Here is a 135,867-nt window from a genome sequence, read left to right as displayed (position 1 = left end):
GACCCACGTTCCTCCCACAGGATCCAGAGTGAGAGCCGGATTAAATTTGATCTTATTTTATTTAAATGTTTTACTCAATTTAACCTGAAAACAGTACAAACACCAAAATCAGAACACTACACATAAGCATAGATTTTGGTGACAAACAACACTTTTTCCTGTTAAACAAAGACACATTCCTAAAATGACTAATCCATTAAGTTATTTAGTATGTACATGATGTTTTAAATATTGATAACTTTGGGCAGTATTGCTGTTGTTCAGTTCTGGAAGGTGGTCATTTTTTCCAGTGCTGCAATGGCTCCAATAACGACACATGAATTGTACCACAGTAATATTTTAATGGAAATAACAGCATCAGCACAATAAACTGGGAATCCAAAACATTACCAGTGTACTAACTACCATAGGCCACTGCAGGTCTTCTAATGGTTCACTGACAGGGGTATCCTAATCTCTATAGGTACTGAAATCTCAAACAGGTCACTATGCACAGGCTGTTGTACAGTAATGTAAAGAAACAAATCACAGATTACCATTCCCACACGGTCACCTGGGTCATTTTCACAATAGGATTTCTAAATAGCTGCCTTATAATAAATTCTACAAATTATAGCTATCAGGAAAACGAAATGAAATTAAAAATGAAATACTTTATAATGTACACCTGTTCCTGAAATTAGCATGGGCTTTCCATGAAAAGTGTTCCCACCCATCCATGCCACCCCTGCTGCGGTTTAAGACGTGTTTGTGAGACAGAACCTTTAACAGATTGATATACCCTGCTGCTATCATGGTGGAGTGTATTGTCAATACATTCTCCGGTTACTTTATGGCGTGCTAATGATGAGTAATAATGAATTATCTGCTGAGGGAGTTAAAAAGGAAAGTCCTTGCTGACCAATCACAAAGGACGTTAACTGGAGTCACATGTAAGATGACGCTGGCATAGCCCAACTTAAACTGGTCACATACAGCGTAGACCTTTGATTTAAATATTTTGTTTCATTGTCGCTTGATACAATGGTTCGCTAAAAATGTACAGAACTGCGAAAAACAAATGCTGACCCATTTCAATACACTCAATAAAAATGAATGCTGCAAGCTGTACATGGAAATTGTATTCAAGGCAGTTTATGTGCTATTCTTATCACATGACAGTTTCATACTTTACCTGGCTGTTTTTGTTTTCATAGCTACCGGGGGCTTTGTTTGTCTGTGCAAGCTCTCCTGCAATTATAAACATATGTATAATGAAGAGAAAAGATTATGCAAACAAACTCCTGATCAATGCTAAGTTTATTAAACAGGAGCGAGGCAGAACCCACTGAGAACCCAGCTGCCATGAGCATCTTAATGATCTATAATATATTTTTAATAGTGATTTCCTGGGATTCATTTATCCAAGATAGTTTATAAAGAACTGTGAGTGACAAGATCTATAAACAACATCTAACCTGGCATTTTCTTTAAGGACCCTTATAAAATGTTACCATAGTAAAAGCATAGAAAATTGTAAAAAAGCATAGGTAAGCATTGTAAAGAATACCAAGGTATGGTAAAGCACATTCATAAACTATGGTAAATACATAGTATAACCACGCAAAAAACTGCAAAAATAGCATGTAAAAACACTGTGGCAAACTTATATAAACAGACTAAAAAACACACACACATATATTTTGCCTAATTAACATTTTTACGAGTTCTGCAATTAGGATATTATAACAAAAACGTAAAATTAGTGCAAAGACCATTTTTCAAGACCTACCCTCATAACACACCAGGCAATTGCATTAATGTAAACCAAGCAGAACAACACACTAAAAAAAAAAAAAAGTGCTTAGGGCTTGAAACAATCAATAATGGGTGTTCCTGTTGCCTCTTTTGCCTCTTACCCACATATATATATATATATATATGGGTAACCTATATTCTTTTAAATAGTTGATAATACAACTCGGTGCCTTTTGTTAGTTCCAGGCTGGCAATTATTTGTTTTGTTTCAAAACTCGTGGGCCAGTGAACTAAACATAATCCAAAAAAACAACTTAAAAAAAATAAGCAACTTACTTTTAACACAGAGCTCATAAATACTCGTTTGGCTGTGGAAGGGCCCCCTAGTGACGGCCATTTGTAGTAAGTGATTCCCTACCTTGTTTCATTTTCAGTACTGCGCTGCAGTTTGAGACTGGAGAAGGCGTAGTGACTTGAGTGCTGGTAGGGACTCACTCAATGCTAATAGCAAACTCCTGATATAAATATTTATACAGAATTTATATATATATATATATATATATATATATATATATATATATATATATATATATATATATATATATATATTTTTTTTTTTTTTTTAAATTCAAGAAATAAAATACTTCTCATATTTCTTTTACAAGCGGATTTAACAGTTTTCTCCTTAAAGCATTTATTGAATTGCACCGGCCTGTCTAAAACTCGGTGTTTATTCAGTGTTACGACAACAACGGTGAGTTGTAATAGTGAGTCCCCGATGGCAGGCTGGAAGGACGGCTCGGTGCAGGAGAAGTATCGGCTAGTTGTGGTAGGAGGCGGTGGCGTCGGGAAATCAGCTCTTACTATCCAATTCATCCAGGTCAGTAATATGCTGGAATATGATTCCATCACGCTGCTCCAGGGGGGTGAGAGGGGTTGGTGATGCCTTGGAATGAGGGATGAACGGACCCCCGCTTCTGGGGAATGGGAGATTAAGCATTTCACTCCTGGTGGCCTGGGCCTACATTGTACATGTAGGGTTATTTAATTGCTTAAATCTGGGGATTTTTTAAAGTTATCTGATTATGGATGGGTGGAGAGTAGACGGAGACGGAGGAAAACATGACGTTTTACTTATTTTCATGTCAAAAACGGAACTTTAAATTTAATTTTATTGTAAACATGTTTTTTGTCATTATTGTTATTAACGGTTAAAGTTTTATAATTAAGTTGTTGTGTAAGTATTGCGTGTAGGTATCGCAGGGTGTGTATATTGTGTAAAGTAGGATCATACAATAAATCAAGGTATAAGTTTAATGGGGGAGGGGGGTTAAACTAGTTGATTCGTACTTCCTTCTTATGTAGCCATACTGTATGCATACATTTATTTATATATTTCATTTTTGTTATTTCATGTTAACCAGTACTGTGGTTCAACCATGTTGAGTAATTACTCATTGTGGCACAGTACATATTATTTCACTGTTGGTGCTACATTTGTTACAGAATGAAGACATTGAAAGTTATTTGCTGAGGCATGTTGTTGTTGTTGTTGTTGTTACATTTGTTTCTGACAAATTTAGCAACAAACAAAAACATTTGCATTATTCAGAACGTATACATAAAGCCTGTGTCGAGCAGATTACATTTTTAATTGGTGATTTTTTTTTTTTTTTTTTTTTTAACGGTAATTGTGAGATGTGATCTGAAATCTTTATTTTCGGCTGCTAATTTTGTTTTAGTTTAATAGTCAAATGATTGAATATTATCTGTGACTGGCTCTTATAACAAAGTAAATCTTATTATAACTCAGTATTTAGTAATAAAAAAGTGTGATTGTTGTTTGTTCTTCTTGCGCCGATCTGAGTAAGGGGTGGGGATAGTGTTGTACAAACTTGGCAAATTACTTTCTGTTTCTCCAATCTTCAGGCTACGCTTTAGCAACAGAAAAGTCAAGAAGTGAAAAAATAAACAAACCCCTTTGTAAATCCCAGTCGTTTGTGTCCAAAAAATGCAAAATAAAATGTTTTCTGAGATTTGTTTAGTTTTTTTTTTTTTTTTTTTTTCTCCTAATGTCTGAGGTATTTGAAAACACCAATTCAGCTCTGAAACGCCCCACCCGGTAAAAAAGAAAAAAAAAACTATTTACTTCAGGCTACTGTATTTTACAATTGAGACGATGGTGCGTCAAGTTTTAAGCCAACTTATTCGATATAGCTGTGAGTGCAATTCACTTCCCTTCTTTCTGTACCCGTCAGTGCCACAATACGGTTTTTACTGGGTTTGCCGTTTGTATTTGTTATAACCTTGTGTCTACCGTTAGTTAACTCTTTCAATACTGAAGACCTGTATGCAGGACTTAGAAAGACCGCAGTTATACAGGAAATGTCAACGCCTCTCAAAACACAAATCCATATATAATTTCTGTATTTATACCTATTTTAGGAAGGTCTAAAACATTTAAATTAATTTATATATAACCCTAAGATTATATTTCTGTAAAGTTACTTCTTGCAGAAAGATTCGAATTCTTACGACTTGATTGAAAGCTATAAACAATGCAATTACGTGCACATTGCGCTTCACAAATTGTGACCGTTTGGATAAAATAATAATAATAATAATAATAATAATAATAATAATAATAATAATAATAATAATAATAATAATTGCATTCACATGCATGGTTTACTATTGCATGGCTTGTTTTTCAGGGCAATGATGTGGGTGTTCTATAATAACACTCACTTACTTGACTCTTTGAATTAGCAGTTGTAGAACAATGTTAAAAGCAGCTATACATTTTAAAACAGCTGTTACACCTTCAGCTGTCCCTCCTTGCCCTGTCACAGATACCCTGCATTCCAATCGCACTTAACTACTTATCCCAACAAAACTGAAGGAACATGGTATCTTTTAGTACGTGGTCTTTTTTAGTTTAGTATTTTTTTTTTTAAACACAAGCATGCCAGCTTGGATATCTTTGGAGGCATACTTTGAAAACAATACATGTTTTTTTAAGGACCAACACAGCTCAAACTTTATACTTTATGACAACAGGTTAAAATAAATACTTAGTTAAAACCTGAAGCTGTATATGCATATATTATTTATTGAGCACTACAGCTGTAAATACCCAGATGTACATTTTTCACAATTCATTTGTAAAGGACAAGATCCCCCCCCCCTCCCCCCCAATGTAAGTATCATAATGTCTCTTGTTCAATAGCATAGATAAAGTGTAAAATCGGTCATGCATATTCCCACATTGTATTACATTAATATCAAAATGATGTGCTTTTGTAACCTGCAGAAATGCAGAGGGCCCATTTTGTTTTCTAGCACAAATATTTGTTATTCTTCCTCCTAAAAATAAATCAACATAATGCATTTCCTGAAATTGCTAACAGGCCTAATAATGTCCAGTGCATGTGTTTTGTATTGGTTATGATCATTTGAATGTGTGTGTGTGTGTGTGTATGTGTATGTGTTTTTCTGTATATACCAGGTCTCCCTTGTAAAATAAATTTTAGTCTCTATGGAACTTTCCTGCTTAAATATAAAATATGTATTTGTTCTGCCAGTGGTTTAAAAACCTTGCAGGTTACTCATTAAACTAATACAGTTACTCAATATTTTTACAGGTTTTAACAAGTTTTCTTACAACAGCCTCCAATGTCATTGCTTGCTGTTACTGTAAATAAGTGGATTCAGAAGCAGTTAAATCTCATATCCATTCCTTAGAGCCACAGACAAGTGTACAGAGCCATTAAATACAACCCTACAAAACACTACAGTAACAACAAGTATCTTGTCCTTGAAGGACTCGCCTCTTACTACTTATCTCAGAGTTGTTTTACAAAAAAAAAAAAAATCTATTTTGACATATCACATTTTTTTATTGGTTCTTTTTTTATATCAAATCTTATCCATGGGGAATGCTAGCAGTCCGAAGTATGCAACAAAACATGTGCAATTGCCAAGGTTAGAATAGCAGTCTTGAGGCTTTCTCACAAGATCAAAGGTTCTTGCCGGTTGACCTATGGATAATTTCCATGGTAATCAGCCTTGGGTATAAGTAGGTGGATAAACATGTTTCTGTTTTTCACAGTTTTAGAAAAAAAATCAATATTTTCCTTTGTTTCATGTAGAGTTAATATTTATTTTTATACTCCAATCTAAATTAACAGTCTCTTGTGCCGCCATAATAATTACTAAGTGTTGCTATGGCAGCGCTATACAAGTTTATTCAGACTAATCAGTGAATGCAACATGGGGACTTGTATCTGTTTTAATAGCAACATTTATATAGTTTTTACCTTGCAGCTGCCCCCACTATCCTAGAACACACTGTGTCGTGCGCTGTTGAAGTATCTATTGTCTGGAACCTTGTTTCACTTTTTTTTTCAGAATGATGTGACAGTACATGTGACAGAAAAAAAGTTGTAGGTAATGGAATAGATTTGTGCAGCAATACTAAACTAGTAAAATTCTTTGACAAAACGTTTCGGCAAGAAAACTATTGTCGTTTTACCTATATATTTTTTTTCTTCTAATGTGTTCCTGGGCTTGTCGTTGAAGGTTGTAACCAAGTCCTGTTGGCATGCATCTTTATGGAAAGGGGAGTCACTTCATTGCACTTTTAATTCTCCAGAGTCCTAAGATAAATATATAGTTGTGGAAAATATGAGTCAGCATTTGACTCATATGTGCTGTGCTGTCATTGTTAAGCTCAGGGAAACGCATATCCAAGTAGACTGTTTGGCAGGGTTAAAGCATTAAAAAAGAGACATCCAGTTACATTTTAACATTGTTTTTCAGAATAAGTAAAGCTTGCCTGGTTGTTGTGGAAAAAGTACTTCACTGAATCCACAAACTACCGCCTCCAAAAATAGTTTTACACATTACTGTTATTATAATTGTTCTTCACATACATGCATGCACTAATATGTTTGATGCAAACAAAAGAAAAAAACAACCTCAAGGTTATCCTGAGAGCTAAGTGTTAGTGAGACCACCTGCATCTTTAAGTCAGAGAAATGAAAAGACCACATTGTATATTAACTGTCACACTCTTGACATCACACTCTAAGATCATTGAGCACAACCAGATTTTTTATAAAACAGATTAGTTTCCAATAGGTCACCAAGGAATGCAACAGCTAAGGCAGACATGTAGACATAAGTTCCAGTCCGTACTGTAGCTTTCCAAGCATAGAGTCTATGGGAAGGGGAGAACCCCCGAAGTGACTCAACAAAGGAAACTCGGCATTAGGATTCCAAAAGAGGAACGGCCTTTTTGGAATGTATCCTCTAGTTGCAATGTGTTTTGTGGTTTCAACTATAAATCAAATAACTTTTTTTTTTTTTTTAATGGAAAGATGAAATATAAAAATATATGCATATTACCAAAATAATAAAACTGAGAAAAATAAAGTATTCTTCTGCTCTCCTGTGTTATGTGTTGAAAACATTTACATATTACACATTTACATATTGATTTGGTAGTCACATTACTGGCTAATAACTTTACAAGCTTGGTAATCAGCCAAAGTTTCAGTAACACATTCTTTAGTACGCCAAGAACCCTATTTAGGCTGTTAAGCTTGTGATCATTTTTAAATTGTAATTTTCTTAACAACAAGGTTAAACATTATTTAAAAAAAAAAAAAGTTTCTCCACTAACGTTTGAGACCCTGTTCTTTTGTGTAACCGTAAAGAGTGGTTTAGAATGCTAAAACATGAGGTCATGTATGAAACATGCTGTACTGGAGGATAATGGAATAAATGTGTTACATGTACAAAGATGTACATACATTTATTGTGTTTGTGAAAGGGTTTGTGTTATATTGACTGATACAAGGGAACAAATAATTTATTAAAACGTGTTCACTATGTGTGCTTATGTGTGTTTTAACCCCTTTATTTACCCAGGATATTTATGTTCTTATTTTAAAACCTTAATTTTCATTTTATTAGTGTAAAGCAATTCCTAAGGAACAAAAAATTGGTAAGCGCTCGTGTACTGTGAAATTTTTATCAGTCACTAAATAGATAACCGTTTAGTTTAAAAATTTGCATGAAACAAACGTTATTGGAATTCCTAGGAACCCATTGCTTACAATTGCAGTTGATTACATTTGCATTTAATCAGTTTATTTACTTGCTTAAGTGCGCAGCTATTCAGTATCAACAAGGCTGATACCATTGTTTTATGCACCATACCAAAGGGAGAGAGCAAATTAATAAACCCCAGTTTAGAGTCTTAACTATCAAGTCATTAATCAACAAGCTCCTTGGATCATGTTCCTAACTGAATATAATCTGATCATCGTAAAGAAAAACAAAGCTAGCCAGTGTCCATCAGCACAGGTTTAGATCTCCTAAATGGAGCCTATTGATAGGTTTAGTGATGCATCAGAAGGGTTATAAAAAGCACCCTGGTCTGCATGTAGATTGCCAATAAATCTTCAAGCAAAACAAGAGATCTGCCTTGCTGAAGGAATCAGCCTTTGAAGTGGGGCCTGTGAACACACAGGGTATTTTTAACGTGATCTTTCAGAAACCAATGGCTATTGTAATGGAGAAAAATGTTTATAGGAGACATCTGGGGGTTTCTCAGCTGAGAACGCTTCCCAATAGTTTTGAATTAAACCAGCAACAAGATATTAATTGCTCAGCATCCATCCTGAATACTCTACTACACATTAATGTTTAGAAAAATTCTTGGCAAAGTTCAGATAATTTTTTTTTTCCTATTAACTAAACAAATTGCACAAGCTTTGTTTTTACAGTCTTTATGAACGCTTTCATTATAACCTTTGGCATAATCTATCTACAGCTGGACCAATTCAGGTTTAGGCTTAAAATGACGTGTTCAAGAAGTTGATTTTATTCAAAAAAGGAATCAGAAAGCTGCTTTTCTTTAAATCACAAGGGCTGTCTTCCTCATAGCTACGATAGTACAGATCTACTCTGAAACACAGGGTTTGTCTTGCCCAGTTTGAAGGTGCGTAAAGCATCTGTGAATCTGTGTTGACTTGTATTTTAGGTTGTCAGGAATGATCCCCTATGATTTGGTGCTGTAGAAGATTACCGATTTGGTTTGCATTGACAGATACAAACTGAATTGCAGCATTAAACATTTTCCCAAAAAAAGGCTTTCTTTGCTCCTGATTTAAGACAGTACTGACTGAGACCATTTTCTTGGTAAAGTATCACCATTTTTGCATATTATAATAGAGATGAATACATGGAATATAAAAATACCTGTGTAATGGCCGTAGAACTAATGCTGAAATTATTGGAGTTAAATTCATTCACAGTTCAAAACTGCTCCTTTTTATAGAGATGTTGCAAATACTCACACACAGGACCTTGTTGCGGAGTCCTACCTGGGTATTGAAGATATAAACAGATACACATTTGAGTTAAAGCAGTAAAGTGCACCTTAGAAGACTGGTTAAGTGGCAATCAGATATCTCCCAAAGTACAAAGACAACTTGTCACACAATGTGTGACTGCCACCCTAATTGTGGTATCATTGAGGTCTCAGATAGTGATGGATCTGTGTTTGAGCAGGACAATAGAAGCACAGAGGTTCACAGGAGTAGTACATCCTGTCGGTGCTTTCCAGGAAGTCTGAGTAAAATTCCAAGAAAAAGGTAGGCATTCGGAACTAGTGGATTGCTGCATTTAAGTACTCTGTTACATGTTACTGGAGAAAAGAAAAGGCATGTTTTTAAAATGTGCTTGTAGCTGTATATAGCTTAACTGGTGACGTTGCTGAATGATTGTTATAAATGTGGGTGCTTGCAGACCAAATGATTGGAGGTTATTTAAAGGGTTAAACACATACACTTACTTCCAGTGTGGTGTGTGAACTTTGCACTTCTACTTTTGCGTTTTATATTGCTAAGGCAAAAATAGCTACCAAACGAACATGCATTATACTAAACAACCACGGACAAGAATGCAGCACACATTTAAACTGGAGAATTCTCAGCAGACAACAAAAACTCCCTTTCAACTAATACAATAGGTTCAGGACACCTACACAGTGGTCATGTGACCGACCTACTGTCGGCAGTATTTGTGGGTTTGGTAAGATGGAATTTGGTCCAGTATTTCACTGTGTTTTTTTGTTTTTAGTGTTTTAAATTCTTTTCTAAATTTCTTCATGGACATCTTGTGTTTATTATGTAAGCATTTTTAATGTTTAGGCTAAAAAATGGACCCAGACAACTGTAACAGTAATCGATATGTCTTGAAAGAAATGCTAAACATGTTTGAAGACAAGAAAGATGTAACCATGAAATGTATGTTTTCTTCATATATTTTCCAAACACAATTTCTTCAGAAGTACTCCAGCACTCCAGAGCAGACCTGGGATCAGTTACAAGTATAATTGTGCAACTCGAACTTCATTGAAATGACATTGTGATTGTAAGCGTAGTTGAACCTTAGCACACCTGTGGAATTTGAATTGTACAGTGTAATTGATCGATTACAGTTCTATTGAGCATTTGTTTGTCATTCGATCATTATTCTTGTTTTTGAACCACTTTTGGTAATGCCGTTTGTTTAAAAAAAAAAAAAAAAAAAATTTTAAATCACTGCACTAATTGTAACTGTAATTGAACAGAATAGCACTATAATTGTAAATTGCCTCAGGCCTGCTTCAGAGAACTCGCTTCCAAAAAGAACTTCACTTCCATTCTGTCTTCCTGCAATGATTCAACAGGTGGATGATAATTCTAGGGCTATGAAGATGGATTTAAAAACCTGAGATCAGTAGAAATAGTGGAATCTATTCTTTTGAAAGTCTCACATGTAACATATGTTGATTTAAAATAAATAAACAAATAAATAAAAGTGGTAACGGGGTTCTCACCAGCACACCCAACATTTTCAGTGTAATCAGACACAATTTAAAATACTGTGTTTTAGCTTGGAGGGAATAAGCTTGGCATTGCATACCAAACAAACATTTAGTAATTTCACATCTTCCAACTGTGCAAGTAGTGAGGACCTTTAAAACAAACCCATACGAACAGTCAATCTACAGTACTCCCTGCAGGTCTCCAAAAGGTAATGGAGACGTTTCTGTTCTGTCTGCTAGAAGGCTGAGAAGGTGTTTTGGGGATAATAATGCCAACTGCATTATGTTGACCCTAAACTGTGGAAAGCAGTTTTGAGTTATTCCTTTTAATATTGTGTGGCTATAGTTTACTTTTTAACTTGCCAAGAGCTGCAGCATTTTCAAGGCACATCTGGGACTCCAGTGTTCTCTAATGTAAAACTTGCTTATAACAAAACTATTCTACAGCGTTATTGTCCATAATGTTCTTGTAGATTTCTGTTTTCGTCTAAGTTTTAAATGTAAGCAACGTATGTTTCCACATATTGAGAACTAATTGGTTTGTATAACATAACAAATCCTTTGCCACCACCACAACCATTAGTGACATTAATATATATCCTTCATATGCCCTAGTTTTCTACATGCTTTTCTGTTCTATTACATAGTCATAAAATACACAATAGCTGATTTCTGTTCAAATTCGCTTTCTTTTGCCTAATTTGTTATTGAGTCTTGCCTCCACACCTTAATTGTTTGATGTTGCTTCATTGTGTGGTTTATCAAATGCTTTAACCTAACTTGAGGTATCCTGTTTACGTGAATTTACTACAGGAAGAAACACGGGCTGTTTAAACTTGCAATATTGTCTGAGCTGTTGTAGATGTTCACGTTTGTCCAGGAGATTCCAGTACAGTGTTCCTCTTTTATTATAGGCACACAGTGTACAGTAGTTACAGTATCTGCAGCAACTATCTTTATCCCTAAGATAAGTGCTGTAAGGATTGTAAACATTGCAGTGTGGAAGAGTTTCACATGCATTGCTAAAGCACAACATTGAGCCACTGTGTTGGCATAAATCATCTGGCTCACCAGCATTCAGCCTCAAAAGACCATCGCCATAGTGCAATGACAGTGGTTGCATGTATGACAAGGATCAGAAGTGGATACTGCATCCCAAGTCTGTCAGCCTGTTAAACACTTTACAGATGTTCAGCTACCCCTATCCCCCCCCCCCCCCCCCCACAGACTTGTCAGAAACAACCAGGATACTTCCTATGATTTCATAGGTTTCAGCCGAGTGTCACGATCAGACCATGAAGCGTAGTCGTGCATCTAATTCATTCAGTTTGTCAGATTTTTTTCCACAAGCTTGACTTTCTCTGCACCGAGCGCTCGGTCGTGTAACGGGACACTGCACATAAATTGTAAGCACGTTGTTTAGCCGCTTTGCTGGGCTACGGTTACCGTGCAGCATCACCAAATGATGATCTCATGGAGGGACCTCAGAAGGATCAACCAGATGAATCAATCATCTTTTTCCCAGATTAGAACACTTAGTCTTCCCCACAAAATAAATCACAGTGTTGACAGAAAACGGAGCCTCCCCATTAATGAGAAATGTTGGGATTTCTCTGAGCTCTGACAAACTGTGTTCAATTGCTAATAGTTGTTTTCTTGTAGTTGCACTGGTGTTTGACAGAAGTAACAAGAGCAGGGTTTGGTAGGGTGGAGTGGTGGGAACTGGCATTTATTTTTAAATGATGTTTTTTCTGTGTGGTCCTCGTTAAGAAAATGTGTCCCAGCATTCTTTTTTTTTTTTTTTTTTTTTTTTTTAGTGTAAGCTTCTATTTAAGGTTTACATTTTATTGGTGTTTGCACTTGCATAGTTTTTTATCATACAACACAAGTGTTTGAGAGTGTTATTACCTATAAAATGTGTAAAATACCAATTTTAGCTGGCTGTTTGTGACTGTTTAAAGTTTGAGAGAAAGAAGAAAGTCAAAAACAGGATGCCAAGGCAGGAGGTGTGTGTGTGTGTGTGTGTGTGTGTGTGTGTGTGTGTGTGTGTGTGTGTGTGTGTGTGTGTGTGTGTGTGTGTGTGTGTGTGTGTGTGTGTGTGTGTGTGTGTGTGTGTGTGTGTGTGTGTGTGTGTGTGTGTGTGTGTGTGTGTGTGTGTGTGTGTGTGTGTGTGTGTGTGTTTTCTCTTAAGTAAAATAGTTTGTTTGATATGGACCTTTGATGCATTATAGGCAGTATCTGGCTAAAGGCTAAACAACTTTTAGTTTTAAAAATGATTATTTTAAATATGAACCCTTAAAAACAATAATATGTGACAATTTTGAACAAGATGAACAATAAAAAAGGAACACATTGCTATTTTGTAAACAATTATGAAAGATAATTACCAGTTCTGTAGTGTTTTGCATCGCTATTCACTTTCGTCAGATTCTATTTTAGTCTCACCCAAATGCTTCCGAAGCTGTGATAATGACTTGTAGTGAAAATCAAAAAAGTACCCTACTGAGATACACAGAAGTGGATGGCATGAGAATGCCTGTACAGTATAACATGGCTGGCAGTGAGGTCAAAGCTTTCACTTAGTTTTCTTTTCACCGTTCGTGTAAATGCAAAGTCTCCATGTTATCTCCATCGATCTCCATATTAAGCTGACACATATTTGGATATATTAAACAGTTGTGAATTGATTTCACAAAAACCTATCGCAGTGGCTTTTTTTTTCTAGCTGGTACTTTTCTACATTTACCACGGAATGAGTTGAAAGTGATTATTTGTCGGATTGGCATTCACACAATTTGAACTGCCGTGCTGAGTTACAAAGAAATAAAGCCTGCTAAAATATGCGTTGTGTGTTATCACTCCAGCCCAGTTTCCCCGATGGAAAAAGTTACCTAAATGAGCACTCGGTGTGAAGGATGAGATGGGTTTTAAACCACAGATGGCAGAACATTTAAACAGAATGGAGGACAGTGAATTAATTGTATACATTATGAAATTATTAAGGGTAGGTGAAAACCATACATGATACATACATGTAAGGTATAGGCAGTCTAATTTGTATAACATTCTGTCATAATTTTGACATTGTAACAAGATGACATTGAGTTTTACAGACTTTTTGTTTGTTTTGGTGCAGATGGAAACATGATGAAATGTGTACAGAAGCTCAGAATTCACCCTGTAAAATATGTGTTGAGAGGCATTTTATAACAGACACAACACCTAACAGCTTTGTTCAGTTATCTACACATTTTTGTTTGTTATATGTATGAATGTCAAATGCCACTGCAAGGACCTACTTTTGTCAGGGACAAAAATTGGATTCCGAGTCTCTCCAGGCAAAATCTAAACGAAAAGCAACCCTAGTTTTGCACAGTGACTCTCGTGAAGTACAAATTAGGCTACAGTGCTGTGATTGCAGCTCTCTTTCAATCTTTAATACTTTGCCCACAGATTTAGTCGCCTGTAAACAGATGTCACAAGAGATCAGCTCATCAGCTTTCCATAATTACAAGTCAGACAATCCAGAGAAAGAACCTTGTCATTTGAGCATGAAGTCCATCCAATCAAGCATAGACAGAGCCTTTTAATAATCCCTATATGGCTTGCTTAATAAATACTCACCTGCTCTTGCCAGCCAAAACCTCCAGAACAGATTTATTATTATTATTATTATTATTATTATTATTATTATTATTATTATTATTATTATTATTATTATTATTATTATTAATACAATTCAAGCAGTATGAAGACACAGCCATGAAGGTGTAGTCCTTTTAATGAATTGTTTATTCAGGTTTCCGTTTATTATGGGCTCTGGGTATTGTAGAGATGTGTCCCTGTCCGTGTGAAGACAGTATCTTGGTCTCCAAGAGTATCTTGGTTTTTCATGGTCCATTTCCATCATAAAGTTACTGGAATCTGAAAACTATCATTTCTGTATAGTAGGTTATATTCTACATATTGTTGTGTGTTTAGGGCATTATGACATGTGTGTAACGTGTTTGTCATTAGCGCGGGGTAAAAGTGTTATTGACGCACATTATTTGAATTAAGTTCGCCTTTTTTCTTTGTGGTTAGGGGGTATACATGGGTGACTGTGGGTAGTTTTTTCTAATAGGCTGTCAGGAAACAGCCTTGTACAAATCAGAAGAATTGAGCTTGTATTTTTGTTTTGTTTGCTCAAGATCTATTTGTTCCCAGCAACAAGCAAATTGGAGTTACTTGGAGTTACTTTTTCTGACCTGTTAGTTTGAAACCCTCTGAAGATCAGTGTCTGGTCGTTTCTATTTGCTCAGTAATATAGAAACAATTTAAATCCAAGCTTTTTTTTTTTTTGGAGAGCTGCAGTTCGAAATATCTAGCAAACCGCTTATCCAATTGTGTTATAACTTGCTGAGGTTATTTCTTTGCTAAGTTGTGATGGGGTCCAGATATACATACAGGAGCATGTTTTTACATCATTATGTACATTTTTACTTATACATACAGTGGCTATAGGTTTTGGTAACCTGCTTTTTAATTATTCTAGTAGCTCCAATTCTGTATTTATAACTTTGGAGGATGATAAGTATTTTGACTGTTTAGAGAAATGTAAAAAAATATGAACCAATTATGAAGTCGCAAAACATTCATTAATACGTTTTAACACATTTGAAATGGAAATCAATTTGTGCACAGTGGCACACTGCTTCTCAGAATGGTGTCTTGAACAATATTCCTTTTTCTGTGTAATTTACAATTTAATAAAGAGCTAATGGAAGTGAAGTGGAAGATCAGGTTGTTTGTAGGGAAGAGCTTAATGTAATCACAGTAGCCTGCTTTTTTCATGGTAGAGATATCATTATCTGAGATTTATTTAATGAGATGCCAGTTCTGTCATCCAAGAAAAAAAGATGCTGCACACACAACTGCTCCAGACATAACGCTGAAGAAAGAAAGTCATTTGGATGGTTTCACAGGCCATGATTAGCAGTAGAGTCTGTGAGATGTTAAACACTTAAGAGCATAGTCATTTAGTGGCAAGTTTCACATTGTTGCTTAATTATTGTTGCAAAATAAATGTTTGGGGTTTTTTTTTTTTTTTTTGCGTTGGAACCGTTTCAGGTTTTGCTTTGAGCTGTCAAGTTGGCACTAATAAGCTTGCAGTAATGTCTGACACTGTTGCAGAATGAGGCTCTGTTTCAAATCATAGTTGCCCAGTGAGAATCAAGGACAAAGGACTAGTTTTCTACTGAGCATGGCAGAAAAAAAGACTTAAGTTCAGGGCTGTGAATTAATTATATGTGCTATCAGAAAAATGAAGGGAAATTCATTTGACAATTGCAATCATACAAATCCTGCTACATAAAGTTATTGGGGCCTGAGACACAATATATCTAGGGCTTCTGTTTTTCGGTTTTTATTCATTTCGTTTTTCAGTGCTTATTTTGAGCTATTTTCAGTTTTTATGTTAATTTTTTTTCTTTTTCGGGGCTTCCGCTTCTTACATACTGTATGATATTATTGTTTTCAGATACTTTCCCAAATGCTTGAGCGTTTTTTCTTTTACAATGTGTATAGTAACTTGACATTACTTGCACACTTAGTTGTACCTTTTCTTGCTGTCATCCACAACAAACTCCTTATGGTCACAGGCATTCTGGGGGTTTTGTGTGTCTAGACATTTCAGCACAGTTTGGAATTCTGTTTTAAATTCTCACTATTTAATTGTAAGCTTTAAAACCCACGAACTAGCCTTCTACTGTAATTGTAATCTAATTTTAAGTCTCACAAGTGGAGTCTCCAATGGAAATGTAGAATGTAATTGAGTACATTAAATTTTGTTCTGTACAGTGTTCTTACATAGGTGGTCAAGTTTCTCATTTTGTGACTTTCAGATGTTCTCATAGGAGTTAATTTATACTTCAGAGGAAGCTTTTATCCCCCGTTGCTTCCTTCCTACCCAATGCTAATTTCAAGATTTAGAGGAATAGCAGTAACTTAACTCTTAGCTTCATACATACCTGCAATTTTCCACTTAAGATTATTATTTTGGTCTTGCAGTAATGTTTTTTTTTTTTTTGCCAAAGTTGCATTTTTTAAATATCTGGGCTAAGAATAACTTGACTGTAACTGTATCTCTGCCCAGGGTGGCCACTCTGGTAAAGACCAAAAAAAAACTGTTTCTTCACACCAGAGTCATCCAAACCTAATGATGAAATCAATCCTATAAAACAGACAAACTGACTGGGGGCTGTTAATATCCAGTGTAAGTAATGGCCCTGTGCCTGGATAGAGACGGGGTCCAATGAAAAGTGAACTGAACTGTTGCAGTATACATCTACAGTTGATAAGCTCCAAATACTATTAAAGTATTTTTTTAAAATTATTATTTTAGAATTATTATTATTTTTTTTTTATTATTGATACGATATTTTCTGTATTCATTTTTAAGACTATACTAGAGGGAAAAAAAAGGGTGTTCAAACGTTTTGTTTGTGTAACGCTAGTGTAAAGCGTAATTTTAAGGTTGATCATCTTTGAAAGAAACTTTATTGTACCTTACATTATTGTGACATTTGCAGCAGGTCATCACAGGACAACCACTCTTTAAGAAATTGTTTTGTGACATCTGGTTGTTCTGACCCCAAGTGACACTTGGAAGATGACCAAGTGTGTTTCTGGCTCTTCTGACCAGCTAAACTGTTCAAGTTTATTTGAATAACATGTGTTTGAACAGCAGGGGGTTGATTTGTCTGGTACTAAATGCTCCAAGAACATCCAACCCTTTGAATGGCATCTGTTGTGTATAGAGAATATTTTTTTTCAATCGATATTGACCTTTAGCAATAGGATTAAGTGAAAGGCTTTAGGTAAAACTGTGATTTTTATTAGTTAAGATTAGGTTGATGTGTGTTCCCAGATCATTTGTTACCAGGTGAAACAACAAAGTCTGTTTAGAAACCAAAAGTTTCACTTGCATATAAGCAGCACACTGTTAATACATGGGCTAATAACACTTGCCTTGCTTAGCAGAACTGATCACACAAGCAAAGAGGTGATTTTCTCATCTAGGTCAAGGTGTCAAGAGTAGCGTCTCACATGTTGCTAGGTTGTGTTATTTTTGCATTGTTTTGTGGCAAAACAATTTAGAGGTGATGGCAGAGATAGGCTTTAGTTGGTTATTTGCGATAAACAACGCTGCTGATTTTATCAAGTCAAATCTGTTAAACAGTGGCTTTCTGTCATGTGGTTGTCTACTTGTGTACTTATTCTGTGTGTTTCCTTGTTTTGTGTTTATCCTTAGATAGAGCACTTTATTGCTAGTCTCACTGAGCAGGAACTAGCATGTAGTGGTAAGTGAACCCAGTAACCTCAACAGCCTTTAACACCTGTCAAATTCTGAAATAGGCAAGCTTTTTGTGTTGTTGTTCATCTTATGCACAGGTGGGTGTACGTGTATGCACGGCTCAACTCAATTTTGATGGTACACATATCATTGTACATAAAATGCTTTATTGTTTGTAAACATGTAATTTTACAAAAACATGCAATTCAAGGACAGTGGGCCCCCATTCATATAACAAGGGATTGCTTTAAGGAATGTTTTTAATAACTCTTTTTAAACTTAAACCCTTAGATTTAAACAGTGCTTAAACGTCTAACTGTCTAAAAACAGTTGATACCCTGTTCTAAATTCACTTTTAAGTTGCTTTCATTTGATGTTCTCTCATCCTAGTTTGACTGTCTTTTATAATTTAGGATTTTGTTAACTTCAGTGTAAAAAAAAAAAAAAAAAAAAAAAAAAATACAGTAATGTGCCTTTGATAGTTATCACAGCTCATACTATAAGCCCTGGAAATATACTTTTTCAGTGCAATATTGAGCATCTTTATAGCTATTATGTGACCACAAATGGATATATTATTCAAGTGTGGGAGAACTAGAACATTCTTTAATCTTAGCGTTTTGAAAATCTAAGTACATGATATCATTAAAGGACTATTTACCTTGACTATACCAACCTCAAAACCTACACTAGATGCCAGGATCTCCCGCTTCTGAATTCAATGCTGTGACCCAGCTTTGATGTCTTTCTCACTTTGACAGAGCATAATGTCTATGTATCAGTTTAAAAAAAAATAAGTGGTTACAAAAAACAATCCCTATCTATCCATGTAAACCATGATATGCAAATAAGTCGGGACTCTTAAGAACTAAACAGTTTAATTAAAAACACGAAGTGGACAGCATATATGCATTTTTAATGTCAGGTTCCCAAGATGAACTCTTGAATTGATCAACTTTTAGTTGTTACTGCAATTTTTTTTTTTGTTTCTGCTTCGTAATGTCTTCCTTCTTTGGGGTTTTGCAACATGGTCCCAGACAACTGAGGTTATGTACTTGCAATTAGAAACTGCAGACGTTACCAGAACCTTTGTCAGTACATTATTGTTTGTCCTTCCTCTTTGTATGTAAATGTGGTTGTGCAAACTGTAACTGGTTACCAAGTTTTTAAATGTGATTTTTATCGTCAGATAACAGGACTTTCTTTGTGCTTTCTGTGAATTTATTACCTTGTTTTTAAATGTTTGCTTTGAATTCAAAAACACCTCTGTTAGGGTATACACTCGCTAGATATAAACATTTAAATTTCAAATCAAGAGTTGGCACATCAGATAAATACCGTTTTAATGTAACTATAAATTAGAAACTACCCAAAATTAGCCCCTGGAAAAGGTTGACATTTTCTGATTAATATGAATTTCTATTAGTCTGTTGAGAGTGAATGTGTATTTATACTTGTGGTGTAAACGACTAGATTCCAATGTGTATTTATACTTGTGGTGTAAACGACTAGATTCCAATTTAGAATAGTGTGAGTTATTTTGGTATTTTATCACAACATGAATTCATTTCTGGGGTTGTTTTTGAAATATCTGCATGTAGAACCTTGAGGAGGTCTTCACAGAAGAAAATGGGGACCCCTGTGAATAGCTGATCTAATAAAATGTAAAAATACATTTTTAAAGCCTTGGTTAGCTTTCTTTGTGCTGCACTTTTTTGTCTCAAGGAATGGGTCTTTTGTCAACAACTTTAAAAGGGACAGTCCTCTCCAACAGCATCAGGATCGCACTGGATCCCAGATCTGGTATCTTTTTGTCTGACAGGTGAGAGTTTTCAAGTGATGAACCGCACGGGGGGAAAAAATAAAAAAAATTGATACGCATAACATGAGCAATTAAAAAAAAAAAAAACGAATGACAATACTGTACTGTAACAATACGTTTTAGGATGCAGCATTCATGAGTTCGAAAATTACTAGTTTTACTGCACCCAAAATGGTGCAAAAAACATCAACAGTGTTGTTGCTACTGTTTATCAAATCACTCAACCTGCGACTGGTATTGTTCAAACCTGAAGATTGTTAAAACATGGCAATGCAAAGGTGGGCATGCAGCTAACGACACCAACAATAAGGCACAAAACGCACAAGCAGAGGAGAAGTTGAAGCATATTTGGAAGCTGTAAGTTAAGGTCTGTAGGTGTACTGTATAAACACAATGCTATCCCTCTCCTCAATTCTAAGATCTGGTACCTTTTTTTGTTTCCAAATTTACCCCTGCGGTGTCTATACCCTGATAAGAAAAATGGCATCCATCTTCAGTACATCTGCAATAACTCATTTCAGTCTCAAAGGGAAAATTGGATTTGGCATGGCGTCAAAGCTGTGGAGTCTGTTCTAACTACCTTTTTAAATCTTTCAGCTGCTGGCGTTATTAGGAATCTTACATTTCAGTCCTGAACTTTAGGCTAACGCAGCTGCCGGCCAGTCAGTACTTAGCAATTGTAAAGTGGGGCTACTTCCTGCCCTAATTTGATTACCGAGATACTTAAAAAATGGAGTATTAGAGGCGCAAAACAATAACATCCCTAAAGTAGACAAATCTAAATGTAAAACTAAATTCCCCAAATGGTTTAATAGATCAATTAAAAAAAATATGAAAAAGGCACTTTACAGAGCGTTTAAAAGGGACCAAAAACAAAGTACACAGAAAGAGTACACGCAACTGCAACTGCAAGTGCAAGTCAAAAAGGAAGTTAGAAAGGCCAAGAGAGAAATACAAATGAACATTGCTAAGGGGGTTAAAACCAATTCCAAAATGTTTTTTTCCAATATTACAACAGCAAGAGAACATTTAAAGAGGAGGTTACATGTCTAAGAGATACAAATAGCAAAATCATAGACGAAGGGGAAAAAAAATATATTAAATGACTATTTTTCGCAGGTTTTTACAAAGGAGGATACAGACAACATGCCCCACATGTCAACCTGTTCCTATCCAGTTTTAAATAACTTTAGCATAACCGAGGCAGAAGTGTTAAAGGGACTAGGAGCTCTTAAAATAAACAAATCCACTGGGCCGGATGAGACCCTCCCAATAGTACTCCAAGAAATGAAAGAAGTTGTTTACAAACCGCAAACCAAAATCATGCAACAGTCTCTTGACACGGGTTGTACCGACAGACTGGAAAATTGCAAACTTGCAAAAAGTGAAACAAAACTGAACCAGGTAACTATAGACCAATAAGCCTGACTTCTGTTATATGCAAACTTATGGAAACTATAATAAGATCCAAAATGGAAAATTACCTATATTTTAACAGTATCCTGGGAGACAGTCAACATGGTTTTAGGAAAGGGAGATTGTGTCTAACTAACCTGCTCGATTTTTTTGAGGATGCAACATCGATAATGGATAATTGCAAAGCATATGAAATGGTTTATTTAGATTTCCAGAAAGCTTTTGACAAAGTCCCACATAAAAGATTAATTTTGTGTCGAACCAAGGGACTTTTTCTACCTGAAAAAAAGAAGCAAGGACCAGGGGTCACAAATGGAGATTAGACAAAGGGGCATTCAGAACAGAAAATAGGAGGCACTTTTTTACAGAGAATTGTGGGGGTCTGGAACCAACTCCCCAGTTGACGCTGACACCCTGGGATTCTGGGATCAATAAGCTACTAACAACCAAACGAGCAAGATGGGCCGAATGGCCTCCTCTCGTTTGTAAACGTTCTTATGGTCTTAAAATTGGACAAACAATCTGTTTTTTGATTCAGTATCATTGAGATACAAACAAAACAAAAACAGTGCTAACAATAACTGTGTTAATATGATTTCTGAATTGTTTCAGTTAAAATCTGAAGCATATTTTGGGGTGTGGAGATTTGTTGAACAGGGCAACAGGTTCTTATTCATCAATTCTGGTAAGGTCGGGAATTTACCTATAAAAATAGCAGTCTTGTCAAAAAGTTTTGATTATCGGGCACCAAGGTATCAATATTAGGTCTGGTTATAAATTAAATTGGAAATTTTAATTCCACCAAATTACAGTCCAAAGTCATACCAGAATGGTGGTGCAATATACGAGGATTGTGTCAAGCTGCTGAGTTCTTGGTGTCTTGCACTTTGTTAGTTCTTTGGGAGGCATCACTGTGAGTTGTAGGTCAAATGCGGGATAAAGTGATCTCCTGAAGTTGTTAGTGTTGAAATCGGTCTTTACAAGTAAGGATGTGCTGTTCTGCAGCTTTTTAACAAGGGCTATTAAGGTCAATCGATTACATCAGTAAGGAACGCAGGCAGAATATTGCAATATCTAAGGTTACAGGATAGTTCCTTTCGTAAATGCTTTTGGATTTTGGAATTCCTCCAAGCATATTATTTTGAAAAGCCCCATTAAGACCCTTCAGACTGTAATAGAAACGCAACACACAGCTGTTGCTCCTACACAGCCAACTTCAGTCAAATGCAGATGTGTAGAGTTGGTGACTATCGTGATGAATAAATCCGGAAGCGGACAATTTGGATGCATTTTTTTTCACTTATGTTACATGTACAGTACCGCAAGCCATTCGCTTTGAGATTTGCATAATGAATATCATTAACAAAGATGGTTGTACAAAATGGTCAAATTGATACTTCTTTAGTTGGACCTGTGATGATAAAACAATGGTGTTACTGTGCGTTCACCCAATTGCCAGTTAAAGCAAATTGTACACACACCACATTGGTCAGATCCACCATCTGCAATAGGATAGTGAATAATGTAGGGTGTTATTGTTGAAAGTCCGGCATTCATTATTGTGTGCACTCCAGCAAGGTAAGTTTAATAGCTGCTTGAGGATTACAAAGGTTCCAGGAAAAGGCATTACCAATGAGGGTTGTACAAGGTCATCATGTTCGACTAGAACATTCCTCATTAGCATATTCCAGAAGCATTTCTTCCAAGAAGAAGTTCCAGCCTTGCTCCTCTGCCTTGTCTGGTTAAACTTGTTGAAGATGAGCTTCAAAGCTTTTATTTTCCACTCCTGTACTGCACAGTAAGTCTACTGTATTCATGCTGGGTGTAATGGAAAATACTATTGGGGGGGGGGGGGGGGGGGGGGGGGGGTCAGACGTGAGGCTGCGAGGACTATAACTAGCCCATAACTAGCAGATATAACCACCCATTGATTTGCAGTGTGACTGTCATTTCTGCTTGCTGTGGATTTTTTTTTTCCTGGATACTAGGGTCTTGAACCATAAGAGCTGTCCATGTGTCATACTCTTTTTTTTTCCTTCTCTGAGGGGGAAAAACATCTCAAGAATTCCCTCCCACAATTTGCAGGTAAAGCAAAGAGTGAATACCGACTAGATCATGAGTGGAACTGGAAAAAAAACCCAGAAAATAATAAGTACATTATTGCAGTCATGAGGTTCCTTTCCCTCTATGAGAACTACCTGCTATAATTAAGATTGGGTAATGAAGTGTATTTCTTTAAGTACTTTTTTTTTTCACCATAGGAGACTTGATTACCTGTTTCAGCCACATGCAATGGATAAATCTATTCCCAGAGCAGTTTTTTAAAAGTGTTGTCATTGGAGCCTTTTGCATTTAAAGCCTCTTGTATGAAGATATACAATTGAATTACCATAGGGCATCATCTTGGATTCAGCTTTTATGTTTGCAAAGCCTTCCATTTATAAGAGGAAGTTATCTGTTATCTGTTGTCTGTTTCTTCCCGTTATCTGCGTTTTCTCTGAGAAATCTAATCAGATTTGGAATATGTTTCCCTTGTTTTATGTGGCATAGAGGAAGCTCTTTATTTAATTTAATTTTGCATTGAAGCTTATTTCTGAGCTGTGGTAATATACTTTTACAAGGATTGTTTGACGACTCATCTACAGTAAGTGTTTACTGCCATTGATCTCCTGCTGTTGCCCACAGGCACGTTTTATACAAACACTTTTTCTACAGTGCTGGCCTAGCCTGTGGTGGCATATTGTCAGCTAAGAAATCAAGCACCAATGGTTAAGATACCAACATGTTGTGGGTTTTATTTTCCTTGTGACAGGACAGGCATAAAGTTTTTTTTAAAGGGTAATCAGTCAACAGTGAAAATCAAACACCGGTGTTTACTTAAAACATTGCATGAGCACATGGAGTTCTGCATATCCTGTACCCACAACAAGCTCAAGGTGACCTGTCTTTTTTATTTCATTTTTTTGCACAGTAAATCCTGTAGGGGTTAAAGCTTGTTTGATGACACTATTAAGTAGGCGGTGTAAAGATACACTAATATCACGATATAGTACATATTGCGATAGGCAGGTCGCGATACAGTGAAGAAAAATATTATATATATATAACACACTGAACAAAAATCTATACGCAACATGCAACAATTTCAAAGATTTTACTGAGTTACAGTTCGTATAAGGAAATCAGTCAATTGAAATAAATTCATTAGGCCCTAATCTATGGATTTCACATGACTGGGAATACAGATATGCATCTGTTGGTCACAGATACCTTAAAAAAAAAAAAAAAAAAAAGGTAGGGGCGTGGATCAGAAAACCAGTCAGTATCTGGTGTGACTACCATTTGCCTCATGCAGCGGCACACATCTCCTTCGCATAGAGTTGATCAGGCTGTTGATTGTGACCTGTGGAATGTTGTCCCACTCCTCTTCAATGGCTGTGCCAAGTTGCTGGATATTGGCGGGAACTGGAACACAGTGTTGTACACGTTGATCCAGAGCATCCCAAACAATGGGTGACATGTCTGGTGAGTATGCAGGCCATGGAAGAACTGGGACATTTTCAGCTTAAAGCAATTGTGTACGGATCCTTGCAACATGTGGTTGTGCATTATCATGCTGAAACATGAGGTGATGGCGGTGGATGAATGGCACGACAATGGGCCTCAGGATCTCGTCACGGTATCTCTGTGCGTTCAGATTGCCATCAATAAAATGCAATTGTGTTGTCCGTATCTTATGCCCCCACCATGGGGCACTCTGTTCACCACATTGACATCAGCAAACTGCTCACCCACACAACGCCATACACGCTGTCTGCCATGTGCTCGGTACAGTTGAAACTGGGATTCATCCGTGAAGCGCACACTTCTTCATCAAAGGTGAGCATTTGCCCACTAAAGTCAGTTACGATGCCGAAGTACAGTAAGGTCAAGACCCTTTTGAGGATGACGAGCACGCAAATGAGCTTCCCTGAGTCAGTTTCTGACAGTTTGTGCAGAAATTCTTCAGTTGTGCAAACCCACAGTTTCATCAGCTGTCCGAGTGGCTGGTCTCAGATGATTCCGCAGGTGAAGAAGCCAGATGTGGAGGTCCTAGGCTGGCGTGGTTACACTTGGTCTGCGGTTGTGAGGCTGATTGGACGTACTGCCAAATTCTCTAAAACGACATTGGAGGTGACTTGTGGTAGAGAAATGAACATTCAGTTCTCTGGCAACAGCTTTGGTGGCAATTCTGCAGTCAGCATGCCAATTGCACGCTCCCTCAAAACTTGAGACATCTGTGGCACTGTGTTATGTGACAAAACTGCACATTTTAGGGTGGCCTTTTATTGTTCCCAGCACATGGTGCACCTGTGTAATGATCAAAGCTGTTTAATCATCTTCTTGACATGCCGCACCTGTCAGGTGAATGGATTATCTTGGCAAACAGTTACAGGAAACGCTTAGTTGAAGTCATTGCTGCTCAAGGGGGTGCCACCAGTTTCTGAATCTAAAGGTTCACATACTTTTTCACACATGGATATTAAATGTTAAATCGTTTGTGGATAAATAAATGTTGAAAAAGTATCATGTTTTTGTGTCATTTGTTTAATCGCCCGGTTATCTTTATGTATTATTAGGACTTCGATTAAGATCTAATAACATATATATATACATATACATATATATATATATATATATAATATATATACTTATATATATATACTATATAATTTTAAAATTTTTATGCATCCGGCCGGTGGACATAATACTATACAGCGACTACTGTAATCTATAAACATTTGTCTCTTAATAACATGGACAGTAAATCCATTAAAGGAAAATGTAAAAAAACAGGTTATAGTATTTTATAAATTTGGGACTGGCTTTCCCTCATGAAGCTGTGAATATACAGTATAAAACCCAGAACTGTCTAAATAAACATCATGAACCTCTGCGATTTTTCAGAAATCCTTCATGCCATTTTTCTGCCTCCGACAGCAAAACAAGCAAGCTTTAATAAGTAGCTTAGTTACAATAACAGAAACACAATAGATAGGCTTAGTGGGGAACTGAAACAGGGGACTGTAGCTCATGCATATCACATAACCAGAGAGGTCACAGGGCTTTCGATGGGGTTCAGTGCTTGTTGAACTGCAATTACTCAAATGCAGATGTCCAGCATTTTCATGAGATAGGAGGGCATGCAAATAAATATTCTCTGCTAATTGACTTACAGTAATGGCTCAGTATTGCATTTTGTAATTTTTGTAACCCAGTGTAATTGCCTGTGAACATCATTGGTAACATTCTTGTGGTATGGACCCCCCCCCCCCCCCCCCCCCCCCCCCTTTCCTGTTGTAGAGTGATTTGAATGATTTAATATATTATTTCCCCTTTGTTAGTAATCCAAGAATGTTGCGTAAGTCTGCAGCATTTTTTAGGTTGGGGAAGGGAGTCTGTAGCCATGGAATGTGTGTCTGTGTGATAAAGCGCAGGGACCTGTAGGGTTTGGTCCTCCTCCACTATATCAGTGGATCCACAGTTGCATTCATTTTAATCAGCAGTGCTTTAAACACACCAGCACATTGCCACTAACTGATAAGGTCACTTATGCTGTTTTCATTGGCATGCACAGCTGCACAGGTTTGGTGTCAAGATGGCTCGTGCGTGACGTCAGACCAGGAAGAAGACCGGACAAAGTACTGTGATTGAATGCGCTCCTGCACATTTTAATAAACAGACAAATTAAATATTTAAACAAAACAAAACTGCACGGTGGCCAAAACAGACAGACAAACAACTAACAAACCATGTATGGTCACAGCGCGCTGGTATATAGGTCGTGCTTATCGTTAACCATATTGTGAAATTACTGCAGTGATATTCCACTCGTTCTGCCTCTGAACACACCAACCCCGTTCAGCCAAAGCTGCTTGTTTTTATTTTGTGACCGATGGATGAACTGGCTATCAGTTACCCAGTTTAACCCTCCACCACATTCGGCACGGGTTTTCTCATACCACGTGTATTTTCTGACCACGCATTCTCACGATTTTATTTGGATGGGGCATTTTAACCCCATCCAGGCTGTTAATAAAATAATAATAATAATAATAATAATAATAATAATAATAAAACATTGTGGTTTTACACACTAAACCATACATCAAAATAATAACAACACAAATACAAAATATTACAGATGCACACAGGGGTGGGGAGTACCCATTCAGAGTTCCAAGTCCCAAGTATGTATTTTTCTTCTGATTGTAAATGTTAGAAATAAGTACTACATACAGTACTGTACAAACATGATGGGAGGGATCCAATGAAGTGCAATGTAAATACTCTCAATGAAACTTTATCTCGCTCGGCATTTAATGAATGAACAGACACAGAAAATAAACGGTTGGAACAAACAAAAACACAGGACACTACACTCGTCGCCAAAACAAAAAAGACTGACAAAACAGACTATACAGACAAACACGGTGATCAGATATTTAACTACTATTATCACAATTACTACCTCCGTCTCCTATCCCGTTCTCCACTCACCGAACATCCAACCGCAAGTGGGTGAAAACATGCTGCTTTTATGCAGCTGTACCAAGACTCGATTGCTAATCAGTCATTCAATTGGAGTCTCGATACAACTGCACGTGAATTAATAAAGTGCAATTCCCTGTGCTCACATATTATTACTTTTTACTTGCACGTGAAATGCTGTGCAATCCTCGTGCCTAAATACAAATATACATTTTAAACACTCGTGTTACACAGACCCGTTTATATCCTGTGTACCAATGACTATACACCAACATTTAACACACCACACACAACATATAACAAATAATATACACAGGGGAGGGCACTTTGTCACACCTTCCATCATTTTGTAATATTTATAACCTGTTTTGTTGATTACAGTATGCTGAAACATAAATCTGTACAACTCTTCTTTTCATGTTTATTGAGTTTTTTTTTTTTTTTTATAGTTATATATACAGAAGTTAATTTGTCTGAGTTTAAGGTTAACGTCTTGATTTTCTGCTTTTTGTCTTTGCATTCTCACAATTTGCTCCCTATAAAAAAAAAAAAAAAAAAAAACTTTGCACAGAAATAGCTCCACTCGATACAAATCTGAGCATAACATAGGCCCTTTAGAAAACAATGGGAGGCAATGGGTCAGACAGTCAGCAGGTGAACTGACTTTGAAAGCCTTTGGTTGCAAGGCTTTTATCTTGGTTCATTGATGTGGCCTCCAGCGTGTGTTCAAACATAAATAGTCTCCCAGAAATAACCTAATATTTCACAAATTGTAATTGTGTCAAATTGAACTTGGTGTCCTCTTGTATTTATCAGAACCTTAAACAGAGCTGCATCCTTTTTGCATAACAGGTCTGTATCACAGTCACCTGACCTGCTGCAGCATGCACCTGCTGCTTTAAACAACTCAAGAACAAGTTTCATCTGTCGCTAAGCTGCTGTTAAACCTCATTTCTCCACTGAGGATCTTAAAGTTAAAGTTAATCAATATTAGACTTTTTTTTTTTTAAAAAAGCAACAGGTGCCAAAGGTTGTCCTTAACCAGCAGAGAGTGTAAATGGTTGATGCATAGCTTCAAACACTCCATTTTGTGTTGAAGGCATTAGCTAAAATGTGTATCTACTTCGTTTTCTATGGATCTGGGTTATCGGGAAAAACCCTGCAATTCGATAGATTAGCGTTTAGACTTGAATAGTTTTAATAACTGATAAACACACCTTGGTAAATGTGCTTCAACTTGTGCTAACAAATGTAAATGTTGTGTACACATATATTACATCAATCAGATAAGTAATACGCAGATTCTAATATGTTTTGGAAATATGTTGGCCTATGTCTACTGTAAATACAGTACTGTATGTATATACAGTACAAAAAACATTATTTGTTATATTATTATGCTATGATAGCACCAATCGACTAGTACTGCGACTGTGAAGCACGAAACACATTAGATTTTGACCTGACAGAGGTTTGCGCAAATATCCCTCTTGAGAAACTGGACAACCAAAAGTTACGTAAATTATTCAGAGTAGTATTAATTAGTGTAGCAAATGGTGGATTGATTCCTTCATCAGCCCAGCTGAGATGTGAATACTTACCTAAAGTTCCCGAGTGTCACAAACAGGAGATTATGGAATTGGTAAAACAGTCTGGTTGCTTGTCAGTGGTCGCTGTCAAGTCGACTGATGCCCAAGATCAGTATGTGTTATACACTGTATTTGTTTTGCAAGACCTATGAACATGCATCTGACGTATTAGAACTGAAAGCTGTCCTTGCAGATGCACTTTACCTCCAGGCTGTTAATTACAACACCGTTTCACAAGCTATTGTTAAGTGCTTGAATAACTTTGACGTTGATTTTGATGTCAGTGCACTTAGAAGAATCTATCCAGTTGATCTAAACATGGGTACATCATTTAAATGGGTACATCATTTAAATTAATAAAATATTAACCTTCTTGTCGTTTTTATTTTCTTTTATATTTTGCATGCTGGAATAAACTAAAGAAACTTACATGCGAGTTAGGTGTTTGATTTTTATAACCTTTATGATATAAACATTTAAGCAGTGCTTTTTAGATAAGCTGCTGTTCAGTTCAATTGAATATACTCCACAGTAGGTTGTTTCTTTACACAGAAGAGAAGCTTTAAGCCAGAATTAAAATATTCCTAACCAATATAACCATAATTGCCAGTTATGACAACACTTTTTACCAGCAGATGTCCTGATGACTACATGTGGTAAATTGATATCCACACCAATTAATATGAAGGTGCAATTAATGTGTACGCTAATTTCCATTGCAGTGCAGTATACAGTATGTGACTTCTGCAACATCTTTACCATTTTTAGACAGAAAAGAAAATGCACTACAGAAAGGTGAGAACAGTGCATGGTTAGTAGTGTGTCTGCATATTTGTGTTTTGTCATCAAGTGGATTTAAAGCTGTTCTACAGCTTTTATTTAGCCAGGGGCCCTGATTTGACATGAAACATTTACTTTAGATTTTGTATAATGGAATAAGACTAATTATGTAGAATATGGATATCACTGTCCATCCCTACTGAGCAACAGCAAACTTCAAGAGAATCTGCAGGTCACAAAGAAGCGGTGGTGCAGTGTGAGGGTTACAAGAGGGACTGTATATTTTTTTGTTCTCCTATAATGTGGAGCATGAGGTCCCACCTGCTGCTTTTTGATGACTGTCCCACAGGAAGAAAAACAAAAGCATTAAGCATAAAAGGTTCACTTCCCCAGACTGTATGGCAATAAGGTTTCATTGGAAATGGACAACCTTGCTAAAAAAAATATACCGACAGTACAATGTGATCTGGAGAAAGCTTTTTTTATATAAAATATTAACTTGTGTTATGTTCTTTAAGTAGCCTTTAGTATTAGCATTAGTATTAATATAAAGGGTGCTTTTATGAAGTCATTCGGTTGGTTACTGTGCACTGCTCCTACGTAGAGGGGAGATGCTGCAGATTCTTTGTTGCTGTTACTTCGCCAGTGGGGGTCTGTATTAAGACGATGTTAACACTTACAGGCGTTTGCTACAGCACACCCTATGACCCGCGGTTTTAGTCCTAGAATGTTGTCTGCTTGTCGTTGGTGTTGCTCCATCTGCCAAGTTCTGTTGCTCTGCAGTGAATGTTTCCTGCCTTTTGAGAATTTACTGTCGTTTACCAACAAGAACTACCATGGTTTGAACTGAACAAAACGTTTCATTTTTCCAACCTACACCCTCTCTCGCTTGCTCACGACTGTGGAATAAAGCTGCCAAAGAATGAAGAAAAAGATTTAAAGGAAGCACTTCAGAGGTGCAGATTGGAAAATTAAACTGATTTACTGTGTCAAGGAATGCCCTTTATCTTACTTACTGGCTGTTTAGTTTGTTAGACGTTTGTGGGGGCTCTTGCAGTAAAATTGCAAATAAATGAGAAATATTTAGTGCATTGTATATTTTCTTCCAATAAAGTGCAGTCTCCTAGAAGCCAACTGCTTTTAAGAGACACACATCATTGCATTTCAACTTCCCAGAATGCCTCTTGTGGAATTGAGTTTAGGAGTGACTGCAGAAGCTCCAGCCATTGCACTGCATTGCTACATTCCTGAATTCATTTTTCAGTTCAGTCAGTGAGTTGTGTAGAGAGTGCTTCTGCTTCACTGATTCCTCTCCCGGCTACAATTCAGGCTACAAGGGAAACTATATACAATCTAGAAAGGATGTGATTAATGGGCTTTCTGCAAAGTCAAGCACATTATTTGCCTAGAATTTTGCGGCTGCATTTTTGTCTTCCTTAAAAAGGAAATGTTGTCACTGGAAGTGATAAGTCATCAGCTAAGATGCCACAAATGACCACAAACTGCCTTGGTTTGTGATTGGAGCTCACTGGAAATCTCTTAGGATTAAGCCAGTCATAACTGGAAGTTCTACAAATGCTCAGCTTTCTTTTAAACAAGGTGTAGACGATAGGGTTTGGGCTGTTTGTCTCATAAGTGATAAATTGTAACAAAGGTCTTAAGAAAATAGTTATTTGAAGAGCAAAGCTTTTTGACATGATTTGATGCTTAATGAATTTGAATGAATTTTACATTGCTCAGGTAGACAACAGGTTAGCAATGGCCCGAGTTTGATCCGTTATCAGCTGATTTTGTCAATTGTGAAGCAACATTGGAGCCATATTTGGTAATCATATTAATCTTAACAAAAGCTGTTAACTAGCAGTCGTGATATTAAGTACAATTGTGGACTTTTTGATTTTAACAAGCTGCTGCAAGCGACGCATTGTAAAATGTCAGTGATCCCCAGCAGTAGTAACGGTTGAAGGGACATAACAGGCTTACAAACGTGACATAAAAGCAGCAAGCATTCAAAACAAGTCTTGTTATGATGAGCTGGCCAGCGTACTTGATGAATGTGCTGAACTTCTTATAAATTGTACATATCCTTACAATATGAAACACTGCCTACCATATGTGTTACCATGCTTTCACTGTGCGTGTGTTACACTTTGCTATGCTTTTTAAAAAAATTAATTAATATATACTCAGTCCTCCAACGTCCTAATTCTGCCCCTCTTCAATGTTTTGTGACAGTATTAAGTAAATGATATGGCTGACTTTAATCTCTGTTCAGCTGTAGATTTATTTTTCCATTCGCTGTTGCTAATTAATTAATTTCCAGTTTTCATTCAGCTGCCCTTGAGGTTCCATGGAGGTGCCGGTGCCGTCCTGCTCCGATTTATTGAGGAAGTGTCGCTTTGAATTAGGAGCTCTTCAAGAATTCTGAATGCGAGGGCTGTGGGACAGGCCCTAGATTAGAGGGCTGGCATGGCGCCCATGTGACTGGGATGACCTGGCTGCCTGTCTGCTTCCAGACTGCAATAAAGTACATGGCACACTCCACTAAAATATATATATATGAAAGACTCTGGTGCAGCTTCTACTCTCTGACTCGTAGAGATCCATGGCTGTTTTTTGAGAGCCCAAAAGCATCACCTACAATTTTAGGATTGAGATGATTTATTTAAAAAAAAATAAAAACTATATGAATATAATTGTAGATCTTTTATTTAACATCGTGCAATCAAATAAAATACACAATTATATCTCAAGTCTACTGGAAGCCAAAGTATTTCATATTAGATTTTGAAATGTCACATTTTTCAACTTTTGTATATGGGAAAACTGCAGAGCGGTATGTAATTCAATATGTTAATGTAACATTATCCAGCAGGTTTCATGCAAAGCAAAATGAGTTAATTCTATAGGGTAAGGCAAAACTTTTGGTCATAGCTGTATATTTAGGGTGTCTGGTTTTTTTTTAAAAAAAAAGCAAGTCCTACTGTTATTGCATTGTCAGCATAAAGAAGAATGGATTGATCAGCAGTGGAATGAGAAACATGTGCCTGTGAGCAGAATATTACCTGGTTAAGTAGTGCTGGTAATCTTTGCATTAATCTGTTTTCTTATTAGGGGTCCCTCTGGCTTATTGAAGCGCTGTTGGAGCTGAATAGAATGCAATTAAATGTGGTCGCTGTGTTGCTTATTAATCTTGATCAACTAATGGATGGCGAGTATTATCTAAAAGCCATTAGATTTTAATAAGACTACTCAATCACTTAGAATTTAGAAGGCAGCCACTGTGATGAAAGTTCTTTTGGAGTAATTTTTAGTTTTTTTTTTTCCTTTTGTGGGTATATGCTCACAAAAGTCACAAAAAAAGAGAAAAAAAACAGGTGAAGAGACATTAATACATGTGTGTGTGTGTGTGTGTGTGTGTGTGTGTGTGTGTGTGTGTGTGTGTGTGTGTATATATATATATATATATATATATATATATATATATGTGTGTAGTGTGTGTGTGTGTGTGTGTGTATAATAATTAGCAACTGTATAATTTTCATTTAAAACTAACATATTGGCACTGTGGTGAAGGTAATGTTTTTTGGGGGGGTTTTTGTAATTATTTCAAGTCCTCCAATATAATACCAATAGCTTGTTATCATTTTGGTGATGTTAGGTTGTAAATCTACAGTTTATTACTGTAAGTGAGTAATTCTTTGGTGCAGTTGGTTGTTTACCAGTTAGATATACGCACACTTTCAAAAAAACAAGTACACTGTTGAACTTTAAAATTATACTCTTAGTACAAATTTAATTTCACTTTCATTTCCTCACATAGTTAAAATAAATCAACACAGATAACATGGAAACACAAAAGTCAGCTGCACGTGCCTCAAAGCACAATGCTTTACAATGTATCAAGATTGTGTACATTTAAACTTGTGCATGGTGTATGGTATAGGCTTTTTCACCCCCAACAGTCCATCTGTGGTTGCATTAAAAAGAAAAACAAAAAAAAACAACTTTTTATTAGTTTCACTTTTAATGGAAAGGAAAATCCCTGACTTCAGTTTTTCTAACAACGGGTCCATTGTCGATTCACCTCTCTATCTTGGATTCAAGTCAAATGCCTGTTTTTTAAATGAGATTACTCGCTGCTATGATAACAGAGTATCACATTATATTGTTTAAACACGTGGACAACCAGCTTATGTATTTCTTTATTTTGAATCAATTTGATGTATTAATAATTTAAGAGTTGTATTGTTAAATGTTTAAAATTTTGCCCAAATGTTGTCAAAATATAGGCAGAATATAGATCGCCTGATTTTGTTTGCATAGTATTAAGTGTACAGTGTTGGCCAGTTTTTCATATTCAGTATTTCAACGCAGGCATCCATATACAGTTTAATGTTGAACACATACAGTCTTATATGGAAAATTGCATTCGTTCCCAATGTCATGTTTAAGTTTTAACCATTTTAATTCTAAAGTTAAATTTTTTTACTGAAACTAACACCCCAATATCATTGGAGTTTGTGTACCGTATAATAAATAATCTTGTTAATGTAGTTTTCAATTCATCTACTAGATTAGGTCATGGAAGAGAATACAGTAATTGCAGGAAGTTATGGATAACGAAAGACCGGCCTGATTTAGTTATGTCTATAAACGCCCTGATGTTGTTAATTTATTTTAATAACATCCTGAAATAGGCTGCACTCTCATCCATTATTCCTCTGTTGGTAAGACAGTGAAGGATTGATGTGCTCAGCTAAATGCAGCTGTATGATTACAATAGTAATGATGGATCTGGTTCAGTTTTTTCCGTTAAACTACATATTTATGTGAATAGCCATTGAGAAAGAAACCAGAACCATTAAAAAAGCTGTGAGTTTCAGGCTGAGACTGTAGTCTCAAAGCCTTCTGCCTATTGAGTGGGACTATCCCCTTTGTGACATCACCATCACCCAGCATGCCTGGGGCTGTAGCTGCTGTTCACTCCATGGGCAGCCTGTACTGTGTGTAGGTGGAGCTTCCTTCCTCTCTCTTCCTGGTGCAAGCTGTCACACCTAGCAGCAATACAGGGACCACTGCCCTTTAGTGCTAGACTTAATATTTGACATGAATATGCATGGTGTACGCTACCATACATTAATCAGGTTTGTAATATTCACCATCTTGGTGTTTTAAGGGATTGTTTCCCACAGGCCATTCCTATCGTGGGACCAAAAACATATGCATACAACAAACTATTGATGTACTGGTTCGTTTGTTACATCCTAAGTGATTTAAGGTGACCTCCCTGCAAACTGCAAGACTGACCAGTCTTACCTAATAACTTGGGTTTTGACTTGTTTGCTAATAGGTCATGGATCATTGAGCCGTGTAATAATTTCATGACCAGCCTTAATTACCATTGGTATGCATTATTTTTTTCTAAGTAATATGAATGTGTAATGGAGAAGTATGTATGCAGTACATCCACTGCATCAACTTACAGAGTGAATTATTGCAGCACTACCCAGCAGAGGCATTGTGAAATCGATTTAACCCTCTAGTGCTTCAGTAATGATAACCCACAATGATTTAAATGGGACATGTGGCCAAAAGCAGTGGTGAGCTTATTAATATTTGCAGGCCACACTGTTGGAATCAAACCCTGAAAGGTTAATTGCTTTATGTAGCATTCTGCTCCATGAGTCTACAGTTTTTTTTTTTTTTTTTTTAATATACTGCCTCCAACTGTGTGTGAAAAAATTCACACAGCTATTCAGAATCATTTTCAAGGTTCATTTAGTTTAAGCAAAAAAAAAAAAATTGTTAGCCAGGGGTGTCTGAAATTGGCCCTTCAATCCTAGTCTTTGTTCCAACCCTGTTCTAAATTGTTTAATTGAACCAAGTAAACCTCCATCCAGATCTTAAAGTATAATAAAAAGTAGACTGGCCTTCCAGGACCGTGATTGGACACCCCAGATCTAAGCCCAATTGCCATTCTGATCCAGTTGGATTCCATTTTGATTGCTGTCTGTTTCATTTGTCATATACAGTGGTGCCTAAACCCAGGGTCCTTGGCCACCAAGTTAGACATTTTAAGTTTGCAGTGAAGTGATTTTTAACATCTCCTTATTCTTTGTGTTCTTTGCAGTCTTACTTCGTCACAGATTATGACCCGACAATTGAAGATTCCTATACAAAGCAGTGTGTGATAGACGAGAGGGCAGCGCGGCTGGACAGTAAGTACAATATAGAAGAATAAAGATAACAGTATATTCAACATTGAAGTAACGGTACAGGTTTGGACTAGAAAATAATTTGAGCAATAGACATGGATTTTTCATTCCTGCTATAAAATCCAAGCAGGTTGAATTGTTCAATGGGGGTGCGGGCTAATAATTTGCTCATGTAGCTTTTTACATTAACAGCCACTAGGACATTCTAAAATGAAGACCTTTATAATGTAATTGTTCCTAAACATAGATGGTAGTGTAAGTTGCAGTTAGCATGAAACAGAGGAATAAATTAGCCTTTAAATTAGGGGTTCTCAAACCCGGTTCGGGGGGACCCCATGTGTCTTTGGGTTTTCATTCCAAATGAGCTCTCAATCACTTAACTAAACCCTTAAATGAACTAATCATTTGCTTAACTAGACCTCTTTAATTGTTTTCAAGTTACTTATTAGAGTTGCAGTTCAAGTTACTTATAAAATGTTATACCTAACTTGTAATCGGCAACTGTTAAGAGTTGAAAACAAGTAAAAAGGTGTAATTAAGCAAATGATCAGTTCAGTTAACTATGTTAACTATGTTAACTGAACTACTAGGGGAAGGGGTGCAGGAGTAATATTTAATATTTCCACGCTGTCAAAAAGACTTTCCCTATATTAGCCTGGTTACAATTGAGACAGCTTCATGTTTTAAATCCCTGCTGGTGTTCATTTGTGCTGTGCCATAACTGACTCGTGGGGCTTCCCTTTTGTTGTCAGTTCTAGACACAGCAGGACAGGAAGAGTTTGGAGCCATGCGAGAACAATACATGAGGACAGGAGAGGGTTTCCTTTTGGTTTTCTCTGTCACCGATAGAGGAAGGTAAGCCTAATACACCGGACACGTGCATGTTAATACGAAGTGCTGCCCATGTGCTTGTGAATCTGTCATGGTTTTCTATTGAGTCCTACAGTAGTTTACTCCAAGTGATAGATTATGATCTGTCTGTGGATTAGAAGCCTGTTTTCCTATAAGTAGCCAGGCTTGTCCTTCTCTTCAGTAAAGAATCTTGCAGTTCATTTTCAATACAGAAGAGGTTTGAACATGTTGCTGCTTCTTTATCCCCTGCTAGGGATGCATATTGTGGAAAAGGAGTATATAGTGGTGGGGTATGTAATAACATACATACTGTTATAAGGTGTATATACAATTTGTATATGTCTGGTATAGAGATTATGTTTGTTGTTTAGCATTCCATGTGGTTGAAATACAGTAACTTTACCTTCATAGAACTGCTTGCCTGAATGTCTGTTGTGATTTTTTACTCCATACAGTATTAACAACTGAGAACAGAGGCATTCCCAAAAGGTTCTATTAATGTGCTTCACATCAGCCTTGGGAGTGTTAGTGACTCACAAAGTGCTTCCAGCTGAGTTAGTGAAAAGGAAAAGGTTTGATTCTCGTGACCCTGGTAATTTTCCAATGAGATTTAAAACCCTACACTAAGGACTCATTATTCAGATAGTTGGCTATTTTTATAAAATAGTACTTTTTGTTTAAATGCACCTCAGAAATGGACTTCTGATGTATGTCCATCTCCTTTTTTTCTACTCATTTTTAGTTTTGAAGAAATCTACAAATTCCAAAGGCAGATCCTCAGAGTAAAAGACCGTGATGAGTTTCCCATGATCCTAGTTGGTAACAAGGCAGACTTGGAGCACCAGAGACAGGTGAGGACTAGCAAATAATTCTTGGATCCTCTGGCATTCCAGGAATTTTTATAGCGGGGACTGTAGGTGTCACCATGGGGTTACCATTTGATTTAAGGTGTATGTTATCCAGGTTGCTCTCTCTTTAAATGCACTAAAAGGCACGCGTGACTGCATGCAAATCCCCTCAGTTAACGAAGGTCATCACCAGCATTTCCCCATTACTTGCTGTCACTGTGTCTCCTAATGTACAGTAATGTAATGGCAGGACATTCTTTCTTATTATCGGCACTAGAAGGCTCCAACAAACTGAAATGCCTTACCTGCGTCTCAAGGGACAGTATTTGTTGTTTGTAAATGAAAAGGGTGTTTGTTCCGCTTTACAGCTAGGAGACAGTGTGGTATAGCATTTAAAAAAACAGGCTTATAGTCAGGAAGTCCCTGGTTCAAATCCCAGCTCAGCCACTCACTGTGTGACCCTGAGCAAGTCACTTAACCTCCTTGTGCTCTGTCTTTCGGGTGAGATGTTGTTGTAAGTGACTCTGCAGCTGATGCAGTGTTAAGTTCACACACGTTAATCTCGTATCTTGTAAAGCTCTTTGTGATGGTGGTCCACTACGAAAGGCGCTAGATAAAAAAAAATAATTATAATAATAAGTGACACATTTTTATTGTAAGCCAGAGGGGAAATGTATATTTTTCAAATTGTTGGTATAGCTATTGCTTGGTGTTTATTTTGCTTTAAAGACCCAAAGCTGTGTAGAGGACAGCCACACTATATGACTGTTTCCCAACCATGTTCCTGGCAGCACACCGTGTCGGTTGGTTTCGTTCCAACGCAGCTCTCAATTTCTTAATTGAACCCTTCATTTTACTAATAAAGTGATTAACTGGGCATTTTCCCATTATTTTCAAGCTCTTCGTTTGTTGATATGGTTCAGTTAAGCAATTGAGCGCTGCGTTGGAACGAAAACCAGCAGACACAGTGTGCTGCCAGGAACAGGGTTGGGAAACACTGCTGTATGACACCAGTGATGAGTTTCTGGCACAGCATTTTGAAGGAACTGGACTTTTTAAAAGTGCCGGCAGCAGTTGTTCAGTGGGATATGACCTTAGAACATTTGATAGTCTTTGTGTAGTGATAGAACAGAACCTCTTTATTGTACTGTATGTCGAAGGTGCCATCTAGTGGATATAAAGGGACAGTCTATAAAGACTGCAATTTGCAATAGAACAATGAAACAATGACAAAGTTACCTTGAAACGTTAAACCTGTTTTGTGACATTCAAGTTGTGCATATTGAAATGTGCACAACTTGAATGTATTAATATTTGCACCGTTGTACTGGGTTGCCTAGATTGCACTTAATTAAATCACCAGTGGAGGGCACCAGAATACCCAGAATTTCAATGGCAGCTTACTGTACTAACCTAGCTTGTTGAGGCCAGTAAACACTGTACAATATGGCTTTTTTTTTTTTTTTTTTATCATGTTCTGCAAGGTCATACTTATTATTGAAGGAGTTCCTTCTGTGGTGCTCAATAATCATGCATACCTGAACTTCATGCATACCTGAACCCCTAAGGGATTCCACCTTTTCTTTAATTTAAATAATATTTATATTTTATATATATATATATATATATATATATATATATATATATATATATATATATATATATATATATATATATATTTAGGTGACGCAAGAAGAGGGGCAACAGCTAGCAAGGCAACTAAAAGTAACCTACATGGAAGCCTCTGCAAAAATCAGAATGAACGTAGACCAGGCTTTCCATGAACTGGTTAGAGTTATAAGGTGAGGCTCGGTTTTACTGCATTCGTTTTACTGTATTGGCCAAAGAATGCTACCCAGCTATACAATTAACAAGCCACAATTCAAGATGGAAAACAAAAGAAAATCTTTTGATAGAGGTTTCTGTTTTTTCCATTGGCGTTTTTTTTCATTGGCGTTTTTTTTCATTAGTATGCTGGTGCTTCACAATCACAGTTCTGTCTTTAGTCAAACCTTTCATTTTAAATGAAAGCGATGCCCTTTTATGACTTGCTGTGAAGTAGCTTGCATACCACTGAATTCCCAAGCGCAGCTTCTAATGAATTTGCTCTCTCTTCTTCTAAAGGTCTGCTTCGCTGTGTCTCCGAGGTTTATTGTTACTGCACACTGCAGGTGCTATGCAGATATTTTGCCGCACAGGCAGATATTAACACTTTCACATCTTGTTTGCTCTTCCCTGTGTATCTGCTCTGTATTTTAATCTATACTAGTCAATGTAAAAAAAAAAAAAAAAAAAAACAAAGTACATTTTATTGTTATAAACATAATGTTATTGTCCACCAACCAATGCTTTAAAATCTGGGGGACCAGTGATAATATTGCTAGTGCTAATAATGAGTTTCAGACCTTGATAAGTCATTTAATTGGCTGTAGTTCTTTGGGTTCTACTCGCATAGCCTGCTGTACATACTGTATAGACAGCTTGGCATGGCCTTGTACTTTATACAAGGGAAAGGTTGCACGACACTGTAGAACCTGGTAGAACTTGTCGGTAATATAGTAGGAGTTATTATTCTTAAAACAATAACTGTGTTTATTATAACTGTATAAACCTGTTCTCAATATCGCTCTCTGAAAACGATAGCAGATCTACACGTTACAACAAATAGATGCTTGCCCTAGTTCTAGGAGCGAGGCTCAGCTCGCTACACTAATCCTATTGGTTCCTTAACCTATATAGTCCAGGCTCACCTTCTACTACATGTTCCACATGCCTTTCTCCTCCACCTTCCCACGCCTCCTTTGCAACTGTATCCCAATACCAATCTGTCTGCATATGATCTACAGACTATAGCAATCAAACATGTAAGGCTATATTGATGATTGTTATTGTACTATAGATGAATAATGCTATCGTAGAACTCTAAAGGAACTTGCAGTGACTGACTGACTAAAATTAAACAGAATAGTTCACAGAATTTAAAAACTTACCCTACATTTATTTATTTTTTTTACACAGAAAGTTTCAGGAACAAGAATGCCCGCCCTCTCCAGAACCAACACGCAAAGAAAAGGACAAGAGTGGCTGCCACTGTGTGATCTTCTGAGGGATCCTTTCACTTTCATCTACAACCAACTGCTGCCACCAGTCCCTACTCCTGCCTTGTGACATCATGCCTTGGTTCAATCAGTACTGCTTTCATTAGCGGCTCTGTGAAGTCCCAAAGCAAGACTGAGGCAACTGAAAAACAACAACACACAAACGAAACTAAACACTAAGGCTGCTTCTTAAATTGCCACATGATGACATTTGTACCTTCAACCGAAAAGAGGAAACAAACAACACCACTCATAATAATGTATAAGTAAAGTTTGTTTTTAGCTACTGGTAATTTTGCCTTATCGAGTGAGGTGTTTTAATCACGCTTTCACGTCTTGTATCTCGTGCCATTTTCAGTTTTACTTTAATGTGCTAATCAGCTACTGTACATACTGAAATTCTTCTTGATTTGAACAATATGTCTAATCAATTCAATATTTAAGTACAGAGGGTGAGGACAAGGTTGGTTGTTGTGCCAGGTTGAAAAAGAATATTCTACAAGTAGCCAAAAAAATGCCAACATTAACTTCCATTGTTGGCGAGAGTGTCAATGTCTTTCATTTTAATTTAATTTTTGTATCTTTTTTTCTGATGTTGCCATTTTGTTCCAGTGGCCATATCCAGTCGGTCTACAGTACTGTATCAAGGACAATCGGACTGGCGTTCTTTTGACCTAACAAGATCTTGTCATGTCAGTTGAAACTTGGTACCTTGGTAAAGTTGGACCTTATGAACGTGCTGGACTTCCAGGGTCTTAACTGGCTGTAGCCAGTAGTACAAGTATAAGAGTGTAATGATAATGCAGCACTGTGCTTGTAACTTATGTTCACCAAAGCTGACACAGTAATTGTAATGACCCATCCTGAAATTTGATTTGACCTAACCTAGCCTGGAAGTCCGATCCTTCTGGATATTAGGGGTGATCCTCCTGATTGCTCCCTGATGTTGAACTCCAAACCAGAAAACTCACTGATCAGGCTTTCCTGGGTGGAGGCATGTTTTAAATCCACAGTTTTATTGTTCAAGAGGGTTCACATCACTATTAAGATATTTCAAAGTCTGTTTTGTCTTCCTTTTGATGCGAGTATTTCCGAATAAGGGATACAAAGTAACAAAATGGTATTTTTTGTTTTATCTTCATGTAATATATATAAAAAAAGATGGAAGTAATGCTTCAATTGTTGGAGAAGATTCAATGTTTTTTGCTATATACTTTTATACATTATTTTCTTATCAGACTAGTTAACAGTATTTTTATATGTTTGTAAGCGAATATGCTTTCACAGCATAACTTGTGTATATGTAAAGATGAGTATTTAATTCTCACAGTCCTTTTATTTTTTTTTATTTTTTTTTTTAAAACTGACAAGACTTTAGGGCTAAGTTGAAATCTTCCCGTTTGCTCAGACGATCCTGTCATTAAAGACAAGTCTGTACACTATGATAAGAACCGGTTTAAAACCTCCGGGTGACGATCATTTCGTTTGACTGTGGATGGGCTCTCAATTATTTGTTCTACACATTGTTGTTTAAGTCCCCAGAACAGTTGTGATCCCTGTACTGGAATACTGACCGACCGTGCATGACTTTCTATTGACAAAGTGTGTGTACATCCAATTCCATGACGTGTTTCTTTTTTTTTTTTTTTTTTTTTTTTTTTTTAATCTTACTCTACCCCTGTATAGCTCCTGGTGCTAGAATAAAACAATGATTTAACCAATTAAAAAAAAAAAAAAAAAAAAAAAAAAGAATCCACTATTTTTTCCTCTACTTTTTTCCATACCCATTTCAAAGTTAACATTATTTCCTTTAAAGAGTACGAATGATTTTGGTTATTAATGTAGTGTTTGCTGCTTGTGGAAGTTGAAAGATGGCATCACTGCTGATATTGGTGTTACATCCATTGTGATACTTTGCTCCTATCAAATTTTCTAGCACAGAACCATTATAAGGTAGTTTGTCCATAATGTCATCCCACATTGGAAGATGGAGCACAAATTATATAGCGACACTGTTATAAAGTGACAAACTAGCAGTCTTTGCAGTCACCATTGCAGAAACTTGCTTTGAGGGGTAAAATGAACATATATAATTGTTCACCCCGTCGAGCTGTTCTGCTATGAAAACAAATGCATAGTGTTTTAGGGACTGTGCCGCTGCATCTATGGGATGTATTTGAAGATGTGAATAGATTGGTTGCACGGGAGACTAATTGGGGTGAAATGAGCAATAAATGCCAGTCGTATCATGAATGACTTCATTTTATTTAGTTTACAAAGGACATGCGTACAGTATGACATGAACGATGAGTAAATGGAAAGGCATCAGTAATACAAACCAGCATTGGCAGGTAATGCAATAGTAAATGTATCAAAGAATATATTGAATTGCAATATAAATTACAATATGTTACATTACAGAACATTATAGTAAGTCATTAAAGCTGCTTTTCTGCTGTCCCCAAGTTGCATTCGATGACGCAGCGGCTTGAATAATCTGAGTCATAATGCTTTGAGAGATGTGACTGAAATGAACAGTGCTGATGTAAGGAGAGGAATACAAAACTAGTCACAAAGGGTTTTATTACAAAAACACGGTGGCAAAGAGCCATTGAACCATTCTAGTGCAGGGGGACGTTTCCCAAAAGCCTCTTCAGCCTAACTGTGAAACCATTGTAAGAATGGCATTGGAAAATGGCAGTTTTTTCCTAAGAAAATGTGCCTGCAGATGCTTTTAAATTTCTACTTGAGTTGGCGAGGTCAGAGTAGGTTTTCGGGATGCTATTGACAATTTCCAATGTTTCAACACGCACGTACACTGTGTTTTAAAAAGAACACCATTAAGTGGTGTTTGTACGAATCTGAGTTAATGCGCTCAATTTGTAAAAGTCCTGTCCACAACTAGTTCATCTAATTAGACCATTAAATGATCAATCACATTATTATACACAATAGACTGGAATGGCTCATAGTAAGCAACGTTTACCACCCCTGACACATGGAAGAACAATCAGTGCTAGTTTTGAAAATGTTCAGTATTTCTTATGCCGTTATTATCGTCTAAATAAGACCTGTTGGTCCTTTACAGAAAGGCGGCAGGAAATACAAAATGAAGACAATCATGACAATTGTCAGCAGAGGTGACTGAAATCCGAATGATGCTCAGAATCCATCGATCGTCACAAAGCACAACCTGAGAATCACAGGGCAGTCCTGTTAAAAACAAACACAGAATTTAAGGTACAGTACAGCATACATTGTGGTATTTCTTGAAAGCTGACCGGTCACTGGTCTGGTTTAGCAGATGCACTTGGAAGTTAGATGTGATTCCAAGGGCTGTGTTGAGAACAAAGGTGCTGGCAACTTGCTTGTAACTTTAAAGTCTGTTTCAAAATGGCTGCTCTAGTGCACTGATAGCGTAAGGACTACTGCTCACGTTGTCAAACGCAGCAATAACGATCCACTATGTGTTGCGCAACAGAAGAGTCAGCACTTAAAATCGCTTATCCTGCAGTGATTTATAGAGGACGGATCTCAACCCCCAGTGCACTAGAGCAACTATTTTGAAAAGAGCTTTGAAACAGACTTTAAAGTTATAAGTGTAAACAATTGTCAGGATTTTTTCAATGAAAAGAAAAATTTCACTTTTTTTATTTAAATAGTTGAAGCAACACATGGGGGGGGGGGGGGGGGGGGCTATAACGCTATATTTTTCAGAACCCCGCTACTTTTAAAAAGTCACAAATATATGATGAGTGAAATAAACACTGATACAAAGTGTCATTACTAAAGCAACAAAGTTAAATCAATCGGTACTTAAAATGCATACAAACGTACATTCACTGTTGATGTATCAAGTGAATAAAGTGAACATTTCTAATAAATATTAAATTCATGAAATATTTGAATTCAACATTATACCTGTTATCCAACACAAAGTATACCTGCCGCACTGTACTGTATGTAATGCGGCTTCTAAACAGAAGCCCTAATAGTACAATACCATTGAGAATCATTTGTATGGAACCATTATATAGAACCATCTGTGGTTCAGTATTTAAGAATATATCTATCTTAGATATATTTTGGCACCACAAATATTCTCTTATGCTAAGTTTAATAGCCATAATTTTATACAACATTGTATATTTGTTTGTAAATGTTTCATCTTTTTATATCAGTTGAGTTAAACGAGGCAGTCTTCCCAGCGACAGCGAGTGGGAGAAGTACAGGCGTGGAAAAGTACAGAGCAGTTTCGAAGCAGAAAGGAGAAATTGCATTGCATCTGAATTGCTTTAATCAGAAAACAGAGGACATTGGGGAAACACAGCAGCAGCTCAAAGTCAAACAGCCGCGTGTGTTTTTCTGATAACAAACAAGCTGAAACTCGGAGCAGCTGATTCAAATTCAGCGCCGTTTTGAGACACGGGCGAGGGGAGGAGCCGACAGCACAGCAGAACAACGCAGTTAAACGAGGCAGTCTTCCCAGCGACAGCGAGTGGAAGCGACAGCGAGTGGGAGAAGTATAGCGTGGAAAAGTACAGAGCAGTTTCGAAGCAGTTTGAAAGCAGGTTGACGGCTGCAGAAGAAACTAAACTTCAAAAAAAAAAAACCTCAACATGGTCTTCAAGCCAGTAATCTGTGACACCTGCTTGATGTGGGAAATCCGAGAAAACCCAGCGGAGCTAAACCAAGTGTGCGTAAAGTGCCGCGCGATCCAGGATTTGCATAAACTAGTAAGTATGCTAGAAATGGAGCTGGAAGAAGTGAGACAGCAACAGGATCTTGAGGAACTGGCACACCCACAATTCATGGAAGTCTGCATCACCCCTAACAGACTGAAAGCCACCAGGGAGATAGAAGGTCAGAACAGCTGGGTTCAGGTAGGCAGAAGCAGGGAAAAAAAGAAACTTCGTCAAACACAACCACCAGAAATCAAAACAACCAACAGATTTGAGTCACTTCAGAATTTTGATGAGCAGAACCAACAACAAGAGAATGAAAGGAACAACATCCAGGACCCTATTGACAGTGGTGACCAGACAGCAAAAAGAAGGGAGGTCATGATTGTTGGGGACTCCATATTGAGAAACACAGCAAGTTCAATTCGCAGTTTGGACCCCTAATGTTGCAGTTTCTTAAGAGATTATACCATTAAATTTAGTTTAGCAAATGTGTCGATTGGATTTTTTGTTTATCAAATACTGTAGTATAATATAACAAATATTAGTATGCATATGGGTTTCTGAATAATGTTGTGATAGTGCCATTGTAGTTCCTAAATACATTTAAGAACATAAAAGTTAGTGTTAAAATATAGTTTGTATAGTTTTTGTTAAATTAAATACACACACACTAAGATTAAAAGGATAAGGCAGGTAAAACAGACTGTGTCATTCGCAATCAAAGATTTAACACAAAAAGTGTGTTTCCCCGCATCCCGTGAATTATTTTACGCTGGGCAAATCTCTGTTGATAATGTTGTCGAAATAAAAATGTAAATAATATTTTGTACATAATAAAAAGGTAACATTAATGTAAAAAAACAGGTATAAATCTCTTGTGAATTTTACAAGGGGTCAATCAATTGCATTTGAATGTGTCTGTGTCAGCCCATTTTGAAAATCATGCTGTATGTGTTATAACAATTATACTTTTTTAATACAGAACATACACTTGCCAAAAAAAACATTAATAATAATATATTAATAATAATAATAATAATAATAATAATAATAATAATAATAATAATGATGATGATGAATGTATAGTAGAACAGTCTCCAACCCAATAATTTAATTTTATTTATGGCACCTCTATATTTTATAAATCAAATGATAAATAGTAAACTAATAATAAACAAATGGACCTCAATGTACCGTGTCATATAGCTACACATTGGCATTATATTTTACTTAAGTTTAACACTGAGAGAAGTGCCAACGAGGTTTCCAACACTCGCAAGGTCCAGTCACAGTAATAGATGCCAGATTCTCTCTCCATCGCGATATGGATGTATGTCGAAGATTCTCTCCATCGCGATATGGATGTATATCGAAGATTCATGCTTCATTTTGAAATCTCTTGCATTTGCCATCTCTAGTCTCCCCTTCTTTTGGCCATCATGTTTTAAAAGGGATTTTGCAGTATCGGAGTCTTTTTACCAGATAGCTGATCCCGTAACAGAGGCACCTGCAGTAGAATTAAAGGTGCACTTTAAATGGGCTGCTTCACCTTCTGTCACCTCTACAGTTGGAAGCTGAAAGACGAATATATGCAGGAAAGCCACACCTGAAATACAAAGCGGTCCTATATGAAACACCTGTACAGTTATAAGCCATATGATTAGTGTAATTGTGCAGTAAATGCCGCTAGCATGCTTCCAGTTCCTTTTGTCTCTTTTCGTCAAGCCGTTATGAAAGCGCAGTATAGACACTATAAATAATAATATGTTATCAATACATAATTGTGTTTTTATGGTCTAGCGAGGGCTAGTTTAAATTGAGAAATTAGCTTTTGGAAAATAGAAGGTGCACATCTCCATTTTATTTTTAATTGGAAGCCAATTTCTATAGATACAAATATATATATATATATATATATATATATATATATATATATATATATATATATATATATATATATATATTCTTCATGCAAGGTTTTAGGTGAAAATTTCATTAATGGAATTATTTATGTATGAAAAGATTTACATTTTGATTCACTGTTTACATTCTTTTATTTTACTGGATGTTAATTACAATGTAATTACAACACTGAAAACGTTTCAGTTCTGTAATTAGATTGTAACTATGCTGTAAATACATGCATAATTGCACAACGTGACAAAGTGTTATAACTAAATATGTTTATGCTTTAATTTTTCATACTGGCTTGTTATTATTATTATTATTATTATTATTATTATTATTTTATTATTATTAGTATTATTATTATTATTGTAATGGTATTCTCATTTAATGTTGACATAAACCCCTAAAATGTTTTTTAATTTTTCCAAATACAGTAATAACCACTTGCCTTCATATATTTAAATGAATATGTGCATGTAACAAAATTATATAAAAGGAGAAAAAAATACAACAGCATGACTGTCGGAAACTACTGAAATAAACCCTAAACTGTGTTAATAATCTGTTTTGTCATATCTTTAACACCATCCAATATTGTTTAGTGTACATTCAAATAATAATTAATAGTTACTGATTTAAGTCTATATTTCAGTTGTAGTGCATTAACTTCATTCCAATCAACGTTGTACAATTATTGTTTACCAGATAATGTATCCAACCGTTACACTTTTCGTATTTCATATTCGAAAGTTCAAATTTCAGAATTGTATTTTCAAAGTCTCCAGTTCATTTATAATACTTATCTTGACTAAAAAGCAATTGTTCAACTTTCCAGAACACCAGCATTTAAGAATTGAAATAAGCATGACATAAAAATGACTATACATCAAATTAAATCTATTTTTTAAAAAAAAACTACATTTGAAACAAATCTTAGTCACATTTTAACACTCGCCACCAAAAAAAAAACAAAAAAAAAACCTTGACAGTTAACAATAGCAGTATTGAATAGAATGTACCCATGTTTATTCTCTTATTGAAAGAGGCAGGTATGACCAGGTAGATGTGTATAGCGATACAATGCTAAGGACAGGAAGCTCATTTCAAGTCATGTAGATTCTGATAAAGAAGCCTATTATGCCATTTCCTATCTGTGAAATAAAGGCCCCTCTTGTTGTTTGTGGTTTGCAGAAACGCTTGTAGACAATTTAAATAAACTAACCAGCAGCTTATAGTACTTTAACCAAACTAAATGTGATTTGTATCTCATTTTGTAAAATTAACAAAGGATATGCATTAATTAAAGGCTCATGTTAACAATGCTTTAAAGCTACGGTCCATTGGTACTTGTTTTAATGATTTAAGCAAGTCTGAATTATTAAAATATTTGTCGTTGTTTTTTAGTAAAAAGCAAAAAAAGAATGCAAAGAGAGGCAGTATTTATATCTGCCTCAATTTAGATAAGTCAAAAAGGGCCCATTGTGGAGCTATGCAAAAAAAAAAAGTTAATTAAACTTTCATTGCATTCTCCCTACCTACACAACTATGTTGAAATAAAGTGTTACTAACTTCAGTCTGTCAAGGCCATATTCTGATGGTTGCTAGTTCTGTTATTGTAAGGAGGTGTGACTGTAGCTTTGACCTTGAAAATGTATTAAGTGCCTACAAAATTAAGCAAGGCTATAACCTCTAGGAGCGAGTTATCCTAGTTCAGAACCATGGACAGCATTGTCTAGTTCACGCTGAAGTCAATGACTCTACATTACATGTATTCACAACATTTTACCTCACAAAGAATTCAATTTTTAAATGTTTTTTATGAAATACTGTTTGATTTTCATGGAACTGTTGTTGGCTTTTAGAAAGTACAGTACACTGCATATAGTGTGTGTGTTGACACAGGATTTGTGTTAGAGAGGTACTGGTCAACACTGGTTAGAGTTTCCCTGTATTGAATGGGTCTTATTGGTCGCTCAACAACTATTTCCAATGAGAAAACGGTCTTTTCGTTCACATAAAGTCAGAAAAAAAACAACATATGAATCCAAATTAACATGTATTTATACTAAAGTAATAAAAAAAATGACTACAAAAGATTTAGAAGTGAGTAGTTCTTCGAGATTTACGATTATACTGTAAATCACTTTCACGAATCAGCCCCCAAATGTAGTCTCCCATTGTGTTCTCGTTATACTGTCCTTGGTAGCGGCGTTCAAAGTCCAGTATATCCTGGTGGAACCTCTCGCCTTGCTCCTCTGAGTACGCTCCCATGTTCTCCTTGAATTTATCAAGATGAGCATCAAGGATATGGACTTTGAGGGACATCCTACAGCCCATTGTGCCGTAGTTCTTCACCAGAGTCTCAACCAGCTCCACATAGTTTTCGGCCTTGTGATTGCCCAGGAAGCCCCGAACCACTGCGACAAAGCTGTTCCAAGCCGCTTTCTCCTTACTAGTGAGCTTCTTGGGGAATTCATTGCACTGCATCTTCTTTATCTGTGGTTCGACGAAGACACCAGCTTTGACCTTTGCCTCAGACAGCTTAGGGAAGGTACTTGAAGGCTGCCAACTCCTTATCTAGAGCTCTGACAAATTGTTTGATAAGGCCCAATTTGATGTGCAGTGGTGGCATCAGCACCTCCCGGGGGTCCACCAGTGGCTCCCACTTGAAGTTGTTCCTCCCCACAGAGAACTTGGTCCCAGTCCCGCCTGTGGTAGTGGCCTTGGTGTCCCTGCTGTCCCTGCTGTCCCAAAGGCAAAGATAGCAGGGAAACTTGGTAAAACCGCATTGGAGACCCATCAGGAATGCCACCATTGCAGCCTCTTGATGTCATCTCAGAAAAATGCAGATATGTATCCACTTAGGCAGCTGGAACTAAACTGAACTGGTGGGCTTAAGGCCCCTGTATTTATACTACTGTTTATGTTACTGGAAAGTTCTAGAAGGTTCTAGAAGTTACTTCAAGTTAACTCGGCACTGAATCTATCTGGAATGTTCTGGAAAATAGGTAAATTTCAAAATATCACTGTCCTGGTCACAAAAGCAAAGTTTGTGGGGAATAATAGCCATTTTCTATACTTTTGAGGCATAAGCAACTAGGAAATAACACTTGCTACCCAGGAACCAAAAAAAAAAAAAAAAATTGTTACACGGTGTAATCAGTTCGGTAATTAATAACCTAGCTATTAAACTAATAGCAATGCATGCGTATGCATGGCTAATGTTGTATAGTTAAATAAAAGATTACCTGTCACTTTAATAGAACTGTGTGCTTCTGTTGTTAGGGGTCAGGTTCGGTGGATTTTGTGAGACTGCATTTTTCATCAGTTCCAGTGGGTGCCTGTGAATTTGACACAATGAGTACACATCAGTGACGTACTCAACAGCAGGATCACTATTTGAAGGTGCCATTTCCATTCCACCCTTTCCTTCAAAAAACAAATCACACCTGGCACCAACTGGTTTTGAATGTTGCAATTAATTACAGATTTTGTCAGCACTTTGAACATTTCAATGTCAGTTTATATTAGACTTTGAGCTTTCTCACTGTATGTTACTCTAGTCTGAAGGAAATATAACTTTGTATAACTTTGATATAACATCCAAAAAGTCATTTGCACAACACTTTGAAGAAACTCCACATAAGTGGAGCGATATTAAAACACACAACAGAAGCTACTGTACAGTAAATGGAGAGAGAGAGTAAATAGAGCGAGAAATGCGTCACATTTCTATGAAAATCCTGTAGTTCAGTGTTATTCCTGTGTTCTGTAACCACTTACAACTGATCGCTATGTATACAGTATATTGCTTGCAGATTTATTCATTTTCTGATAATCTAATCTTGCAAAACAAAACCAATGGGGCAATGTACCCTTTTCTAGGATTGATTCAGCCAGTCTGGACAGTAAGACACTAGTTTTAATTGGCTCTCAGGAATGTTGTGTGGATTTCAGAATAGTCTATCACTGTGAAAAGCCTTATAATCCACAACAGATCTTTAAAAAGATCCCTCGAAACTGGTACTGTTATTTGTTTTTCTGCAGTGTTAGCAATTGCTACACAACAGCATTAAAAAACAATTCTTTCCATCAAGTCTTTTTGGCAATCTAACTTTATTGTTCCTTACTAAAAGTTTATGATAAGTTGTGGTATTTCTCTTTTAAAGTGCCTTGTATTATAAAGTTGTATTCTTTAGTTTTCTCAGATATTTGTGTATATTGTGAACACAATGCATGGGTGAATACTAGAATTGAAAAATTGTGTTTTGCTGTACATATGTGTGCCTTTAGGTAAAAGCATACCATAACAAATGTGTACATTAACAATGTTGTGTAAACCTGTATACATGTCTGCTGTATACTAGAGGGGATTCACAATGCTTTTGTTTATTTCTGAAAAAAATCAACAACTTTAGATTACCTAAGAAATCTTAAAGTAATTTCCTCAGTTGCTAATTTCAAGTGTTGTAACATCATTGGGTACTCTTCCAGAAAATAATGGAGCTAGTGACTCTGGAATAAATTAATGTGTTCCTGTCTCTGTAGCAGATCCGACTCCATTGTGATGTGTGTTTACGTACATCAAAATTCAGCCTTTTTTTAATAGTTATTTATAATGGGCCCTGGAGAGCTTCATAATTTGGTACAATTGTGCAAAATTACAGTTTGATTATCTGATATTCAGCTATTCACAGTAAATTGTATTGCATATAAATTGGATTGGTGCATAAAACGTTATTCAGGTAAACAAATTATTCAGCTCAACAATTTGCATCTAAATGGAGTATACTCTGGATAAATTTAGAATAAATATTTATATCTGTAAAGTATGTAATTATTTGTTGTCCATAGCTGGGGAACAACCTCTCATTGGTCACTAGAGGGGGTAGTCACACAATTGCACCATACACTGGGGACCATCACACATGCCCCTCTATAGATGGAGCCATGTTTATTGTGTCTGTTTTTATAGGTTCAGTTGTGCTCATGGCTTCAGAACCCTCTGAATGATACTGCTATTGGTCTCTTATGCAAAGATCACCCGAAATTAAGACTATTTTCTCAGAGAGCAACTTCTTGAAAAAGTATAGATTGGATTATTAATAGTGTCTTTGGTTAATGTCTGTTATACCAGCAGCCCATGTGCATTGAATGGGGGTTGAATGTGATATTACAGAAATCCATAACGATAACAGATATAGATCAACATCTGCTTCAGTTTAGCAGCTTGCAAATGTGTCCTTCGGGCATTATTTGAAAACAGCAGGGGAGCATACACAGGAAAACTATAGCCTCCAACTGTTAATCTTTCTAAGCACAAAGAGTGCTTTTTATGTGGACTTTTACTATGCCCGTGATATATTTACCTTAAAAACACCACTGATGGATTGAGAAAAAGGTATGGCTTGCATACAAATACACAATTGCATACCCTTTTTAACATTTACAATGAATGGTCAGATTTTCAGAGTCAAGGCAATTGCACACAGGATCCGATAACGCATCCGCATTAAACATGTATCTAAACAGACAAAAACGATCATGTGCATTCCCTATTGCACCTTGCATGCTGAGTCCTTAATTGTCATACTACGATGATACATCAATTTTGGAATCGAAACAAGTTCGATTTGATCCGATTTGACGTGAGTTAAAAATGACATTGACCAATGAAAAATGACTGGGAAGACACGTGAGTTCTTGTAGTACATTGAACAAAATGGAAAATCGAATTTTGTGTGCCACTAAAACACAAATGACTTATGATAAATCCAACAAAGATTACAGACTTTGTAAAAAAAGAACACATATGGAAAGACATTGTCGTGAACTTGAGCATGAATGCTATGTATTATAAAACATGAAAACATGGATTTTGTGTAGTATAGGTTATTACAAGCATTTTTTTTTATTTCAATTGAGGAAGTAAAGAAACAATGGCCTAACCTGGAGACACTTATCACAGAAAGAAACGTGCAGGACAAGAGCGGCCAGGGCTTAACAGTCAGAAAAGAGTGCAGTACATGATGCGTAACAACATTATTGTAGTCTAGTAGAAACGTAATAATTAGCAAATGTTTTCCATCAGCGTTTGCTGATCATTAAGTTTATACTACATTTAACATTTCTTTTGTATTAAAAGTTATATAAGAATTAACATAGTTGTATTTATTTTTTTATTAAAATTCTGAAACTAGGTATATTTACTACAAAGCCTCCACTGCACTACAATTTGTAACGACTACGACACTTTGGGTTTGGCAAGGACAAAGACCTGATAATAATTTCCTCTATGCAGGTTCTTTTTATCCCTGGGTTCCAATATACACACAATGGATGCTTGGATAAGTAAAAACTATTTTTATAGTTTCACAACAGAGTTAAAATAGAATACTAAAAAAAGCTCCAGGGAGTCGCAAGAGAGACCTCTCCCCGACGTCTGCTTCCCTCGTAGCCCGAACCCGCCGCAGACCTCTACCTGCCGACCAGCCAACACCTTCGATGAACCTGGAAAGGAGCAGGGCAAAGAAAATGGCTGTCAGGAAATGTACACTCAGGTAAGTAAAATTACCACCTCTACCCAGGAGTCCTGGTTACTTCCCCTTAGCCTATCTTTAAACCCTGTGTGTCTCCTTTCCCTCTTGCTGCCGTTCCTGGAACCCCGATGTGGCACACTGGAGACTGGCGCTGGACCTCGAGCCCTGGGACAATGGTAAGTAGAACACTGGCAGACCTTGAGCGTGTCCTGGCAGGACTACAAAGAGATCACTCAACGTAGGCAAGTACAAAGTAAAAAATATTAAAAAGTTAGAGCAGTTCTGTAAATGATTAAAGTACAAATGAAATAATGTTAACTCTTCTCGCCCTTAGACCCTTGGCTGTCTCCCGGGACCATGACCTTGACACTACTGGGGAATGGATTGTCCAGATGGATTGACCAGACACAGCAAGACAGTTACCTAAAATAAAAATCTATTTGTTTGTAAACCAAAAAATGTCTTCAGTGTCTCTACACCAACCCGTTACCACAAAAAAAGATCACTCAAACACAATCCAACATTGGCAGGTGATAATAAAACAAAAAACACAAAAATCCAAAATCCAAAGAAACAAAAATCCATACACAAATATCCCAACCAAGTCCCGCTACAACAAAGTCCCAAATAGAAAAAAACAAAAACTCCAAACTTGTTCCCTTGTTCCTGCAGTCAACCTTAGACTGCTCCCAAGAGTGTTCTCCATGCTGCTGTTCCTTTCCAATACTGATGTCTCCTTGCTATTCTTCCATATGCATTGTGTGCTTCTTCCCAAAACACTATTCTCTCCTCCTGGTCCCTGTTCCTCCAGCCCATGACTATATTGGCTGGACTGGCAGGCAAGACAGGACTTCCTATCGACTATGGGGAAAGTGCTTAATCCACACATCAGTCACAGTGCGCAGGAGAATTAGCAGCAATTTAAAAACAACAGATTCACTAATAAAACACAAAACAAAAATAAAAGCAGTTAAAAAAAAAGTCACTTGAGACATACCTGTAGTTTTTGTTTGCAAATTACTGAAGATTCTAAAACATATGGAAAAATTCTAACGAGGATTCAGCTCAGGGAATATATTTCAGTGGTATGCAAAGCTGCCAAGTACTGTAAGTATAAGATTATAATAGAAAAAAACATAAATCAGCAAACATTTTTATGGATAGGACTCCGCTATAGAAAAACTAGGATTATTTGTTTGATTTCAGTTCTTCACTATAACTAAATCAAGTTTTTGTTCCTGAAAATATCCACACAGCAGGACGATGTTTGTACCTTGTAAAGGCAACCTTATGGTTCCCAAGTGAGCTTCTTGACCACTATACAAAAATGTATGTGCTGTTTTATTTGTTTTTATTCATAACTCAACCCGCCACTCAGGGTCTGTAACAGTGCACCACACTGGCCTTTACTCTGAGTCCCTAGGGATTTACATTGCCTGTCATCAAGAATAGTCAAATGGGTTTGCCCTGATTTGAAAATACTATTGATTCAATTGTGAGAAGCAACAGCAAAGCAACGAAGCAACTAAAATGATCCCAAAATCTTTGAACATGGAGACAATCAATGGCAATTACAGTATATGACATATTTTGCAGAATATCATATGCATTGAAATGCTGAACTAATGACTATATCAGGTCTTGCATACTATAATTTCCCATGACAGATGAAGTTACATTGGTTTGATTGATTGTTTTTAAAAAAACGTTTAACCTTGATTTCATTTGCAAGAAACGTAAGATCTAAAGATTTTTGTTGAGCAACCGCTACACTAGGATTATAACTTGAGAGCCGTCTTCATGGTTCGCTCCACTGGGATCAATACAAATGGAGCACTTTATTGCTAAGGATGACAGCACCTTTGTAAAACACGAATTTAGAACCAAAGAAATCACTCATATCATTTGTGGGATTAAAATGCATACACAATGGAATGCATGCACATAAAATTATGGTCTTAAGTGATTCTTCCTTCCTTTGTACATATCAACTAAGTACTGAGAATAATTATGTTGAATTGACTGTTAAGCTAGTCTCTGAGTGTCTCATTGCCCCTCACATTCCCAACAGCTGATTACTCATAAATATTTTTTATTTCATCATCCTACTACTGCTACTACTACTACATTTTCAGATGATCATACACTTTCTCCTTGTGATATTGACTTTCCAAGTACCAATGTAACCAACCTCCTAGGTGTATTGCCGTTGTCATGCAAGATGTCCTCTCACATATGGTATATCCTTTTTATCTTTATGTTCTTTGAAAATAGGAAAAAAAACACCTGAAATATTTCATGCCATCTCAAAGAACACAACCAAGTAAACACACCACAAAATAGATGACAGTAACAGGGAAAAAAAATCAAGGGGATTAATGCACATTTGTACCTACATTATTTCTTTTGGGAGTGAGCCACACTGTTGCTCAATATATATATTTATTATACAGTCACCTACTACCAGCAAGACAGTTTCACCTTGGTTGCAAACCACAGACCTCTGGGATGTCAGGACCCACAACAGTCACGAAGATCTTAAGAAAACCGTGCCTTCAGCAATAGATGTTTTGTAATGCAAAGCAGTCTGGATGGTTTCCATTGCTTGAATTTGTTTGCTGTAGGCTAAGTCTACAAAAGGCCTGAAGAATGTGATTAATATATTTATAGATTCACTCCTGAATTTTTTTTTTTTTTTTTCTGGCTGAAGAGAAAAAAAAGCAGACCAAGCGGGTACTTGTGACATTGATACGTTTTCATCACAGTAGACAGCAGCAAGAAATATCAATTAAAACCAACCCATTTAAACCCAAAGTCACTTCAGACTTTCAGTAGGAATTACACTAGCATTAGCCATCATTCTTGTGCAAGATTATTCATTTTGACTAAATTTATGACGCAATAGGTTTTGAGCAAGCTCTTTACTCTCAATCATCATTAGCTTGCCCCAGAAAGAAAAAAAAGATACCTAATAAAGTTAGCAAACCAGACGAAACTACTTAAATATGTAATTGACGGGTTTGTTAACAGTCTTAGGTTGAGCTAATGATGACTTGCAGTAAATAACTTTGAATCAAGCCAAATATGTGTAAAATGCAAATTAATGCCACTGGAAATACGATCCAAAACCATTATATTGAAACTGCTTCCAGGGAGTGTCTCACAGTGCCCCAAAGAAGTCTAACAAAAGAAAGCATGATTTTGACAAAACCCTGGGATGTGTTGTTTGATATTTATTAGCCAGCTGGTGAGTACTGTAGTCCCTAACACTAAACTTCATTCTGCACTCCATAACTCCAATGGGTCATGGATGGATCCAAAATAATTATATATGTATTGTATGAGACTACAAAAGGGAATACTGTGATTGATATTTTTTCTTTGTGTTATAATTTCTAATTGCTATTACACCCCATATTTAAGCCAAACTGCGCAAATCCATTTCCAAAACTGATAGGCCAGTGTTGGCATCACATGCAGAATCAGGGATGCCGTCTATCTGACTTTACAAATCAAACATAATGTCCTTATTTTAGGCAAACTGACTTCCCTCCACCCTGCACCAAACTGGTCACTCAGAGCAAGTGTCAGAAATGTGTTATTATCAGTAGAGGGTTGATTTGTCTGTTAATTAATACCTTTGTATAAAGAAATCCAATAGAATAACTGGCCCTGTTTTTTTACATCGGTATTTTATGGGCAAATTAATTGACTAATTGATCAAGCAGTGTAATGCTTTGCCTGTGGTCAGAATTGAAACTGTTTTATTTTAAATTCAAAGCGGATCCCTTGAGAGCAATGACATATTAATGAAATCACATTTATAAAGCAGTGCTATCGTTTTGTTTTGTTTTTTTGAGACTGCAACACTTGTTGCATGTAAAGGAATGCAATTTAAACTCTGTTATTTCCATTGACAGAAAGGAAACACTAACACTGTCATGCACATTCTTACTATAATATTCATATACACAAAATACTTCATTGGTGTAATTTAAAAGAAGGTTGGATGGAAGACCCAGGGTCTAAGATGATTTTGTAAACGGGGAGGGGATTGATGTCAAAGGACGGCGCTGTATCTGTGGAAACAGGAATAAATAAAGAGCAGCAGAGTGCAGGAGGCAGCCTTCTCCGTCTGAAAGGCTGATCTATGCATCTTTCGCTCGCTATTTCAATTGAATTTATTGGACCAATTAAATAATTGGACCAAGTGTGAGAGTGCATATCCTACTTGCATTTACAATACTGGCATTCTTATGCGTGTGTTGCGGATTTTATTACCTTTCTCCAAATAAATGGTACACTCCTTAGACTGTGAGAACCAGCTAAATCAGTTTCCGGGTATCACTCTTCTCTGTTCGTAGCAAGCGATTGGGTCTCCTTTGAAAAAATGGGATATCCGTGCTAGCTATCCATAGAGACTCGGCTGCAATGCCGACGTTCTTTTCTGTATAAACCTAGCAGGGAAGGTTGCTTCTTTCGTACAACAATATAGCGTCCAAGTACACTTCCAGTAATTGTTCGTGAAAGAAGAATGGATGCGGTAAGCAGCAACAGGACTATGTCTTACAGCAGATGGAGTTATGACAGGTAGGTTTTCTAAGATACTCACATACAGCGGGAGTTAAGTACTGGTACATTAACTACATCAGGTAGTAATAGTATATGGCTGCTTGCATTGTATTTGGTATCAGTTGTAAGAATTATATGTCGCGTATACTTGCTCCCTGTCAGTTTTTCTTCAGGTGGGTTGTCAAAAATCTTGTTTGCGATCATAGTTGCAAGCTATGCGGTTTTGTACTTGCATCATGAATGGTATTGATGTTGAATCATAAAGGAATGAATGTGGCAAATATTGTAATATTTATGCAAGTTTTTTTTTTTAATTTTTAATCCGAGCAAATTTACCAGCACGCCTGCTTATGCGTGCAAGTTGCTAAAGCTCAAAATAACGCAAACATCTTTCTAAGGAAGCACTACAGTAACTCATGATGTGTTGGTGACAGACTGGTGGTCCAACATTGAACCATTTAAAAAATGCTCAAAGAATAGGTGTTTGACAAGATTTATGAAACAAAAAAGTGTATTTGATTGTAGCTGTAGAGTGGTATCTAATGTTTTTTTTTTTTTTTTTTATATATATATATATATGTATAATTGTGTAATGGATTTGTATAATGGATTTATCAGTTTAAGTGTTTATCAGTGTGGAAGCTTTCACAGAAAACCCTTAATTGCATTTTGTACACAATATTATCAATAATATGAATTAGTATTTAATTGGGTCAGAAATATAATCTCTTCAATCTATTTTTCTCCTCCTTTTTATTGATATATGTGACGATAATGTGTGTTTTTCTAATTAATTGTAACTTTTATTAATACAACAGTTTGCATTACATATTTATAAGGTACATCGACTATTGACATGGGGCATGCTTGATGACCATCGTTTGTTCTATTTTCTTAAGAGAACCGAGGAGTCATTTATTTTGTACTGACTGGGGTCTAATATAACCAATTAAGTTAGCTTGTGTGCAACTTTGTCATAGCAGTTTTATCCAATGCTTGCCTGTTTGTCCACCCTCATTCATTGCCAGTGGTGTTTACAATTAGTAGTGTTCAATTGTTATTATGCAAGGGTTAAGGCAGAATTAATTTTGTCAAGCGGAGCTGAACCAATATGACTTCCTGTTTGTGATAAAGAGGTGCAGTGATTGCTTACCAAGGAAAAATACAGCATCTGTTTATTCTTACAATATTCATACAAAGGTGTGGATGCTGGTCTATGAATTGTGATTTCCCCACAGATATTTCCTCATATTGAACGCAGTTAACCAGACATTAAGCCACTCTTCAATATGAGCATAGTAATAATTCTATAGATTCTAACATGTTCATACCATTCCTTTCAAACAGGGGGAGGCTGCAAACTGTATTTGAGTTTTAGAAAATGTCATCAGACTGAAACAGCATTAAAATGCCAGCTTTGAAAAATGGAATTGAAATTTACCGTGGACATGTTATGCATAATTGATACAACTGAAAGTTTTTTTTTTTTTTTTTTTTTTTGCATTAACATTTTCTTCAAAGTGACTAATGGCATGGGACCAGAATGACTAATTCACTTATGTCAATGCAAAGCTCTACTACGGTTTAGATGAGAACTGCAAGACAAATTCTCATTTGCACATGGCATGCATTTCTTTGGCTTGAGGCTGACAAATTAGGATTCATTTTGTGCTCTGTGCCTTTGAAGATCTAGACCCTGCTGGCTGAATGGCTCATCTCCTTCCTTAAGTGACCTGTGCAGGAGGCAGATTAGATTAGAATCATTTTCACTGTGTTTAATCAATTTTTGCTAGCAATAATAGTGTAAATTATGCAATGCAATATAGATCGATTCCATGAAAATGCTGTTTGCTACACTGATTATTTATTAGATAACGGCTTCCATTGTTAGGTTTTATTGACAAAGAAATAGAATGTCACACTAAAATTCCAAACCATCCTACCACTGTTCATTGGTATGCTCTATCAATGCACAAATGACAGGTAAAGTACCAAGCATTATCAGTGTTGAGACTATTCAGGGCTCCTGAGCCAGCACAACTCTTTAAATGTTTATCACTTGCACCACAGCCCCGACCACCACCCCTGTGCCACAGCCTGGCGCCTGGGAGTTAGATCTCTCGACCTGGACTCCTAGACATCTCTTTGCATCTCTAGTCCCTTCTTAGGAGCTACAGTGGAGCAAAAGCAGTAATCCCCTCTGTAGGTGAAAGATCTAAATGTACATGCTGTTATAAAAAGGTCAACCAGTAGTTATGCTCTATTAATCCTATTTTTTTTTTTATAAAGGTTGTTTCAGAATTGTGTGAAGTACCTGTTTGTATGTTAAATAACTGTCCTTTTTGTTGTAGTGAGAGAGACAAAAGTACAGGCATTTACAGGATACTGCTTATAGCTTATTGCCACTATAATAAATCGTAATGCGTCTGCTGTTAAGCTGTGGTGCTTATTGCAAGTATATTTTTTAATATAGGTGTGCCGATCTAATGAAATGTAACTGTTTTTGCACATTGCAATAAATATATATGGGCAATGTTTCAGTACAATTGATTTTGCTTTAGGTTTTCAGATAAAAGCATTTTGCTTTATTAATGGCATTCTTTCTTCATGTTTTCCAGTACAAGTACATAAATTTGTGTGTGTGTGTTTCAGTAATATGAAAAATGATGCTTTGTTTGAAACAAACACACATTGACCTCTGATTTAGCGACTCTGTTACAAGCCCATGCTTGGAGCTGTTACCCATAGTACTGTGCAATGTATCAGTGACATTCTGGATCCCTCTGGGTAAAGGTGGAGTGACTGGGTAAAAAACAAAAACAGGCTTGATATGTAAAACATGCAGCTCCTGTGATAAATACACAATAAGAGATGCTTGCAATACACAGACTGTCCCCATACTTAATGGAACTTACAGTAACTGTGGAACCTGACATACCCAATGTAATTGGTTCAAGGGATCCAGTGGATATGTGAGGGAGTTATACTACATCGTAATTGCTCTATTAATATCAGGACATTAAACATTAACAATGTTAGGCACGTCAGTGTGTGCATATATATATATATATATATATATATATATATATATATATATATATATATATATATATATATATATATATATATATATATATATATATATATATATATATATGTAGTTGGTCTGGTCAGTTTATAGCATGAACTTTTCATAAAGCATTTACCTGAAAGGATGATTGTATCAGTCCTTTGGTCTCATTGCTGGATGTAGGTACTACTGCCATTTCTAGTTGCCTTTTGTTTTTTAACTTACATTGCTTCATGCAGCTAAACATATGCAACTGTATCACTTGGTTTCACTTGATTGGTTTTGATGATAAGCTACTGTAAGTAACTGACATCTGGTAATGTAATTGGCATATGTCTTCTTTATTACTCTCTGGTCTCTGGGTAATGCAGGAATAGGAAAACAGATTTGTCAGAACGGCATATTAGTAGAACAGTACTTTTAATTTATGTATTTATTTAAAAAGGAGATTACCAGTTGAGATTCTTTTACATTGTGTTGTTGGCAAGACAACACAGACAGCAAAGCAAATAACAGTACAGTAGTTGAGTACATAAACAATATATGAATAAATAGTATACAAATATTGACTGCCATAGTGGAAAACTGTTCCCCCTAGGGTTGACACAACTACAGACACCAAAGGCTGAGGACCCTTTGTTAAATCTACCGGTAAGTCATATTTCTACATACACATTATTAAGCAAAGTAGTCATTCTGGCAGGGAATTCACTTTAACCTTAGGTCAAATCCCATAAACTATGCATAATTTAGGCGCTTCCAATACCGGATCGAATCATCAATCGATAAACAACACATCCAATGATTTATAAGCTTTATAAGATTTATATCTTACCTCAGTCCATTACGTGCCTGCTGAGTTCGCCTCCACCTGCTTTTTGGCTTTGTCTAACGGGAGGACAGCTGTCCTGCCCCCCTGCCCATGGTTTCCCTATGGTCAGCCTCTCCACTTATCTGTGAGCTAATTTATGGACAGGGGTACCTCGAAAGTTGAGGCCAAAGGCCAAAGAATGTAGTGTAGTGTTTGTATAATGTAGTACATTGTTGTTTGAACTGTTTTAATACATAGTCTATCACATGAGTTTCTGGACTGAACTTTAATGTGTACACGAATGAAATGTACGAATATAAAGGCACTCATTGGCACACATATCTGTAATATCTGGAAAATTGATATCATCACTAATGTTGGACTGCTGTTAACTGCTGAGATTATTGCTAACCTTGATCTGTGAGCTACAAAATGCACTATATTAAATCGTTAACGGATACCTTCTTACTGTAAAGATTTATCTTGGTTACCATCATCACCGTTGTAAACTCTGATAAATGAATGTCAAGTAAGTTTGATTTCCATTTTAATTATCAAAAAAAACAAAAAACACTGGCTTGTCATTTCAGTACAACAGCGAACGGATCTGTCAACTACCATCGTATTTCACACATGGCTAAGGCATTCCGAACTGGTCTTCAATTGGATGAGAGGGCTTTCTGTATTATAATGGATCTATGTTGTTACGACACCAGACTGGATCTGGTTAACACAAATGAGATATCAGCTTCCCGACTAGATTTACTGCCCCTTCCATGTGCCAAGCTGTCAGCAGCTGCGAGGGAACCAATTATGCTACATCTGATCCATGGAAACAAGCAGGTCTGTGTGAATGATTTGGCACATACAGCGTAATAAACAAGGGGATCTATTTTCTTCACTTTTATTTTGTCTCCTAACCTACAGATGCCAGCCTGTGTTTCAGCATTCTGCAGCCAAAGCTAACACAAGTTAAATGCATTAAGTTCAACTTTAATTAATAAGGATAATAATACTGATAATTTTTATTATTTTGGCTGGTATGCACCCCAGGCATTTGTTCCCCAGTTTCAACCAGTTTGCAATGTTTTATTAAATTGAGTACCTTCTATATCCCATCCTTCTGACTTGACATAGCATTACAGGACTGGAAGAAATTTTTGAAAAATGTACTATACCTTAACACAGGTAAAGCCAACATTGGCAAGCAGGATTATACTAATCTCACAGTGACTGAAGCTCATTAATAACATTTTTTATTTGGTTTAGAATTTCATTTTCCAATGTGTCTCATTGCAAACTGTGTTGGAACTTGCCTTTTTATAAAATAAAATTAGTCACCCTCCACAAAACAATGCCAGCTGCGAGATTTGGGATTTGTTCTAACGTGTCATCTAATAATCTGGATGCAAAGGGCACTATGCCTGCTACAGACACGATATAAAATGGTCCTGTATATGACACTTCGATGAATATGATTGTGTCACGTTTCTGGGGGATATCATAAGAATCGAATGAGCTCACCTTTTATAATGTGTGATAAAAATAAATAAATAACCTTGTTATATTTACTTATACATTCCAGATACGCTATAAGTGCATCAGCAATGGGTTCCTTTTTGTTAATTACAATATAAGAACTAAATATGATTATGATGCAGATGAAATCTGCTACTAGTTCATTTGATCCCATTCCTACTAGGTTCCTTAAGGATGTAATAAAGCCTTTGCTTAAGAAACCTAACCTAGACAGCTTGGTGCTGAATAATTTTCAACCTATTTCCAATCTGCCTTTTCTTGTAAAGGTTCTTGAAAAAATAGTGCAAAAACAATTAAACGAACACCTAATTTCTAACATTTTTTAAACGTTTCAGTCAGGTTTCCATTCTTACCATAGCACACTTATTAAAAGTAACGAATTACCTCTTGATAAATGCAGATTCAAACGCTATCTCCGTCTTGGTTTTGATAGATCTCAGCGCTGATTTGACACTGTGGATCATGACATTCTTTTAGATCGTCTTCAGAGATGGGTGGGACTTGAAGAAAATGTTTTGATGTGGTTTCGATCTTATCTGTCAAATAGACAATGCTTTGTTTCAATGGGAGAGTTTTCATCTCAGTTGGCAAATATAACCTGTGGTGTTGCACAGGGCTCTGTCCTTGGCCCTGTTTTGTTTTCTCTCTGTATGTTACCCCTGGGTAAGATTATTTGTAAACATGATGTTAGCTTCCACTGATATGCTGATGACACAAAATTGTACACCTCTGTGAAACCTGGTGATACTTCCAATATACCTGTACTATTGGACTGCATTTCTGATATCAAAATATGGATGTCCTAACATTTCTTACAGTTAAATTCCAACAAGACTGAGGTCTTAGTAGTTGGTTCTCAGAAACAAACTGAGTTGCGAAGAGTCAAATTGGGTGACCTGAAGTGAGAAATCTGGGTGTCATTTTGGAGTCACACATTAAAACAGTTACAAAATTATATTTTTACCATCTTGGAAATATTGTTAAAATCAGATATTTTATCTTGTTTGCTAATGCTAAAAAATTAGTCCATGCTTTTATTTCTTCTAGATTAGATTATTCTAACTCCCTCTTTGCCCGACTCACTAGCCACGCTATGTCTTGGTTGCAGCTTGTGGAGAATGCAGCTGCTTAACTAAAACAAAAGACAGTCCGCTTTACTCCTGTGCTGGCATCTCTGCACTGGCACTCACATGAAAACACAGGATTGATTTTAAGATTTTAATGTGAACATATAAAGCTCTAAATGAGATGGGTCCTGGTTATTTGACAGAGATATTGGCTACCTATGAGCCTCAACAGGTATTGAGGTCTGCTAGTTGTGCCCTTCTCAGCAGGTATTTGGTATATACATAGACAAGAACAAATAATTAATTGATTGGTAGGAAAATTTTCAAGACCAAAGTGATTTTTGAACATTTTAGCCAAAGATAATATCCCTTTCTTTGGTGCTTGAAAAGCAAAAACCTTGTACTTGATTTCCATGGGTGATCTAAGGAATAGAAGAGGACACCCCTGTCACCAGATGATTTAATACTTGGTGAGGTTGTGTCACACACTGTCACACTATCTCTCTCTCTATATATATCCCTTAAGGCCAGCTCCTCAATGTCATGCATCTTTGTAATTTGCAGGAATCAACTTATGGCATATGTCCTGCCGTTTTTAAATAAATAAACAAAACACAAACGCACGGCTTTTCACCATCATCTTAAATAATAAATAAACATGTCAGACGGCTTTCATCCATCCGCACATGAACACAATCTATTTATATACTATGACTACTACGACTACTACTACTACTAATAATAATAATTAAATTAATACCTACATAAATAATAAAATGCACCCAAGGGTCGGGCACCCTGTCACATACTTTCACTGAAAATGGAGGTAAAGATCATACTTGCAGTACCTAATTAACCTGACCTATAATAATACTAAGCCATTTTCTATTGTGTTTGTTAGCAATCATACTTTCTGAAAGATCTGGCAAATTTCCAGCTGTCGCGTCGTTTCGGTGATCGCTTCTGGTGTGCACTGTGTTTTCCAAGCGAATTTGTCGTGTCGCTCCAGTAAAAGGCGTGTCGCTCCTGATGTGTAAGGGCCATAACTGTTTTGAGTAAAGAAAGAGTCTGCTTCCCTGCTGAAATTAATTCAACTGGAGATTTAAAGGGAATTTGTAAAAATCTGCAGACGTAACTTTGGAATATTCTCATATTAGTCTACAAGGACTAGACAGATACAAAGGGGCAAGGGCAGCTACAATGGTCTGAGCCACAGGTAGAATGAGCACTGGAGCAGTACCAGTGACTCTGCAGTATGTGTTCCTTGTGTTCATTATGTACCAGAATTAAGCCTGTTTATCCCCTGGTGGCAACCAGACAAGGGGGAGCTAGCTGGGAGCCCTGCCAGTTAAAACTTGTAAACAAATCTAAATGAAAAGGAAATCACTTTTCCTAGAGCAAAAACATAACAGACTATGGAACCTGAGATTCTGAAGTTTAGATGTTCCCTGCATATCCCCTTAAAACATGAATGACATGAACAGCAGTTTAGTTTTAATTGCACCTTTCATAATGAAAAGCTTTTCTTTTTTATACCACTTTTGGTATTGGTCTCAAGGTAGTTGTGCTTTTGCAATGCAGGCATATTCAAATTATGGATCAAATTGGAGTTCATTTTTAAATGTTGCTATTATTTCTTGGTTAAGAATGCCTTATTGGTATTGGCAGAAAGTAGGTTTTTAAATAAATAATTTTTAAGATTAATGGTTTTAGATTATTACTAAGGCCCTGAAAAGACCCAGTCATACAATATATCGTATGGAGATATACTATACCCTAATAACAAGATGAGTCTGCCTACACCTACTACAGAATAGAAGACGGAGCATAGAGTCTACAAGATGCTGGACGGTCCATTGGTCCAACAGTTGCTTGAGGTTTTGTTAACACTACTGCTGTGTACCTATTGTATTGAGGCTCATGAATATATGCCAGTGGTTAAAGTTGGACAGCCAGCTAAACTGGTTGGATGATGGGTCTACTGTAGTTTCAGACAAGGGAAATAATACCCTCAGAAAAGTTATTAACTGCAGGGAAGAGAGATACAATAGCATCTTAGCAAGAGGTTCCTCTGCTGAGATGCAAGGGGGAGTCTGGTGGAGTCTGGTTGTCATCATCATGTAGGATTGCCTACAGTTACAGCAGGAAGTCTGAACCTTTTCATGTATGAAATAGTGACAATAGCTGAAAATAATGTCTATTTTTCTTTTTTTTTTCCCATTGCTATATAAGGGGAAAAAATGGCATCCTTGTATGTCATCATGCAATCGCGTCTTCCATATATCCCCATATAAAGATTAGAAGAGTTTTTTTTTTTTTTTTTTTTTTTTATATGTGCCCATATGAGGTCACCATGCATGAAAGGGTTAAAGCCAATGACTGGTACCCAAAGATAAACTAATGAGATAACTGGGGATGAAAAACTCAGTTGAGATACAGTTCCAACTGTTGACAGCAATATAAGCAATGGAATTTGTCACATCTATACAAGTTTAGGGACTTATTTTCTGAAATAAAAATATTGCTGATACATATTATCGGTAAAATTACTGACCTTTTCTTTTTACCTATACCATAAATGTGTATAGGAAGTGCATGATTTAACTTAGTTGAGAATAGTTTGATTGATTATTTTAAGTTATTATGAAGAGTATTTGATGTCAGGGAACATATTTTCTGAATTGTAATTTATGAACCAGAAAAATCATTATCACATCCCCTTTTTCTTCAGGCCATCCAAAAAAGCCAGCATGCATTTAAATCTGTAAAGAATTAATATAAATGCATATGGAAGGACTTCTTATTTCTTTCAAAGGCCAATCACACAATAACACATAAAATGTGCTTACCTGCCTCACTGTGGACATGCTCTGTTTCACTGTAGCACTGCCCCAATTGCCACCTCTGTGGAGTCCTGACTCAGTGGTGATTCGTTGACTGTGCTACTGTATTTATTACAGCTCCAAGAACAATAATCATCAACTCAAGACAGGGTGACCCCAATGGAAAATAAAGATAGACTGCGCAAACTGAATTCACTTCAGTAGTGCTCTTATATTATAATTATAAGACAGTGTCCAGGGGCCATAAGGCTGCTGTGTGTGTTCAGCCTAATAATGAAAATCTAAGTACAAGTAATTCCCTTCCACAGTAAGGGTCTGCTTCACAGTGAGCATAATATACACAGCTGGTATAAAGTCTCTAAGTGTATATCTTGTCAACACATGCTGTGTCCTATAGTATCTAGGTTACAGCTTTTGGTACTGGCACAGAAATTAATGATCCTAACATCAACATGATTACTTAACTGTGAGTTTTACCATTACCCAGGGATATGATATGAGGCTGAATAAGCAAACTGTAGTTAAATAACCATGTGAAATGCACATATGAGCATCGACAGACAGTTAGACACACCATATACTGTTCCTATGGTAAAATCTTACCTTTTTTCTGCATGTACTCCATAGGGTGTCTGCAGGAGACCTGGAGAAAGCCAATGGTCATCGAGTGGCATTTTGGTATCTATAACTGTGAAGAATTGGCAGTCTTGTAACAAGTGAAAAGAGACATCTCTCTTTTTAAAAAATAAATTGTAAATGCACTTGCCTTTTGCATTAGCGCTGTCCACATGACTGTGATTTTATATATATATATATATATATATATATATATATATATATATATAAACATAATTTAGTTACATTAATTACTTTTACTTTTATTTAACATCATGTAATCAAAGAAACTACAAAATGATATCATAACAGTATATGGAAAACTACAAAAGCAGTAATAAATTCAGTATTTTAACATAATATTATTCAGCAGGTTTTATGAAGCAAAATGTGTTAATTCTATAGGATGGCCATATCTTAGAATGACTGCTCTTACCCCTTCAGTATTAAAGCAACGCAAGCCAGAACCACTTAGAATGAATGCGAACAACATATACAGTAAGGGCACATATAAAGATCGTCCAGCCTTTCAAACTGCCTGTAGTCGGGCTCTTGTGTAATATGTGGTGAACTTCATTGTTCTGCTTGCCCTTCACATGAACACAACATAGGATTAAATTGACTGCACAGATTAGACATGCAGTTTAACTGACCTCTCTGACTTCCTGGCGATTACAAAACAGCACAGACATTAATTGCATTTCTATTGCCGTTGTAACATCCCAGAAATTAAAAAAGCTAAGAATTATTGTATAGCTGGAGGTTTTGATTGCTGATGCATGGAGCAATGACCCCCATTGATCCTTTCTTGGTATGGAAAGATATAAACGGAGCACTTAATAATAGCCGAGTGCCCAGCAACTGGTTGTAATGGTATTAATAATGGGACCTGGCACTTGTGTGTTTCCACCAGGCTGATTTTTAAGAATTGCTGGAGGTGGAGGGAAAGGATCACTCACTGATCCGTTTTAAGGGGAAAATCAAATTAGTTTAATGGGGTACCGGCTCGTTCCCTAGTCGAATGATTACCTCTTTACATACAATAAGATTTAATTGACAAACATATCTGCATTCTGTACACATAAAGGCCAAAAGGTCACTGTAGAAAGTGGGACTGTGAATGTCAAACAGCACAGAATATGTGTTGTGGTCCATAAGGCATCCTATGAGTATCAACATGGAACTCTGCAAAGCAAAACGACTGCCCTTTATTAAACTATATGGTAACTATGCAGATTTCAGCATATTTATTGTACTGCCCTTTAGTTGAAATGTTATTTTCCACATTCCTATGCAGTATATACTGTATTCGTAGTTAAAAGGTGGCATCTGAGGAGTTTTCATCCCCATTTTGTGTTTGGTGCAGTGTACAAAAACATTATACCCAAATCTGAAAACAATACTGTAGCATAATACATGCCCAGGGTATTGTTTCCAAGCAACTTCAAGTCTTGCTTAATCTAATGTTGGCCCCGAGTGCATTCCTATTGCATTGTATGGCACACTATTTCAGGTGTTCAGTTAGATCTCATTACTGTATTGATAAAAATAATGCGTGGCTTCTGCACACGCGGATTAATCTTGCACATTAGTAGATTTATTGCCTCATAATGGTGACAGTTACACTGCTTCTGGTTATTTAAGTGTAAATATGCTGACGGCAGGTGATTTAATACGTTTTTAATTAGCACTTGTTTCTTTTTAATCATGTGACAATATTCCGTGAATATCAATTTATAAAACTCAAGACTCACTCCAAGGACATTCCTGCAGTATCTATATGATTCAAACTGTGTTGCATTTAAATAATGATATTCTCTTCTGGTACTGGACAGAAGATTTTAATAAAAGTTGCTAGAACACTAGCAGCAATACAGAACGGATCCAAATGATTCAATAAAGGTGGAACCTATTACTGGAGCCTTTTGTTCTATGATTTTGAAATTCACTAGAGAACATGACAACACTCATAAGCTTACCTAAAGGAAGCGATCACAATCAAGGTGTTTGCTTAGTGTCACTTCCATTATTAAAGCTGCAGTGTGACATACCTCCTCCTCTTTCTGTTACATTGTCTAAAGGTGAATACATTGCCATGTTGTAAAGGTGATGTATGTAATAATAGTAAAAAATAAAAAGACCAAAGATAGCAATGCTATGGCATATATGGAAAAAACATGACTTCACACAATCGGAAATCTCTACTACTTGTACTGTGGCAGCCGGAAGTGACTATGGCAAACATCAAGGCCTGACACCTGCGTGCTAAGAAGGAGGAGCTGCTGAAGCAGCTGGATGACCTCCAGGTGGAGCTGTCCCAGCTCCGTTGCGCCAAGGTGACCGGCAGAGCTGCATCCAAACTCTCCAAGATCCGTGTTGTCCGCAAGTCCATTGCCAGAGTTCTGACTGTAATAAACCAGACGAAGAAGGAGAATCTGAGGAAATTCTGCAGAGGCAAGAAGTACAAGCCGTTGGACTGGAGGCCCAAGAAGACTCATGCATTGCAGGCTGAACAAATACGAAGAAAGCTTGAAGATTAAGGAGCAGCAGAGAAAAGAACGCCTACACATAAGTTTGTTCTCTTGTATTGAATAAAACACAAAAAAGAAAAAAAACCCTACTACTACTACTGCTACTACTATATTAATAATAATAATAATAATAATAATAATAATAATAATAATAATAATAATAATAATAATAATAATAATAATAATAATTTAACTTAGAAATTGAGTGTCTCACGATGAATTGGCGAGAGCTGGCAATACTGGTTCAATTATTGCAGCATGTGGTGAGACAGGCAGAACTTATGGTGAGTTCAGACTACTTGCGTTTCTAGGGTACAGAATCAAAACACTTTGATTTATTGTCGTAATATTTGGTACACAGATGTATTCTATGATTCAGTGTAGTTTCATTACTATGTCATATATGCCAATGGTCCTTATAAGGTCGGGACGGTCCCGATTTCCCAGTAAATGTCCCGCGTTCCAATAGAAAAAAAAAAATTATTCTGCACAGTAGAGTTAGTGAAAACCACACGCTGTGCAAAGGTAAAAATGCTATTATTTATTTCTATCTATTTTTACTGTCATGATGGTCGTCGTGTTGAGTTGGGGGAGATGCGTATATTGTGATAATGAGTGTTTTCTTTGCAATTCCCGCTGAACAGTTTCCAGCTGTTGGCAAGTATGCTATGTCACTGCTTTAAACACTGGCCATTTTAATAGTATATATCTTTTTCACATCGTGTTTACAAGCTATTCCATTAGAGATGCCTTTTCCCTTATATTATACATGGGGAGGTGGTTTATGTTTATTCAGAACAATTCTAGTTTCTTTTTAGTTTTAGAATTGTAATTGTTCCCCTTGCAGAAAAGAGTCCTGCTAATAACGAGTTTGAGAATTTTGCCCGGGTGTCCCAATAGTTGTTAGATAGTAGTGTGTATTGTAACAGGAGCAGCAAATCTCCTGCTGAATGAGGCTTTGATGTCTAGTAAAGCAAGATTTTTTTTTTTTTTATAAAAGCACCTGATCTCTTTGCAGCACATTGCTGTAATTCATCTGGTGCATGAGAGGACTGGAGGCTCTAATAAAGGCTGGGCACAAACTATAGAATGCAAATAAAACCATGGCAGGTTTACTGCAGGCAATATATTGCTTCTTGTTGTCTGTGTGATTAAACTGTGTCATTGCACAAGGTTTATTTAGCAGACAATTATAACATGCTGAAAATGTTTGATGCTTGATTTCTTATGTCAGCAGTGTGTGTGTGTGTGTGTGTGTGTGTGTGTGTGTGTGTGTGTGTGTGTGTGTGTGTGTGTGTGTGTGTGTGTGTGTGTGTGTGTGTGTGTGTGTGTGTGTGTGTGTGTGTGCAGATTTACTGCAGTGAGGTGCACAATGCAGACAGGTCTACCTCTCTGCAGAACTGACGCTTTATTTTAAAGGCATACTTTCTACTAACCAGTGTCTTTAAAATCAATTTCTTATTAATCTAGCATTACATGTATTATACCATACCCCTTTACTTTTGTTGAAGATCGTTTTGATCTTTGCTTGAATTATATACTTTTAATATGGGATATGCATATATATTAGACCAAGCTATATAAGTCAAATTGCTGCTACATCCTGTTGTGTCCCTTCCTGCTCAGTTTTGTTCCAGTGGTATAGCAGCAAATAAGTTCTATTAATAATTTTATATTTGAACTATTTTGTGATTTCCCACAGAAATCTTTAATTCATAATTAATTACTTTGCAGTAAACAGTTTAATTGAACACACTGTATTGACTCACTTTAAAAACTCAATCGTAACATATATTGTACTAGAAATAAACTCTAATATTGTCAATTTCGTACTGATTTTTTGAACAGCGCTATCTTTGTCACTAATGCCTTAGATGCATTTTATTATGTTTTTTTACAATTATCCACAAAATAACCGTTCTGCTTGACATGGTCTGCATTTATTTCTTGCACAAATTGAGTGACAGAATTATTCAAGTCACATCTGTCTTTGCCAAATAGATTTTCAGGTTACAGTATGTTCTTGTGAAATGTCATTTTTAAAGCTGAGTCTGAGGTGTCCAGGTGTTTTGTGTACTAAACAATGATGCATGATTTCTACCTGCCTGCCCAATATACACAGATTGTATGATTTATTCACTTAGCCACTGGAATACCTGTCACTGCACATTGTTTCAGCATCAGTCAGGTACTACATGTCTATTGCCTAAGGGAATTGCTGTCCTGGTAGCTCTAACACTGTGAATCCTACTGTAAAGATGATGAGGGTCTATTTTAATCATCTAAATAATCTTTAAATATTTGTTAATCCTGCTGTCCCCCAGGGATGATTTATTGACTAAAGACAATACATATACATTGGCCCCAATGTCTTTGTTGCAAAACTGAGAGGAAAAAATATAGGAATATTTTTGGTACAAGCAGTAGCTGAATTGGCTTGCCTAGTAAAAACACTGCTGAAGTGCAAAGTGAGTCAGCCGAGTGCGGTCAAATCCAGTTTGTTGTGAGGAGCCCATCTTTGCTTGGGATCTACAGGGGGGGTTTCATTAGCCTTTGCGCTCCAGCAAATCCAGGTGGAGACGTTCTTGGCTGGTCCATTGCCTCCACGGTTCGTTAACTTGGTAACACTCAGTGCTTAGGTTGGCAGGTGCAACTAGGCCAATAGCTTTGACTGCAGGACAGAGGTTGTCTGATCTTCCTGATCAATAAGTTTGCTGCAGCAAATTTAATTTGGGCATTTCAAATTGTTCAGAACAATGGGGATACAATTGCTAAATCCATCAGACGTTAATGCTTAATGAATTGTATGCTTAACTGGTCACTTAAATAGTAGTCCACATTTACTAGAAAAGTTATTTGCACATGTGCTTCATGTGTTTACTCTTGAATTGAAATACAGTTTTGACAATAAAATTGCTTATATGGAAATGGCCTTCAGATCATGGAGGGACTTGCCTTTGGTTCAAACCTTTTCTATAGCCTTTGAGGTAAAACAGGACTGGGCAGGGGCTGCATGCTTAATTATAGACCCAAATTCCATTTAGCCAGTATGTGACTGAAATACAAGACTTTGGAATCTGGAATCTGGAAAGAAATGATTCAGACTAGTCAGCTGCTCAATATTCATTGGATGAAACGTAAAATCAAGGTCCTATTGTAGTGACTTTGCAGCAGACTGGTATTAAATAAAATACTAAGTGGTTTTAATAGAATAGTACAGAATTAAAACTTGTATATTAATATTTTAAATGTGGTCATTTTCATGCATTGCCAGATAATTAAACAGCTTTTCAGACAAGTGGCTCCTTCTGGTACTAAGAGCTATTCAATTGCATATCAGATAAGTTCATTAAATGACAGGTGGCGAGGCATAACCTCATTTTTTTATACTTGATTACACCGTGTAACACATTTTTTATTTATTTTTTTGTTCCTGGGTAGTAAGTGTTATTTCCTAATTGCTTATGCCTCAAAAGTATAGAAAATGGCTATTATTCCCCACAAACTTTGCTTTTGTGACCAGGACAGTGATATTTCAAAATATCACTATTTCCAATGGGAAAACGGGCAAATGTGTGTCTTTTCGTTCACATAAAGTCAGAAAAAAACAACATATGAATCCAAATTAACATGTATTTATACTAAAGTAATACAAAGATGACTACAGTAAATACAGTATAATCGTAAATCTCAAAAAACTACTCACTTCTAAATCTTTTGTAGTCAAGTGTAATCCATTTCTTATCAGGGTAGACAGAGGATGCCACAAACAGAATTAACCAGCAGAAGTGTTTTTTTTTTTTTTTTTTTTTTTTTTTTTTGTTTAGAAAAAAATCTGCTGCAGAAAAGATAGTGTTGTACAAAACCATCGACTTGAACCTTTTTTCAATAGAGACAGTTGTTGCAATTCTTATAGAAAAAATGCATTCTGAAATGTACGGTAAGAATCTATTCACAATTAATCATGAGTTATTTAAAAACATGTATTATTATTATTATTATTATTATTATTATTATTATTATTATTATTATTAAAAATACAATTGAGTTAAAACACAGTTTTATTCTTGTTTTAAAGAGCTGTTCAACCTGAGACGAAAAAAAAAGAACCATGTAATTGTGAAAGTGCATCAAGATGCATTGGATCGGATAGTGCAGGCTGCCAATGCACAGTTTCTGAGTTTCAGCTCCCTGACATAAGCAGGCATGACAGTATGAAGGAATTTTGGACTGATTTAAAAAAAAAAAAATAATAATAATAATAATTACAAAGCAGAAAGCAATCAGTCTTTAAAATATGAGGATCACCTAGCCCTAACCCTGAACTATAAGCTGAACTGCACGGTACATGATTTGAGTTTCACCCATATAGCAGAAAAACATCATTTAATTTATTACTGTTTTTTTTTTTTTTTATCTCATAAGTCAAAATGTATAGCTCAAATACTGATTTGCTGGCAAAAGTAGTAAACTGGGTTATCTTTATTGAAATGCAAGGGTGCCCCCTTGTGGTTAAATTAGAATAATCAGGATAATTTCAGAGGTTGCTATGAAAGGACAAGAGACACAGTCATTGTGAGAGTTCACAAAGGACTACAAGAGTTCAAAATGGAAAATATTTACCATTAATTAATAAACCAGTATTTGATAAGTTAGGTTTTTCAATGGCTGCAAATGATTAGAGTGACATCATCCAAAATCTTTGACCAGTATATTGAAGAACAAGCTTTGACTGAGTTGTTAAATGATGATGATATAAGTATAAGACCGGCAGATAAAGGATCGGGAATAGTGATAATGAACACAGGGGACTATATGAAATGTGTAAAATGTGAATTAAAGAATACGGATACATATGAAGAAGTTAAAAGCAATAGGATCAATAAATCTGTAAAAGAGGTAAAGGACATTGCAGAGAGACTATACAATAAAGGCATTATATCAAAAGAATTAAAAAAATACATGCAGCCACATAATGCAAGAATAGGCCTAGCAAGAGGAAATCCTAAAATGCACAAAGAAAATCACCCTATGCGAATGATAGTCAGCACAATTGGTAATCCAACACTCATAATAGCTGAAATAGCAGAAAAACAACTTAGGTCACACGTTGAGAAATTACCAAGCTATGTTAAGGATACAACACAATTTTTAAAAAGACTTGAATCGCTAAAGCACAGCCTTCCAGAGAATACAATTTTATTTTGCATGGATGTAAAATCCTTGTATCCAAGTGTCCCTCGTAAAGAAACTTTAGAAGTTTGTCAAAAAGCACTAGATAATAGACTAGATAAATCAATACCCACAGCAGAGGTGCTGAACATGATCAATGTAGTTTTAGAAAACAGTTATTTTACATTTGTTGATAAAAATTACAAACAAAACGATGGTACCGCAATAGGATCTAAACTAGGAATGCATTTTGCCAGTACATACATGGGGAAATGGGAAGAACAATTACTTCGAAAATCAGAAAGAGAACCTTTACAATACATTCGGTTTGTAGATGATATTTTTGGGGTTTGGACACATGGAGAAGAATCTCTTTTCCAGTTTCATAAAATGGCAAACGAAATACACAATAATATTAAGGTGGACCTTCGATGGACAAGAAAAGAAATAGAATTGTGTAGAATTGTGTACAAAGTGTAGGCCTCTATCCTGCTGTAGTATTTCAATTCAGAATGTACAGTGTGAGTGCAGCATTTACAGTGGAGCTAGTCCTAACGAAGGACTGAGATTATTTTTGCAGTTGTTGCTGGTCTAAAGCTTTATAAGAGAGACAGATACAGACACAGAAACAGCAGTTTGATTAAAACAGGTCACGCTGGGCTTTGGTTCCTGCGTCTGTTTCCGATTGGCTGAACTGCACTGAAATGAGAGAGAGCAGACATTGGTAGGAAGGTTTCTAGCTATAGCCAATAGTGAGCCAACAATTGGTTATATTTAATCACAGAGAACCAGCTAGATTCCAGATGTTATTTTTAGTCATCGCTGATAAAACACTAAGTTACGACTACTCACAGGGCCTGCGCAGCTATAACGTTTACAGAGACTTTATACCGTAGTCTTGTTAGTTGCTTTTATAGAAAATCATTGTCTATCAGAAGTAGAAGTTTAGTCCAATACTATAGGGGAGTAGAAAATATTCATTTTATTGAACACAATCTTTTTCTATTTTTTTTTTTTTTGCATCAGTATTATTGTAAAATATCTCGCATTCATATATTGACTGATTGTACAGTTTTATATACCATTGCTGTTTAATGTTCTGGCGCCCCGCTGAGGTTCGTAACAACATTACATAACTAGCCTTCACAAACGCTGCAGTCTGAGAGTTACATTAGGAGCATGCTGCCACTATTTACTAAGGTTGTTTCACCTTAAATGGAACTACCATAGAGTGCATTGAAATTAATTTGCATATTTTGCTCATTTTATGATTTTTCATACTTTGCATCTACTGCAATATTGCACAAGTGGGCCTACATAGGATTTGATACACATGAATAAAATAACTCAAAATATCATGCATACAGACAAGGTAATTTAATTTATTTAAAGATTAAACAACTTCCATGGTAAATATTAAAACAAATTTCATGTACAGCACTATTGAAAGAAAACTAATTTTGTTTGATGTCTGCAAAGTGCATACAATACCAATGACTATGCTAGTAAGTTTACATTTATTGATTCCAATATTCAAAAGTTACACATCTATAGCGCAAACATTTATCGTCAGACACAACAAATGTGGCACCTAGTTTTAAAAGGAACTCAGGTAATGATCAGTTACCCAATTCTCTGGGTGATAGCTCAGGTAGGAAGAGGGTCTTTTGTCAGGAGAGGTAAGTTTGTCTCACTCGCACTAATGAGTGCCTGTCTTACATGTCTTACCTAACTGCATGTGTGTAGCTTTGTGAACTCTGTTCAACTATATTTACCTAACAATATCTATCAGTTTCTTGGCATGTGTTATAATGTTGTTACTGACACAGAACGAATGCAAGGTCAAAATATACTCCAGTTTATCAATCCCCTGTTCCCATGGTGTCCGGGCTGGTTGAGTAGATAAACATATTCCCACAACTGCAGCTGGGTTCCAGTGTTCTTTGTCTAGATGTTGTTAATCCCATCATTACTCTCAGAATCAATTAATAAATTCTTCCAGTAGTTTGAAATACAGTGTGTTATGTGAAATAGGGAATAAATAGACAGGTAAAAATGCAGCACCTTTTATATCTACATTTATATTCTTGCTATTAATTTAAGAAAATAATATATATATATATATATATATATATATATATATAAGGTTAAATGTGAAGGCTGTAATGATGCTGAACTGAAAAATGAAGTTCTAACTGGATTCATGGAGTATTGGTGACTGTAATGGCAGCGGACCAACACAGAAGAAAGGGCTCTTCTATAGGGCTTCACCTTGAAGAAGATGTATGTAAAATAAAAGTCCATCTGCTCAGTGATGCGGGAGTCGTGAAAAGATTAGTGAAGTAGGTTTTTTTTTAAAGCATGTACTGCTGATCCAGTTTCCACTGGAGACAAGGGAGGGTAGCTGAGATGAAGGAAGAATAAACAATTCACCTGCAAGGCTGGTGTGTCAGTTTGGGAAAATCATTGCTCCAATTTTATGGCCAGCAGTAATGGGTCTGACCTGCCTGTATGTGTCATGTATGAAGCTCCTTTGTATAACATTACCCCACAATGTGTCTACTTGGCTGCTGTGCACCCTGTATAGTACATAGTATGCTGCTGCCGACATACAGTGTTTGCTCAAACTCTGATTAGCACAATTATTTTATAAATATTTTAAGAACATTGTTTTAGTTGTCACTGGGAATGCCAAATGGTCTGGGACAATAATAAATAAATCATTACAAGCAGTAAATTGTAGCTTTACCTTCTTTGGCACGATGAAAAGGCTGCTTTATAAAGCGTTTTGGCAAGAGGGTGGTATTTTAGTCTGCTTGTCTGTTTTTATTATTAGCAAAATGAACCAAGGAGCTCAATTTAATCACAGAACATTAAATATGCATTTGTGCTTGTTCATTTCTATGCACGGCTGTGCGCTCTAAAAAGCTTAACATAATAAAAGTGACCCATATGCATTATGTTACCATGGTTACGTTTCATAATGGCCACAGACTAGAATGCTTGAAGTTCATTTCTATAGATGGCTGTATTAGGATGCTCCCTTTACGATATTCCAAAAAATATATAGAATTTTTACAATCTATAATTGTATTTTTTAAAAGAACATAACATTGTATTATAATTGGCAACAATAATTGTATATGTTTAGTTTTTTTTTTTTCACTTTGAAGGGGCTTTGGGTAATATGATTACTGAGGTTACCTCACTGAAGCTTTCATTGTATTTTTTCTTTTTTTTTGGCAAGATGAGACAGTTAGATTAGAAATTGGCTACACATATGTAAAACATCTCTGGCTTACCTAATCAAGAGAGCATTGGTCAGAGTTGCTAGAATGCATTCTTCATACAGAATGCAAGGGTTAAAGCAGACAGGACTTATTTTTATGCCTGCAGGGGTATTACCATAAACATCATTAATGATCGTGTTTGCAATAGCTTTGTAGATATGACCTAACTATGCCTAGTGGCGCACCCCATGGCCTGGGGCCCTGGATAATTGTTGCTAAAACCTAAAACCATCTCTACTTGGAGGAAATGCATCATCCACACTGTCAACCCAGGACAAGGACCTCACAGGACACTACTCCTCACTGACCTTGAGGACCGTCACCAGGTTTCAGTTTATGTTATCTTTGGTTGTGAGCGCCATTTACACCACACTGCCCAATCCTAAGGATGATGAGCACAACATCTCTCCCTCAAGTAGCTGATGGGATTGAGAGCACTGATCCAATCAAATACTGCTATCCTGGCAATAACATTTTCCAAAGGGGCAAAATAATAAAATGTATAACACAGATATGCAGTAGGTAAATGTAATGTTTGTATTATAAATGGGATGACTTTGTTGAATTTTTCACCTGATTAAATCAGATTTAAAAAAAAAAAAAAAAAAAAAAAAAAGCAATTAACAAGCTGAACATCATGCCCTTTTTATATTTTCCCTGCAAACATCTGCAGTAGCAGCATGAAGAGTGAAATGCTTCTATAAAATTATTATTTTCTGTTCGATGTGGTCTTTGTTGCATCTGTGTGTGGAATGTTGGCACCTATTAAGAGTGCAGGTGGCATGATGTGAAACTGAGGTTTTGTCTTTGATATTGAATAGTTTGGTTTGGCATATGGCTAATTTACTGGAGGTTAGTAATTATCAGCTGCAGAGTACAATAGCTTGGTCTTGTTGGCACAACATGAAATGAACATAAGTAATTGAAATATTGCATGGCTGATTTGCAATTAAACTAGTATAGCTTTTTTTTATAATACTATTTATTATGGACAGTGTCAGGACAGCACTGAAAGAATAAGTCGCTGGGTTTCTGTCATTTGGCTTTTCATTGTTAACATTCTGACAAATTTTTACGTGTACAACTTTAAACTCTTTTTCGAAGCTTTTTTCAAAATGGCCACTCTAACGCACTGGGGTTTGAGATCTGTCCTCTAAATCACTGCAGGAAGAGTGGTTAAAAAACATAACAACAAGTGCTCTGGCTTTCCTGTTCCGTACCACATCATGGATCGTTTTTGCTGTGTTACCTGTTTGACAATTTGGTCAATAATCATTACACTATCATCCGTGCACTAGAGTGACCATTTTGAAAATAGCTTTGAAACAGACTTTAAAGTTTTAAGTGTAAAAAGTTCAGATGTTAACAGTGAAAAGACAAATTACAGTTGTGTTATTTAAACAGTTGTAGCAACACATGAGGATGTATAACGTTATATTTTTTCAGAACCCTGCTACTTACTCTTGAAGGGTCGTGCTGTAACAATCATTTGCATTTCATTGTATTGTTTAATGAATGATTTCCTCAAGTGTGTTTTTTATCGTGTTATTATGACAGTCTGCTTTCACATTCAGGTCTGGCTTGAGCCAGCTGGCTGATAAGTGTTTGACAGTTTCAGTTCAAAGATGCTGAGGGAAGAGACTTGAAAGGGTACATTATCAAGCTCAGGACTGAGGAGAACTTTTGGATAGATCCGCCATTCAGTTCTCCTGTCGCTAATGAATTAAATTGCAGAGTACTCTAAGGAGAAATAAAAACAGCAGCAAAATAACAAAAAACTAAAAAACCTCAGAGTAATAATTAAGTAATAAGTAATTAACCTCAGTGTTATCAAAATAGATTAATGCTATTGGTATGCTTTTTGAGTGCGCGTGCAATTTAATAACACACAGAGACCTAGATTGCAAAACCCATGATCTGCATCATTACAATATGTTCTTATTTCATTGTACCTTACAAAGTCAGGGTTATAACAAACAGACACATTACCAAACAGAGTGGTGAAATTATAACACCGATCGTGAAAATATGGCCATAACATTCCCAAGGATGGTCACTGCTGAGCCATGGCACTGTGTATGCTTCTGAGGACTCACTACTGAAATCCTAAATCACAGGAGTATAATTCCACACTGTTCATATAATACCATCTACCATCATGTCAGAGTTACAGTACTAAGCAGTTACTAGTCCAGCATCTCTCTATGTGTCTTCATGACCACACAGAGAGAATAATAATAACAGTGCATCCCTTTGGTTTGATGTCCCTTCTCTGCTATACATGGCAGTGATGTTGTTTTAATAATTTTAAAGCTAACAAACAGTTCCATGCACTGACCAGCTGTTCTTATTTTAACCAAAGCACGTGTAGACCAGGTTCATGGTTCATGGGACAATGGCAGATTCCAAATGTCAAAGAGTGAAGCTCAATGTGAAGGCAACCCTTTTCTATCCCAGTAATAGTGCTTCAGTAACAAGCCATTTGATATTGTAATGTTTGATATTCCTCATCGGGGGATCCAACTTTGAGAGTGTTGTTGTGTTCACGCTTCTCAGCTGCTGTGATGTCTATATTTGTACCACATTGAAAATTCACACTGATGAACATATTTTATTTGTTAAGCTGAATCTTTCACCCGTACACTGGGATCCAGCCTCTAAGATTTCCAATTTCTTACTTTTACTGTATCTAAATGTCAGCCCACTTGTGCCTCTACCTAAATTATTTTTAACTGCTAATATTAAATCTCTTCATATTTTCAGTGTTATGGAAAGTTTTAAGGCAAATTTACTAGTACCATTCATAACCTAAAACGACTGCCAAATTGTGATCAAGTGGTTTTTGGATGATACATCAATTTGAGATATTGACTTTATACCTTTGTACACAACTGTATTCCACGATTCTCTAGGACAGGTTTGATTGTGGGTATAGTACACAAAAAAAAAAAAACATTGTGACAGTAATTTCAAAAAGCTGCTGCTTATAAGGATTAGGGCCATCCTATCTCCAAGAACTACTAACTCTGTATGTTCCTAGTCGTTCTTTGAGATCAGAAAATGCTAAACTTTTAATTGGTTGTAACTGGAGTGTATTGAACACATGAGCTATTTTGGTTTGTTTTTAACTTTATACAAAATACATTTGTATTGTATTGTCATGACTTCATATGTGCTGTGTTATATAAACACTGTATTCTACACGTTAGTGACCATGTCTGACCTATGACCTAATAGGGTTACGTGATTTTTTTACGTTTCTTAGGGTAAATAGAATACTGTTCTATATGTGTTAGTCCCACAGTTGTAGCATTTCACAGTACTTTTTTTTTTTTTTGGTCAGCAATCAATAAAAACATGTTTGGTAATGTAAGAACTCTATTCTCCCACTAACACAGCATCTGTTTGAATTGAAGTTCGAATGCAAACTGGCAGCAACATGATCTGTAATAGTGTGAATCAACTTTGAATGTTACCCTCGACTGTGCCAAACTCGCAGGGCAGCAAGAGATCTAAGAGAATCGATTCTGAACAGCAGCCATCAATCCCATCTACCTCATGTTTACACTCTTAAAGATGCAGACTTAAGAGAAGCTTCACCGTGCTCAGTAGCAGCAGGACTTCTCAGAGGGAGGCTGAAAGAAAGCAAGATTATTTGCAGAGCCCCTCACTGTAATCCTAGCTGTGTGTTTTACCTTAACAAGGGACCTATTTGTTAATAGCAACAAACAGTTAACACAAAAAAATTATAACAACATACTTATGTTTGTATACTGCATATTTGTCTCCATTGGTTTAATTGGTTTGTTAAATAGTATTCCGGACCTTTTGAATTTGATTTGAATATTATTTAATGCAATGCACTCATGGTGACAGTATTTGAATTTTGTGGGCAATTAAAATAAACACCCGAATTAAAATAAAAAAAATATTATATATATATATATATATATATATATATAAATATATATATATATATATATATATATATATATATATATATATGGTTTCAGCCAATACCTTACTTCAAAATAATAATAGATGTCTTTAGAATGTTGGTATAAAACAATTAGGCTTTTAGTAAATGTATTTTGTTCCGTTAAATTTAAAAAGTACGACAAGGAAATGCATTTTACAGTTCAAAATAAGTCAGACAAAAGGTGTTTGATAACTCTCCTCGCTCTTATGCAAACTGTTTTATGTTTCAGTGGCAAGTACATGTAACAATTTTCCCTGTGACCCTTTTCCTACTTGTGGAGCTCCGTCTGTTTATCACTCATCTGTCTTTAAATTCTTGGATTGGTTTGACACAATGCAGCGCATGCCCTGGCATATGTAATGCAATCAATGTGATGGAGGAGACGAGACGGCTTTTGCATGAAGTCCAGACTCTTAACTATTAAGAATGACCTAATAATGTATGCATGTATTCCTCATTTCTTTAAAATGAATTCATTTTCTTTGTAAATGTCATTTTTTTATTTGCAAAACCATTATCTTCCATGATTGATTGTATGACTGTGTGCTTGTAAAAAAAAAGAGTGCAGTGATTGGGGTTAGCTGAAATTGTTAGGTCTATGTCATTTAACTGCTCAATCTATTACTTGTTGGCAAAATTATAATATGATACATAACTAAGATGTGGAAAATCTTACTCAAGTAAGAAATCCAAAGAAAGGTTTTTTCTATTTTAAGTGGCTTTAAAAAAACGCTATCATTTATTTTCTGCTGGTTAAAAAAATCAACAACATAAAGCACTCGGAATATTGTCAGAGAGAATGTACTGTAACACATAGCTGTGGATTATACACAGAATGCAGGTTCTATTACAAAAATGACGGTAAACAATGCCAGTCAAAACAATAGCAGAAGAAATGAAATCAGAGCTTATCAGAACTTAAAAAAATAGAAAGGAAAATAATAGATTATTGCTGTAAATGGGGAATGCAAAAAACAAGTCATTTCTGTTCATTTTGAAGCCCTTCTTTTAATCTCTGCTTTAGCAATTTAACAGAAGTGCTGTGATATCGTTGGCCTAAAATTAGTAAACCTACTCTTCTTGTGTATGTTAGTTATATGAAGTGATATTAATAAACTTGTTAAAAAATCAGCCCTATTGGAAAATACCATTAGGTAATATAGTGTTAAAGGTAGGGTGGAGGTATATAAATGATATTGTATTTTAGATCATTAAGAGACTTTCAGGATTCTGTTGGACACTAGCCCTTTAAGTACCTGGTGAAATTATGCACTTTAAATGTACGATGACAGCCTAATTTTGCCTTTCTCTTGATATGTTGTGACATTGAGTTAATAAGTTGTGCAGTGACACAGAATCCATTCTGCTGTGTTCTCACAATGGGTATTTTTTGCATTCACTGTGACTTTCTGTCCTGACCTTAATTTAGCATCTATAAGACCTTGGTGACTGCAGCTAAAACAAAACCCTGCCAGGTCTGCTGCCAGTATTATCGTCATCTCGTGTTGACGCAGGACTGACTGGGTTCGCTGCACAATTGCTTCTAGTTTGAGGAGGTTGGGGTCTGTTCAGGTGGTGCTGGATCCACCTTTAGATTTATGTGCTTTGCTTTTTGTGCTGTAACCGCTGCAGTTGATTGTGAGTTCCACTAGGATGCTACATCTCAAGTGTGTTCCTGTGTATTCATATTTAACAAAAAATAAATAAATACTAATACCAAAATGCACGTTAAGACAGCACTGTCTACTTCATTCAATGTGAGTTTTAAAGCAGCATTCGTGGTGCATTAACTCCTGTATGCTGACTGCTTTAGCTGCTTAACATTCTCTAATCATTCTGTTCAAATCTGTTCAAAACAGCTTCACAGAAAAGAAAGGCATAGTTCTTTAATCGCATTTGCAGTTACTCAATATTGAAGTGAGATTTATTTAAGTGCAGCCCCTGCAGTTCATTTTAATTTCAAAAGACCAGTAAATATATCTACTTGTAATGTATTTGCATACTGATACTGAGAGAACTTTTAAAGGTGAAATAACTCCAAACCAATGGTAGGGGCATTCAAAACTGGAGATTGTTTAATGTTTATTTTATTCAATTATTTGCTACTGTGGTTAAATACAGTCTAGTTGTGTCTTTAAAAATGTACAGTGTGGAGCTCATTGTACTTCCTCTTAGGGTTCATATACAGGAACCTTGTCTCATTAATAATATCTGTTAATATATAATTACATTTTACTGCATTTGAAATACTTTTTGAGGAGCACTGATGCCTTTTCCCTTGTGCCTCATTAAAATTGACTTTCTATTTTAATTACTAATACATTCAAACAGCCCTCTGTCTGTTACCCTTGGCAATTTCCTTTTTTCTCAGTTTTCTTATCTTTGCTGTCACTTGATGCATCTACATATACAACATATTCAAGAGTTACTGTGCCGTGTTAGTTGAATCATCATCAACCATCCTGGTGTAGTGAGCTTGATAATGCATTTGTCACTTCATTATCTTCAAGCAACATTGCTCTAAGGTGTCTATTACAGGCAGTGCATTCATAAATATGAAGGGTATGTTTATATAGGCCAGGTTGCATGGTGTGCTAATAGATTAGGTTGTGCCATTAGCTTGTGCCACTGTAAAATAACATGACTAGCAGGCACTAAGACACAGCCTATGAAAGTGATAGGTTGTGCGGTAAATGTACCTTTATGTAGAGGAAAAGTCAAAATGAAAAAAGTCAGACACGGCACACAAAACGAAAAAATTCTGCATTCTATAAGGGGCGTTTTTTATACAGCTGCATTTCTGGATAAGGAAGGTGGCATACTAATTATAGACATTTTCCATTTTATGATAGTGATTTGATTTCCATATATTTATTACGTATTTATTTTAATTCATCAGAGAAGCTAGCTGTTTTAGAACAGAATTTAGCTGTAAATAAATTGTTTGGGGACAACTAAATGGATAGAGGATGAATGTGTACAAAAATAGGTTTTTGAATTAAATTAATAACCTGATTTAAATGTTGTGTTCTGTTTTTGGTTTTGTAAAATGCTAATCTTTGGTGGAGAAGCAAGCAAGTTTATTTAGTTTTTTTAAAAGGAGCTTTTGAGGAAGCACACACGTACAAAAACAGTATGTTTTCGTTATACAACCAAAACCATTATATTCCAAGAGTTAAGTGGGTCATGTTGTAACCCATGAAAATCAAATTCCCCTTTATACATACAATTTTGAGCAACATGTTTGTTGCTTCTATCTAAAACATATTGGACATAGCTTTTAGCTACAGTGGACCCATGTGTCTCTTCAACTGAACTGTAATAGGTTTTCACAGTAATTAATGCAATAAAGGACTTGCAGATGTGTTGCAGACCTATAATTGTCTTCCTTTTATTTCCAATTGTTTTTTGTTTAGAAAGATAAACAGCCCAGAAAATCAAAGCACACAACTATTAATGAGCCTTGCACTTGGAATTAATTAATGGTGCATGACAAAGGAACAGTTTGTGCGTGTCCTGACTGCATGCATCTTGAAATAAAATAAAAAAGGTGCACTCACATCAAAGGCTATTGACAAAAGAAGCCTGCTGCTACCTGTTTGTCACTCACTGTGGTTGTTTGTGAGCTCTGCTGAAGCTATTATCAGAGAGAGAGAGAGAGAGAGAGAGAGAGAGAGAGAGAGAGAGAGAGAGAGAGAGAGAGAGAGAGAGAGAGAGAGAGAGAGAGAGAGAGAGAGAGAGAAAACAAGAGCGCGGCTGAGAGGGAAAATGTGTTTTCTCTATGTATAATTGACGATAATTGTGGCTAGATTCTAGGTGTGTTTCAACGACTCCTGTTTAGTGTGCCTTTCATAGCTGGCACCTGGAATTAGCATTAAATTGGACAGTTTTTATTTGAGCGCCGCTGTTGAATTAGATGATGGTCAGGCTGTGGTGGATTTCTGCATGGGGTCTGTCAAAGAGATCATCGTCTGTTGCTGCAGGCCATCACACTGAATCTCAGGCAGTGGCTGATGTGAGATATGAGCTCTAAGCATTACTCTGACTGGATCCCTTACAGGTATGTTTGCTAACATTGTGTTTTCAAATGAAGGGAGAGTTTCCTTGAATTAGTTTCTGTGTCACTGGACAGCTGATAGTTGGCATGTTTTTGATGGTGGCAAGGATTTGTTATGTTATGTGCAGGGCAGTTTACCATGTAGCATGGAACTGATCAGTTGTGCTTGCCATAATTTACATGTGCATACACCAGTTGTTTTTGATTCCTTCCTCTTTAATGTGTTTAGTCACTTTGTTCAAAATTACAACTCCAGATTTCACAGCCGCAGAATCCAGAAACAAGGTGACATGCTTTCTGAGTGTGTGAAACGGAACGGTGCAACGGCTAGTGTGTGCCTCAGTGAAAAAAAGCATCCCAATACTGGCTTGCATTATCTGACTTCAAGATGCCTTATGAAATGTAATGTAATACATAATCAATCTATATTATTTTACATAAGATAATTTCATAAATGGTGTCTCGTATTGGTCTTATAAATCTTTATTTAAAGAAGGATGTTCCTTAAAACTCAGGACTGTGGCAACTTAATGCCCTCTATGTCTTTGTATAGACATCCTTTAGTTAAAGATGAGTGAGTGTGTGTGTGTAATTTTTTTAGAGGCATAACAAAGAAATCTTTAATTAGTTTGTTGTGTGTAGTTCAGTTGTTGACAAGCATATAGCAGCCTAGTACAGCATGTTGGAAATGTTTATGCTTCATTCTTTCTTATTGTCAGGGAACTGACAATAAGAAAAAAAAGAAATACTAATGACTGACTTAGGTTCAAATGGAGAATGTAAGTCTGTATAATCTGTTGAAATCCTATGTAACTGTATCTTAGATGCTGATTAGCTAATAGTTTGCTATAAACATGCCAGGTATTGATGCAGTTAATTGGCTGCCTATGGGCTCAGTCAATCTATGTGTTCATTATCTAGCTTGATTAATTTTTATAGTGTTTTGGGAGTGTGTATGGCTCTAAATTGTAGTGCCAGGCTACCTCATATAGCGCCAGTAGAACTGTTTTAATTATTATTTTATTTTTTTTATGTATTTATTTTTTATTCCTTAGCAATCATATATTGTGATAGTTTCCCATCCACATAGACAGGAGAGAAGGTCTGTGTATAAGTAAATACGTATTTACTTATATATTTTGTTTAAATATAACTGATACAGCATAAGTAAATAAATAATTAACATAATAAATAAATAATGGAAAATGTTTTTGAAGTTCATACCGCACAGTTAGCAAAGTTTTTCTCCATCTCCATCTCGTCTGCCAACTGCTGCATAATTCACTTTATATCCTGGCTGTCATATTTGTTTTTGTCCAGTTGAATTTGTTTGAATTTCAGAATGTCAGAAAACAGTGATAGTGACATTTTAATCACATCTTTCTTTTGTAGTATGTTTTGCAGTATTAATTTTCTCTCAAGTCACAGAATCGCTATTGAGGAGTTTTTTCACATTTCGCCATTTTCTCTTGTTGTTTGGAGTGAAGATGAAAGGCGTTCCTTTGAAAAGGGGCAGGACTGACCATGATGTGAACCAATCACATGACAGATGAACTATTGCCCCATGGTGTAAGGATGTTAGGTCAAAAGCTCAATCTACTTTTGCTCCTATGATGAGGTTTTAACCACAGGCCAGAATTTCCAACCACTGTTCATTAAAACTAACTGATACTTCCTGATACCTTCCTGATACTTCCTAATCTATATTATTTTTCAAAAATATTGTGGATGAATTCTTGTTTTTTTTCTACACAAAATTATTTTTTGTGCATTGCAGTTATGCCTCCTATTAAACCCCTTTTAATTTAGTTTTTTTGCTGTATAAAACAAAGTGGTATGTCAGTACATGTTACTGATGTAGTGCTGCTGCTGTCATGGAAAACTGGGATTGCCATGGCAGCACTGCTGCGGGTCTTCTCATTGGCTTACGGTTGCTATAAGTTACCAAGCCTGCTTGCCACCCATTCCACTGTTGGTTTGCATCAAAAGTCCTGCTATTCATAAGAAAACTGGTATTCAGGGTCCACATGAGATCATCAGTACATCGACTCAGCTATGTTTTTCAACTGCAGAGAATGAAGCAAAATATATTAATAAATGCTTCGAATATAACTACTATAGCTGATGATAGTTAGGTGAAAACATCTAGAGGGAATTTGTTATAGTAGCGATACAGTAAGATTTGTTAAGCACTGAGTGGGAAAACATCTTTCATACAAAACAACTGCATGTTGCCACCTGGAAAAGGCAGTGGAAACTGCAGTTTATATTTCCTCTTGCATGAATTTGTTTTGCTTTCTGGCACTGGCATGTTTGTCCTTGTTCTAAGGCGTTAATTCTCTGCTGGTGTCTGTTGGTTTTGAAAATCTAAAAAACAAAAAGGGGGGGGGGGCCCGCTTGACTTGTATTTCGTCGACTATTAATTAACAATGTTGTTTTACACAGTCGGACCTGACTACATCGTGATGACTAAGGAGCGAAACCTCCAACCATATATATATATATATATATATATATATATATATATATATATATATATATATCCATCATTTCTGTGCCATCGGTAATCTTATTCATTACCGATTCAATAAGTTATGAGTCTATTTTTTAAAAATGTATTTTTTTATTAAGGAAAAAATAATAGCTGAGCTGTTTCCCTATCTTCAAGGATAGATTATAATATATATATATAGGGATTACAAGGCAGGGGCAGAAATAAAGACATTTTCATGTCCTTTTGACAGCAAGTTGTGTGGAATGAGTCAAAGTTTGCAGGGATTCCTCCTGCTGGTATCTGCAAGCAGTGGAGTAGCCAGGATTTAGTTTTGGGATGGATGGAGATTTTTTTGATGATGTTTAACAACCCTGGCTGATATTTTTATTGTCCCACATAGTTTGGGGGTGGGGAAGGGGGGTTCTAACCCCTAAACCCCCCTTGGCTACGCCACTGTCTGCCAGTGATTTTAATTATCCACAGCAAATACTGACAGATCTTAAGAAAGCCATCCAGCGTGGTTTTCCATCTGGAGTAATTACTGTATTGATTGTATCTGTATGAAAAGATTTCAGGTCTTGTGAATGTGTTTGGAGCTGTCTGTATATACATGGGTAGGTAAGAAATCTCTGTCCCTATGTCAATCGTTGGTGTTTGATTGACCCCCAAATGATAAATTAAAGGATTGTTCCTGACATATAAGAAAGACTGGGGCACTCAATGAAGGCAGGAAGGCAGTAGGATCGGATGGTCTGAGCTGCGTGACACTGAGCAAGTGAAAGAGAAAGCTGTTGTCAAAGGACTATCAGGTAACATTTACTGTAAGCATGTGGCAGAAAGGTAAACCATACTGAGTGGGGAGCCGTGACTCTCTTATTTTGATCTACTGGTATGTTTGTGAGAAAAAAACTTGAAGTTATAGGAGTAGTTCTTGAAAGAACATATTCTTGATAAGGGTAAGCCTCGGGAGGCTTGTCTTTTGTTTATTGCAAACTATGTATGCAAGCGCCAAAAGCTGTTGGCCACAACAGCTGCCTTCTCACAATGTAATAAAAAGACAGTGAAAGAGGCCTGAGATTTACCAAGTTTAGGCATCAGTGTTGAGATATGTCGCTGTTTAGATAAAATGGACCCAATGTTGTTGTCATGCTGTACATCAGTTAAGTAAAAAATAACTGTACAGACCAGTTAAAAAATAGCCATTTTTACCATTTCACTTTGAACACCTTCATAGTGTGCATATAAATAGGGAAACGTTACAGTGCTGAGCCCTTCTCAGGTGGCTTCCTGGTGAGGCCACTTTGATTTAATAGATGTAGCATGCTGTTAAAAATGTACAAGCATGCCCAAAATTTTACTAGTAAATGTGTAGTGAAGACCCAGCTGTCTGGGCCCTAAAAAAAAGGTTTCTCCGATTAAAACTTTATCAGGTAGTACATCTGAGGTTATATTGATTATTGCTATAGTCCTTAAAATCAAATAAAGCTTATTGCACTGCAGTAACAATAAACATTCACCAAGGACATCTTGAGGACTCATGTTCTGTCAGCTGTCCATCTATTAACTGCTTACATCTTTTGAAATGCAATTGATCGCATCTTCCTCAAGCTTGATATGTTAATAACTTACCATTACAATGGACGGGGCATTTAAAGAGACTGTTACTTTTGACCTGGTTGTGATTCAAGTGGACCATCATCCCCAATGGTATTGCTAGGCAATAATGACTTTGAAGCCCATTTATTATATAGACGAGTTTGCACATTTGCAGGTCATTAGGGGCAGGAGATTAATGCGTTAATTTCCATTTCTAACTGCCAATGGCAGCAAAAGTCAGTTCTTTGCTGTAGCACAGACCATCAAACCATAGTTAAAGGATTCTTGTAGCCAAACACTTAATCATCTCATAACAATGGTAATTAAAATGATACACTTAATTTGAATTTAAAATAGGGAATATAGACAAAAAGACAGTATAATGATTTTGATAGTGCCAACCATCCATAACTTCAAACACAGAATCCTTAAAAAAGAAAAGTAAGGTCAAATCTTTAAGAAACATGAAATAGAGAAATGTTTCAGATGCTTTCCTCAGTGTAGGTACTTACTATAGTTACCCTGCTGAAGGCCATAGCCAAAGCATTTGTTTGTTTAGCTTCTTAACTGTACATGTCCAGTGTTATTCTTAAAATGGAGAATATCTGGGTGAAGCCCCATTTTCACTCAGCTCATTCAGCTCGGGATCAAACTAACCCTGAATGACCCAGTAAATACACTGAAAATCTCACAATCTCTGCAAAACCTAAATTGTGAATAAAAAATGATTGGCACTGAGAGCCTCGTCTCAACTAAATCACTGAAGCGACGCAGTGAGCAAAGGTCTGGCATGGTGCTTATCAGCACTGTACCTTAACACCCTCTAGTGCTCCTTGTAATTCTCATTTCACGAGCACTTCATTCATTATATACAATGAATCATGGCAGTGGTCAGAGCTTCTTTTATATTTAATAACATACTGTAGAGAAATCTCATGTCCACAATTATTTCAAATAATAAAAAATGAATCTACTTGCTTTGATACATGTTGTTCTGCTTGTTGAAGGCTTTATACAGTGAATCAAAAATGTGATTGTGACACTGACCCTGGTTCCTCTTGGAGCAACTGGAGACCCATTGGCACAGATGGTCAATTCAGTAGGCAGCAGTTGCACTGGGAGGTGGAAGAATTAAACAATAAAACTGCTGTCTGTCACAAACAAACACAAATCTATACAATTTGTTTCCATTATCCAGCTTATGTGCACAATGTCAAGGGTCATAATAATCCTTAAGAAAGACCACATCATTTCAGTCTGGCAAGACATTCACACACAGTTTAGTTCATTTATAGAAAGCCATGCTACATATTGAAAATGTAATACAGGAAAATCCGTCAAGTTGTATCAATTGTTTCTTCATTTGAAAGTCTTTTAAAAAGTGCCCTTCTGTTTTTCTCTACAGCGTTCTTGACGATGAGGGCAGTAATCTTCGGCAGCAGAAGCTTGACAGACAGGTAGGATGGAGAAAACACATGCTGTGGTTTGCGTGCTACTATGCGCTTTACTGCCTTTCCCACAGCCATCCAAAACTGCATGTGTAACGGGCAGTGTTGTATGATACACTGCCATTACAGATTCTGTCCTGTCCCCTGTCGATGAGATAATATGAGGTTAAAAGCTCTATAACCATGAATGCAGACTAGACCACCCTCCACCCTCAACCTCTTGCAACGATTGAGATCTAGGGAAAGGATCTCAATGCTTACGTTGCATACAAACACAATTTAAAAACACTGCTGTTTATTTTCTATTATTGCTATATTTTCATATTACTGGAGATCCTGTGATTGATGTATGAAACAGTGTTTTCCCTAAATCCTCTACATTGCTTTCTCCATTGGTAACAAGACAAATCTACTTTTTACTAATTGATTTTATACTGGCTGTGAAGTTCTCTATCACTCCTTAGGAAGTCAAGGCATAACAGTCTCTTTCTGAAACAGCTCATTTTTATTTCCAAAAACTGGGAGTTGGAATCTGTCAAATCACAAAAAAACTTAAAAAAGAAATACAGTCCATTAATAAATTCAAATCATTTTGTATTAGAAAAAGCTGAAGCCAGATAAAGTGATAAAGACTACCAATAAAAGTAATAATTGCAATATGTTCATTTTTGGGAACACCATTTCACTAGAAATAATACAATGGGGATTATGTGTTCATCAGAGGGGGAAAAAAATCCATGAAGTACATTAGGATGAGCTACACTTTTAATGTAGAAACCAAAGCAATGAAATATCTAAGTCAATTTCAAGTTAAATGATTGAAGTCTAAAAACCTATTGTAGGTTTCAGTGGAGTTACTGCAAACAATATCGACCCACAAGTCAGAAATGTGAGGAGAGAAATTGCTGTCTTATCTTGGAAAGATTTTTTTTGTCAAGGACAATTTATTCTCAATTTGCACAGATATTTTACTTGACACTGATGGTTTATGAAGTGGTGCCAGAATGTAATAGTTTGTCCAGTGCTGCCCTTTACAAATATTGTATTATCTCCAATGCTGTGATTTGTTACATTTTAGTACATGATGGGTTATAAGTTATCTCCTTTGCAAGCAAGAGAAAGGATTGTAAGTTTTGATGACCAGTTCAAATCAGAGAGTTTGCAGGTTCCAAAGACCTGACTGTCACATTACTCAAATATAGCCCCACAAAAGTTGATTTAATCTGTAAAACATGTATACATATTGTCTGTTATAAACAATACCTTGTGGGCTGAGTGGGTGGTAGAGAATGAACTTGAGGATGAACCCAGTGCTTGTTCCAAATCTGTTATAGGGAGGAGTTAAGAGCACCTATAACCAGGAAGCCTGGTGGTGATGTCTTGTTGTTGATTAATTTCACAATAAGCTGCGATATTCCTTTTGAGAATTTTTTTTTTTTTTTTCCCCTGGAAGATGCTGAGCTCTCGGCTTGTTATCAATTGACTGCAAGCAGCCTGAGTTGCAAGACCTGTCACATGACTGGTAGGGTAGAGCAAAGACTTCCTGAACTGTTACGTAACACATTTTGCATAAAGCTGCATGTGTTTCTTTGGAATGAAATGTACCACCCATTCAAATTTGAATAGCCGGAGGGTGTTTGTCTCGGATACATCCCGACTTCATTATAAAGCATCTAACTGAAAGAACATTTTCACAGGTCTCCATGGTTTTCAGTGGTACAAATACAAAAAGGAAACTAGGAGTTTGCAGCTGTTTAGTGTATCCCAAGTATAGACAGTGGTGTTGAGTAACCCTAGGAACTAACTAGTGCAGCTTTCTTCAGAAAATCACTGGCTGTCCAGACATAAAGGTAGTTTTCTTTTGCACTATGAACTGTATAACCATTAAAAGCAGTAGAGGCACTAGTTTCCATTGACATCTTATATAAAACTATTCAGTAGACAATTATAACAATACCAATACCCAGACATTTAAAAATTGATCGATAGGATACCCTTTTAAAATTTATTTAAGTGCTTGTTAAAATGTGATTTTATCCAAATTACATCATCGTTACATAGCAATGACTTTGTAACTTCACAGATACATAGCTTATATAATTACCAGTGTTAACAAGAAACATTACCAACTTCTAAGAACTACATTTTGTATTTAATGCAATTGTGTATACTGTATGTATTGTGTAGTTAATGCCATCTATGACAATGCATTTCCCTGTGTTTTATCATGCTGTTAGTCATTTGACATTGAGGCGTCTTCTCAATCTTCCATGGTGCACAATAATACACTGAACAAATCATCATGCAAAATGGGCAGAAATCTGTAGTGATGTGGATGAATAATCTGTATTTAATGAGCTTCAAAAGGACACATTTAGCAAAAACAGTATTTCACATGCAGATTGCTGCTTTCACTCTGTTTTATATATTTTAACTGGTAGATGCAGATTACACTGTTAATAAGGCCTGCTAAATTAACCCATATTTCAAGCATTCAAATGAATAGCTATATTGACAAAGTTGTTTTGCCATTTTGTTTCTAAAATGTTTTCTTTTTTTTTCTGTGAAATTTTGGATATAACATGCTGGTTTCATTGGACCAGATTAGCACCAGCCGTAATCTACCTACTCTAATTGTATATGGTCCAAAATGCTGTAAAATGATCGGTTTAGTTTTCTTTCTATTCCCACACATGCTTATAATAGCTTGCAGTTTATTTGTTTTTGTTTCAGCACTTGTCAGACATCTTAAAAGTCAACCAAAAGATAATCAACATACCTTTAAATCCTTTTGTAGAAATGTCAGATGTCATTCGCTGTTGTGGAATGCATTTATTAATTTGCTGTGTAAGGCAGGATTGCATGAAAGAAATGGAAAACAAAAACATTTGTTCAGCTGAGTCAAACATGAAGACTGGATTGCTTCCATATGCAACTAACCATCCGGTTACACAGGGCTTTACTTAAGAGATCATTTGCTGGAGAGTTTGCTCTCTTTATATCAGTCAATACAGAGACTGAACCATGGTACCTGCAACCACAAAAATAATGTTTTATTTTTATTTTTTATAAATCTTTACAACAAAATGTTAAGATCACATTCTACCACAGCTATAACAAAGGGACCAGTCACTGGGTCTTACCTGCCTTGATAATTTGATTCTAAGTGTGTGAAATATATTCAGGTCATTCAAAGGTGAACAGATTCAATGAAATCTTGAAAAGCAGTTTTAACTTCTCTGATGCACATTTTTGCAGCATGTGAATGTCCTGTGCCTTAAGGTTTCTTGTGACAGGGCTGCAGAAGTGTCTTGTCCAGTGTTGAAGGATGGATTCTGAGGTGCACTGTAGCTCAGTCTTCGGGATTGGTCCTTCAACCAGAGTTGTGTATTCTATAGTGGTTTACCAAGGCAGTTCATTAATCCAATGTTAAGGTCATTCAGCTGACAAAAAAAAATAAAAAATCCAAACAAGTTGTAAAAGCATGTTAGAATGTATAGGTAAAACACCTTTCTGGTTACAGTGGATTTTAAAAAATCCAGTCTGAGCTTTACCTAAAGTTTTCTCCTCTGGGGTGAGGTTTAACTTCTATATCTCTTGAGTTTCATGCGGATGCAAAATGTCTTTCAAGGGTAGATGATAAACCTGTATAATGATGCAAAGAACTGTATTGGTCTGTTTCACTCTGAAAACTGTCCTTGAAGATTCCATGTGTGCATTCTACTCTATTAAAATTGTTCCCAGGGAAACTGTTGTTTCAGGGATAAGCAAATGTTGAGAGCGCTCAGATGTATGAATAAAACCAGCTGAGGGAATGATTCTTGGATACTCAATATTTATCATAGCTCAGTCCTTAGAGACACAAGGCATGTGACCTGTACCTCTGTTTAGAGAAACCTGTTGTTTCGCATTACTAGTGACAAGCCTGAAATGGAAGGACCTGTAGAGGTACAGTAACAAGAAGGACTTTTTATTTTTCAGCGTGCCCTGCTAGAGCAAAAGCAGAAGAAGAAGCGGCAGGAGTCCCTGATGGTCCAGTCAAACGTGGATAGCCGCTCACGAACACGCAGAATGAAGCAGTCCGAGGAGCAAGCCCCTCTCGTCGAATCTTATCTCAGCAGCAACAGCAGCACCATCTATCATGGTAGGTCTGCATCCTGCTTGCACGCAGTCATGCACCACCCTTTTAGAGATCTTTTACGTACCGCAGTAAACGCAGAGGAGCAGTCAGGCATGTAGGTGTGATTTTACATACAGTACGCATGAGTTTCAGACCACACAGGTCACTGAGCAGTAATTTCAGTTCTAAAATGTAACCGGAGAAAAACAGTTAAGGCAACCACAGTTCATTTATTAGTCTGAGGGTGATTCACTGTCTTATCCATTCTACTGAAGGATTATACTTGTAGCCATAAATAGAAAGTAATTCTTCCTCTGCACCATCATATGCCTTTGATTTACTTGGGGAGCTTGCTGCTCATACATCATTGCTTTCCAAGAACTGCAGTTCTGCATCCTCTGGTACCTTTATTACTTTGCTCTGATGGCCTCAGATTGTTATCTAGAATTCAATTATGATGTGCTTCATCTGAACTTTGGCTTTAACATGTCTTATGAAACAACACTTATTGCTTTTCTCAACAGTAGTTCATGGCCTTTAATAAAGGATCTTAAAATATTAAGATGGAACCAACAAGCTACTGTTTATATTTATATGTACGTATGTATAAAACATCCCTGTCCGTAACTTGAATGTAATTATTTGTAGTGGACAATATTCCTCAAAGCCGTGGGTGTTGGAGATTAGATTGACCCACTGTAACCTTATTCAGCATGCCTGATGATACAATCAATGCATAGTCAAGCCACTGAAGACAAATACTAAAATAAAAGATGGATTAAAGTGTTTAAAAATAGAGTGCAAAAGCTATAAAGAAAAAGCTTAATTTGTGAATGCGGCATACCAATCAAATAGGACTAAGGGGAAGTATTGCAGTATGTAAAAATATCATCTTTAGTGTTTGCACTACATTACTTTCAGGTATAGCCTATAGTGCTGCTACTGGACCCAAAAGGAGAACATAAAGGCAAAATGTTAAGCAACTGAGTCTGTTGATGTTCACAAGTGGAGTACATCACCAGCTTTCCTTAATTGGAAAGATTTGTACTATAAAACATGCTGAAACCTAATATTTTTATCATCCTAGTCCAATTTCTTTTTCTTTTTATGACAAGATTATTGAGCATCTTAATACACTTGTTCTCCCCAATTTGAAAACCCCATTTCAAATAAGCCCATTACTAATACGAATGGATAAGCTAACATTGACTTTTTCAATGTCCAAACCTGGATGACAATTGTTGGCAAGCAACGGAACTCTGGAGGCAAGGACCAGTCTGGCTAGTCTTTGCCTGGCCTTGCTGGGCATCTGACCAGAAAGGGTTATGGAATGAGGTGAAAGGTTATGAGTTGAACGAACCCAAGTCGATATTTCTGTGTAACCCAGTGTAAATGCACTTCTTTTGGGGACCGCAACCAAGATCGGCAACTGTCATCTTTATTATTCTTTACTATGTCAACTTCTTCAGACATTTGCTCCCTTACTAACTAGCAGAATTTGGAACATGTATTGACTTTGTAAGAGTGAATGAATTTCATTACCTACCCCCACTGACGACTCTCTAGTCCCCAAGGGTTTGACACCCGGCCGTGACATCAGCCCAAGTGGACTGTGGGAGCACACATTCTAATATATATATATATATGATATAATATATATATATATATAGATATAATAGATATATATATATATATATTATATATATATTATAAAGCAACAGTTACAGTTTTAGGTTTAAAAACATTTTTAACAGGTTTAAAACATTTTTAATTTGCCATTTTTGTTAAGTGCTTATAGTGGGCCACAGTGCTAATGCAGCAGAACAGGTGGGCCTCAGGTAAAACAAACAAAACAAAAGTTTGGCAACCCCTGTGTTGAGTGCCATGTAGAAAAATCTATAGGGTTTTAATCCAAATAGAAAAAAGAGGGATAATTCATCTTTACTCTGCACCCCTTGCTGTATTAAGCATTTTTGTTGTTGTTGTTGCTTTCTTTTCTGCCCTTTGGATTTCTTATCTTCTTGTTTTCTTCTCTCTCTTTGTGTGTCTGGTGTGTTCTGTGTCTGCACCCCTCTGTCTCTTTACCCTTGTCCTGTCCTGAGCAGTACAGGAGGCTGAACAGGAGGATGTAAAGGTGGTAACTGATGTGCAGGCCCCAAAGTCAACTAAAAAATCAAAGGCAGCCACCACGACCTCCCAAACTAGCAGCACCAAAAAGGAGAAAAAGGGCAAACACAAAGGTTAGCTGCATGCTCGCTAATGCCAGTCTGGCATGACAGAGCCTATGTTAGAAGAAGCTATATTAATGCAGCTTTATGTTTTTAATATTATCCTATTTAAATATTATTTCATATTTTTGTGGACCATCCTGTATGCCTCAAACAGATTGGTTTAAATAGGCTCTAATTTTGGAAAATATGCACCTGAGAGGAGGCTATTAAGCATTATAACAGGGCTTTATGAAATTGCATTGCCATAGAAGAAAGGAGTACTGCAGAGCCATGTGACTTAATTGTATGTGCCACCGTTTCATCAGAACACTTTCTAAAAGAAACACCAAGGATGCTGTGTCACTATAGTTACCGCCAGCAGTAATTTGACAGACCTCCAGTTTGAATTGACATTTAAACAAACAAAAACAAAAACAATTATGATAGCACTGAAAGTGCAGGCTGACCTGATCAACATTTAATTATCTAAAAGTAAGCATGTGGCAGAAAAAGTAGAGGAGACAAGAAAGCCACACACCTGCTGTATGTACAGAGGCATTTTATTATTTATTTTGTTTAGAATATGAATCTTTACTGAGATGGCCAACTGGGCCCCATAACACATATCAATGTGTAATATACACATCATGAAATACAAGGCTATGTTCACAAAGATTTTTCTGCTTGGCTGTCCTCTGTCTCTGTTGCTATGGTTTAGGTCTGCATCTTCTCTCACTATCCCCAATACTCTGCCGCATAGCCCCTGTAAATACCACATCATACCCTTCAGTGACATTAGGACCACACCAGCCCTGATTTCTGGTTTCTCGCTGGTCATTTCAGCCCATAGCAACCAGAAAAAATACCCAAGTACATCAACCAACAAAGCTAATGTGTTTACAATGGCAGCGTCTGGACGATGCACTGTTGTAGATGCTATGATGTGCCTCTGCAGCTTCATTGACTTACCCAAAACAGCCTTCAAAATCAATAGTAAGGTTCAACTGCTTCTAATTAATGTCAGCAGCACAGTTTCATAGGTTTTGCATGTCGTTCCAATAGTGTGAGATTCTACCTCTACAAACATCTCCCAGATAACGTATCATATTATCCAAACAGTGTGTTACAGTAAACAATGTTATCTCAGAACTGAAAGGGAAAACCTCTTCGTGTAAATTGCCCAGAGTCTGTGATCGTGGCTTGGCAAAGTGACAGTGGGTGTCTTGTGGTCTGGCAGGACTCGATGGCCCAGCTGCCTTTCAAGATGTGGTCCAGGGCTTGGGAAGTCCGATCCAGATTCTCACAGTAGGACAGTCCAGCACAGACGATGGGGATGGAGACATGGCGGCTAGTGGCCAACAGCAGGGCAAGCATGACCTTCAAGTCACAATGCAGAAAAAAGGTGTGTATGTTACCTCTGTGCCAAGTCAGAGTCCTGTGTCTCTAGTCATATAATCTTTGTAAGATTCTCAAAGCTTTTTGTTATTAGAAGTGTTTTTATCATGAAGGAAAAACAACTATAATTTTGAAACTAAACAGACACTTCCCCTACTACTCCTAAAATGCATCATAGAGGCTTAGGGGTTTTATGCATCAGAATAAATATATAGATGCAAGTTATATAGACTTTTAGAAAACTTTATAGTATTTTTTTTAATTCAGGTGTTCATTTGACTGTGCAGATCAACTTAATACTAAAAAATACACTTTTAATAGTAGCTGCCATAGAGGGGAAACTTGATGTGTGCAAAAACCTTGCACTTCGGGTTTTGTGTTTATCATCATAGATACCATGTATATGCAAATATCTAATCATTCCAACATGTATTGTGGTCCTATTGAAACATTGCCTAAATGCGAATCCAATTCTTTTTTTAAGGGATTTCCAGCAGTATGAACTTTGATGAGGAAGAAGATGATGAGGAGGATGAAGTTAGCTCCAGCTCCTCCCAGCTAAACAGCAACACCAGGCCAGGATCTGCAGCCAGCAAAAAGTCAAACAAGGTAAACCCCGCCTCCAGCTTTCCTACACCACTATCATAAGCAGTTTTCAGGGACTACTGGAAATCTTCACGTGTTTTTACACTCCACTCCACACTGCTGATAGGAGTCTAAATGAATTAACTTCATGGCTGGTTAATACAGGTGGTTTCATTACTCACAGAGCCTTTGTAACTATTAGTGACACAATAAATAAACTGACTAGTAAGAGCAGGTGATTTGATTATCCTGCAAGTAGTACAATGAATGTGCCTTTATTGTAATTTCATTTTTAACTTAACTAGATCAAGTTTAGACAACGTTATCATGATGTCTGAAAGCGTTCTATTCCTTTGTAATTATTTGTTTCTAAGCTATTATTCATATAATGTATAATTTTCTCTAATCCTTTGGGTTTTAAACTAGCTTGCCCAAGTCCTGCAAGCACTAGGTTACCCAGTTCCTTCACGCTACCTTATCCTTTGTCAGACTTAACTTCTTTATGCATGGCTCCGAGATCCTCTTACTATTAACCTTGCTGGTCCTGGGGTTTGTCGTACTGTATAAACACACAACTTCATACAATTGGTGGTACTGAATTAAATTGTGCGATTTCAAAGACAAGGTGAACAATGTCAAAATGGAATATACTGTGTACACCTAATTGTCTTCTCACAATTATTCTGGGTGATAATATATTCCAATGACCTGCTTCTGAAAGAATATTAATACTTGATTTATAACTACATTATATTGGCTTTGGTTTCTCCCTCAAAATCTACATCCATCATAGCTTTCTCTCCAGTCCTGTTTGTGTTCCTTTAATTAGACATATGATTTTACCACTATTAAATAATAATTTTACTGGCATTACTGAACTAGCCTGTTCCTGCACTGGATTTTATATTTTATATCTTGGTTTACAGCATAAGCCAATCAACCTCTTGTCAGCTAGACATCAGAAAACCAGCAAACACTTATGATATTACATTTTCTTCTTGAACACAACTGATGTGCTGAAAACATCTGTGCCTTTAAATTGCCTTCAGCAGGTTCCGATCCCGGGCTTGGAATAACGTCAGTCCTTCATGTTTATCATGGCTCATAGGGGCAGCAAGTTCGCTCTGTCTAGACAAATTCCCTGAAAACAATAAACAGTCAGTTTTATTTCTGGTGAGCATCACTTCTGCTTGCCCTGAGCTCCCTCGTTTAATCAAGTTTGAGGATTACACCATGGAGAATCTCTTTGACTTTACTTCAGTCTCTGCTCTTTCACTACAGACGTAGCTTGAGTCACCAATGCTGCTGGTTTCTCATCTTTGGAAACCCTTTATTCAACAGCAAAATATTTACACACAAGAAGCGCTCGAGTTCCCCTTTCTAAAGTCACATCTAGATTAAAACAAGCTGCATGGCTCAACTGCCATCACCCTCACAAAGAGAGCTCACAATGAATGGAAACAGGTGCATCTAGTACTGATATGTGGGCCACTGCAGCATGTCTTTTTGCGTTTCACAATCGTGTTGAGACGAGAGCATTCCAGTTTCCATTTCATGAACCTGGGCATCTGTCTTGTTGGACATGTTGCTGCATTGAGGGACTCAAGCCAGTTACTCCGGCACCCACTATCATTCTTCTTGTGAAGTCACCAAGATCATTCTGCTTTAATTATTGCTGAATAGTTGCACACAACTATTATGTCGCTTACAGTGGAACACGAGGCATGCCACATGACCAAATACATTTGCATACATTGTAGCCTCTGGAACAATTCTAATTGTAGGTCTCCTGTTTTTTTTGTCTGGTCACTTTGTTTGCTGTGAGGCTCTCTCGCTCCTCTAGGAAGCGGCCTCTGCGTCGACGCCTCCTGCGAGCGAGCCAGGGGTGGAGGTGGAAGTAGATGACCTGGAAGAGTTTGCTGTGAGGCCGGCTACCCAGGGAGTTACCATCAAGTGCAGAATCACCAGAGACAAGAAGGGGATGGACCGTGGGATGTACCCTACTTACTACCTCCATCTAGAAAGGGAGGATGGTAAGAAGGTAAAGCACTTTGTAGAGCAGAAAGAAACACTTCCACCCTGACTTTAACCATATGCAGCTGTTGGTCAGTACAGCCTGTGTGTGCTAAACAAAAAAAAATGTTAGAAGGAATTCTCTTCAATTAATTTGGAAGCTTCTTTGCATTACATAAAAAACAGCATATTGTGGGCTTGTCATGTACAGTGTTGGTTTTCTGCCTTATCCTGTGTAAGTGACTCGATTCCAACATGAATGCTTTTCTTTTCAAGGACAATGATTGACTTGATATTGTGTTACAGCATCACAGGTCTGGCTATCAGAAGCACATTCCTAACCAATTTCCGTTTAGATTGTGTTGCGTTCACCCAGTCTCCACTGCTGGTCCCTCTTAGCCTTGTATTGACTGATATACTGTACATGCCAGAATGTCAAGGATACATCTCCTGGTCTCTGAGGGGCATTCCAGCATCTCTTGCATCCCTTGTCTTTTGACACACAGTCATCTGTGTTTCATTAGTTACACTCATTGACTTGCATATCACTCTCCAACCTTGTGAAATGTATTGGAATATCTCCTTGAGTCTAGATCTGTTATTTACTGTTGAGTCCTCGGTCTCTATAGTGACCAGTAGTGGTTTATGAAGAGGTTTCTTTTTGCCTTGTGTCTAACAGCAAGTCACACCTTGGCATGTATCTTATAGCTGAAGTACAGGACTACTTCCCTGTTTACATCAACCATCCTGGATTTTCATTCATGAATTCATTAATACTGTACATATTGAACTTTTTAATACTGAGATGCAAAACTGTATTTGCATTAACGACTCCTTACAACCATGCTGAGCATGTCTATATAGTCCTCAGAAGTGGACTAGAATACTATATATTGCAGTGGTACAGCAGTGGTAAAGTACTGTAATGTGTTTGCTCCAAACAGTGTTCTGTAAGGTGTTGTGTAAGTCTGATTCACACTTTAAGTTGAGTGGTACTTTATTCCAAACATCTGGTCTTTATAGCATCCCTAACACTGATACTCTTTATAAGCAATGCTGCAATTAAAAATATATTAGCCATTAGTATATGTGATAACCTTTTTGGGTTCCTCAGTCTGTGTTTAAAACTGTCATTTTGCTCCTTTGTGCTTACATTTTTTTTTTCTCATTACTGAAATAAGAAAGCTTGCTCCTTGTATATCACATGCATCATTTGCATATTTCACAAATCCCATCTAAAATCTCATCACGATATTGTCCCCAAAAGTGATTGCGCTGATATAATTACCAGCAGTGCAGACGTTCATGATTTGAGTCAAATGCCAGGAAATTGAAAATCAAAAAATCTGCTTGATGTAACTGCCTCATTATTCCATTATACAAGGTCGGTCTTTGCGGCTGACATTTACAGTGTGGTGTGATCTGGGTTTCTGTAGGTGTTCCTATTGGCTGGAAGGAAAAGGAAGAAGAGCAAAACCTCTAATTACCTCATCTCCATAGACCCCACTGATCTGTCTCGTGGTGGAGAGAGCTTCATCGGGAAGCTGAGGTCAGTAGCTGTTCAGTGATCCCTGTTCAGATTCATGTGTAACCTTCATAAATACATGCAGGCCTGGTGAAACGGTTTGCTGTTGGTTATAAACATGCTGTTTTCAGTGCCACAAGCAGTATTAGCAGTTTAGCTGGGGCTTTAAGAAGATGGCTATCTTTCTTTAAGACGTAATTAGCCCCAATTGTTATTGTGAGTATAGGTAATGTAGATTGTCATATACACTTTTGTGAAGTGCTGCTGAATTTCCAAATTAAATCCAGAATAAACTACAATCATAATTAATCCACTGAGGTCAAAGTTCGTAGCGTGACCCCGGGGCTACCGGGTGGCTCACTTTCTTCCATTGCTCCAGGAGGACATTGAAAAGTACCCAAGTTGACACTTTGAATGAATGTACTGGGTCAGTGGCCTGGGCAAGGTGTTTATTTGGCAGAATATAGATTACTTTGACCGATTGAACGGTTTTATATATATATATATATATATAATATATATAATATAGAATATCTATATAATATATATATATATTTTTTTTTTCGAATGTACAACCTTCTTAAGTATTTTGAATGTGCCTTCTTAATCTATACTATAGCATTTTAAAAGTAGGGCTTGCTTACTTCTAGCACTAAATTATGTCACCGTTTGCTTCTTTAATGCTGACAGCCTACAGTAATTACATTGTTATTTGCTTATTTAATTCGTCAGATCAAACTTAATGGGGACCAAGTTTACTGTGTATGACAATGGGGTGAACCCCCTGAAGACCACCTCTAGCTTGGAGACAAGCGAGCTGCGTCAGGAATTAGCAGCTATCTGCTATGTAAGTGCCCTTTCATACATTGGTATTAAACACTAAACAAGGGATTTTAAGCAATTACCGCTGTTAACGAACAGCAAGTGCGTCACCGAAGGTAGAAGCAGGTGCAGTCCCTTGGCTCCCTTTACATGATGTTGAGAAAGAAAATTAAGAATGCACTGATGGGAAATGTCTTTCATAATAGAAGAGAAACGGTTTAAGGTTGCCCACTCATCTTATTCATACAAGGATATTGTTAAGAACCTAAAACCTATATTATTACTGGTTATACATTTTAACTATATGGGTTTATGATGTAATTTTCTAAAACATATAATGTATTTAAATAAATGTGTTTTTTTTTTAATTCAAAGCAAGCTATAGTTTTAGCAAGTGTATATTTTGCATAGGAATAACATGTCTGTTGGGTGCAGCTCTTAGGAATACAGTCAGCACTCAAATACCCGACCCTATAAAATGTTGACTTCAGTGATGGTTAAATGAGTGTGACGCATATCTGATTATTTCGGTTTGACTCGTTCCAACCCTTGTGTCTGTTTTTTCAGGGAACACAAAAAAGATACAATGTCAAAATACATAGCTGAAAGGACTGTGTTTTAAAACAAGTAGGCTTCCATTTAGACATACTGTAGCTGGTTTTGTTGGTACAGAACTATATTTTTAATTTTAATTCGGAATGGTATGATTCTAAAAATATCACTTGCCAAAAGAGACGACTGTGGACACGTGGGCTGTAATACAGTACATGCTTTTAAATCCGGTACGTATTGCAGCAGTATGTAAAATTCCCCATTAACGACCCAACAGCAAAATGAAATCAAAACGTTACCCATGCACAGAACTGCATAAAACATAAAAGGCAATGCAGTTTAGCAAAAGATTAAAAAAAAACACCTGTTTCCAGAATTAAAACAGTATCCAAAGTCAGTATTCAAAATTGCAGAATACAGCGCTCGATAAGGCCCTAATGTCATAGTTCACTTGCAAATGAAAATGCACAAAAGCTAATAAAGATCACAGATTTTAAAAAATGCATCACAGAATCTAAAACTGTTTAGTGATTAACTTTTACATTAGCGTAGCTTGTCTCGTTCACTTTCGTTTGTGCTGAAATTTTGTATTGTGAATTGGAGGAAGTGCTGTGTAACTGCACAATAAAGACAGACTGATTTGGAATGCGAGAAGAAAAAAAAAAACTAAACAAACAAAAGCGCAGGCTGTGACAGATAAACAAGTACATTGTAACACTGAAGAGATGGGCTTTGTATCAGAAAACTGGGGACGGAGTCAGAAATCATGTAAAATGAGTAAGTGCATTATTTGTGTGTGTGTGTGTATATATATGTGTGTGTGAGTGTGTGTGTGTGTGTGTATATATATATATATATTATATATATATATATATATATATATATATATATATATATATATATATATATATATATATATATATATATATATATATATATATAAAATGGGGATTGATTTTATTTTTAATACAAGAGCGGTATAATGCGCCTGACGAGTAACGGATATCCGAGTGCTGACCTATAGAATCTTTTTTTTTTTTAGTTCAAATGCAACTGCAAAGCAATGAGACCCCGGTGGTTAAACTGTGAATAGCAGTTCTAACTTGACACGAGTAGTATCACTAGAAATGCATCCAGAACTGCATAACTAATGCACAGATATTGTACATTAGAAACAAACAATTATTTACTTTTTTCTATTTTTTTAGGAAACAAACGTATTAGGTTTCAAAGGGCCCCGTAAAATGAGTGTCATTATACCTGGAATGAATATGGACCATGAAAGAGTTTCAATCAGACCACGAAATGTAAGTCAGATAAGCAATTCTGCTTTATATTCTTAATTCAAATAGAATTGGTCAACTTCATAGACAAAACACAACAGGGCCTTGAAGACACCTACAATCCAGTCATTTCTAGATTCATTTTAAAATGTTATTGTTATAACAAGAATAAGAATATCAATACGAATACATCTACTAGTATTTCCTCTTGCTGAAATAATTCATGACTTTGTAATGTAGAGAGTTATCTGCGTTATTGTACCTAACTGGTAATGTCATGATGAGGACTATGATCAGTAACAGTTGTTAAAGGGTATTAGACCAAAGCAAATGGAGTAAACCCCAATCCAATGTATTAAATGAAGAGATTGGACCTGTCATGCTGAACATTAAGATGGAGGCAACACATGATTATGATACCATTTCCAGTCAATGAGGCGCACACCAGCTAGGGACGACTACACAGCTTCCAGCAGCAGATTTAACATTCACCTTCTGGAAGTAATGCTTCTTGTTTGTTTGTTTTTCTTCAATTTTTGAAAATGTGGGCTAAGGAGCATGAGTCATTGCTGGCAAGATGGCAGAACAAAAGCACAGAGAGCATCATTGAGCTGCACAATAAAACCCCGGTGTGGAACGATGACACCCAGTCCTATGTCCTGAATTTCCACGGCAGAGTCACGCAGGCGTCAGTCAAGAATTTCCAGATCATCCACGACAACGATCGTAAGTATGGAAACTTGCTGTCCGAGCCCCTGCTGTTTGCATCTTATATTCATGGTGGAGGGTGTCTCTGCTACAACCTTAATCTCACTTCTCTTGAAGTGGTGCACGCAGGTTACCAGTCAGTTGCCCTAGCAACTTCTTTGTAATTTTCTATTCAATATTTCCTACAAACTACCAAATGGAACACTTTTTAATGGATAGCCACAGGGAGCAGTTGCACATGGCGAAAAAAAGGAATTTGTTCAGATTTCAGAGTCTTTTGAATTAATTGTTAGTATTATTAGCACAGTAACATTTTCAGTTAACAAGATGTTCCCTTAACAAATATTGTTAATACCAGATGAGTTGTCCTTTGCACTATATATTAAACTAACATCACCATGTACTATACTTACTGTAGCATTTTGTCAATAGGCATTGAAATTGTTATGTGGTAAGTTTTGCTTAGAGGTACCTGATGCCAGTCTTCTTCATACTCAAATACTTTTTTTTAATTATTATTATTTCAGCTGATTACATAGTGATGCAGTTTGGTCGGGTGGCTGAAGATGTTTTCACAATGGACTACAATTACCCCATGTGTGCGATTCAGGCCTTTGCTATCGCCCTCTCTAGCTTTGATAGCAAGCTGGCCTGCGAGTAAAGAGTAAGAACATCCCACCCCATCCCCATTCCCACAGAACAAACCACGCTTTCAATGGAGGCAGCCCATATTTCACACACTGCCTGAGATTCATTACCCTTCCCTGTGACAAAATGTGGTTCAGACGGATGTCTATTACATTATCAAAGAAACCCGTGGATGGACGAGGTAAAACACAAACAGCAATTCACTGATTCTGCAGAATTATTATCTTGCTCTTCATTACTGTGCCTCGATCACAAACGTCCTGTTGATTTGTTGCCTAAAGAAGACCAGTAGATTATGAACCTGATTGTTTTCCAGTAGAGCGCTAAAGAAAAACAATCAGTCAGATAAGCATGTATGTGAGTTCTGATACAGTAATATGTACTGTATTTAATACAGTATGTTGACTGTTGTGAATATAGGATACTGTTTTGCAGGTTTAGCAGTATACATGTAGTATATGACTCACAATTCATGAGAAAACTGGTGATGCTTGAGATTTCTGTTTAAGTGATCTCTCAAAAGCATAGACAGCATTCACTCACAATTAATTTTTGAAAAATGGTTAGAACCTGTCAGTATATTTGTCAGTTTTTTTTTTGTTTTGGGTTTTTTTTTCAGTGCAGGAAACGACACATAGAGCAAGGTGAGATTTACTGTAATGACAGAACTGGATCAAAAAAAAAAACAAACATTGACAAATTGTAAGGATTTGCAATGGTAATTGATTTTAACGTTATTATTACGGTATGATAAATATCCTTGAAAACAACTCTACTCTTGTTTTTTTTTTTTTAATGAAAAATGATAAGCCAACATGGAATAGTTTGTATATACATTATTTGGTGTTCCTAGTAGAAGCACTTGGAGTGCAGTGTGAGTCATGTGATCTGGCTTGGGGACCACAGGGGTTTAGGAGGAAGATTATGGGGGGATTGCTCACCTCATTGAGATTCAGCCATTGGCTAGGCACCCAACAAGTGCAGACAAGGACTTACGGTAACAATGAAGCAATGAAAAGAAAAATTACAGGTACGTTACTAACACCTGGGGAAGTGTAACGCTATATTTTTTGGAACCCTGCTACTTACTCTTAAAAGTCTAGTTGGCACCAAACCAAAAACAGTTATCTTAAATCCAGTAAATGCAACCTTTGGCATACTGAATACTGACAATGTAAATTTTATGTAATTTTAATGTTATGTTAATAGATTTCTTTTTAAAGCTATAGGATACTGTGTATTGTACAGTAAATATTCAGTTGCCACATTGCTGGTTTCAACACAGCAAGTTAAGCTTCTAGTGACTGTGTTGCCTATCTTTTAGCATTGCACACTGGAAGCTGTTTCTAATACACAAAACTATCTGAAGTGCATGTCAGTTTAAATATGAATTTGTCTGCAGCCTCGTATGGGACGCTTCTTGTTCAAGTTAATGATTTCTTTCCTTTTTGAGAATTAACATTTCTAATCTGTTAGCCTTAACCCAGACTAATACATATAAAGGAATTATAAATGGATGAATTATGCATATTACACATAATACTTTCTCCAGCTACATGTGTAAGTGATAAAAAAACACACTCATTGCGGCATAACCAAATAAAAAAAAACAAATGTGTGTTGACGTACAGTACATCTGGAATCATATGTACTGTATATCTTTGAATAACATCAATTGTTTTATTTTTGTAAAATTATCCTCGTGAATATTTAAAATACATTTTGGACCTGATTTTTAAATGTTGGTAAAGTTGTTTAGTAATAAGGAACACAAATGTTAATGTTAGAATTTGAATAGGAGGATCGAAGGGAAGGTTTTCACCCATCTTTTAAATGTTTATTTTATTTGAAATCCCCTATTGTGTACAGTCAAATATTTTAGAGAAGGATTTAGAGAGAAAGCCATAGCTTGCTCTTCTTTTTCGGTTTACATTTTGATTGAAAATATACATTTCACTGTGTAAAGCACGGTAGCTGTGATTTTAAGATGTATGTAATATAGATGTAAATAGTGTGCCTTTGGGAATACAGAAAGTTAATGCAGTGTTATATTTGAAGTGATTTCATAATTGTTTTTTTATTATTATTATTACTGTATTAATGCTAGGCTGAAATTAAAAGGTTTGATGCAGTTTTAGCTTCCCACAGATCATGTTCCAGCAATCCTAAAAAAAAGCTTGAATGGACATTCTTTTATAATACCATTACACTCATTTTTCATAAAGAACAAAAAAAAAAAATCAATTACATGAGAATGCACTGTTTTTTTTACTATATTTGCACTCATTAGTTCTTGATGTACACAGTCTATAACACCAGTAAGACAATATTCTAAACAAAAACAGTTTAGAGCAAACTTTAAAGTAAGTCTATGCACCTAGTATTAAAGTTATTTTATCATTTATATTGAATTTTAAAGGATAAACTCTTTTTTGATTACCAATCGGACAAAAATTGTTTTTCAAAATCAGAGCACACTAAGGTCTTACAAGCTTACACTGTCCACTACAAGGTTGGTTTCTTGGTTCACTGAGTCTTGCACACATTGAAATTGCATATTGGATTCAGTCTATGGCGTGTCTAATGAAAGCACTTCAGTTGTTTGTGTGATGAGGTTATAAACTCTGTAGCTACATGTGCAGGGGAGCCTCTTTTCACAGTGGTTAAGACACTTGCTTGTGGTGTCCAGTATGCGATCGCCAATTCACATGTCAGTTTGTTTTGCAAACTTCCTTTTTTGTTTGTTTTTTTTAATGCATGTTTTCAATGAAGGATTTCAGGGTTGGTCTCGTATTACAGGAGGTGCTGATGTTTTTTTTCTGAAGCCAAGCCTTGTGAACCCTCTGCACACCACAAGCCTTACTTCAGCAATTCACAATCTCACAACTCTCATGCAGTTGCCTACGAATGAAGGATTTACAAACATCAAAACAAACAACATTCACATCAAAAGGTTCAATTCCTACATTGAATATTAAGAACAAATGTTGGTCCTACCTTTCTCTTCTGAAATGCCTTGAGCAAGTTCACCAAGTCTTGCACCAAAAAAAATGTCCTGTCCTGTGGTCAAACCTATTTTGTGTTTTTTTTTTTTTTTTTTTTTTTTTGTATTTGGACATCTAGATGATACTGCAAAACTGTGCTTTTCATAGAAGTAACTTTTTAAACTTTACCAAGGAAACACATGGAAAAAAATAACTGTGTTTCATTATGTATGTGCAAGAGTTTAGTATTTTATTGTAATTCATGTAAAAGGTGTATGCTGTTCTATGTACAGTGTTTGTTTAAATGCAGTACATTAGTGCTGAATAAAATAAAAGTTTAAATGATAATGTCAATTTTTAAAAATTCTGCATCATATTTTATTCACAGTTTTCTGATGATTACAGTTGGTACAAATACATTTCATTATTGTAGTATGTGTTGGTTTTGGGCAAGGGGTTGGCAATCTGTTTTTATAGTAATTAAATGCTTCCGGAAATAGTGTTCATCAAAACTGTAATTTGTACTAAATAGCTCTGAAAAACCTCTTTGATGAGGGACAACCAAAAGAAAATATTTTTATTTTTATTTTAAAAATGTTAAAAGTGAGCAAATGAATACTCAAAATGCAGATTCAGTTGCAAAGTAATTACTATACCAAGTATATACCTGTACAATGTGGTATCTTAAGTTCCAACAAATGCATTATTTACATGTTTATTTTCCAACAATCTATCATGATGTGAGTGATGCAGGAATGAATCAATGGGTGTAACTACAAAAAAAAAAAAAAAAAAAAAAAAAAAAAACTTCCTGTTTGATTGCAAATGTTATCCCTGCTACCAACAATGGTATTGGGGATGATAGACAATGGGATTGCAGTCCCAAACAAAAGAAGGGTTCCCAAATAATAAACAGTAATCACACGTTATAATCCACAGGTGCAAGCACGGGTTGAGGTGGTGTGGCAGTGCAGATGCTCTAAGGGAAAGTGCAGGTTGAGGTGGTGTGGCAGTGCAGATGCTCTAAGGGAAAGTGCAGGTTGAGGTGGTGTGGCAGTGCAGATGCTCTAAGGGAAAGTGCAGGTTGAGGTGGTGTAGCAGTGCAAATGCTCTGTGGGTTGTGCTGGCTCTGTTGCTTCAACTGCCAAAATACAAAACAAACAGGCAACACTCCAGCTTGTCAGCGTAAGGGGTTATATTCCCGCAGCTGCATCCCCTTTGTACTCCTCCCTGTGATCAGCACCTCACCAACACTCTGTCCAATCGCTGTGCACAACACAGCTGATCACAATAGAGCTGTTCTGCAGTCTTACAGCTACGATTTCCAGTTCCATCCTACCATCGAGTCAGCCCATTCCTGCGAAGGCGTACCACCAACCTTACTTGGCGCCCTTCCTGGTCAGGAGGTAGATTTGCAGCTCAGATTCATTCTCTCCCATTCACACAATCATTTGATCATTTAAAGCAAAGAAAACAGAACATATTTAATTAGGGGTCTTCATTTTAAACCTGGAGTAAATTAATAGAAAAGGGTTACAAACTATCAATGAATCAATTAATAATTAATGCACAAATAAACTTTTCATAGTTAGTCATAATGTAGACTAAGTAGGAAAAAAAAAACACATACAATAAAATGCAGTTTTCTAAAACAAATTTATTGAGTGTAGCGATGACACGGAATTTCTAAGCATTTGGATCTAGCAACTCCATAGGCACTGCTACATTGTAAACGTACAAAGTATATTGCACTCCACATGAACTATGAATGTGAATATATAAACAATTACTCTACTGTTAAACCACTCTTAGTTCTAAATGTTTGTGCTGCAACATGCAATTTGCATTTTCTAACCTTACCTTAAGTGATCTTTTCTAACACAAATTAGATTTTGATGTCCTCGTGCACATTACTGAACCTAATCTATGTTCTGAAAGATAAGCTTTTACAATTTATTATGAAAACCACACTGACTTAGTAATACTGTAAATATCCTTGTGCTGTTTCCTACAAGACCAAGACAGCAAAGTAATTATATAAATAAATACATAAATAAATAAATTAAACAGTTATACGGTACATAAACTCAGGTTTACAGTACAATAAAAATAATGGAAATTTACCAGGAATCATTTAAATTATTTAAACAATGACAGTGTTTAGAGCTAAAGTGATTTAAATCAATTAAAAAAAAGTAAGACAGGGTACAGGACATTTGCAAAATAATGAGTGTACATTTATATACAGTACAGTTAAATTGGTTTATTTATGGTCGAAACGCAATAAAATTAGGGGGGTAGGGAGTTTGTAGGCACTTCACTTGTATTTAATAGTGGAAAGGTGTGAAGTATGGGGAGGGAGGAAATGGCTGCCTCACTGTAACTGAAACTAAAGAGAAGGCTGTAAGTGAGCAGCAACATGCTAAAAAGACACATCCTTTTTCTTGTTTCAGGAGTATGCATTCTTTCTGTCTTACTTCATGTGGGACTGTGGTGTGAGTTCAGCTAAAGGAAAGCTTAGTGTTGCATGAGAAAAAGAAGCGGTATGAAGCTACATGCACTTCCTTTGCATCTCTCATGCGGAGACTTAACCCATAGCTAAGCCATGCCATAGATAAGCAGCTGCATACTTGTACCTTACCTGTAGGCCACCATTTAAGTGAATTAAACTGAAACATATCATTGTTTTGAAATGTCTACATATGAAAGACAAGCAAAGCACCAGAAGCTCTTCAACGGAAGGCGGCAGTAGGGAGTGGGAATATTTCTCGCGCTAATAAGAGGTAAAAAAATTGATTTTCAAACCTTGGCCAGCACTCCTTTAAACATGTATTATTTTGGGACTGAAAAACAATGACTCATGTACTATGGATATGTTTTAGGTTATCCTGTTCGAACCCAGTTCACTGCGTTCCTTTCCTGTTGCGCTTTCTGATCATTCCAAATGGCTCTTCTCTTGCAGTTTCAGTTTCTTTGTGGGTCTTATCAGCAGTGTCCTCCGCACCAGAGAGGTCCCTGCACAGCTCCTCCTCATCACTAAAGCTGTAACAAGTAAAGCCAATGTTCTCGGCTATGACTGCTGGGTCCTCTTCTTCACACTCGCCGTAATCCTCTTGTTCTTCATCTTCATTATAATGGGAGAGATCTTCTTGCTCACAGAAGCTGGTTTGTTTCCATCTCTTCCCATCAATATCCTGACCTGCAGTATCTTCCTCCTGGGCCATGGTTTCTATTTCCCCCACTCTTTCAGCTAACTCTTCGGCAGTTGGTTGATCCAGGTTGAAGTGATCCACCACAATTGTGTCGTACTTATGTCTGCAGCAGGCCAGTTCGTCATAGATAGGGAAGGTTTCCTCAGGATAACCTTTATAAAAAAAAAATATATATAAATATATATATATATATAATATATATATATATATATATATATATATATATATATATATATATATATATATATATATATATATATATATCACACATACTGTACCCTTTAAGCACAGTATTCAATACTGAATCACATAAGGCCATGAAGGCTATGGAAGTAATTATATTTGTTGTTTTGAGATGTTTTATTTGAGTTGGGCATCCGTTTTAACACATACCGAAAGCCTGTGCATGAAATTAGGATGTAAAGCTAGTTCATGTTCATGTGTTGCTTTTCCGGGCTGAATGAAACATTAAAGCCTTTATAAGCAGAAATATGTTTATAAAGACTATTATATTCTATTACATTAATACATGTTGCTTATTAATATACAAGTAGTGCATGTTATACACAGGATGTACTTAACTGAAGGCTGCTCAGTCATACATGTTAAACATAAAGAGCATATTCTATTATAAAAAATACATCTTTTGTAGTCAACATTTACTGTACACTACCTTCCCAGTCCTCCATGTATGGGCCTTCCTCAGCCTCCTTCTTGGGGGAGATTTCCTCGATGAGCTTTCCCTCCTGCATCGCCCGAGTGATTTCTTTTAGCTGTCGAAGTAATTTTTCGTTGTGCTCTGAAGTGACACTTTTAATCCTGTAATCGGAACACACCGGGTGAGGAAATTAATCATGGCATACACTGTGGACCAGCAAACCCAACCGTTCAGATTACTTTAATCAATAAAAACAGAAACAGTCATTTATACTGACAAATACTACATTACATATCTAGTACTAGAGGCTCAAGAAAACCTAACTTTACACTTTGTTAGGTAATGAAAGGCAGTACTTTTTTCTAGTAAATACACCAGTTTACAGAACAGATACACCTCTTTGAAAACATCGGGGACATTAAATGAAATACAGCATGGTATAGAAACTACTTAAACTCTGTAACCATGTCTTTTTTTTTGTTTATCTAGAACTCTGCTAACATACGTCTTGGCCACTCAACCACATCTTTATAAAAGTTTACCACAAGTTCCCATGCTTTTTTTTCCATGGTTATACTATGCATTTACCATAGTTTATCCTGGTTTGCCATGTTTATTAATATGCTTTATCATACCTCTCTATTCTTTACAATGCATTCACTATTCTGTATTACACTTTGCTATGCTTTTAATATAGTAAACTTTTATAACGGATGCCTCTGAATAACTAACAAGATATTTTGCAAGAATAGATAATGCTGCAATAATGGCAAAATAAGTACAGAAATTGTTATCTACATTACTTGTTAGCTGCTGCTTTTGAAATGAAAATATAAAATATTGGCTTTTGTAGAAGGGCAAAATGTGTACAGAAATGGATGTAAAAATAGCCAACAAGACATAATTGGGGTGCAAAAACCCGACGTAATCACTAAAAAGTTAAACTGGTATTAGAATAACCCTAAAAACATAACATGTCTAAATGTGGATTATGGATTTTGCGAGATTATATTGTTTTAATAACCTGGCTTTTAAAGCCATTACAACTATGTAAAATGATTTTGTTTTTTTGTTTCATGAGAAAGAAACCGGGATGAACTGCAAAGCTAATCTCTTACCTGTCAGGATTGTGTTCCACTTTGGAGACGATCGTCTTCATCACTTCCTCTGTCTCTTTCAATTTCTCCTGAAGCTTGGCGAGTTCATAATTCGCTGAAAAGAAGATGATTGGAGATACATTAGTCAGAAAGCGCTGCTGCCGACGCGTTTCTTTATCTGTCATGTCCCTCTCTCTCAATCCGACTGATGAGTCAAACTAACTAACCTTGCAGACAATATAATAAGATTCCACTGTCCTGATATGACATTACAATACACCATCTACTAATCCAGGTATGACAAAGGAACACATAACCTGTGAATTGACATGCTTTTAATGTACCTTATCAGACAAGCTCATGCTCAGATACTTGATATTTTACTTGCAATAGGGGGCCTGTTTGCGCAGACCTCCCACAGGAAGTGGAATTAAAAAGATGTACAGCTGTCAGTTTAAAAGATGTTATATTACATCATATTAAAACAAGTACACTGAGTAAATCACTGTTGTTGAAACATGTGTCTGCTTAATTTAAACAATAAAACATTTAAGCGGGCGTAAACAGAATATATATATATATATATATATATATATATAAGATATATAATATATATATATCTATATATATATTGTCACAAGTATTCAGCAGACTACCTATTCCCTAGACTGTAAAGTTTGTTTTTTTTCACACGGTTGCGGGTATGCTAGGAAGACTGGCATAACTTTATAATGCTTAATTTAAACCCTAACCAGTATGCTGTAATTTTAAGCTTTACTTTAACTGACACGTACTGATTTTCGTTTTCGTGTTTCTGGTATTTAAAGCAGGGAATCTCTGATCAAGTTTGGCATTTGTGCCCTTGGAGGTAATCTGAAAAACATAAAACATAGACATTTTCTTTAGGAGGCGTAATTTTGAGTGTGACATGTGGTACCGTTATCATGGTATGTTATTATTCTCAAATAGGTGCATTACATATCAAAAATGGAGGTGGATACACATATTAAACAAATCACAAATAAGAAAAATAGAGATAAGCAAATAGTAATGATTTCAAGGCGGGGCAGGCTCCTGTTCTAAAAATGAATTACTTCAAAACTCAGAGGAAGTGTGATATTCAGTTGGAATTCATTATGAATTGGCAGACATTGTTTTAGTGTTACAAAAAAAAAATGGAGTATGAGCACTGCATTGCACGCAATTGCCACTAGAGGGTACTGCAAGTGTAGCACATTAAAAATGCTGTACACTACATTTGGAAACTTTGCAAACAGATTTGTGCAATCAATACAACAAATTTCTAACTTCTAAGAAAACTGCATCAGAACATTATTCTGTGATAAACTTTGCTGTGAAACACATAGTGTTTAAAAGCTGACTACAATATATTTTTGGTTTTGTTAATTTTGTAACCGCAATAAAATGCATTTCACTATATTTTCATTGTACTCTGTACTGTATATAGTAATGTTAAGGCAGTGGATCAATAAAGAAATATGGGTAAAACACCCAATGGGATCATGGGAGTTAAACAATAAGTATAAGTACAGTAGATCAACCACTGGACAGATCACTAACACAGACCCCAGTGGCATGTAAGTACTGGAATACAGCATACCTTGAAGAGGATGTATAAGATGTATAATAGGATTCCAAATCCGTATACTGGTATGATCTGTGCCATGAAACTGGTTCTCCCCCCTCCCGTCCCTCCTCCACTGCCCCCCTTTGCCATGGCCACAGCCTCTGCGTTGTGGGACTTGGGGATGGACATCTTTTGGCGGTGCATTGTGGGAGGGAATCGACCTGGCCCTGCTGTAAATACAAGAGATGACCTGTGCTCCATTTTAAAATACCCAGAATAGACTTCTGTCATAGTGACTGGCAGGATAGTCTCCATGAATGTCATACTTGGAGAAGGGTAGTATCTATCTAAAGAAACTAGTAAACTTTATTTAACATGTCCTTCATTTTTTGTGTTTCAAATTAAATTGAATCTTCTGTTATGTTTAGTGAAGTTATATCATTTACTTAAATATGCTCAAATTTGATACTGTACAGAAAGTTACCAAGCTTAGAAAAAATGGGTCCAAAATGAAACCTAATTATAATCAATGAAAGTATTTTTTTTTATATACAAATAGTTGTAAAATCTGATATTTAGAGATAGGAAGCAATACAGGGGACAGGGTGAAACATAAATAAACGAAAATACAAATCATGACAGGGATTCTATATGGCTTTATTGGAGAAAGGTAGAACAAAACAAACAGGAACAAAACAAATACCGTTTATGTGGCTATCTAAAAACACATGGTTACATTAGGAACACCGGGTGGATTAGAAGGGGTTAATATTACACGTTTAAAAGAGTGAATTCCATTGAATTCTATGTATGATTTAACAAACTTGTATTTAGGTATACGTTTTTAGAAAACAACTGCTACTGACTATTGTTTAGAGAGACTGACGTGTTTCATTTAAATGATGTTTTCCATACCGTGCTGTTTCAATTTACACCAGCTGAATTTAAAATGAGAAAGATGCTGAACGTTGTCACCGAACCTTTTTATTGTTTTCAATCATTCCAAATTCACAATTAGTTTATACACCGTTGGATTGTCCGCTGCAATTTGATTTTTAAAATAACAACTATATCCAGAAATATTAAGGGAGACAATGAATGGGGCGCAGTTGTGCATTTGAAACCTTACCCTCCTGCTGTCCTGCTTCCTTCTTCCCTGTGGATACAAGCATTTTGGGAAGGAGCAGGGAAACACACAGAACGAGACAGGAGACGAGTGTCACCTTCTGAAACGCAGACATCGACATCGTTATGATAAAACATAAAATCAGACAGAAAACCAACCCGCTGTCTTCTCTGACCGTTTCTTTGTTTTCTTCCTGTATTTTCCGGAACCGGGGAAGTCATGTGGTTACTCGGCCCACGTGATCTGTGTAGCCAGCAACGTGCTCAGCAAAGTAAGCAGGTGCAGGTGAGGCGAATTAGGTGTAACGTTGTAAGATGTAACGTTCAGGGCCTTTAAGCAGATATGTTATAGTATAATTCCTTATCACAGTAATACCAGTACTAACAACAAAAAATATATATTTACACAAGTGTTTACTTAAGGGGAACCTAGATAAATAAACAAATGTCAATATTTAAAAACAGAAACATTAACAAGATTTCACAGAAAATTCTGAACAACTTTGAATACATATTTAAGATTTCGATCTTCAATTAAAAGGGCATTTAAATATCGAAACACTAGGTGAAGAGGGGCCATGCTCAATCATGAATCAGAATTTCTTAGGAGGCTGACTGAGACCTAAGGTAAGTGAAAACAAAGGGAAATGGGAATCATCCAGGCTCTTTCTGCACGTTTGCATTCTGTGTTGACAATGGCTGCTCTTTCTCATGGATCCCTGCAACCTGGTTATAGTGGAACTCCCATCTGTGGTAATACACATAGCTCAGAATGAACAAAACGAAATCGCAGGGAGTATTTATTTCCCTGCCAAAGGAGGGGGAGGGGGATCTGTGAGATATTGTCATCTTGAACAGTATACACCCCAGAATATTGAAATTCTCCCAATTTCAAAGAACCACCTCCTTCATTTCCATGGTCAGGAGTATATGTGCGATTTATTGTAAACCAAACTGACAGTTTATTTTAAATGAACTGTAACGTGTTATATGTGAATGTCCACAAATACCTCTGTACTGTTGGTTTCATGTTACAGCCTATCATGCTTGATTTGTTTCTCTGCTGGACTTTCCCCATACATTTTACTGTACCTTTAGTTGTATTGTACAGTATGTCAACTTTCTCTAGTTCCAGCAGGTGGCAGTGCAATAATTACATTTATACCCACACAGGATTTGGCTAAAAAAAAATATCGGTGGTTTTCAGGCTTCCCCAAGTGGGACCTTAACGCTGTAGTTACCCAGTTTAATTACAAATATCATGGCCGTTACATTTATCACTACGAATTGAGCAAGTGCAAAGTAAACTACATCTGCATACACATAATGCACCAAATCAACCCGATTTTTTAATGGGGGGGTAACACACAAATATCAAATCTCAAAATATGATTTGTGCTTATTTAAAACAATACTGTATTGTGTACAGTGCTTTTTCCTAAAACTGTTTGAGTTCAACAGTGATAAATACAATTTGGATCTGTGACTAGATCATGTGAAGTCTATGAAAGTAGCATACCAAGTATACAGTACCCAGACCAATACTCAATGGGTTTAGTTGGACTACTGTTATCCCACAGCATTCTATAAGAAACTGATTCCACCGTGTCCTGACAAGAATTAGATCGTATCATAGTATCTACCACACATTCATCAGCTTTACCACATTTTACATTCATTAAACTGGACAGGTCCTATCAAAATAGCAATAAAACTTAAAACGCTTTGATCCGTTCACATGAATAGCATACAGCTGACCTTAAACCCATTTCATATGGTTTATTCACTGTTATTTCAGTGTTAACCAATTGAAGGTTCCTTTTCTCTGAGATTTCTTTTGGCAGTTGTCATGGAGATACACAACAATACCATGTAACAGGATGCTAGCCGAAGCCTCAGATTTTTAAATGATTCAATTTATAATTGTAATGAAAAAAACTGGATGATGGATACAGTGCTTTAAATTGAAAAAAGGCTGTTAACTGGCTCTGTGGTGCCAAGGACACAACGCTTTATGTTAGTCATGGGATACAGTAAATTACTGTAGTTATTAACTTGAAAACATGTGTAAATGGAGAAAAGAAATGTCAAAGTTATCATTAACACCTACTCAATAGATGCATTTTAATAGCTAATTAGTTAAACACCCCCAGGTACTTGAGATGTAATGCCTGGATGAAGGGAGGATTTCTTTTATAATACCATAACAACGTGTGTATTTTGAAAGCGAGCATATTCAGTCTAACATGCAGTAAAAGGCTTTCCATATTGGACAGCTCCTTCCTTAATTGTGTAATGCAAACACTGTTTCCCACTGAAGTTTCAGTAATGGCTCTCTGTGTCTCTTTCTGTAATGATCTATGAATAAGCAAACTGCTTTCTATCTGGGGAAAACATGGAGAACAGGTACTGAATTTACATTATACTGTATTACCAGAATTCTTGAGCTGCCAGCATGTGGATGGAGGATAATAGGTGCATGGAGTGTATCAGAGTCGCAGGGGTCAAGAATAGCATGATGATGTGGCATGTCTGCATAATGTGAATTTATTTTCTTTTATGGTCCAAAAACGGACGTTTCCTATTTAGAATTCCACCCCATCCCTCTAAAAATACAAGTAATATCTTAACTATAAATAAACACATGCATTAAAGTAATTGTAGCTAACAAAATAATTCTGTGAATCTTAGCCATTTTGCACTACCATTAGTTACATATCCCTGAAATAGCACACATGTATTTTCATTTTAAAACCTGATATCGGGTAGTCCTTTAGGTTAAAGGAATCTCTTGGTTGCTATGCTTTGTTCTTGGGTTATCTGTTTGCATCTGCACTCCCTGGGTCATTTCACCTCTTCTGGGTCAAAGCATGTTATGTCAGTCAATAGGGGAAGCAGCTGAGTTATTGACAGGAAAGAAGCCAGTGAAGGAGTTGGGAAAATTTTGAAATGAAAATACATGTGTGCTACTGTATAACATGTGTTTCATTCAAAACTTCACGTTTGATAAGTATGCAATGAGTAGATGTCAGCTCCAATTACTGTAAAATATATATATATATATATATATATATATATATATATATATATATATATATATATATATATATATATATATATATACAGTGCTTTGCAAAAGTATTCAGATAAAATACTTATAAAAGATAAAAGTATAATTGATTTTGAGTTTAAGTGTTTTAAAATAAAATATCGAACAGAACGAAATTTCAATGTACCATTTGTAATTCAGTAATATGAGAGAATTGGTCAGGGGTCTGAATACTTTTGCAAGGCACTGTATATACTCTTTTTGTAATTCATTCATACAGTAATATGTTGCATATCCGACTGTGGTGGGACCAGAGTAAGGGCAGATATGTAAAAATGAATTAATCCTGTTTTAAATACCATTATACACAGCTGTAACAATTACTATGTTCACACAATTATTGTTTTGAGATTCAATAGATTCACATGTATGGCAATCAAGGCACCCTCATTGAACGCAATTGCTGATAGAAATATAAATCGTTATACATGGAAATAGTTTGTTGCACAGTGTCACCTTTCAAAGGTGTAGTGAACCAGGTTCATGTTGTATTTTTTTTTTCCCTCATCTAAAGCAGCCAATTTATAAAGCAAATGTTGGGTTGATTAAAGGCGTGGGCTTTGGCATGTTTTGTTAAAACATTTTTAGGATTTGTTGCTATATTGGGACAAAGCAGTGCTCATAGAGCACACACTGCACTGTAATACAACCTCATTTTACTTGGTCTTTGTTCAGAGAACAAATCCAATTGTAAAAAAAACGAATAAGATGCATTGATCATTCAAGAGGCACTTTGTAATATAGTCCTTGAAAGGCATGCAGGCTCTTGTGGTTGGTGTGTACATTATAATAACCATGATTTCCTGGAGCTGCAGTGCCTTTAAGAATAATCAGCAAGGTATATAGATTGCATTGAAGACTATATAAGCAATGTTTTTGTTAATGGAAAAAAAAAAAAAATCTGTGTTTGCACTTTTGAATTTAAATAGATTTTAAATTGAATGCATTGGATGGTGTTGAAACCTTTAATGTAAACTTGCATCTGGTGCAGTTAACCTATTTATGTAAAACATATAAATAGGATAATTAAAAACAGCGTTACAATTATTACGGAAATTGTTGCAGTCATAGTACAGTATTTGGATGTTAATTTAAAAATTTCTAATTCTGAACCAGGCACACGATGGTTATTTATAAACAACTTTCTTCCCTAGTGAGGGATACTCCCACCTTATTTATAATTGTATTTAACATGTGTACATATAAAACGATATACTTTAATATAACGTGTTTCACCTAGGAAAATATAAGATATTAGATTTACATTTACTACGACTTTTTCATCTGTACAGACCTTTGTGTTTGTGGGGTAATTGACTGGCACATGGACTCATTTTATTTGTTTACCATCGATAAGCCTTAGACTTCTGCCATATGCTTAATATCAGTGTGCGTGGTAAATTGGGAAGGGCAATTCAATTTGAAAACTAGCCTTACTTTAAACCCAATCAATTGTAAAGAAATTATAGCTCGTATTAAAAGTGACATAGACATGTGACCAAATTCTATTGCATTCAACTTTGCAACAGAATATGAAGTGTACATTGGGATTGTAATTTTCTTTGTGATGCAACAACATACTCTCTGTTTGGCCAGGCAGCTCTTTCGTCTTTGTAGATAGCTTAGCATTGTTTGACTAACTGGGCAGCTGCTTAGCATTGAATCATATTCGACCTGGCTTTATCAGCACAATTCTCCAAAAAGGATCAGGCACACGGATCAGAAACACTCACAGGACTAGATCACTAACCCAAGGAGCCAAGAACTTTGAAGTTCTTGCAAAGGCTAGTGAAAAGCCCCAGCTCAAGGCTATACAATCTGTAATGCAGCTGCACTCCTTTTATAAGGGATCCTGTTAGAATGGAGTTCTGTTTACCATGTATTGAGGAAGCATGTCCCTGCCAAACAACATAGGTTTTAATGGGGAATTACTCTGGTTAAAACAGACTCATTTATAAAGCATACTGTTTCATATGTACAGTTTTCCTGTTCCATAGGCATGTAAAACGTAAAAGGCAATGCAATTTAGAAAGATTTAAAAAAAAACATCCGTTTCCAGAATTAAAACATTATCCAAAGCCAGTATTCAAAATTGCAGAATATAGTGCTTGATAAGCCCTGATGTTACAGTTCACTTGCAAATGAAAATACACAAAAGCTATTAAAGATCACAGATTAAAAAAAAAAGAATGCATCACAGTATTTAAAACTGTTTAATGATTAACTTTTACATTGCCCTAGCTTGTCTCATTCGCTTTGTTTTTGCTGTATTTTCGTCAGGTGAAACTGGAGGAAACGCTGTGTAACTGCACAATAAAGACTGATTTGGCATGCGAGAAAAAACAACAAAAAAAACGCAAGCTGTGACAGATAAACAAATACATTGTAACATTGAAGAGATGGGCTTTGTGTGAAGGGTAAGTGTATTAATTTGTTACATATTTATATATATTAATGGGGATTGATTTTATTCTTAATACAATGGTGGTAAAGTGTGACTGACGTGTATCTGGGTAACGGATATCCGAATGCTGACTGTATTTAAAATAAAGGGATACCAGCCTTAACACTGTTGAGGTTTATTTTAGCTGTGCCTAGTCGAAAACATAATTTGATTGTGCATGTAAGATTGCAAGTCTGAATAAACAAGGACAGCAGTAAATAAAGAATAGGTTTGATTTGAAACAGCTGATGGGATATTCTGTAAAAAGCAACTGTTTATTACATTTTAGTTAACTTTGAACGTTATTAAGTGACAAAGGGGGCCTGGGAATTGGAAGCAGCAGGCATTTATTGTGCAATGTAAATGAAAAGTCAAATTAGGCCCGTATTCTAGTGGCTGAAGTCTTTGTGGTGGTGCAGATAAAAGCAGCCTCAATATTGCTCTTTGATGTTGTAGAAACACCATTATGAAGAAAAGATTAGCCTTATTAATGCTACCAGTGTTTTGAGGCATGCTTATAAAATCAAGGATATTAGTGATGTAGCACATGTACAGAACAAAAATTGCTGCAGCTAATAGAGACATAAAACATAAAGCACACTGGATAATTTGAGAAATGGTTTTGCTTCACAGAGTATTACGGCATGCAGCATGTCAAACCTGGAGCAGAACTGTGTATACCACGTTGAAAAAATGTTTACCTCCTGGCAGGTTTTGGACAATGATATCACTGAACTCCAGCTTCATGATTAGCTCCACATGAATTAACACTCTGTTGTATGACTTCAACATCACGGTCCCTTTGAATAATTCCTCCTTACACATAGCCAGCATTTAATTGCAGGGCTTCCAGGGTATGCAAATATGTTGGAAAAAAGAGCCAAACGTTTGCTTGAAAATGCACAGTAGTGGGATATACCAGATCTGAATAAACAAATCTGAAAGATGAGATTAGTAATATCGTAAAAAAAAATAAAAAATAAAAAATGAAACACTATTAGGGTATATTTTGTAATGTTTTGAAAACCAAAAGAACCCATATGTGGGGGAAAAAATGCTAGTTAGTCTACTGTTGCAAACAAATAAAAAGTGTGTATGCTTAAAGCCCTAAACCACAAATACAGAGCACTTCAAAGTGTACAAGGAGGTGTCCAGTATTTTCAGTTGATAAAATTGAAGTTGTCATGCAACTGAAGGTGACGATTTGTTAAAAAAGGTGAAATGTGCCAATTCCGCTCGGAGCCTGACTTCAGAATAAGTCATATAGTCGCAGGCTGGGTGCTGTGCTTTGAATGGAACCCTTTGTGGCGTTTGTTTATCCACTGTGATTGTTTGAATTTTGAATTTCTATGAAAGTGAACTATTCCACTTGTCGTATTTCTTTAAAACTTGTGAAACTGTAATATATTTGACACTAGAGTACGTTTCAGATGGGTATACTGTACCACAAAGAAACTGAAATATAAAGATTTCTTTAGATGTTTATAAGTGATATATTGAAGGTTTTTCACTTATGAGTCATTTGTCAAAATCACAGGTCTGTAGGTATTTCTGTAATGTTACATTAAGCAAAAACAAGGCAAGAAAAGAAGCCAGTAACTTAAAATAAATACAGAGTGACATACAGTAGTGGCAAGCAGGTTTCCAGGGGTAAGGAAGCTTTCACCTCTACCTGCTGCGTAAACAGTCAGGGGAGAAAGCAGTATTAGGTTCTGATTTAAGATTTAGAAAAAATGCACTTGTACTATATACCTAGGGATTATATTTTAAAGAAAGTAGCGCAACTATAGGACACTGCATTTTTAAATTGCATCATGGTGTGGATAGGCTTCAGTTTTTCCTTAATGTTTTGCTTTGTGAAAATGAAAAGGTAGAACATTTTATTTTCAGGTTGTATTTAACTTATTTGCCTGCAACGGTTCAAAAGTCTAAGTCTGCTTGGTTCAGCCAACATGGTTCACAATTTTACAACTAAAATGAACAAACGTTGCTTTGCCCTTCTGCTCCAAACCCCCCCCCAAAAAAAAAAAACCTGGTTATATTAGAGTTCTACGGCATGCATTCTCAATTTAAAATTAAAAAGTACAGAAGATGAATACCAACACGATTCCTGCATTTACAGAAGGCACCTTGAATGCCCTTAACCAGTATGAGTATGAGATAACGATTAGTGCTTCACAAAAGAAAGATCCTTTTTGAATTATTAACAGTTAACTTTGTAGTGGAAGCACTTTATCCCTAAGGACAAACAACCAAATGTTTGCAAAATATAATTAAGTGAAGGCATCTTTAAATGTCATTCCAGCATGTGCCATGTTTCAAATTGTTATGCATCAACAACATTTAACGAGATGGCTAAGGAATCCATTTCCTGCAAGCATGTGATAAGCCACAAATACAGTGAAGCACTTTCATTGATTGCCAAAATAAAGCATTTTGTATGCAAATCGAGGATGGAGTGGCTAAGCTGATGCAGCCTCATGGACAACAAATAATGGCCTTTACAATTAATATTTTTGCATGCTACCCATTGAAAATTTCAGCTTCGATTTAATGGTTAGGAAACATTTACACATGCTTAGAAAAATTAAGGGAAAACGTGGCGTTCCAGCGGATTAAAGCATAAGGAAACAAGTAAATACATGAAAAGACCTCCACAATTTTGTTTCATGTTCTTGCACATTTTGGATTAACTGATAATCTTTTTAACAGGATGGAACATCTTTATAACCTCTGGGAGAAGCCGCAGTGTTGATTGTATTTAATACACTCATTTGCATTTTTGTCCTGTCAAAATGGCTTCCCTTTGGTGTTTACTTGCCCGAGTTCCTTAGCAGGAACACCAGCGCAGAAGATAAAGAAACAGGTTTGAGATTTTCTCCAGAACTAGTGCCAGAATATCTCAATGAGACCCCCAGAAGGTGCCTCAGCTGTGGCTATGAGATTGGGATTTGCCCATTTCTACCACACATGGTAGTGTAAGTAATAACATGTAGTTCATATCACCAGTTGTGCATCACTGCCTATTACAAGTTGTGTTAACATCCTAAGGGCTACACTGCTACATTTGGATCTCAGAGCTTTACCGTTGCCCATTTGTAAGATACAGCAATGAAGTGGCAATCACTTACAGTAAGGGGAGAGTACACCTGCAATTATTTAATGCTTTGAACCATAAACAATGAGTTAACACCATTTAATGTATAGCATGCAGGTGTAATGTCTGAATTGTGAAACACATGGCCAAGCATATGTTTCTTTTCTTTCAAAAATGCCACATTTGTTTTTGTATGCATGTAGTTCTAGAAAGAGACAAATTATAATTTAGTTAAAAGACGTATTTTTATTATTAATGGCTGTTTGTTGACTATTATGATGTAAGAAAGGTACAGCTGTGGCCACATTTTTTGCATCACCTAGAATTTTAGGATTGAGACATTAATAAAAAATAAAAAATGAACATAATTTAAAACTTTTATTTAACATCATGCAATCAAAGAAACTACAAAATGATAACGCAAAAGTCTACTGGAAGCCATAATAGTAGTTTTTTGTTTTTAGAAGTTTTTTGTTAAGTTTATGGAAAACTGCCAAGCGGTATGTAATTAAATATGTTAACGCAATATTATTTAGCAGGTTTATGAAGTAAAATTAGTTAATTCTATAGGGGGGTGTGATGAGTCAAAGGGATTTCGGTCTGTGATTCAGCCTCCCGACAGTAGATGGCATCAAACCAACTCGGGACTTCCCTTACCAAGATCTCGTGACCATGGCAAAAGTCATCTTTTGAGGGGCGGCACCTTGGTGAGGGGCGGAAGTACGAGTATGTAAATTCCAGCCACTGGAGTCAAGTGAAGGATAAGGACACTTGTCAGTTGGGGATTGGTGTTCCACTGACTACAGAGGCGGGACATTACATACTAAAGGGAACGTACTACTGTGTTCGGGGTTGGTCCGAAAAGTAAAATAGGAGGAGTAACGGGTGGAGGGAGAGACTGGTTTGGTGCAGCGGGATTTTTAAAACGAACCAAAAAAAACACTAACATTTCTTTTGTCTTTTTTTGTTTATGTATGGTTCGCCACGAAGACAATTAAAGACGAGTCATCACGGTTTGTTTTGGATTTCACCCCTGCACTCCTTCCCTCACACCATTTTGTTTTCTTTTGTTATTTAATTATTTTGTTGTGTATAGATAATAAAAATAAATTATTTTATTTCTGTACACATAAATTACTGTCTGGAAATTCCATTTAATACACTCTCGCCTCACAGGGGGTGCAAAACTTTTGGCCATAGCTGTAAATTACACATACAGAAATGCTGATGCGACAGGGGTGCTCTGTCACTGTGTGGGTATCCGCTAAGAGACAAGAGAGACACAGAGGGTTTGTAGTTCAAACGCCGCTCAGGCGTCCAGGTTTTATTTATTCACAAGGGCTTGCAGGCAGTTGCGGTGGTTCGTGGCCGCCACTAAGGTACCAGCAATGGTATGCCTAGTGCGGGAGAACATACACAAACACAGTGTACATAATTACAAAAATGCTAAACAAAACACAGCGGGTAAAACAGCTAATAAACCAAAAGGTGGCCAAGCTCGGGCTGAGCGCTGCTCCAACTAAAAAGGAGGACCCGCTTCAGGAACCTTCTGTCTGCACAAACTAAATTAAACTTTGGTGTGACTAAAATTCCCTCAATTAATCCCTACCCTACATTTTATGCAGTTCTCCCAGTTACACATGCAGTGATAATCCTGGTTGGTCCACCCGGTTCACTCTCTCTGGCTATCCACGCAGGCATGAATCTCAACTCTGGTACACAGGTACAGGAACAAACAAAGAAACTGGTTTTTCAGCCTCTTTTTAAAGGCCGGTGACCAGGGTTAATTAATTGTCACCAATTGTTCTTTAATTTTCATTAATTGTTGTTTAATTGACACCTGGCCACTTGCTACACATTGGGTTTCAATTAGGCAGGCAGGGAGGTCTAAGCTCCCAGCCCTGCCATCCAGCACTTTGTTTTAAACCAAACTATATTTTATTTATAAACCCAACCAAAAGTACACTATTTACAGTGGTAGACCTCAGCCCTGCCATGTTTTTTTTTTTTTTTTTTTTTTAGAACATATATTTTGTATGTATGCATCAGGAAAATATTGCCTTTGTCTGGGTTCATCTAAGCTTTCTAAATCAAAACACATTTTGTTTTCATGGTACTTACTAAGATGTTAATAATAGGAAAGTGCATAGCAGTTTGATCCATTCCTGGTTTTATGAGTTTAATAAGACACACCTGAGCTGAGTTACCCGTGCACTGTGACTAATCAAGCTCATAGTAAAAACTGCACTGGGTGACATTCTCGGAATGTAACGATACTTCTCTAGAATATTGCATACCTCTTGGATAATGTGCAGTTCCTGTATGCTACCCTTGCAAACACTCCATGCTATACCGTGTGGGATAATATAACCTGAGTATAATGCATAACTTCCATAACAGACACAACTAGTGCCATGTTTCAAATTGTTATGCATCAACAGCATAACAGTTTGAAACCAGATGTCCTGGTTTAGCTGGGACAGTCCTAGTTTTCCATCAAAGGTCCCAGTGTCTCCACATTTTGCTCAACGTCTTTAAAAAGTCCCAGTTTTCAGCCACTTCATTCGAAAAAACAATTTGTCAAAATAGCGTAAACAACTGCTTTTAGCTTGCAGCACCTGCAGTTGAAACAAAATAAAATAAAAAAAAAACAAGGTACTAGGGTAATCTTATTTTTCTAAAGTCATTAACACAGACGTACATGCTTATTCCTCAGTGCGCCATGCATTTTCATTTAGTTCATATTCAATATGAATCTACAATTGTGTGTAATATGGTATTTAGATTAAAACGGGGTCTAATACTGCCTCGCTGTTTAAACTGTATGCACCTCTGCTCACCTGACATCATGCGATTGTGTCTGCTTTTCATTAGTAAGCTGTGAGTTGGCACCATTCTTTTCACTGGGATAAATAAATCTAAGTTTGTGTCAAGCATTGTAAGTGTCTGATAGAAACTGAAAGGGGATGTCACACTATTTGACAGTGTGTCCTAACAGGTTTGTAGTATAATCGTGTTTGGAGGTTTTAATGTTGAAGACAACATTAAGCTCCCCAAGATTCAAGGTGGGGATGCATCTAAATGAAAGCAGCTGCTTTTCTTGTGTAGAAAATATATCACCAGTAAGCCATTGGCATGTTCTTTATTTCTAAAGCACTGTATATAAGGATGTACTTGGGAATTTCAAAAATAGTTATCAGGATATTGTGAAATCTTAGAAAAGCACAGTTCTATGATTACAAAGTCACAGGATTCACAGATGTGTGTGTAATATATATATATATATATATATATATATATATATATATATATATATATATATATATATATATATATATAAAAAAACTTTATTTTTTTAATTACATTTACAATTAATTAACAACTAACACATTAATATTTTGCTTGAATTAACAGCATCCTTTTTTTATCTCCACGATTACATATCTGTCCCAAAAGTCATTTTCTTTGCGTTTCCATCAAAGCCTGTAACGTCTGTGGTTTTGTACTTCCAAGAGAGCATGTAACATCTGTGGTTAGCTAGATTGCGAATACAGTTTTGTTGTACAATGTTTCTGGATCTGTTCGCAAGTACTAAATGACATCTCTTGTATTTCATCGGTGGGTTTCTGTAAGGTGAGGTTTTGTGCCCTTGTTGCACTGTAGCTCGCTTTATTATTGAACACGATGCTGTCAGTCTTAATGAGAAATATTCCAGTTCACCTTTGTCGTTTACAGAAATACTAGTTTTGAGAAAAGGCAGTGTAGCAACAGAAGTGTTGACACCAGTGTTCTAGGAAAATAAACGATTTAGTATATCATCCAGCAGAATTCCTTTTTTTTATTGTGTTGACTATCTGATCATAAGGTTGCCTGTTTGAATCCCTGCTCTGCTGGTCATGCTGGAATTGGTGGTATATAAGTGTTTAAGTTTTCAAATCCCAGTTGCTCACAGCAGGGGAACGCTTTCCTTGCTGACGGGTTTAGCAACTGGCTTCCCTCTGGGCCAGAGGGGGGGGGGGGGGGTCGATGCATGTTGCCAGCCTTGTCTTGGTGGTGATGATCGGGACGAGGCACGCAGGGACAGAGCTGCCCCATGTAACTGTTATGCATAATATATGATATTGCCTGTGGATGATTACGGGGCACCTTGCTTAAGTTCAGCTCAGCGTGTGAAGCAGATTTGCCAATCAGTGTACCAGAGTTAAAATTTTATTTGAGACCAAAAAAGGGCTGTATTCAGTACAAAATACTGCATACAGTGCTGTTGTGAATACTTTTTCCTACTATTGTATAGTGAAACCAAAATTAAGTGACTATCAAAGGGACTGAACATTGAGGTTCCCTAAGTAGTGTCTAATTCAAGTTGCCTCTGGTGTTTGTTGGCTTGCTGTACAGCAACAATAACTTGACTAGATCAGATTTAAAGACTTTGAACAAATGATTTCTTAACTAGGCTAAGCATAATATTGCTGAAGTTCTTCAAGAAACGTTCATTTTATCATTGCATTTTCTTACTCTTTCAATGCATTGTTATTTTACTCCTTTGAATGTTCCTGTCTGAATCCAGCTCTGAGGTGTACTATACACGCCTCCAGTAGCAATCATTTCATTAGGTAGGATCTCATAATGAGGTATGTCGAAACCCAGTAAACATCTCCTCTGAGCCCCTTGTGAGGTGCCTTTTAGTCTCTTTGAATTGCATCTGCAGTGTGTTTCTCTGTTCCATTCAATAGGCTGACATGTGAGTGTTTTGTCATTCTCAAAAGCTAACACATGGAAAACATACAGGTAAAGTATAAAGTGTTTAACTCTCTGTCCCAATGGACTGCTTCTAATAATAATAATAATAATAATAATAATAATAATAATAATAATAATACAGCATTAAATGAATAGGGGACACTTTCCTTCATTCCACTCAAGTAAGCTTTATTATTATTATATTATTATTATTATTATTATTATTATTATTATTAAGACATTTAAAGAAATTATCCCACAAATGTTACCTGTCATAAAATTTGCAATGCACTGTAGATTAGCATACTAGTGAAAGTTTTCAGATTGCATGCCTTATTTTTAGGTAGTCTGTAACTATTTCATAGGTCATTTCACTTCGTGTCTGGTTAATAACAGGGAATAGGTGTTAAAGGGGTGCAGACAATTTCAGGAGAAGTAACCTGCAGTGCTGTAAGTTTTACTATCGAGGCCCAGTCTTAGATTGTATCTTCTAAAAGCTGGCAGACAGTCTTCAGACAGGTCAGAAATATTAAATGTCTTATATTTGCTAGCAGGGTTTACCTTTCCAACAAATCAAAGTGCTGTTTCTTTTTGAAAATATGTCTCTCTTAGTCCGTCGCCTCCAGCATACAATCCCAGATATTTCCGACTAAGAGGATAATGTTCCTTGAAACAATCTTGCTGTGCACACAGAATGGTGTCAATACACAGGCATGTTTAGAACAAACACTGCAGCTTTTATCTCTGTAAAACAAATCCATAAAGTCTTTACTTCAAGCAGAGAAAAAAGCACACTGTGGTGTTTTGCTGTTTCAACTTATGTCTGTAGATATCTGTTTGTAGATATTGGAGCACAGGGGAAAAAAAAGGCAATGACAGTTACAATTAAATAGACAAGTTTAATAAATAAGAAAGCCTCAAAACTAAGGGGGAGGTTAACACTGTAAATCACCCCATTGATTGTTCTCATGGATATATTAAGACAGTCTTTTGCTCCCCTCATCATTGTGAGAATAAATACATACCTTCGAATGACCCAACAAGTATCGCTTGTTATAAAAGCATTCCTAGAAACATACATTCAAGCAATAAAATGTATAAGAACAGTATGTTCACAGCACTGTACAGTAGTATAATTGCCATCTGTATACACAATGGCAGTACTACAGAGAAAGCTATAGTCAACCACTGCTTAATAAAAAGAAAAAATCATCTCAAGGAGTTTGAAGTTTATTTTGACAGTCATACCAACACACAGGCAGACAGATAAGCCATTTTCAGAAATGCTTAACTTCATTTAAACCCTGGTCACCCAAGGGCGAAAGGCAATGGCTTACTCAGCCACCCAGAACCTGGGAAAATTATTTTGACCTTTTCATTTATCAGATAATCGCTCAAAATGATCTGCTTCGGCTGGTGAATAAATAGTGTTGGCAACATTTTATTATTTTATGGCTGGGGGGGGGGGGGGGGGGGGATCCTTTATTGCATGTTTACAGCAATTGTTAAAGTTGTGTGCGCAAATACAGCATTAAATTATATAGATTTAGAGAGAGGATTAATTACTACAGTGGCTAAAATCCCAATCTCTGAGGTGTTATTGTATTCTGTACAGTACAATACGATTTTCACTGCAGCAGAGTGGTATTTTTAAAAGAAAATTGCTCTTAAAATGAAAGTCAAATTAAAATGATTATTTGTAGTGGACAATGAGCGCTTGCTGTGTTGTGAACACTTTGGGGGGGGGGGGGTGTCAATCCCTAAAACATTATTGGTCTTCAATATATTCCTCATAGAGTGCTTCCTTTGCGTTCCTTCACTAAAACGGTCTTTAAGAAAACCAGGTAGATATTCGCTTTGAAGTTTCTCTTCCCTTCTTCCTCTGTAGGAATTGTTCTCTTGAGACAAGATTAAAAAAAGGTAGCTGGAGAACAGAGAGAAAATATATTAATGTTTTCATTGTTAACTCGCTTCAAATTCAGTAAAGCTGTACTCACATCAAAATGTTGGCAGACAATAACTGCATGCTCACCAAAGGAAAAAGATACCAATTTGTATTCAGTCTTTACTGTATAAAATGACTACCTTTACCTTCCCTTAATGACCCTACAGGATTAAATCACTTAGACCATCTGTCTACAGAGACAACTTTTAAGATAATTTGAGCAATATTTTAAACTGTATTTTTGCTCTTTGTTTCACAGGTTAGACAAAAAGAAATGTAATGCAAATGGAATCCCTAACATGTGTTCTGTTGCATGTCTGACTTCAAGGGCTTAGATGCTCCGTTGTTAACAGCTTCTGTATCCAAGAAAATCGCTATAATGTGGGCCTTTCTGGAGTCTAGACTTCAGCCCATTTTCCCCAAACAAATCAGAGGTGGTAATCATTGAAGCATGGCCATGTATCCCACCAGAACAATTTAAAAACCTTGCAGACTTGTCAGATATACTCAGGGCCATCTTGGCTGTCCTGTGCCTGTTTGAGAGAATTATGGCAACTACTGTAGCTATGTTTTTTCAAACCACTGCATATTTCTTGAGAAAATGCTCATGACGTGATGCAGTACATGCTTTAAGGGCAGCAAAAAAGGTTGAAGTTGAAATATTTTGATATATTCATTTGTTTATTT

The 135,867-nt window shown here is 36.4% G+C and overlaps 3 protein-coding genes and 1 pseudogene across 9 annotated transcripts; 3 read left to right on the top strand and 1 right to left on the bottom strand.

Annotated features, from left to right (window-relative positions):
- The first annotated feature begins 2,188 nt into the window (after positions 1 to 2,188).
- On the top strand, positions 2,189 to 43,431 carry LOC121329965 (ras-related protein R-Ras2). Of its 2 annotated transcripts, none has more exons than XM_041276114.1 (6): positions 2,189 to 2,220; positions 36,223 to 36,310; positions 37,060 to 37,162; positions 37,902 to 38,010; positions 39,691 to 39,809; positions 41,026 to 43,431. In XM_041276114.1, exons 3-6 carry the CDS (start codon positions 37,095 to 37,097, stop codon positions 41,111 to 41,113), a joined length of 384 nt encoding a protein of 127 aa, XP_041132048.1. In that variant the 5' UTR covers positions 2,189 to 2,220; positions 36,223 to 36,310; positions 37,060 to 37,094; the 3' UTR covers positions 41,114 to 43,431. The 2 variants fall into 2 exon arrangements, with proteins under 2 accessions (XP_041132048.1, XP_041132047.1); XM_041276113.1 differs by lacking the exon at positions 2,189 to 2,220 and adding an exon at positions 2,359 to 2,617 and having other exon boundaries at positions 41,026 to 43,426.
- Positions 43,432 to 58,583: 15,152 nt separating this feature from the next.
- LOC121329592 (tubby protein-like) lies at positions 58,584 to 112,436 on the top strand. Of its 4 annotated transcripts, none has more exons than XM_041275250.1 (12): positions 58,585 to 58,827; positions 93,279 to 93,330; positions 97,303 to 97,465; positions 99,547 to 99,681; positions 100,889 to 101,053; positions 101,531 to 101,655; positions 103,475 to 103,672; positions 105,081 to 105,193; positions 105,902 to 106,016; positions 107,752 to 107,850; positions 108,381 to 108,552; positions 109,062 to 112,436. In XM_041275250.1, exons 1-12 carry the CDS (start codon positions 58,772 to 58,774, stop codon positions 109,193 to 109,195), a joined length of 1,527 nt encoding a protein of 508 aa, XP_041131184.1. In that variant the 5' UTR covers positions 58,585 to 58,771; the 3' UTR covers positions 109,196 to 112,436. The 4 variants fall into 4 exon arrangements, with proteins under 4 accessions (XP_041131186.1, XP_041131184.1, XP_041131185.1 ...); XM_041275251.1 differs by lacking the exon at positions 58,585 to 58,827 and adding an exon at positions 87,484 to 87,786; XM_041275252.1 differs by lacking the exon at positions 99,547 to 99,681 and having other exon boundaries at positions 58,584 to 58,827.
- Positions 70,989 to 72,185, top strand: LOC121329813 (annotated as a pseudogene).
- Positions 112,437 to 113,803: 1,367 nt separating the features above from the next.
- On the bottom strand, positions 113,804 to 120,047 carry LOC121329614 (protein RIC-3-like). 3 transcript variants are annotated; one of them, XM_041275283.1, is made up of 6 exons: positions 120,006 to 120,047; positions 118,755 to 118,951; positions 117,928 to 118,006; positions 117,155 to 117,248; positions 116,052 to 116,197; positions 113,804 to 115,530 (listed from the first exon to the last, which is right to left on the bottom strand). In XM_041275283.1, exons 2-6 carry the CDS (start codon positions 118,923 to 118,925, stop codon positions 115,070 to 115,072), a joined length of 951 nt encoding a protein of 316 aa, XP_041131217.1. In that variant the 5' UTR covers positions 118,926 to 118,951; positions 120,006 to 120,047; the 3' UTR covers positions 113,804 to 115,069. The 3 variants fall into 3 exon arrangements, with proteins under 3 accessions (XP_041131217.1, XP_041131214.1, XP_041131216.1); XM_041275280.1 differs by having other exon boundaries at positions 119,851 to 120,044; XM_041275282.1 differs by having other exon boundaries at positions 118,755 to 118,948; positions 119,851 to 120,044.
- Between the last annotated feature and the right edge of the window lie 15,820 nt (positions 120,048 to 135,867).

Source organism: Polyodon spathula, chromosome 17 (assembly GCF_017654505.1).
Source record: "Polyodon spathula isolate WHYD16114869_AA chromosome 17, ASM1765450v1, whole genome shotgun sequence".
Taxonomy (NCBI): domain Eukaryota; kingdom Metazoa; phylum Chordata; class Actinopteri; order Acipenseriformes; family Polyodontidae; genus Polyodon; species Polyodon spathula.
This window is presented reverse-complemented; position numbering and strand designations above follow the sequence as displayed.

Coding starts and splice junctions, on each gene's coding strand:
- LOC121329965 (XM_041276113.1), top strand. CDS start 2,516: ATGGCAGGCTGGAAGGACGGCTCGGTGCAGGAGAAGTATCGGCTAGTT. Junction 36,311..37,059: donor GAGGGCAGCGCGGCTGGACA/GTAAGTACAATA, acceptor TTTTGTTGTCAG/TTCTAGACACAGCAGGACAG. Junction 39,810..41,025: donor GAACTGGTTAGAGTTATAAG/GTGAGGCTCGGT, acceptor TTTTTTACACAG/AAAGTTTCAGGAACAAGAAT.
- LOC121329614 (XM_041275280.1), bottom strand. CDS start 119,968: ATGTCGATGTCTGCGTTTCAGAAGGTGACACTCGTCTCCTGTCTCGTT. Junction 118,007..118,754: donor TCTTATACATCCTCTTCAAG/GTATGCTGTATT, acceptor TATGTTTTTCAG/ATTACCTCCAAGGGCACAAA. Junction 117,249..117,927: donor AAACACGAAAACGAAAATCA/GTACGTGTCAGT, acceptor TCTTCTTTTCAG/CGAATTATGAACTCGCCAAG.
- LOC121329592 (XM_041275250.1), top strand. CDS start 58,772: ATGGATGCGGTAAGCAGCAACAGGACTATGTCTTACAGCAGATGGAGT. Junction 103,673..105,080: donor AAAGGGAGGATGGTAAGAAG/GTAAAGCACTTT, acceptor GGGTTTCTGTAG/GTGTTCCTATTGGCTGGAAG. Junction 108,553..109,061: donor GATCATCCACGACAACGATC/GTAAGTATGGAA, acceptor TTATTATTTCAG/CTGATTACATAGTGATGCAG.